Source organism: Arvicola amphibius, chromosome 3, assembly GCF_903992535.2.
Source record: "Arvicola amphibius chromosome 3, mArvAmp1.2, whole genome shotgun sequence".
NCBI classification, from domain to species: domain Eukaryota; kingdom Metazoa; phylum Chordata; class Mammalia; order Rodentia; family Cricetidae; genus Arvicola; species Arvicola amphibius.
The window spans coordinates 70823106-70967284 of NC_052049.1; the positions used below are offsets into that span (position 1 = coordinate 70823106).

The 144179-nt window shown below is 41.1% G+C and overlaps 1 protein-coding gene and 1 pseudogene across 1 annotated transcript; both read right to left on the minus strand.

Annotated features, from left to right (window-relative positions):
- Positions 1 to 34662: 34662 nt before the first annotated feature.
- Positions 34663 to 99090, minus strand: Ell2 (elongation factor for RNA polymerase II 2). The gene is made up of 12 exons (XM_038322443.1): positions 98811 to 99090; positions 81120 to 81167; positions 61057 to 61178; positions 56196 to 56359; positions 49810 to 50069; positions 45100 to 45224; positions 44918 to 45002; positions 42839 to 43406; positions 40697 to 40763; positions 37269 to 37440; positions 36294 to 36338; positions 34663 to 36213 (listed from the first exon to the last, which is right to left on the minus strand). Exons 1-12 carry the CDS (start codon positions 98955 to 98957, stop codon positions 36097 to 36099), a joined length of 1920 nt encoding a protein of 639 aa, XP_038178371.1. The 5' UTR covers positions 98958 to 99090; the 3' UTR covers positions 34663 to 36096.
- Positions 99091 to 110390: 11300 nt separating this feature from the next.
- LOC119810924 lies at positions 110391 to 110512 on the minus strand (annotated as a pseudogene).
- Between the last annotated feature and the right edge of the window lie 33667 nt (positions 110513 to 144179).

The window sequence follows — 144179 nt, forward strand, 5'->3', positions numbered from 1 at the left end:
CTTCTGCTGTGTAGACATACATGTCAGAACACTGTATACATAATAAATAAATAAATCTTTAAAAAATAACTCTTTTAAAAAATAAATCTTAAAAACCCCCCACAAATGACAGCTTATGCTGGAGACGATGTGGAGCATCTTCTGTTGGTGGGAGTGCAAACTTGTACAGCCACTTTGGACATCTATATGGTGGTGCTGCGGGATATCCCTTTACACTGTGTGAACATATATTACTATGACTAGTTTAACAAAGACACTGATGGTCTGAACAGAATAAGGTTAGGTAAGAGAGCCAGACTAGGAGAATAATTGGAGGAAGAAGGGCGGAGTCTGGAGTTGCCAGCCAGATACAGAGGGAGTAGGAGAGGATCCTTCTGTGTTGAAAAAAGATACTGTCATTTGGCAAAACATAAATAGGAAATATGGGTTAAATTAAAATGTGAGAGTTAGTTAGTAACAAGCCTGAGCTATTGACCGAGCATTTCTAATTAATATATGACTTGGTGTATTTATTTGAGAGCTGCTGCAGGACAGGAAAACTCTGCCCACATGGTGGTTTCTCAGAAAATTGGGACCTTAAGGCTTAGCTATACCACAAGGACACGTGCTCATCTATGTTCCTAGCAGATTTATTTGTAATAACCAGAACCTGGAAACAACCTAGCTGTCCCTCAACTGAAGAATGGATAAAGAAAATGTGTGACGTCTACACAATGGGGTATTACTCAGCTGTTAAAAACAATGACATCATGAAATTTTCCTTGCTCAGCTTTAATACAAGGCAAGGTGCTTAGTCCTGCTGCAACTTGATTAGCCATGTTTCGGTGCTATCCATGGGAGGCCTTTCCTTTTCTGAACAGAAATGGAGAAATGGAGTGAGGAGGCCAGAGGGGAGGTGGGGGGAGGGAATGAGAGGAGAGGAGGGAGGAGAAACTTCTGTGGGGATATAAAATAAATAAATTTAATAATAATGATAAAAAAGACTGACCAAGTAAGTTGTTTCCGTTGTCTTTAAGAGAGCAGATGAGGAATCTTGAGTCTGTTCCTGTCTCAGAGTTACCTAGATAGGCTTTTTATATAGTGCCATTTTTATCTTTTTTATTTATTTTTTATTATTATTATTAAAAATTTCCACCTCCTCCCCACCTCTCATTTCCTTCCCTCCCTTTCCAGTCCAAGGAGCAGTCAGGGTTCCCTGCCCTGCGGGAAGTCCAAGGTCCTCCCTCCTCCATCCAGGTCCAGAAAGGTGAGCTTCTAAACAGACTAGGCTCCCTCAAAGCCAGTACATGCGGTAGGATCAAAATCCAGTGCCATTGTTCTTTGCTTCTCAGTCAGCCCTCATTGTCTGCCACGTTCAGAGAGTCCAGTTTGATCCCATGCTTTTTCAGTCCCAGTCGAGCTGGCCTTGGTGAGCTCCCATGAGATCAGTCCCACCATCTCAGTGGGTGGGCACACTCCTTGCAGTCCTGACTTCCTTGCTCATGTTCTCCCTCCTTCAGCTCCTCATTTGGGCCTTGGGAGTTCAGTCCTGCACTCCAATGTGAGTCTCTGTCTCTATCTCCATCCATCGCCAGATGAAGCTTCTATGGTGATATGCAAGATATTCATCAGTATGGCTATAGGAAAGGGCCATTTCAGGCTCCCTCTCCTAAGCTGCCCAAGGAACTAGCTGGGGACATCTCCATGGATACTTGGGCATCCCTCTAGAGTTAAGTCTCTTGCTAACCCTAAAATGGCTCCCTTAATTAAGATATCTTCTTCCCTGCACCCCTATCCACCCTTCCTCCATCCCAACTATCTCATTCCCCCAGGGTCTCCCCATCCTCCATCCTCACTCTTCTCTCCACACTCCCCATCACCCCTTACCGCCACCCCACCCCCAGCCCAAAGATCCCAATTTTTGCCTGGCAATCTAGTCTACTTCCAATATCCAGGAGGATAACTATATGTTTTTCTTTGGGTTCACCTTCTTATTTAGCTTCTCTAGGATCAGGAATTATAGGCTCACTGACCTTTATTTATGTCTAGAATCCATTTATGAGTGAGTACATACCAAATTCATCTTTTTGGGTCTGGGTTACCTCACTCAGAATAGTGTTTTCTATTTCCATCCATTTGCATGCAAAGTTCAAGATGTCATTGTTTTTTACCGCTGAGTAGTACTCTAATGTGTACATATTCCACACTTTCTTTATCCATTCTTCCATTGAAGAGCATCTAGGTTGTTTCCAGGTTCTGGTTATTACAAATAATACTGCTATGAACATAGTTGAACAAATGCTTTTGTAGTATGATAGGGCATCTCTTGGGTATATTCCCAAGAGTGGTATTGCTGCATCCTGGGATAGGTTGATCCTGAATTTCCTGAGAAACCGCCACACTGATTTCCAAAGTGGTTGCACAAGTTTGCATTCCCACCAGCAGTGGATGAGTGTACCCCTTACTCCACATCCTCTCCAGCAAAGGCTATCATTAGTGTTTTTTATTTTAGTCATTCTGACAGGTGTAAGATGGTATCTCAAAGTTATTTTGATTTGTATTTCCCTGATCGCTAAGGAGGTTGAGCACAACCTTAAGTGTCTTTTGGCTGTTTGAACTTTTTCTGTTGAGAATTCTCTGTTCAGTTCAGTGCCCCATTTTTTAATTGGGTTAATTAGCATTTTAAAGTCTAGTTTCTCGAATTCTTTATGTATTTTGGAGATCAGACCTTTGTCTGTTGTGGGGTTGGTGAAGATCTTCTCCCAGTCAGTAGGTAGCTCTTTTGTCTTAATGACAGGGTCCTTTGCTTTACAGAAGCGTCTCAGTTTCAGGAGGTCCCTTTTATTCAATGTTGCCCTTAATGCCTGTGCTGCTGGGGTTATACATAGGAAATGGTCTCCTGTGCCCATATGTTGTAGAGTACTTCCCATTTTCTCTTCTGTCAGGTTCAGTGTGTTCACATTGATATTGAGGTCTTTAATCCATTTGGACTTGAGTTTTGTGCATGGTGATAAATATGGATCTATTTTCATTCTTCTACAGGTTGACATTCAGTTATGCCAGCACCATTTGTTGAAGATGCTTTCTTTCTTCCAATGTATACTTTTAGCTCCTCTGTCAAAAATCAGGTGTTCATAGGTTTGTGGGTTAAAATCCGGGTCTTCTATTCAACTTCATTGGTCGACTTCTCTGTTTTTATGCCAATACCAAGCTGTTTTCAATACTGTAGCTCTGTAATAGAGTTTGAAGTCAGGGATGGTAATGCCTCCAGAAGTTCCTTTATTGTATAAGATTGTTTTGGCTATCCTGGGTTTTTTGTTTTTCCATATAAAGTTGATTATTGTTCTCTCAAGATCTGTGAAGAATTTTGATGGGACCTTGATGGGGATTACATTGAATCTATAAATTGCTTTAGGTATAATTGCCATTTATACTATGTTGATCCTCCCAATCCAAGAGCAAGGGAGATCCTTCTATTTTCTGGTATCCTCTTCAATTTCTTTCTTCAAAGACTTAAAGTTCTTGTCAAATAGATCTTTCACTTCCTTGGTTAGAGTTACCCCAAGATAAGTTATGCTATTTGTGGCTATCGTGAAAGGTGATGCTTCTCTGATTTCCCTCTCTGCTTCTTTATCCTTTGTATATAGGAAGGCAACCGATTTTTTTGAGTTGATCTTGTATCCTGCCACATTACTAAAGGTGTTTATCAGCTGTAGGAGTTCTTTGGTAGAGTTTTTGGGGTTGCTTATGTACACTATCATATCATCTGCAAATAATGAAAGTTTAACGTCTTCCTTTCCAATTCGAATCCCCTTGATCTCTTTCTGCTGTCTTATTGCTATTGCTAGAACTTCAAGCACTATATTAAAGAGATATGGACAGCCTTGTCATGTTCCTGATTTTAGTGGAATGGCTTTGAGTTTCTCTCCATTTAATTTGATGTTAGCTGTCGGCTTGCTGTAAATAATTTTTATTATATTTAGGTATGTACCTTGTATCCCTGATCTCTCCAAGACCTTTATCATTAAAGGGCGTTGAATTTTGTCAAAGGCTTTTTCAGCATCTAATGAAAAAATCATATGGTTTTTTCTTTCAGTTTATTTATATGATGGATTACATTGATAGATTTTCGTATGTTGAACCAGCCCTGCATCTCTGGGATGAAGCCTACTTGATCATAATAGATAATTTTTCTAATGTGTTCTTGGATTCGGTTTGCCAGTATTTTATTGAGAATTTTTGCGTCGATGTTCATGAGTGAGATTGGCCTGTAATTCTCTTTCTTGGTTGAGTCTTTGTGTGGTTTTGGTATCAGGGTAACTGTGGCTTCATAAAAGGAATTTGGCAATGACTCTTCTGTTTCTATATTGTGAAATACATTAAGGAGTATATGTATTAGCTCTTCTTGAAAGTTCTGGTAGAATTCTGCATTGAAACCATCTGGTCCTGTTTTTTTATTTTTTTTTTTTTTTGTTTGTTTTTTTTTTGGTAGGGAGGTTTTTGATAACAGCTTCTAATTCTTCGCGACTAACAGGTCTATTTAGATTGTTCCCCTGATCTTGGTTCAACTTTGGTATATGGTACTTATCTAAAAAAATGTCCATTTCTTTTACATTTTTCTATTTTGTGGCATACAGGCTTTTGTAGTAAGATCTAACGATTTTCTGAATTTCCTCTGTGTCTGTGGTTATGTCCCCCTTTTCATTTCTGATCTTATTAATTTGGGTGTTCTCTCTCTGCCGTTTGATTAGTTTGGATAGGGGTTTGTCAATCTTGTTGATTTTCTCCAAGAACCAGATTTTTGTTTCACTGATTCTTTGGATTGTTTTCTGTGTTTCTATTTTGTTGATTTCAGCCCTCAGTTTGATTATTTCCAGTCTTCTACTCCTCCTGGATGAGTCTGCTTCTTTTTTTTCTAGAGCTTTCAGTTATGCTGTTAAGTCTCCAATGTGTGCTTTCTCTGTTTTCTTTAAGTGGGCACTTAGTGCTATGAACTTTCCTCTTAGCAGTGCTTTCATAGTGTCCCATAGGTTTGAGTATGTTGTGTCTTTATTTTCATTAAATTCAAGGAAGAATTTAATTTCTTTCTTTATTTCTTCCTTGACCCAGGAGTGATTCAGTAGTTGACTGTTCATTTTCCATGAGTTTGTAGGCTTTCTGGGGGTAGCATTGTTGTTGAATTCTAGCTTTAATCCATGGTGATCCGACAAGAAACAGGTGGTTACTAAGATTTTGTATCTGTGGAAATTTGTTTTGTTACTGAGCATGTGGTCAATTTTCAAGAAGGTTCCATGAGCTGCAGAGAAGAAGGTATATTCTTTGGGTGGAATATTCTATAGATGTCTGTTAAGTCCATTTGTTTCATTACCTCTATTAATTCTCTTATTTCTCTGTTAGGTTTCTGTCTGATTGACCTGTCCATTGGTGAGAGAGGTGTGTTGAAGTCTCCTACTGTTAGTGTGTGTGGTTTGATGACTGCCTTGAGTTCTAGAAGTGTTTCTTTTACATAAGTGGGTGCTTTTATATTAGGGGCATAGATATTCAGGACTGAGACTTCATCCTAATGAATTGTTCCTGTTATGAGTATAAAGTGTCCATCTCCATCTCTTCTGATTGATTTTAGTTTGAAGTCAATTTTGTTAGACATTAGTATGGCCACACCTGCTTGTTTCTTAGGTCCATTTGCTTAAAAAACCTTTTCCCAACCCTTTACTCTGAGTAGATGTCTGTCTTTGTGGTTGAGGTGTGTTTCTTGTAAACAGCAGAATGTTGGATCCTGTTTTCATATCCAATCTCTTAGCCTGTGACTTTTTATAGGTAAATTGAGTCCATTGATATTCAGTGATATTAATGACCAGTGGTTGTTAACTCCAGTCATTTTTTTGTTAGTAGAGTTTCTTTAAGTTGTGCTGGTGAAGGGTTGCTAGATGTCTGAGTTATTGTGGGCATTGTTGGACTCCTTGGGTTGTGATTTTCCTTCTATTACTTTCTGTAAGGCTCGATTTGTGGCTACATATTGTTTAAATTTGTTTTTATACTGGAATATTTTGTTTTCTCCATTGATAGTGAATGATAGCTTGGCTGGGTATAGTAGTCTGGGCTTGCATCCATGGTCTTTTAGTTTCTGCAGTACCTCTATCCAGGACCTTCTGGCTTCTATGGTTTCCATAGAGAAGTCGGGTGTAAGTCTGATAGGTTTACCTTTATAAGTTACTTGACCTTTTTCCTTTGCAGCTCTTAATACTCTTTCTTTAATCTGTATGTTTTGTGTTGGATTATTATATGGTGAGGGGATTTTTTTTTTTTTGATCTAGTCTATTTGGTGTTCTGTATGCTTCTTGAACCTTCATAGGAATATCTTTCTTTAGATTGGGAAAGTTTTCTTCTATAATTTTGTTGAATATATTTTCTGGGCCTTCCATCTGTAATTCTTCTCCTTCTGCTACCCCTATTATTCTTAGGTTTGGTCTTTTTATTGTGTCCCAGATTTCCTGAATGTTTGTGCTGAGAATTTGTTGGATTTGCTGTATTCTTTGATCAGTGCATTTATTTTCTCTATGGTATCTTCAGAATCTGAGATTCTTTCTTCTGTCTCTTGTATTCTGTTGGTTATGCTTGTCTCTGTAGTTTCTGTTTGTTTACCTAGATTTTCCATATCCAGCCGGCCCTCGGTTTGTGTTTTCTTCATTGCCTCCATTTCAGTTTTCAATTCTTGAACTGTTGAACTGTTTCCATTACCTGTTTGATTGTTTTTTCTTGGTTTTCCAGGGTATCATTTACAGATTTATTCATTTCTTCGAACTTTTTGTTATTCTTCTCATCCATTTCTTTAAGGGAGTTTTTCATATCCAGTTTAAGGGTCTCTATCGCTTTCATAATGTCAATTTTTTTCCATTTCTTCTAGATTAGGGTGTTCAAGTCCTTCTGTTGTAAGATCACTATGTTCTGATGTTTTCATGCTGTTTTTCAGATTGTTCGAGGGATTCTTGCCTTGGCGCCTGCCCATCTCTTCCTTCAAATGCTCTCCAATATTTCTTCTGGTACAGGATTATGGCCCCTTGTTGGCCAGGAACCCCTCTGATGGATCTTCTGTTACAGGCAGGTACACCTTCAATGCGTCTTCTGTTACTGGATATTGGCTCCCTGCTGGGCAGGTATCTCACAGACAAAAGGCCCAGTTTGCTGTTGGTAAGCTGAGTGAAACAAAGGATCTCCAGCCACTCACCACCGGGTCCCAGCCCCAATATGGGCCAAGCCGGAGGGTCTTGTGGCCCCGAGGGAGGGGAGGGGGTGCCTTAGGGACGCTGGGATGGGATCGGAAGAGAAGGGCAGTAGCTGCGGGGAGAAGCCCCTGCAGAATGGCCAGAAAGATTAGGGGGTCGAATAATGTCTGTGCTCCGTGACCGGGCTTCTGCAGCACGCAGGTCAGAAACACACTCACCCCTCCAATGGGTCTTCTGTTACAGGCTATTGGCTCCTTGCTGGGCAGGTATCTCACAGACAAAAGGCCCAGTTTGCCACCGGTAAGCTGAATGAAACAAAGGATCTCCTGCCACTCACCACCGGGTCCCAGCCCCCTAGATAGGCTTTTAAAACTATTTACTTTCCTGATTGTTAAAGCGATACACAAATGAGAGTAGCATATAGAAAAATAGAATAACAAAGAAATGAATAAGAAAATCTCAACACTCAAAAAAATTTGCTTATGTTAGATAAGAAAAGTTTAAAAAACCATCTTTTTGGAACAATTATAGATTTATAGTAAAATTGAATGGCTAAGAGTTCGGCTCCCATCATTGTGGGTGGTTGTGTAACTCTGTCCAGTAAGTGCTTGTTTAGTGTGCAGGAGGCCGAGATGGAGCCTAGCCCTGAACAATTCGGGTGTGGTGGTGGCACAGAAAGCCCACTGGAGAGTTTATGCCAAGGTGTGGATAGTTTCAACACTTATCTTCTGTACTGTCAGATCCGTGGACAATTTTTTGTTGTTGTTGTTTTGTTTTGCATGAGCCTAAAAGAAGTCTCCTTCTATGTTCTCATCTTCTTTTGCTACATATTTATACACTTCCACAAGCTGGGACAGACAATTTTCCTAATATTGGACATTCAGACTTTCACTATCATGTAGGACATTTTCAAGTTCGCTCCTGGAAAGGGCTTTCCAGGTTATCTGTAGCACGGGGATTAGTTCGGAAAGAAGTGGTGTGGTGTGGCCTCCTGGAAGCCACCTCCTGGACAAAGGGCTTTTGTCTGAAGACCGGAGACCTGTGCTGCCCAGACAGAGTTAGTTTCTGGTTTCTGCAGGGCCCTGGTTCTCCTGAGGGTGGGCCTCACCGAGGCAGCCAGCGCGGAGTGGCCAGGGCCAAGTCTTCCTTCATGTACCAGAGCACACATTCCTCTCTCTCAGCCACGTGGAGACAACACCCCCACCTCCCATCCCCCCAGCCCTGGCCAAACTCTCACCCCGTTTACAGTACTGGTTCTCAGCCTGTGGGTTGTGACCCCTTGCATATCAATCAGATATTTACATTATAATTCCTAATAGTAGCAAAATTATAGTTAAGAAAGTAGCAATGAAATAATTTTGTTGTGGTGGTGGTGGTGGTAGTGTGGGGGGTTCTCCACACTATGAGGAACTGTAAGGGTGCAGCACCAGCAGGCTGAGAAGCGCTGCTTTAGTGTTAAAGTCGACAGTTTAGAGCCACACCTGGCACCCCGCACTTGTTTGTTTTTCTTGCTGTTAGGGATTGTTGGCTCCATGGGGAAACCATAGTGTTGGCAGACATGAGCCGGAGCTGTGGAGAAAGATTCTGACAAAATACATCACAGTGATTACCCAGCAAGTTCAAATTGCATCCTGGAATCTGCAAACAAGGCCAGTCTGTCCAGAAGGTCCCACCAGAGGGCAAACTATTGTAAGCACAATGTCCCTTTGCCACTTTTCATGACATGGTCCACAGACCGTGTGACAATACCATCTTTGCATTGTGGAACCAACCCGTCCCACAGAAGCCTCGGGTCTGCATCACGGAGTGTTCCTGTGCCGCGGCGTCATCGCTTTACAGGCAAAAGCTCGACCCTCACATGGATCATCAGGCCATGCTTTTCTGGCCTGCTCGGGCTGCTTAAGGGTGAGCCAGGCAGCGTGCCAAGTCTGAGGGCAGGTTTGTGAGCTCACGCCTGCAAGCTCCTGTGAGAGGCCTTATTTGTTTTGCCCTAGAGTTCAGTTTGTCCCCTGACCTCTAACCCAGAACTATTTGTTCCAGCTATTTCTCAGTCTGACATTCAAGTTGAAAACAAAGGCAAGCAAAGCCTGTCTTCAAACCACCAACCACCGTCGTTTACACTCGGGGGAACAGTGTGAGCTGGCTGCTGTCACGGTTACTACTGTGGTGGGGAGCGGAACGAGTCAGTTAGCCTTGAAGCAAGTAGCCAAATATACTGCAATTCAGAGGTTGCAGGTCCCCAGTAGCGGGACACTGCAGGAAGAGAACAGAGCTGGCCAGAGCTCTCCTTTACTCCTCCCCTGCTGTGTTCTTAGGCAGTTGACTCCTCCCACCCGGCTCCTCCTCTGAGAAGCACAGGGCATCTCAGAACAGTTTCAAGGATTCCATGGAACCCCCAGGCCTCCAGCATCAGTTAGGGGCAAGAGACACCGCATAGCTCACTTGTGAGCTTGCCCACATCCACAGAACAGCCCCAGACTTCCACACGGCCCACACAGCAGAGTCAAGGGCGCCTAGGCAGTTACTTGCCTTTGTGCCCCCTCTAACAGATGTTGAGTCTCACCTCAGAAACCTCAGTATGTGATTGTGCCTCGTGGTTGTGATGTAAGTGCATCTCTGATCTGCTAGAGGACCTGGCAAAACTCAAACCTGCTGCTGCTGGCCAGAGTTTTCTGAGACCCACTTCCAGACTCGGGAATAACAGGTTTGCTTTCATACTCCTCATAGTTTCCTGGGTTTTACTTCATCTCCTCCTCCTTAGCCTAGGTCAGCTTGCCTTTTTTTAGCAAGTGAGCAAAGAGTTTTGTAAAGAAGGAAGGAGCCTAGCTGCCATCTCAGATGTGGCTAAGTCATGAGTAATTCTACTAGCAAAAGCCAATATCTGGTACTTTCCCCTCCCCTCTCTGCCCTTTCTGCTTATACAGGGTAGTGAGAAACTATATGGGATTACTTAAGTAAAAGTTTCTATCAATTGTAAAATTTCATACAAATCCAGTAATGAAGGTGGTGATGGTCACTTTTCCTACTTTTACACACACACACACACACACACACACACACACACACACCATGAATAAACATTTGCACATGTGCCTGTCACATCAATTCTGTAGCAAGGAAGGGATCACGTGCAGCCTCTAGGACTTTTTTGGATGTAGGTCCCATATTTCTGCCAGTCTTCCTTGCAATCACTCCAGGCTGCTGCTTATCCCATAGCGTCCAGGAGATGGCGCTGCACTCCGCACGGACGCACTGGACCGCATCTGTCAGGAAGCCAAAGAGTTACTGTGGGTCAGGAAGTGGGTCCGCGCGTGCACGGGGCAGCTGTGGCATACGCAAACGATGACACACAGGTTTGACGAGGGCCTTTGTCAGAAGCAATGGGATCTGGCTGGCGTCACCACCGAATGGAAAACAAAGTGCTTCTGCCTGACTGGCCGGAGATCATGGTTGCTCACCGCTGATGCCTGGCTTTTACAGACAGCATGAATTCATGCGGAATTTCAGTAACTTGCAGTGAGTCAGATGCACTTTCTGTAAACTAGGGGCGACATTCCACTTCCCTTCACTTGGGCCATTATTTGAACATTTAGGTCAGCAATTGATCGCATGCTTACTGAAGGCTTTTGAGTATTTCATAATTTCCTTCTTTTTTAAATTTTATTTTGAGATAAGGTCTCACTATGCATGACTTGGAACTGGCTACATTGGCCAACCTGACCTCCAGAGCCACCTGCCTCTGTCTCCCAGAGTGCTGAGATCAAAGGCGTGCCTCACCACCCCAACAAGCACACTTGGCACAGACCTGTCGTAGGAAACTTTTATCACTCAGTCCTTCAAAATCCGGTTAGTCTCAAATATCACACTGCTCTGCCCTTGCCTTGAGGGCAGGGGAGTGACCGCCATAGAATGCCTGAAACTGTTGATGGTATTAAGCCCTATAGACACCATTTTAATATATACATATATACCTTATTATGTGTGTAGATGTGTCTTTTGTAGTTTGAGAAGCCACAGAAAAACTAGTGCAGGCTTCTTTTTCTCCCTTCACAATTTGACGGCTAGAAGATCACCATTGTGGTAGATCTTAGCAGCCCCAGCATACATTTCTTTCTTTCCTTATTAGTGGAGATTTTTATCCCATCCTAGACATTTCATAGCTCTTCTTTGGCATTCATTCCTGAATTGTAGGCGTCATTCCTCTTACACTTAGTGGGCTGTAATTGAGAAAGCTGAACTGAAGACGGTCAAGCCCTGCAATCCGACAGTCATTCTGACGAATGGGCGGGTAGCATATACAGCGCGTATACAGCGAAGATGATTCATCAAACAGGCTGGACTGTGTGGGGCAGGATGGGATTTCATCACAAGACTCAAGGGCGTGGGTCTGTATTTTAAAACCTAGGTGTTTATTTTTAGGATTTTCTATTTAGTACTTTTGGAATATTGTTGATGGTTAGGGTAACTGAAACAGTGACTGGGAGGGAAATGAGCGTCTACTGTCTACGTGTGTATGTCCTAGTACAGAAACCCGGGGGAAACTTGCAAAGCATTCCCGTGGCAGGAAGCCCCAGAGGCGATTGCTCACGAGGAGAGTGAGGGCTGCGCCAGGTGTGTGACTGACTGCTGTCAATCTGCTCCAAAGAGTCTAGCAGACTAGGTAAGTGTGGGGAAGACAGGACAGAGCTGGACACAGGAGAGGAACAAAGCTAGAAGGGCTGAAAGTGATCCAGAAGGAGGCTGGGTGACAGCAGCCTGCGCTGCCAGGAAGACCTCAGGAGACTCAGCTTGGGTTGGGGGTTGGGCTCAGGAAGGAGTTGGCAGCTTACCAGGTCCTGCCGTTGGTGATTCCCTCCAGTGCTTCCCTCTAGAGTTCTCTGTTCCCCAAGTTCCTCTACTCATATTTAAGGGGAAATACACCCCAAGAAGTTCCCCAACCTCCATGTCTAATTCTGTTTAACTTGTTCCTCGGGAGTTCTCTGCTCATCTCAGAGCCACTTTTTGGTGTGCGCCTGGGCACGCAATCTGTCTCTGTCTCTGTCTCTGTCTCTGTGTGTGTGTGTGTGTGTGTGTGTGTGTGTGTGTGTGTGTGTGTGTGAGAGAGAGAGAGAGAGAGAGAGAGAGAGAGAGAGAGAGCAAGAGGGAGCATGTGTTTGTTACATAGTGTTTGGTTCTTTCCAGTTTTCACTTAGGAAAAGGATAATCTTTGGGACAGAATAAACTAGGAACCTTCTTGGAGTCTCTCTTGAGCCTTCTCTCCTTCTTCTTGGCCTCACTGGTGTGAGCTCTGCAGGTGCCCTGCTTAGCTCTGGCTTTAAGGAAGTTGGATGAGGGCTGAGGGCAGGGGTAAGGGCACATGCTGGTCACGTGACACACACAAGAATATATCTCGCATGAGCAACTGAACAAGCAAACACAGAAGCAAAAAAGAGAAAGTAAACATTTTGTAAAAACACTCCTAGCTTTGTCCAGCTGAACTTCTCTTCGTCCCTCAGTGCACAGGAAACAGCGCCCATGTGGACACTGTCGCTGTGTGTGCTGCACAGCCCTGCTTGTGCAGAGGTCGGCTTGACTGCCCTTCTCTTCCTCACAGGAGAAATACTGGGGTTGAAGAAAATGAAAGAGCTCTGGATCTCTCTGAGTTTGTGCAGGTATGTCTCCTGTGTGAGAGGGGACAAATGCAGACACAGGGCAGTGGGGACCAGAAAGGTTGATGAAGAAAACCACTGTCAATATTCTTGCACTTCCACATGCTTCAATGGTCCCTCTGTCACATTTTAAAGCAGTGCTTGCGACCCCAGAAAGACCATCAGAAAACACAAGTATTTACAATTCACAGCAGCAACACAATTATAGTTATGAAGTAGCAACATAAATAATTTTATGGTTGGGGTCACCAAGACATGAGTACATATAAAGAGTCGCAGTATCAGGAAGGTTGAGAACGGCTTCTATTTATTTATTTATTTATTTATTATCACCAAGACATGAGGACATATAAAGAGTCTCAGCATCAGGAAGGTTGAGAACGGCTTCTATTTATTTATTTATTTATTTATTTATTATTTATACATGGCTTTTCAAGAGAGGGTTTCTCTGTGTAGCTTTGGAGCCTGTCCTGGCACTAGTTCTTGTAGACCAGGCTGGCCTTGAACTCACAGAGCTCTGCCTGCCTCTGCCTCCCAAGAGCTGGGATTAAAGGCGTGTCCCACCACTGCCCGGCTGAGAACTACTTTTAAAGGGATTTTTTCTTTAAATTATAGAATGTGTCTGTGTATGGGTATAAGCACATGAGTGCAGCTGCTTCACTTTGGATCCCTTGAAGGAGGAACCACGGGCAGTGGGAAATGGCTGCTATGCATGTTCAGAACTGAATTTAGCCTCTCTGAAAGAGGAGCAAGTGCTCTTAACCACGGAGCCATTTCTCCAGTCTGTCACCTCTTAATCTGACTTTGGTTTGAGTGACACCCGAGCACTTGTATGTGTCTCAGTTGTGTGATTACGGCCACTTTGAATGATGGCTTCTATGTGTGTCAGCTGTGTGGCTATGACCACTTTGAATAATGACTTCAAGTTTCTGCCTCCCAAACCTTTGAAAAGTCACAAAAAAGACCAATTTCAATTCTAAAAAGTGATTCATTGCCTTTTCTAGAGTCAACAAGGTCAGGTACCACTCACAAATTAAGATGGTCTTCCAGTAGGGCTGTGACATTCCCCAGCTCTCAGGCGAGGGTCCAAAGGATCCCACTCTCCTGCAGTACAGCTGAGAGAATGACTAGAGATTGCTCCATGCCCTCAGGCTGATAGGATTTATGTAATTAGAGGATTATAGAATGTCAGCCAGACTTTTTATTATGCACGCCCCTTCCCTTCCTGAGGACTGTTTGCATAATGGAGATCTCCTGTCTGCATCTTCAGTGTCTAATTCTCTACAGTTGCTCAAGTATTCGTGGCCATGCTTTACTGACTCATGCCCAGATGCCGGTGGTAAAACTGATGACTGCAGAATGAGAAGCCGGCAAGGAAACCCTAGGCCTTGACCCTCAGTCTGCCCTACGTGCTCCTGCTGAAACTTCAAAACAAGTTGCCAACAGTAAACTTTCAGAATTGATAGTCCCACTAGTCATCCTTCCTCACGCTGACCAGAAAAAACCCTATACCACAGGGTAAAGGCAACGGAAGTGGTCGTGTCAAATCTTCCTAGAACCAAGCTTTTGGCTGCGTGCCAGCTGGCTTCCTAAAGCCCCGTCCCTGCCCACTGCTGAGGCTATACAGGAAACAGCTGAGTCACAACTTTGCAGCTTCTCTACAATTATACGTGTTATCAGCTCATCTGACACCGAAAGGGGTGGGCGGGACATGAGACACAGTAGAAATAAGTTCTTTGATTCCAGGGCAACTGTTTTCTTGAGATGAGAGCTCTTTTGAAAAGTCTGGAGCTGATTTTCAAGACAGCAGAGGCCCTTCCGTGAGGAAAAGCCAAAAGCCAGGGGTCTCACACATGGGCAGTGCCTCCGGGTGCCCTGCTTTGTGCTGTGCACCCTGCTCTGTACTGTGCACCCTGCTCTGTGCTGTGCACCCTGCTCTGTGCTGCGCACCCTGTTCTCTTCTTTTCTTGGTTTCTTGGCTGGTCGTCTCACCGCCTTTTTATTTTTAGTTTTAAAGACAAGCTCTCCTGTTGCCCCCTTGCCTTGAGCTCTTTATGTAATCAAGAATGACCTTGAATTTCTGATCCTCCTGCCTCCATATCCCAAGGGCTGGGGTTATGATTCTGCATTCCAGTTTCTTTCTGCTCCGAAAAAATCTTACTTTCCTTCTAAAATGCACACACAATGTTTTCAGGTCATTCTCTTGGTACAGCATGTCTCTGATTGGAGGCAAAGCCTTCAGGTGTCTGTTGCCCCTCGGCCTCATGGTAATCCGCAGTACAGGTAGTTGTCTATCTCAGTCCTCACTCACTTCTTGCTTGTTCCAACCAAAGCCCTTTCAGTGATCTCAGAACAAAACCCCTTCCACAGAAGCCTAGGCCAGGGGCCCCTGGAACAGCCAGGACATGCAAACCAATTAAATTTCACATTCGCCCTCTACGCAAACATGACTTGCTGGGTCATCTCCATTAGATGACAAACGCGGATGTTTCTCTTGCATGCTTGCTATTTGCCACATGTTTCCTGGCCAGGTTTCCAGGTAACCTTAATGACTGTGTGCTTCTGGGGAAGGAGGAGCAGAAAAGGACTCACCTCTCTGGTAAGTGGCTTTACAAATATAACTGCAGTCAGAAGCTAGTAAAGGCCCTCTCGGCTGCTAAGGCACTGTTTGCTTTGTGACAGGAGGAGGCAGGCAGAAAAGGGAGAAGACTGAAGGCCTTCCATCTGGGGTGTGGAAGGGATGCTGCCTAGGGAAAGGCAGCCCAGAGTTTGCCTCCTTAGCTGCTCGGCAGGCAGGCATGAAGCTAGACAAACTCCCATTCAACAACTAATTCCCAAGCTGTGGGGTGGACAGTTTATTTCCTCGAGCACCACAAAGTGTCAAAGACCTTGAGGACAAGGGGTTGGAATGCTTGCAGTTTTTCTGCCCAATCTCATTTCCATTTAAAAATTGCCAGGGAAATGGGCCCAGATCACGTGCCTGTTTTGACTCGATGTAGCCACCAGGTAGGTCTAATCACCTAGGCCTGCTTTGGTGCAAGCAAAACCAGGTGAGACCTAACTGTCCAGTGGGAGGAGAAGCCTCTCTGTCAAGGCATGGGGGCTGTCCTTCTTGAGAGCAGTGAGCTCATGTTCATAAAATCAAAGGCTCTATGGCATCTTCCTGTGAGGGCAGAGAAAGATGAGCAGGTACAGGGTGCCCAGTAGATCTGTTTTTGTGAGATATTTCTTTGGCAGTAAGTGTTCATACAGTCATTAGCTGCTAATAGCTGCTAAGTTAAGCCCAAATCACCGCTAGCATTTTCTACCCATGTGGTGCTGCCTAGAGTGAAAAGGGTCCCACCTTTACATACCGCCATGTGGGCACTCCTGTCGTTGCCCCCATAGGTCTTACCCATAAGCTCTTCCATCTTTCAGTGTATACTGATTCTTATAGTTTATGGAGAACTCTGTTATGTGATAATCACTAGGTCTTAAACAAAAATGCCAATGTTTATCTTATATGTAGTCTATGTAGAACCTAATCAGAATATATATGCATGACTTCAGGAGACATAAGAGGTGGGGTCATACAAGGTTTTACATATGTGAACCATAACTACATACGTATTTGGTGTGTATCGATTCTATGAAAACAAAGATTCCAGGTTGTCCTCCAACAGAAGAAAGAAGTTCATAAATTGGCTTCATTATTCAAGTCTCTCAAACTACTGGGCTCATAAATTTTCTTAACTAATTGGAGTCCTGCAAGGGTAGAGTTCATGTTAAGGCAGACTGTCAGGCTCAGTTCCCCAGCAGGATTAACTGAGCCCTATCACTGCTGAGTTAGTTTCCCCAGGAGCTCAGAGAGCAAAAGCCTATCAGACTCTAGCAGGATCTGAGAGTCCTCACAAATCACAACAACCAAGGTTCATTTTCTACTTCCCTCCCAATCACAGTTCAGAAAGACTGTTCAAAGCCACAGATACATATTAAATTTGTCAGTGGTGGTTACTTGTTTGATAAAATATTTCCAACTTTTCTCCCATGTCACCATCTTATGCCTGCTCTTGGCTTGCTGGCTTAGCGTAGTAGGAAAATTGACTGAAGACAGCTATAGAGGTAACTGAGAGAATGTGTGCCCACAGCTGGGGACAGCTCTAGCTAGCCTGCTCAGCCATGGGCCAAAGGGAAAACAGGGACAGCCGCAGCCAAAGCTCTGGTGTGGGAAGAGCTCCTCTTTAGGCTCTGAGTATTCGTGTGCAGTTTATGATTTTACACATTGGTCTTCTGGTTGGATGGCTGCAGGCAAACAGACAGCTCATTAGGAAAATAAGCAAAGAGCTAAATATAATTGAGGAAGTAGGCTAGGCAGACCCTGGGCAGACAAGAATGGTCCACAGTGCTTCACAGGAGGTCAGAACCCAAGTCAAACCAGCGTGTCTGTCTCTCGGAGACCAGCTATCCAGGGCTTTGTCAAACCAGGAAGGAAAGGAAGTTTCAAAGGACCATTTGTGGAACACACACAGCTCTGGCCCCTGAGATTCAAATCAGGATCTGGAAACCTGTGTAGCAACCACCTGTATAATGCTTAGAGACAAGGCAGAGTCTGCTCGGCTCTACTCCGCCCACCCCTGCCCCATTGCTACTGCCTTTCTCTTTATGAGCCCTGTGGTTTCCCTATTGCTAGGAAAGACTGTTTTAAAAAAAAATGAAACCTCCCAATTGCAACACAAAGTATAAAAGTAATTGGTGGTTTATAGACACAGAATGAAATGTGGTTGAAGATATTTTTGTTAGGTGTTTTCAACAAACTGTATAGTAAACACATTTTTTAAACTAAGGCATTTTGTTTTTATTATAGATTATAATTTGTGGAGGCGGTAAAAGGAGTGCATTAAAGTGCATATTCATTCATGTGCTTCTAAAAAAATTTCAAACTCATCTATCTATCATCTCTAGACAAAACAGACCTAGGAATAGATTTGCATTAAACTTGCAGAAATTTGCAATAAAACAACTCATAGAGTCTCATTTATTTTTGGCCCCCAGTTTCTTTTGGTAACTCATACCTTTGACGTATATTATTATGTTCTATAAAAGGGCCAGCGATGCTTTTGTGTCGTTTCCTATCGTCTGTGTTACAATCTGGCTCAGAAAACCTGGTTGCTGTGTCTATGCTTGCAGTTTTGCTCCTGGGTCTCACCGAGTTATCAATCAGCACACAGTTCTTGTTTTGCTTAGAGCACACCACTGGAGGCTTTGGGACCCAGACTGGATGCTGTAAGGAGACCATGCCCAAGAGTGGCCGAATTCACCCCGTCCTCGCTCGTGTCCCATTTTCTCTTCTGTGGCCTCTGGCTGGTCCTTAGGGTTCTCTGAGACTCAGCTTTTGCAACTGTTTACCCTATAGAGTTTCTATGGACATCAAACAAAGTAGTGGCTATCAAAACATTGCTGAAACATAAATTATGTGTTATTATTAGGAAAGCTCCTATTTTTCTACCAAGACAAAAGAACATTGGTAGTCACTCATTGGGTATGTTTTCTTCCTATTCTTGACATTTATTTAACATGCTTCCCCCTTCTATTCTTGTACACGGTTCTCTTAGAGTTTTATAAGTTTAAATGATAATGTTATTATTGAGTCATAACTGAGTCAGCCAGTGAGAACAAAGATCAGCTGAAAGTCGGGCCAGAACTGCCTCGAGTCCACTAGGAACTGACGTTAAAAAGTCAGTGCTTCACCATGAAGGGCTACATGAAACCCTGAGCTGGAGCTATAAGCACAAGATACTTGGGTGTGTAACTGGAGAACTATACGCACAGCACCTACAAAGTCAGAAGCACCGAAAACAGATGCAGAGGGCAACTTTGAACTTTCAGACCTGGTAACCTATAATCATCCTTGAAGACAAGATCATCTCAGAAACCTGAACAAAGAGGCCTGCCAGTGAATCAGACCTATGGTTATGCAATGGCTTGCCTTGCAGTTTGGAAAGCTTGCTGACAATAGGGGAGCACTCTCTCTCCACCCTTTCATTGAACTGTCTTGGCCCAGGAGGGCTGAATCTCTGTCCAAGGCCCATGTCTAAACTGAATTCCTGAAGCATTGGTCATTAATACCTGTCTTGTTTCTATTGTGATTGGTGTATTTATAAACCAGCAGTTCAAGTTCATCTGTGAAATCTAACTAGTTCTGAGACTCTCAATCTTTTTTTTTTTTTTTTTTTTTTTAAAGAAATATCCAGGTTTAATAGGAGTTCTGCGCTCTCAGGTGGCCCCAAGAGGAAACTGGGAAGCCGAGAGAAATCGCCCACCGGGAGGAAGGAAAAGGGACCAAGTGTTCCTCTTTCGGGAGATCACTTAAATACCATGGGGAGTGGTCCTGACCCTACCCCCAGGGAGAGGTCAGGAGAGACTCTCAATCTTTGGTTTGAAACCATAGCCTCATTTTAAATATGATGTAGCCTTTGGCCCCCTTATAGAATGATGATGTTTAAATATGATGATTAAATGTTGTACATTTAAAAGCACAAGACAAAATACACAAGACATCAAGAAATCAATTACATATATACATATACTGGTCTACCAGTGTGCTTAATAAGTATTTTATATTCAAAATATCAAAGGAATTGTTTGATATAGTTACTTTAAGGTGTTGGTAGTACCTATAACTGTGGTAGTTTGAGCTTTAAAGGGGTTCTAAGCTTCATTTAGTTAATAAAGGCATTTAGATCTTTTCCATCTCCAGAGTTATGGATTCTCAGATTTCTTCCCATCATTCCCCTTCATAGCTAGAGTGGTTTCCTTGCTACCAGTCCAAAGCACAATCACATGGATAGTACTGCCTATGTCTTCTTGACATATCTACTTTTAAAACCGAGGTTTTAGGATCGGGGTGGGCGTTAGTCATTCAGCAATGTGTTTGCTTTGTAAGTATGAGGATCCAAGTTTAACCTCTCAAGCCTGTAGAAGTCAGGCCTGGTGGTGTCACAATCTTGCAACCCCATTTTAAGGGATATGGGGATAGATGGGTTCCTGGCACCTACACACAAATCAACTTTTACAGTTTATTTTCAATGGGCGGGCTTTTATAATGAGTTTAACGGCAAGAAGTGGCAAAGTTGGATTGGAATCTACAGTGAATGTGTATTGCACTTGTTGGAGCTTGCTAAGATGACCAAATAGATATTCGATACAGATGGGCAGCGTTTAGATGCTTTTCACAGCCATCTTGACTATAAGGGCCCCGAGGCTTTTAAAAGGAAGCCCAGATAGTTGGCACAAAAGTGGGCCAGTAGCCACTTGATGGACAGCTGAGGCCGGCATCAGGGTGGCTTGAGAGTGGGGGCAGAAAGGGTTGAGAAATGTCTGGGCTCAAGCATGAACCTAGCTTGGATAGACTTTTGCATAACTTCAGCCCCAAGTCCTTGACCTGGGCGGAGTGTGGGCTTGCTGGAAACCTACCTTACTAGCAAGGAGATATCACGTGACATAAATGCAAATTTGAAGATGCAAGAGTGTCAGCCAATACCAGCAATCCCAGAATTTGTGAGGCTGAGGCAGCTTGACTGACAGGAGTTGAAGGCCACCAAGAACAACAGATTGAGACATTGTTCAGATAAATCTCTAAGGAAAGGCTTTATTCTGAGGACTACAGTGAGGCAAAGGAGAAACTGAACTTCCTATTAGACAACTTCCATCTACAATGAAAGCAAAAGGACTTAGTGACTCTCAGAAATCACGTTCTTTAACCTGCTTAGTGGCAGAGTTTTAATTTTGGAATAGTTCTTAGGAGAGATTGCTATCAATAGCTTGTTAGTAAATTATATTGTCATTAGCCAATTTTAATGTACAAAGATAGGTATGTATTTATATAAAATATGTATTATACATACTTTATGGTTCTTTCTGTGAGCATGTTATTAGGCCCATATAAAAAGACACTAGATAAACATCTCTCTCAGAAAGCGAATGGAAGGGCACCGAGTGGAAAGCGTGATTCCAGAATGCTCCTGCTTCCTTGTTTGTCGCTAAGTCCGGAACATGTTATTTCCAGATAAATATCTAAGGGTTAGATATACATGGAGTGTATATACACGGAGTGAAAGCAACACAGACAGGAAGGGAACAGAAGCTTAGCATGTCCTGAGAAAACCAATCTCTCTGGAAAGAAGGCTTTCTCTGAACTGGAAAAGAACATGTCGCCAACAATGGAAACCCAAGCATTGTAAAGGGCTAACTCCTAGCTGTGGACAGTGGGTCTCATGGGTTCTTCATGTTTTCTGAATGCCATGTGCTTCACAGAAGTGTGGGTGCTTCCTGCCTCTCTTTGGAACCTGCTCTCATTTACTCCAAGTTTGATCGCAATGGAGTCTAGTGGAAACCTCTTAGCTGTTTGGTGCCATCCTGTCTATTCACACGTGACGATCCTGATCCTGGCCTTGCTTCTACCCCTTTCACAGAGGTTCACGATTAAAGCCCCAGTCATAGCTCTATATAGAGATACAATTTCCCATTTTGACCATGGGGAAATAACATCAAATTTTGCTAGACCTCGTCTTTGTAATCTTGTCAATGGAAGTGTGAAATAGGGTTTTTTTTTGTTTTGTTTTGTTTGCTTTTTGTTTTTCTCCCGTGAAGAACGTGTTCCCTGCTTTGCTTTATAGAAGTCATTTCCTTCTTGGAACAAAAGACTCACTGCACACAGTGTTCTGGGAACTGCGGGAGGATTAAGAATGACCTTTAGCTGGAGAGTGAGGCAGCACAACTCCAGAGGATTCTGACCTATTTTCTTTCCATGTGTATCATGTTGCACCTCTGTGGAAAACATGGGCAAAGCCCCATACCAGCCTCTGGCAGGTCCTTAGAACTCTCAGCAGACTGGTCTATGTAAAGTCCAGTGGAGAAGCCAGCTAAAATCTGCTGAAGGCATCCCCTATTCAGAGTGGGCTTCATCTCCTTTTGAAGGAGGGGACATAAACTCATGTGCTGACATGACATGATAACTTTTTCTTACATGGCTAGCACTTGGGACACAGCAGTGTCTTTTGAGCCTTCACACAGTGGCTTACAGGGCAATGACACTTAGGTGGTCCACATTTACATAACATAATTAACACAGAAGAACACTCCTTTTTCAAGAAACGTATATATCAAATAGTTAATAAAATAACATGACAATTAAGGAATGGATCATGTTACACAAATAAAAAGGAAATGGACATTTAAAAATATCTGCTGTGAAATGGTATAAAGCAGACACACCAACCAATGGTGTAGAGTATAGGCCACACAGAAGAGCACACCCAAGACACAGCCACCCAGTGTTTGACAAAGGTGACAAAAATACAGGAAGGAAGAAAAAGCCTCTTCTAGAGATGGTGGGGGCAAAGTGGGTGTCCACAGGCAAAAAGATGAAACCAGATTCATGTTTCTTACCTTGACAAATATCAATTCAAAATGGATCAAAAACCTTAATCTAAGACTTGAAATTCTAAAGTTTATCAAGGAAAACACAAGCAAAATACTTGAAGATACAGGCAGAGGCAAAGCTGTTTCAATAGCACAGGAAGGGATCCCTTGGACAGACAGGATAAGCCAAAAAGCTCTGTAGCAAAGGGAAGCATCAGCAGAAGCCTACAGAATGGGAGAAGACCCATCCCAGCTACACTGCTGAGATGCTATTAACATTCAGCCTATTAAGAACTGTAAAAATTAGCCTCAGAAAGATAAACATCAGGTGTGTTCCCTTATTTAGAGAATGCAGATTTAAATTATAGACATGTACATGTATGTATATAGAACATGGAAGCACAAAGTGGAACAAGAGATGGAGAATGAAAGGGTAACAGAATCCATGAGACAAGAAAGCAGAAGGGGGTGTTTGTGGGGAGCAAGTGGCTAAGCAAGGAGAAAGGAGAGTTGGAAAAGAGGGGATGGGAGCAGTGAATGAGAGGACAGTCTAATGACACGTGTATGTGTGTGCTCATGAAAATGCCACAGTAAAATATTTTTTGTATGATAATCCAAAATTATAGTTAAAAATACCAGACTTGTATGAGCAGGCAGCACACAGGAATTTTGACACGCTCCATTTTCTTCATCTCTACGTCAGGTTGGCCATGGTATGTGCTTGACCTCACAGCCAGTTTTACTGAGGGCACATGCTTATAGTACGACCTGAGAGCCAAGTCCAGGCTTTATGTAGCCCTACACCTGCCCACTTGCCATGATATAGGACAACATATGACGAATAAATACCACTCAAGAATTCTCTGACTTAGTGGTGACTTAGTGGCGTCCCCCCTTGCGTAATGTTCTGTGGATGTCACCATCTTCGCTATCACCGGCATAACAGTGGAGATTGATCTGTCACTGACCCATCTACTACATCTTATTGCACATTTTCCTCCTTACTGGTGTTGCCATATGTTCTTTGAAAGTAGGTCTTAATTCTTACTCCTTTTTTATCTTTGGAAGCATTTTTCCTCAATAAGTGTTTTGAAGTGAAGATAAATTCCCATAAGTCATAATTTTATGAGCTGGAAAGCCTAGAAAAATATTATTATACCTAGGAGGAGGCGGTATAGAGTATGTATACTTTACTCATATAAAACCCATCACAGGAACTCCTCTTCCTCCTCACCCCCAGCCCACTGTCTGTTTCTTTCTCTTTTTTGAGACAGGGTCTCATGTAGCTCAGACTGGCCTCAAACTTGCTATGGAGTCAAGGATATCCTTAAACTGCCAGTCCTCTTGCGTGTGCTTTCTGAGAGCTGGGGTTACAGGTGGGTTTCATTTCAGTCATCTGTGTCCTCTGTGTGAACCCAGGGTTTCATGAGTGCTTGGCAGGGACTCTTCCAACTACATCCCCAGCACGCACAATGACTTTAAAGTGCGAAATGTTGATTAAAAAGGTCCGTCTACAAGAAAACTAGGAAACTCCTAAATGCCAAATCTGTCCAATATGGTGAACATGTATAAAGATGAGGGAGGGCAAGAGAACTATGACCTAACTGCAGACTCATCTGAGGGGTGACAAGGACCCCTTTAATACAGGGACCACAGATGCAGTTAGGACACAGGAGGGATGCAGAGCCTCCCCTGGGACCTGGCTCTGCTGTGCACAGAAGGAAAGGATGGCCAGACAGATGGCAGGAAGTTATTGAGCAAGATATGTTTATTTTCTCTGAAAATAGACATCCTATTTAGAAGGTTAACGAGAGTATAAAAAGCAGAAGAGCAGACAGCCTTGCAGTGGCTGAGCAGATTCCAACCACAGCAAACCAAACACAAACAATACAGACGTGGAGCTGGTGTGTCCATCATGACCCTTACGGACTGACAGCCTGCCTGGGTAGCCACTCATCCGCAGGGTCAGGGAGGGTGGGTGGCACATACTGCTAAAATTTAGTGAGCAAGAAGAGCCAAATTTGCACCGCTGACTGACTCATCTCCAGTATTTCAATTTAGCAAGCCAGGAGAATCTCTTTCCTTCAGAACTCAGCAGAGATTTGCATGTACTCACACACGCCAGAAACACCAACCTCAATGAATAAATACAGAGTCCCCAAACACTAATGTAAAGACATTCTGTACTTAAAAGGATGAACGATAAACTTATTTTTTTTAAAAAATTACATGTATTTACTGGGGAGGTGACACATGTGTACCACAAAGCCATCAGAGGGCCTTGAACTCAGGCCATCTGGCGTAGCTGTAAATACTGTAAGGACTGGGCTACCTTGAAAGCCCAAATACACTCTTAGGAAAGAAAGACTGTTCCAGAAAAGTTTCTTTTGCATATTTGTCTGCTTTCTCAAAAGAAAAAAAAAGGTAACTCAAGCCCTCTATCACTGACCAATATCCCCACCATCAGGTAATTACTTAGGTAAATGTTTTCTCCCAGACCCAGGGCCGTTCACCCTATACTGATTTTCATTTCATCTTACCCCGAATACACTAGGAATTTAAAATCAGCTTTGAATGAAAATACTAGAACAAATCTGGGTTTGTGTGTATATATATATATATATATATATATATATATATATATATATTATATTACTTAGTTTTTGACTGCTTTTCTATTAAGATGGCCTTTAAATTGTTGATGAATTAAATGAAATTAAATGAAACATGGAAAGAAATAAATGAGAAACTCAGTGAAAGAAAACAGAGAAAAAAAGTAAGGTACAAGTAGTGGAAGAGAGAGAAGAAGATGAAGCCATCAGAGTCGTGGCAATCACGTTAGGAAAGGTATCATGGAAAATGCCTTCGATGGAGGGAGGTCAGACGACAGAAAACAAAGTAGCTTTTAAGCAGGGGGCCAAATAAATGAAATTAAGTAAAAAGATGACAGCTGATACATACGGCCCCCTGCCAACCAGGGATAAAGTGTCTGAAATGAGAGAGCAGGATAAGGAAACAAGGAAGAAAGCCTGAAGTAAAATCAAAACTCCACTGAAGTCAAGTGTGCCACAGCTGTGCAGACAAGAGGAAGCCAGAAGGGAGACACACACTAACACCAGTAAGCTCTGACGCACAGAAACAATACAAGGATTGGCGAGTGACTTGGCAAGAGCAAGCTTCATGCAAGGAAAGAACAGGTTGATCTTGTTTTTTGCTCCCCCTCCCCCACAACAGAAATAAGCAAAGGGATAGGAGGGCAAAACAAAACTTTGGTAAATAATGAGTTAAAATAGTCTCAGGAAGCCGGGCGGTGGTGGCGCACGCCTTTAATCCCAGCACTCGGGAGGCAGAGGCAGGCGGATCTCTGAGTTCGAGGCCAGCCTGGTCTACAAGAGCTAGTTCCAGGACAGCCTCTAGGAACTACAGGGAAACCCTGTCTCGAAAAACCAAAAAAAAAAAAAAAAAAAAAAAAAAAAAATAGTCTCAGGAAAGGGGAACAGAGTCCTGGGTCATTTTAAACACAGGGCAAAACGAACACATCCAGAGTCTTGGTTAAAGAAGCAAACTCATTACTGGAAACCCTAGACCTATAAGCACCATGTGACATGGACATGTAATGTTGTACAATACAGAGACACAAAGCCTGTGTAGGACGGAAATGAAACAGCCTCCATTTCTCCCTCTGGATTCAGTGTGGAGCTCCAGAAGTGGCCAAATTCAAGAAACATTAATTTCTCAGTCCAGAAAATAACAATGTAATATTAAAAGTTAAAAATTAGATTTATGAATACTCATTAAATAATCCTCAAAATTTTAGTTTTTTAAAAATTGTTTTTATTGAGCTATATATTTTTCTCTGCTCCCCTTCCTTCCTCCCACTTCCTTCTCCTTCTACCCTCTCTCAAGGTCCCCACACTCCCAATTTATTCAGGAGATCTTGTCTTTTTCTATTTCACATGTATATTAGGTTTTTAAGAGATTTTATAAGACAAAGTAGGGCAGAGACAGGACAAGGGGTCAGTTATTAAATGTGAAACACTTAGAATCACAGAATTCCTCTGGATATTGTTGCTGAGAATTCTAGAGTTTCACAATTAGGGCTAAATAATCTAAATCTCAGAAATGGCTATCACATTAAAATAGGCTATAACTCATGAGCATGTAGGTGTTGGAAAGAACGAACAAGGTCATGAGGGAATATCAGAATAATGGTCAGGCACTGCTGCTAACTGAGAACTTACATTTGACATCTTATTTGAACAGAAAGAAAACTCATGGATGTGTTTTCTTGTCTGGTGCAGTGGAGGGGGGGATTTCTGCTTTTACTAAGTCCAGTATAAACTTTGAATTTTTGCACTGTGCATTTCCTATCCTTTTCTGTTTGTTCTACTTCTTTTCTTGTTTGAGACAGGTCTCTTGATGTAGGTCTGGATGGCATGGAATTCACTATTAGGACTGGGCTAGCCTTGAACTTTGAGATCCACATGCTTCTGTCTCCCAAGTGCTCAGATTAAAGGCGTGTACTACCACATCCCACCTAACCTCTCAATTCTTAAATGTTATGTTGGAGAGTCTTTTTCCTTATACAAATTTTGTTTCTTACAATTTTTAAAATTTTTAAAGTATCATCACGTAAATTTCCTTCTCCTTCTCCTCTCCTCTCCTCAAGCCAAACTCCTTGCTTTGAGCCAAGTTCATGGCCTTTTATTTATTGTTACATGTGTATGTGTACAGACCTAAAACTACAACCTGCTGGGTCTGTTTACTATTGCATGTATCTATTTGGTTTCAGGGTTACCACTTAAGTGTTGGGGGTTCTCCTTCTCTCATTAGTGCCCTGTAGTTTTCTGTTTAGGGGCAGTGCCTTGCATGTCAGCATGTGTTATTATTGAAGTCTCATAGGCAGACCTTCCATGTCAAGACACAACCTCGAGGCGGACTTCTTAGGCCGCTGGCTTTTATAGTCTTTCCATTCACTCTTTTGGGATGTTCCTGAGCCTTGGGGGGAGCTGTTTTGGACATGGATCAACTGGGGCTGGGCATCCCAGGGTCAGCTGCTCTCTGTATCAGAGCAGCTGTGGCTTCTGTTTGCTGCAAAGAGAAGCTTTCTGATGAGGGCCCTTTAGCTGGACTTACCTGTGGGTTTAAGGATACATATTTTGAATGCAGTTAGGAATTATTTAAGTTTAGTGAAGTAGTGCTAGGCCGTTCTCTAAGATACATGATCTCATTAGCCTTGGATAGTTGGTTAGGTTTCCATTACCACAATGATATCCCTCTGTTGGGCATGCCTTACATCCAATTAGCGGCTCTTGGTCACCTCCAAGATATAAGTGCTACTATTGCACCTTCAGGAATATCCCCATGCTGGCTACTGTTGTGGCTCATGGGCATCACCGTGGGGAAGACTGATTCCATCCCTCTCTTAGCAGATTGCACAGCACCTTCTCATATTGGGAAGGCTTGTCGTATGGAGGAAGTTTTTGGGTCATAAGCTGGTTCAGAGCCTATTTTTATCACTAAAGAAGGCATAGGCCATGTTTTCATTTTATTCTAGAGTACCATTAAGTCATGGGCTAGGAGTCAGAAGACAATCAGGTCAAACTATTTTGTTTAAGAGTTCTCTGTTAGCTCATTTTCTGACCCCATCCTGGCCGAGTTGCTGGGAGACACTCAGGACCTGTTGTCCAAACTTGAACCTTTTGCCCTGGCCTACTTTTGCTGTCACGTAGTGCTCTGACCTGATAGGCCTCTAGTGTCATTATTTGGTTTCTAGCATAAGCTTTCCCTTGGCATTCAGTTTTGATACCTGGTAGTCGTTTTCTCTTGGCATTGATTTTTGGATTGCAACTTTTGGATGGCGTTTTGAAGGCAACGATTATGCTTTGTGTGTGTGTGTGTGTGTGTGTGTGTGTATCACTGTTGCCGTAGGGCAATTGTGTCATGTTTTAATGGATGAATGATTCTTCCCACTAAGGCAAGAGTCCTAGAGACAAGCCATCACACTTCTCCAAGTTGATTACTATCATGTTTTCTCCCTCTTGGCCTGGGGCAGGCAATCAGAGGCAAGACAATGACTAGGCATATTATAGACTGCTCTATGGCATTCAGTCCACAGTTCCATACTTTCTTCAGAAATAAGAGTTTAATTCTACTATTTATATTTTAATTAACAAAATACGTGGGCATAGAGAGGCAATTTCAGAAATACCCCTGTAATCGTCATCATACACAGTCATTTCGAACTCTAGGTCAGCACTGCTCCAGACCCCACTGCTCCAGACCTCACAAGACAAAGGAAATGGTACACTGGCCATCCTGGAGTTTCTTTGTGATTCAACTTTCCCTTTTCCTTTTTAAAGAAAGGAAACCCAAAGAAGGACACAAACTATTTCTTTTTAAAAATTATATAAAAGCAGTATATCTTTAATCTCCTGCATAGGGGTTTAGAAAAGCTAACAATGAATGCTGCCAAGTCATAAATTAGTTAATATAAATGAAGACATCAGGAGTTAACAGTTGTGGGGTGAGAAAGCACGCCACTTTCTTGAATACAAAAGTCAGTTATGCTATAACCGAACACACAGAGCAAACATCAAGGCAAATGAGCAGCAATGTGGAGTTGTGTTCAGAGCTGAAGGGGGTTCCACCCACAATGCTACCAATGTCAGCATCAGTAACCATATTTGGCACCGAAGGAGGAAAACTAGCCTGGCCACGGTGAATGCATCTCACTTCCAGGCTGGGCATGATGGGGTGGGGTGACCAGGTGGAGGTAGGCATCCTAGAGGGCTACTGTGACCCGTGGAAGAGGGATGCGCTTCCAGAAGAGGTAAGGGGTCACCCTCTGGGAGGAGACAAAGCAGTGAGGAGACTGTGGCTCCGAGTGTAGTCAGGGTGGCAGATTTCACCTCTCCCCAAAAAAAGTTTACTTAAGTTTTCCCTGGGAAAACTTCATGGAGGAAGCATGCTGGTGGCCTTTGAGATGTTAGTGGGTCCTGCTTTGGGGACCGCCACCAAGCCAGAGGACAAACTCTGAAAGCAGGCTGACAGGAACTGGGGTCTAGTAGAGACACCTGCCCTGTATTCTTACCTGCCACTCATCCAGTATGACACTTTTGGGCCCATTTCTTCTTTATAGGTCATTCTGCCTCATACTAAAGGTGGTTTAAAGCAAGAGCCAACTGATGCACGAGGAAGACTGCTGTCAAATGGTAAATAAAGACAGCCATTTCTGTCTTCTCTAGCCCCTTGGCATTTTTTTCTTGCTTGGTTACTTGAATCCTATCTACCCACCAATAACAGAATCACACAGATGACCTGGCTACTGATAGCAGAGAGAGCTGGTGATAATTTTAATTGTACAGGCATTCTCTTTTTCTGTGTGGCCTAGATTTCTTGTTCTAACTCCAGAAGCGTCTACCCAGAGAAGATAGAAGTAGAGCTGGTTGCTCTCACCCTGTGGAGGACAGGCATCATGACTATCCCTGGGAAAGAAAGTCGCCAGCCTTCCCCTGCCTGGATCTTTCTATGTGAAGCCTCTTCGGCCAGTTGAGATTCATTGGCCTATTAAAATAATATCATTTTGGAAACTTTCCTCTGCAGGGATTAGCAACACAGAAGGACACCTGATAAGAACCTCAAACTGAAATGTCTGGCCCTCAGGAGAGGATTCACCTTTCTGGCTTTACTTCCCCAGGAATGCTGAATAAAGGCGAAGCAGCAATAGAGGAAAAACGCAACAGCCAAAGGGAAAGACCTGCCACGACTTTTGCTAACAAGAAGTGAAATGGATAAACAGTGGGTGCTAATCCTTTCTCAAGCACCTGCCCTTAGCCTCCCGCTGCTCTCTCTGCAAGGAGGCATGTCTGTTCCTTCGTTGCTACGCCAAACCTACTGTGTCACACTTGCTCCAGCTGCAGTCATTTCTCATAACTCCCATTTGCCTTGTTCAGTGGTGTTTTCCTGCTTACAAACACAAAACTGAGAAGCACATAAATACTCACTAAACACAGCCTAAACTCAACAACTATGCAACAAGGCTTATCAGAGGACTTCCTGACAGTTTTTGTTTATGTTCCAGGACAACTGACACCATCTACTTCTAACTCCGGAACAGAAGTCAGACCCTGAACCATTCAGAGGGCTTTGCAGAGGATATATCCCTCCCCTTGGATTCTGGGTCCTCTCATTGGTGTAAGGAACACAAGTGAAAAGCCAGCTAGTGCTAAACACTTCCTAAAGGTCTCCACAGAGAGCAGAAGGCATGCTCTTCCTTACCACAGGCGAATGGAAGCCTCTTTTTTGACTGGTGTCTCCTCAAGCTGGGTGAGGGACTCTGAAGGTTGGCGTGTGACTTACGCTTGATTTAAGTCTATAGTAGAGCAGGGATACATCTGGGAAGTTGCTGTGTCCTTAGTGTCAGAGTCAAAGTGTTAACCTAAGGGTGATAACCTAGGTATCATTGCCCTAGGTTACACAATAGTCTAGCTATTTAAAAAGAGGTGCTAGATGTCTAGTTTCCGGTCCCCCAAAGCCAAGGATTGTCTATACATGGGGTTGGGGTAGGAAGGAAAGGGGAACTGCCGAGGCTAGCAAAAGCAGGGGTTTGGCCAGAGGTCAGAGGCCACAGAAAGATTTGAGATGCTTAAGAACTTGACAGCATTTGGAAGAAACCAAGGTCACTTTCAAAAGCGTCATCCAAGACCTCTCTTGCCCTATGGACCCCATCCTTCTTCCTTTCACCCTGCTACAAGCTGGAGGTAAGAGGAAAGGAGATGCAAGAACTGCGTGGCTGTTAGCCTCCAGCACGCTGAAGCTGGAAGAGAGGGGAGGCTCGAACTGTAAACACAGTGTAGAGTTTTGGCTATTATATAAGACAGGACTGACAGCACTGAAATGAGACCCATACTACAAGAGCCTGGGTAGATGCTCTGGAGAAATTAGGGAACCCAGTAAGGTTCCACCAAGGGGGATGTGTGAGAGCAGGCAACGCTGCTTTAGATGGCAATATTCAGTCATTCCAATTCAACGCTAATCTATCCCAAATCGTGAATCCTAAATTGTCAGAAAGCCCAGAGTTGAGACAAACTGCCATGGGTCACATGTTGGCAGATTGAGAATTAAGATTTGTAGCAGGATGCAGGCCTACAAAGCATTTCAACTGCTACCCAAACTTTTGGGGTGTCACTTTGGGGTCTCTGTTCTGAGCTGGTAGCCTTCTTACTATCTGTAAGCCTTCATCCTTAGTCAAAGACAAACACATAATGCTAAGATATGCATATGACCAGAACAGAGGAGCAAGGTTGTTCATTCAGACAAGAGAGGAGGAATAGGCAAAGGCGGTACTGGGCTCCCGCAGGAATAGAGTCTTGTCCACAGCCATCTCTGAAATGAACTCAGTGGGGTTGCACATACAAATAAAAGATGGAAAGGAATAATTCTCAAATACTTAACAAAACACATAGAGAAAACATGCTAGGTTCCAGGTATCCCTCTACATATATATTACCATACCAATCACTGAACTACGTGCCCCGTTCACAGGCTGAGCAAAGGGTCTTCTTCAATTGATCATGCTCTGCAGCTTCTGAGTGGCAGAGCCCGGATTCTAAGCCACCCCGTTTAACTTAACTACATGCTCTGCACCACATCAGCCAATGCCGGTGCTTGTCTGCTACTTTTACCACCTCCGGTCTGTGTGTCGGTTTCCAGCGGCGGCTGCTCCCCTACCTGGGCCTCATCTTGTTCTGCCATGTGCTGTTACTGAGCTCCGCTAGTTAGAAAATAAAGGCAGTTTTGGTGACTGTGAGTACCATGCTCCTCCATCTTCACCCTTACAGAAGCACCAGTCCTCCTATTATCCTCAGTGTCTACCACTTGGAAGTGCTAAATGGAAAAGAAATGTCAATCAAAATGTGTGCTGAATTTAAAGAAACCTCTCTCTAGCTGCTGTGACTATGCTGGAGAATTGGTGTACCCTTTTTAGACTGCTATCTTCTACCACATCCTTGAGAAACAAGAGAAAGCTATTGAGAAAAACTATCGGGCCAGCTAGATAGCTCAGCAGGTCAAGGTGCTAGTTGCCAAGCCTGATGACCTAAGTTCAATGTCTGGGACCCACATAATGAGAGGAGAGAAATGATTCTTCAAAGTTGTCCTTTGACTGCTACATGTGTATATGTATATACATGTGGGTACATATACATGTGTATATGCATATACATAGACATAAATATGTAAAAAGTAATTTAAAAATTCAGAAAATGAAATTAGAACCTATATGCAAGATGCAAGTTATAGCCAATGAAAAAAGAGCTCAAAACATTTCATTTCAGATTCCAAAGGAAACTGGAGGTTTGAATGCAGAGATTGGAAAGAGATTCCCCTTTTGAAAATATTCAGTTAATCACAGCAAAAGGAAGTGCCACAGGTAATAACCTGCCACTGTGACCAATGCCTACATCCCTACATCCCAGCTCTGAGAAGGCAGCAGCGGAGCACAGCCACCTAGATGATCCAGTGGACTCTCAGCAGTAATTCATAGCCTTTCCATTTCAGTGGTAAATATGACCTCAGTGAAGAGTCTGCCTTGCTCAGTTTTCTAGAATACCATTAATGAGCACCAGAACACCATTTCTATGCCAGGCCCTAAGCCACGGGCTGCAGATACTAGAATGGTCAGGACAGTCTCCATTCTGTTGTAAACTAATTCTTATACAACTAGTATCCAGCTATAATTGTGACAAGTGTCATGAAGGAGAAACACAGAATCAAGCAAGACTTATCAATATGGAAAGTCAAGTAGAACATCAGGATGAGAACTCAGCAAAGTGAGGAAACGGAGCACAGAGCTAGCAGCGGTGCAATGTCTGTTTAACATGGGAGGCCTTGGGATGGGAGTGAAGAGTGGAGAGGCAGAGCAGGGCAACCATGTAACCCAACAATTAGCTGTAAACCCATTGAGGAAATCATCAAGTCTGAAGGACAAGCAACAAGTCCTAGGCTGGCTAATAATACAAACCCGCCAGCTAATCATGTGGGCTCATCTTCAAGAAGCTCTTTCCTGTATTTTATAGACCTAGTCAGAGAGTACTTATTGTCCACTTGCAAGTTCCCATGTTGTACTAATAATCTAATTAATCATAGTAGGAAAACCAGCCTGGTGGGTCAGCTGAATCAGGCAGGAAGAAGCTGACCAAGACTGGTCTCAGATGGTGGAGAATTAGGCACTCATGAAACGTCCAGAGGCCCCTGCGGCCACTGCTGTCCTCCCAGTGCAGCCTCGGAAGACTAAAAGCAGAAGGGCAGGTACAGAGAGGCCTAGCACTCCACACCCCAGACATTCAAGCCTATCTCTGCCCCGTCTCCTTTGCAGCCAGTTAAAATGGATTTACTCTTGTCTGGAGAGCAATGTTTCCACAAGCATCTAGATTTTCTAATTTTGGTGGCTATGGCTACTTTTCACTGAATTTTCCTAAGTTTTATGTAATGAAACATCCACTCTAGTTTTACTTTAGGGCTGAGGCCAAGAGGTAAATGTTTAAGACAAACACAAAGCTAGATGTCTGATGGTGAAGGGTTGCTGACCCTCGTTTATCTTTGAGGATCCCTGTAAACTTGACCAGCTTCATTTTTGACACAATAGTTGCAGGTTTTTGATTTCAGTGCTCAACCGAGGCCTTCCCTTTCTTCTGCATTATCTTTTCAGAAAACGTTTAGAAACTACAGATTCAGCTGGGGTAATCTTATGCCTAATCCAAACTGGGTATCTGCTAATTCAAGATTTCAACATTAAGGAACTTAAGACTCAGAACTTCACCCAAGTCAACTGAATTCTCATACATCAGGTTGCAAATGTCCCTGCAGGAAGTGTGTAAAAACGCAGATACCTGGGCCCTACCAAGAGACTCTAGTAGGGTAATGCAAGCCATTTAAAAGCCCACTTTTGAGAAACATTGCTCATAGCAAAAACCAGCAGCAATTTTTGATTAAAAGGCCACCATTTCACTAGAGTACTCCACTGGACTCTGTATGTCCCTCAACAGAGACCGACTCTACTGGGTAATGTGAGGCCCCAATTTAGCCACAGCTAAGCTTCTTTTTTTCCTTTTAACTCAAAAGTCCGAGATAAATTTCCATTTAATAATGACTGTGCCAATATTGAGGTAAAAGAGCACCAGGGATCTCAAAGGAATTCTCTAGAAGGACCATGCTACACAGAAACAGAATCTGTGGCATCCGAGTTGCAGACTGAAAGGTGGTCTCAGTGGTTAGAAGGCCTCTCTGTACTTCTAGTACACTGGCCAGTCTTTCCAGAGGAGAAGTTCATCAACACATTCTGTCACATGACCTTAGTACTAACATTTTTAGTTTACAGTGATACACAACAAAGTTATTCACTTTTTTTTGGATGCTGGAGACAAACATCTTTATTAAAGATACTACCAAAATTTTGGCAAACATTTCAAAACAGATTTGTAAACATAATGCTTCCCTTTTCAACTGGCAGCACTTTGAAAAGACGATACAAGACAACACAACCTGAATCAACATTAGTTCAAACTCATTATATTCTGACCACATAACTTACGTTCCCACATGATAAGACAAGAGATAGTTTAAATCAACGTTAACAGATAAACTCCATGAAATGAAAGTTTGTGCTGTCTGATGAATCACAGTATGTTATGGTTAAATATTCTACTCTTTTTTATATTCCTGGTATCCAGGATGAAAAAAATTCTTTAAATATACATCTGATGTAGGTAATAGCTTCTTTGCATATCTCTTTCCAAAAATACTTTATAGCAGTATATAAATAGGTTACCTACACATTTAATTTTATCATTTTGCCCCAAAACTATAGATCTGTTTCATTTTTAACATATAAATTTTTTGCCCAACATTAATAAAGCTGACAAACTGTTGAAATGGAAATGCTTTTTGTCTTCCACAATAGAAGTAGCAATTTGACAGAAAAAAACAAACAACACCAACAACCTACGGTAACACTCATCAGTTGTTTAACCTGAGCGTCTGGCCTACTGAGTAGCAGCTCTTTACCTTCATGCGGCTCACATCCACATCAGTTCTGCAGACATACAAGCTGAACACACATGGTAGGCCACAGTGTACTTCCCATGGCTGTTAGCACAGGGAAGCAGTGTAGCTACTGATTAACCACGCAATGTACACACGAGCAAACACCTTAAGGCAGCCATTGCAATGGGAGGTTTAACTTGCAGGGCAGATTTAACACTCTTGAGCCAGTCAGCCCATATGTATGTATGCATGTACGTGCATAGAAAACTACACACACATTCACACAACTTTCTATTTTTCAACCCTCCAAAACAATGTTTTGATTTTTTAAAATTTTGTGCAAATGTCTAAATATCCTACCATTTAAGGCAAAGAGTTTGCATTAGGAAAGGTCAGAAAATAGGCTTGTGAAAAGCATTTCACCTTGCACATTACTGTTTTGTTTAAAACACAAGCAACTCAAGTATGGACACTGCATCCCTGATATCTAAAAAAAAAAATCATCTCTAATGACAAACACAAGTTTTCAAGGAAAAATTGATTTGAAGTATAGACACTGGATCCCCAATATCTAAAACATTGCTTCTATTAACAAACAAGTTTTGGGGTGGGAGAACGAGAAAAAGAAAGCAGCTTCACAATTCAGGGAAGCAAAGTAGAATGAAGAGAAAAAAAGGAACTCAAGTTCACTAACACTGAAGCTTCCACAAGCAAGTCTCATCCTTTAGAATCTAGAGCAACTCATCTGGAATTTTAAATAAATAAGTTTAAGTTTATTCACATCTTCTGGTACAAGCAGAGTTCTAGTGCCACGACTCTGCTTGCTGTTGGTCAAATTCACCTATTAGTCTTTTGATGTGAGCCAGCTTGTTATGAAGATACTCGCATCTGTATTTTTCTTCATGGTAATTGGGACTGGACTGCAGACAAAGAAAACAATAAGGAATTAGGTCACAGAATTTACAGTGCTTCGCAGGCCAGATGGCACAGTGCTACCCACCTGCTTGATCTTCTGATATTCTTGTAAGACTTCTTCATGAACATTCTGTAAAATTAAAAATTAGAAATGAGAACATAAGGCCTTGGGTAGGGGGGTGGGGCAATGCAGTATCTAACAGGCATCTGGCAAGGCGTGGGAAATATTGATGAAGAGATGTAACTTGGGACATTTTTACGTTAGGCAATTTGGCAGCAGTTATCAAAACCAGCAAATGCAAAATTGACTCAGCAATTCTACAAGTTCTCCGCGTCTACCTACCTAAGCGTATGATGCAGACAAATATAAGATTAGCAGCTCTGTCCAGCAAAAGACTTTTTCCACACTACGGGAATGCCCCTCAGGCAGTATAAAGGATACCCGGATGACAGGAGAAAAAAAAAAAAAAAAAAAAAAACCAACCAAAACCCAAAAAACCAAACACATAAGTGCTTTCTGGGCTGATATAAAAATTCTCTATGAAGCATTACACTAGTGAAAAAAAATCAAAGTATAAAATAATATGGGTAGCCGGGCGGTGGTGGCGCACGCCTTTAATCCCAGCACTCGGGAGGCAGACGCAGGCGGATCTCTGAGTTCGAGGCCAGCCTGGTCTACAAGAGCTAGTTCCAGGACAGGCTCTAGAAACTACAGGGAAACCCTGTCTCGAAAAACCAAAAAAAAAAAAAAAAAAAATATGGGTAGTTTGATACTATCTTTAAAAACAAGACACAATTAGACCAGGAAACAATAATGGTTTAAGTTACTAGAATATAACACACTGGTGTCTCATCCTATGTAGTTGTGGTTGCATGTTTTACAATACAGCGTATATTATAGTGGACCTCCCCCCCCCACCAACTGTGCTTCCTTATTTAAGAACTATTTCAATACATTTGAATCCTAAAGCAGCACTGAGGCTGGTCTGCTAGGCAGCTTGCTCTAAAGCTAAGGCGATGGCTAGCAGGGAAGGTGAGAGTAGGAAACCAGTCCACCTACCTGGTACTCTTTTGAACCTGGAGAAAGGCGTTTTCGTTGTGCATCCAGTTTAATGAATCTTCTGGCTACCGTCTCCATCCTGGCATGCAAAGCCCTGTACTCATCATATTCAGCATTGAAGTCATCCTTGTAATTCTGGCGCTGCTCATAGGAGACAATAGCAATATATTTTCTAATAATAAAAGAGAGAGAAACAGGATAAATGGAGAGAAAGAATAAGCCTGAGATGCCACCTTCTTGCATGTGTCTCCAGTCTCTGGTTTGCTGCAAGGTCACTCAGGCCTCAAGAGCGTCTGCGGAGAACGAATACAGCAATGGCATTCGAAGGGAAGCACACAACGTGAAAAGTGCTCTTCCAGGGTCAGTCCCGAACAATTTACTCCACATAGTGGAGGAGACCAAGCCATCTGCCAGCAGTCATCTCAGGACGGCAGCGCTTGATGGGTACCATGACAACAGAATGTCACACAGCCACTGAGCACTCAAGCCAAAGCTGGACCAGGACCCCTTGCGTTATGATAGAAGGTGCCTTTTAGCCCCGTGAAAAGCAGACATTTTCAATAAGGGGTTTTTGGTTTTCTCTCCCCATTCCTTTCTTGACATTTCTAACTAGACAAATTAAAAAAAAAATTTTTGACAGAGTGAGGCCCTCCAGTTTTATATCTCCCTCCCACTTTTAGATAAAGAATAATTTAATATGTGTACATGTAGTTGCCTGCATGACTGTACCACGTGTGCCTAACGTCCATCCCATGGAATCTAGAATAGGGCATTGGCTATAACTGGACTCATAGACGGATGTAAACCACTTAATGTGAATGCTGGGCAGTAAATGCTCTTCACCACCGAGTCATCTCTATAGACCTCCCCTTTGGGTTTTTGAAGAGACAGCCTTAAATTACCCAGGCTGGCCTCCATTTTACCCTGTAGTTGAGGCTGGCCTTGAAATCCCCATCTTCTTACCTCTTATTTTTTAAGTGCTAAGATTACAGGTGTGTACTGCCACACACAGATGGTTCTTCCAGCACTTTCCAACACTAAGAAGGCCAGCGCTGCGCTGCTTAGTCTAATTTACTGTCTTAATAGATGCCACAAATCTGTGACTGGTCTTAGAATCTAATAAGTGAAGGCCATCTTCACAATATGTCAGGTGATTCAGCAGTAGATCAGTTACAAGATCATTTTAACAGCAGAACAGGCAGTATCATTAGTTCCCAGTCAGCCTTCTGTTTTGCTCTCTGTTTTCCTGCCATGGAAGGCTCAATTTCATTGATTATTTTGGGTCAAAACTGAGATCAGGCAGCTGGTGGGAATTGTAGGATGCATGCTGAGGCACACACTTGGGCCTTATGGTAGTGACATCTTAGAACTGGAGCCTCTTCCAGATGGTTTTATATAACCCTACCAGTTTTATTTAAGTTGCTGTGTCACAGATGCCTTCCTGGGAAAGTGGGAAAAGTAACGCAATGTGCAAACTGAGTGTCCTCATTAATGTTTTTATTTCTGCTGAGTTAATACAGTGTGGAGGTTGGGTTTTTCTAAGTGTAACTGAGGCAGTGGTAGTGTTGATGATCTAAGCCGCCAGCCACACTGGAGTCTCTCAGCACCAGAGGAAGCCCTGAGGGCGAATGAGGTTCCTGGGAATAAGCACGCAGAAGTAAAGACCAAGCCAATCTTGAAACTCAGGTTTAAGTCACTGTGTAATACACTTATTTCACTTTCTAAAAAAATCTGACTTTTACTATTTTATTTAATAATTTAGTTAAGGAAAAATAGCAACTAGGCCAGCAATTGTGGTGCTCTTTGATACTGGCATTTAGCAGTCCATATTTTCTAACAAATTCTTATGATTTTACAGTTGGTTTTTAATGCGGTAAAAGAGTAAAAATGTATAAATATGGGATAACTTACAACCACATAAGCAACAAGAGCATGCTTAGTATATAAAAATTAGTACTACTGTAGTTACAAGTGAATTATTCAAACACTAATCATACAGGTTTTATTGCGTCTCCTTTTGGTTTTCTTATGAGGTAATTTAAGGTAACTTAAGTTCTGTGTTTTAGAAATGTTCTTGTTACTTTTAGAAAATAGCTGTACTGGTTGGTATAACACTTAAATTTTTAGCTTGGGTAAAATACATTGCTTTTATTTAAGCAAATAAAGGACACAACAAGAGAAAGGATTTGTGGAGGCAGAGGATCAACACTTTCTGCTGAAAGACTACATTAATATAGTTCATAAATACAGTTATGCTGGCAAACACAGCAAAAGCTTTGAGTCCATGGTGGAAGTTTTAGGAATATATATATATATGTACACACACACACACACACACACACACACACACACACACACACACACACATATATGAATACTGTGTGACTCCAGGGCTCAGCTTTCAGAAGTCTAAGGAGAAGCAGGTAGGTAAAGGGGTGACAGCCGTCAGCAGAGGGTCTGTGGGACTGTCATCTGCCATGGAAGACTGGCCTTCTGGAGGATGCTTTCATTACCGCAGACGGCAGAGGACTTAGTAAGGCTGCTCAGGTTCCTGTGAGCTAAGGGTGATGATTAGCATCATGCTTTCTCATCCTCCAGCAAGTGCAGCTTTCACACTGGTGTTAAGCAGAAGTGACAGCTTTGGAAATCTAAAATATTCTCTTCTGTGCAAGAAGCAAGGTTAAAAGTATCGCCTAACTTTGCCCTTATGAGATGGCGTTAATAGAAAAGCTTAGATTATATCTTCATGTTCCATGTTGTACCTATTTTGCAAATTTGTTTCATTCTGAAAGCTATCTGATATCAGAGCTTTTTGCTTTTCCATGCTCCACCTTTTTAGGCACTTGCAATTTAATAATTTTCTTCTTACAGAAGCCTTTGATTGTATGAAAAAGCTAGAATTATAAGTCCAAGTTATAATTTCTGTGATAAGCAGTTACAAACAACATTCCTAGCTCAGCATTTAACAACTTGTTGTCACAAGAAAAACATACCTGGTACTAAAATGAAATAACTTTACTATTCTTCCCTCCTAAAATTGAGAAAAGACTTTATTTACATTGAAATGAAATTATGCCTGCTCTGTATTGTTCAGCATGGAGGTTCAGGCACTCTGCTGCTCTGTGGGCCCCTCTAGGGGTTGTGTACTGGCGGACTATCAGCTTTGCAGGCTGTGATGCTCAGTCTGGCCCTGGAACAAAGACAAGCCTCTCTATTCTCAAAAACCAACTCTGCTCTGAGCAGGGAAGGCACAAGTTGCCCCTCAAGACAGGGGTGGACTGCGGACAGCAGGCTTAAGGGTAGCTTTTTAATTGCAGAGGATTCTATTGCTGGAATTTCTTACTTTTTTGATTTGCAAATTATGGGAAAAGAAATCGCAAACTTTCTAAAATTAAACAGCTTACTCCATTGGCAGACAGAAAACTTACATCAAATAATCTGGGAGTTCAATTGTTGAAGAAGGCTCCATGGAGGCAGTGCAACCTTCTTTAACTCCTATGAAGGGGGAAAAAAAAAAATCAGAGTTCATCAACCAATATGGTTATCAAATGCCTCTAACCTTAAAATAGATCAGAAACATCTGGACAACTTTTCCTCAATTCTTTCCTTCCACCTCAGTAAGCAACAGCAAGCAAGGAATACAATCGAACACAAACAATGGAGCCTGTGACCAGTGCCAGCAGAGCTGATGCCAGGCGTTTACAGCACCCTGGCTACTGCAGAGTCTGCACAGTAAAGGAATTCCATCTTAACCCAGGGTCAAGCTTCTATTCATTCATCAGCAGTGTGGCATCTGCCTAGCAATTCCAAGACTGTGGTGGCAGATGCAGCCAGACAATGGAAGGTAACATTTTACACCAACATCTACTTCTCATGAGATTCAGACAAGGCAGGAGAAATAATAAAGTCTACGGCAGCAGCCTGCTTGGGTCACTGCATTTTTACTGCCACCCTCTTGGAGCCAGGCAGTAGCACTGCATAGGAAGTTTTTCCATAAGTTCATAACAAGGTGTTAATGAATGTGGATGAACACTCCTCTCACCTTTGGTTCTCACAGTACTAGACAGAGGTCAGGGAAAACAACAAAAAATGTTGTAGTTATTCCTCACCATGCTGTTAAAAGGTCAAATTCCCAGGATTACATTGTTTAACATAAAACTTCCAGGGGCAGTGTTTAAATATTTCATTAGGATATTTTTTTAAAAGCACACTTAATAACTGAAACTTGAATTTGCTGACAAAGCATATATTCACTATAAAACAAATGCAAATATCTGAATTTCTAAGTTGTTTGAAAGATAAAATATAATAGATAATATAGACTCAGGGGGCTCATTGTTCACTTATATAATTTTGACTCAGGCATGGCCACACAAGAGCCCGAGTCAAGGAAAAGCATGAGAGAGAAAGAGAGAGAGAGAGAGAGAGAGAGAGAGAGAGAGTCCTTTTTCCTTGCCATAGATGGCGGATACAGAGGACGATAGGTGGATCTGTCCTCCACTTGGTTCTGACGTTTTTCTACATACCACAAAAGAAGGACGTAAAGACATTAGGCCTGTTTTCCCAAGTCTCTAGCCCTGAGAACACAGTTTCTGTGGTAGTCTCAGCATACTGGAATCCTGTCCTCTTGGTACTAGGGTGACTCAGAACCACCCCTAAGGGTGGGAGTGTGGAAGAGAGAGTAGTACCTAGGAATCTGGTTTATTAAATCCAAACATGAAATTTTACTTCATGGTCCTATCCTGACTTGACAAACTCAAGTACAAAGAGTAGTATAAGTTGGGGGAAATAACTTACACTTGGGCCATTATCTACTATTATGCTGATCTGCACACTTCAAGAGATGGGCTTTGCTATGCAACACACCCAACCCAGGCCAACTGCATCTTACTCTTAAGCCCTCCTCTGCAAACTCTGCTAAGAGAAAATAATGAAAACTTCTATTTGGTAGAAATGGTCAGTTAAACCCCAGGATTTCAAGCCTTTAGGGTTATGAGAAAGACAGGGAGTAACTAGAGATGTCAGTTTCCTAACAAAATACCCTGGTCTCTATCAAGTTGAGAGCAGCTAGGAACCTTGTGAAGCAAATCACATTCACAGCCAATGATGATGATGTGAGGTTGCCTGTTTACAAAGAATTTGACAGTCTTTCTGTGCTAATATTAATTACAGCAGGAGCACTTCTGGCTTCTCAAAAGGAAGGAAATGGGTATTGCTATTGCCTATTGTGTATCTGTTTCAATCAGCTCAAGAATGGCACGTACCTGTTACACTGAAGTTGTACAATATGACAGAGAAGGACAATGCATCAAAGGGGATTGGTGCATTGGAGAATGGCAAAGTCACTTTAAAATGCCATTATAAATCTACATAAGAAATCATGTTTAATACTTGGCTAAAGAGACTGAAGTGACAGCTACAAGGAGGAGGAAAACCAGATGCTACAAAAGCACAATATTAAGATTAATTCAATAGAAGGTCAATTGCTTTAAAAGGATTATTCTACAGAGTGTCATCTACAGCTCATGCTTGCCCAGTTCATTTTTACACTTTAAACAAATGTAAAATACCTTCACTGGGGTTTGGACTGGAGCTCCTCAGCTTGGCAGGTTCTTCTCTCTGAAGGTCTTCTTCCTTTTTCTCCATTGTCTCAACGTCATGCTTTTTTATTTGGTCCTTTTCCTTGTGTTTTTTAGACTTCTTTTTGGACTTCTTGTGAGACACTGGTTGGTTTTCTTCCATAGACTTTGGACACTTTAGCAGAACTGAGCCAGGGGGCAAGGTTTCCAGACAAGTCCTAGAGGTATATTTGTCTTGCTGGTCCTCAAAAATGCTACCGTTTTGACTAAAACTGTCCACAGGTAGGTCTTGAGTCCCCCCGCCTTCTGGAGTGCTAGGGGAATTGGAGTTGGAATTTACAGTCTGAGGAGGATTTGAGACAGGCAGGTGGGTTGAAGGCAGTGGTGAGGGCGTGGGGATGGCTGCAGCTGCAGGGGGCGGTAGGAGGCCTGCAGAAGATTTTTCACTGGTGGGATTCAAATGGCCATTTAATGTTGGTGGGACTCTGTTTGTCAGGTGAGATATTCGAGCTTTTTTGTTCATTAAAGGATCAATGAAATCGGAATCCAATGGCCGTTTCTGGAGGTGGGGGAAGAAAAGGATGAGTAGCCTTACTCATCATACTATACTTTTACTCAAAAAAGAACCTCCCAGAAAACACACACACACACACACACACACACACACACACACACACACACACACACACACACTCTAAGAACCCCCAAGCAAACATAAAATCCAATTTTAGTTTCTCTGTCAACAGAAGAATAGGGGAACAGTGCCCAAATAGTACTTTTATATCTTGCAGGCTCCCCTCAATCCCAGAGACTACTCTGATTTATGTGCATTAGACACTCACAGTACTAAATATAAGTACCATTCCCCCATGCTAGCTGCAGCTGTCCTAGTTCCAGTAAGTGGGGAGAGAGAGCAGTTTGCACCATCTGACTCTGTGAGCACTAGTAAGGCTGGCAAAGGGCAACGGACACACTCTGATCGGCTAAAGCGCTCCAGTTGTAAATATGTTGACTGCCACTTATCAGTTTTATCATCACACTGTGAACTAGCTCATCTTTACACTCATTTCTCTAAATACAGCTATCATTTTTGAAATGTCATTTTAATTTTTCACTGTACATATGTGTTCACAATGTTGTAAACTCAAGTCTATGAAGACTGGTTCATTAAAATGAGGTAGATATACTTATAAATCTTGCTTTATTAGCTCATCACTATGTAAGTAACAAAGTACTCACAGTAACACTATGTAAGTTACAAAGGAAAATGAACAATTGAAAAGTATAAAATTACAAGCCAGCTATATTTTGTACTTGAACTTAAGAAGAATAGTTAATCAATCTGTTAATTCATTTGTTTCATTTTAGTATGGAGTATGTACTTCAATCATAGATGAAACAGCTTCACAGTAATTGTCATTAAAAGTGACAGACTCCCAACACATGAAGCTGGACCTACTCATTTGTCCTCGGCTGTGCAGGATCCTCACAGTGATATCCAACACTCTGAGACACAGCTAGCCTCTTGCTTGTGCTCCTCAGACATCTGTCTGCTTCCCCCTAGGTATGGGGGTGAGGTAGGGCACTCACGGTAGGGGATCTCCCTGAGACATCCCAGTGAGATGCTTCTAAACTAGAATGCGGTCTGATTATGAGTCTTTTGATTACTGTCAAATTGAAAAAAAAACTTTAAATATATTTTCTACAAGAATGTTCCTTCAGACACATTTCAGACAAAATCAAGTATCTTCAATTTTCCATATAACCTGAGAATTATATGGAACTGGATGTGTCTTCTAGTTAGCGACCAAACTGAAAAGCAGATAATTTTACAATAAATTTAAAATTTAAAAGTGGCAAGCAAGGTCTACATGTTAAGCACTTTGACAAGCAATGCAGCACAGTGCACAGCATTCTAAATGAGGTCAAAACTGCAAGTCTAGCCAGGACTTAGCTCTGGGCTTTGGCCAGGTCATCTGTGCGGTTTCCGTCACTTACAAATTAGAGAATGGCTGGCTGACTGCGCTGAGCTGCAGGGCAGGCCGAGGGTTTTGTAACTTCCTGACATACCTGAGGAGATGAGGCAGCATCTTTGTTGGAACCCATGGGAGACTCTGACCGGCTAGTGCCAGCATTCTGAGACGGATTTAGTTTCCTGTAAGGGAAATGCATTTTCCAGGTAATAAAGAGGACATTGACCAGAATATTACTTATCTGTTCCATTTGTAAAGACAAAGGGAAGAGGGTCTGACCTGGAGAGAACCGACTCCAGTGTGCGTCTGTCTGTCTCACTATAACCCGGCCAGTCTCGCTGCAGGTCCTTAAACACATAATCCTTTAAGGTATAGGAGAGGTCCTTAGGATTCAGATTGGCCACCTGGAACACAGTGCAAATGTAGCATCAGCTATTTTTGTTGGCTGTATAAATTATTTTTATGATTCTCCCGTGAAGATACTCAAAGGACCCCACATCCTACCACAGACACTTGTGCATAACATTCACTGCTACAGTATGCCTACCAGAAAGGAAATGAAGCCAGGCTAGCTGTCCACCTTCTGTTGAGGAACGGATAATGAAAATCTGGTGCCTGCGCGTGCACACGCACGTGTACATGGATGCACGCGCGCACGCACACACACAAGTTTTATTTAGCTGTTAAGAAAAATGAAATTTGCAGGGAAAATAGATGGAACTGGAAAATACCATATGAAGTAAAGGAATATAGCCTCAGAAAACAACCATCCTCATGCTCTTTCTTGTATGTTTTCTTTAACATTTGATGTTTGTATACATATAATTTTGTAAGCTAAAACATGCCACGGCACTCATATGAGGACAACTCTGTGGGGTCAGTTTTCTCTTACACCTTCGGGTGTGCTCCGAGGACCAACTCTAACAGCCAGGCTTGCAGAGAAGCACTTATACTCACTGAGCCACTTCCAGTGCCGCCGAATCACTATAAAATTCCTTGGTCACTTCTATTTAAGCAGAAATCAGGATCCTAGATGGCAAGTAATCACCTCTCAAACAGCAGCACAAAGTGTCTCTACAAATAACTACCAATTGTGACATTCTTGCTTTTTATTACTTTTGTGATAACTAAGTTTATTTCTTTTATCTGCCAGCTTTTCTGAAGAACCATTTATTCAAGGTCCTCAGACCAATAAACAAAATCACAAACTAAAGGCCCCTCAGACCTCTGTTAGAGAGCTTATTCCCAAGAGAGATCTCTTCCAACCCCTAACTACAGTTTCTAGAATGTCCAGGTCAATAGTGTAGTCGCTTCACAAATCTATGGCCAAACCAAAAGCACTAAAAATTTTTATTGACAGCTTCATACTTTATATAATGAGTTCTAGTCCTTTTAATCCTGCATTCTCTTTTCTCTTCCCTCTCAACAAGTTTCCCTCCTACACACCAAAAATACTTAAGGCTAGGGAAAAGGTATTCCTTCCATAAGTTTGGGAATGGTCTTTTCAGTAATTTGACTTGTTGTGTCTTTAAAAAAGTTTGTCAGATTTAACAGTTTGTCTCTTATGAGAACTAATGTAGTATTAATGTTGTCATAAGGCAGCCTTTCAATTTTGTAAATAAATGAATACAAGATGCAGGCAGACTTTCTTTGAAGTGGAATGTACAGAACAATGGCTTTCCTTTTCTCCGACAACATACAAACTAACACCACGTCCTCAGCACAGTTACCTCTTGAGGTCCGTAAGGATAATCTCTGGTCATTTCCCTCCCCTCAGGGCCTTTTCTAAGTCTCCTATGCTCATGCCTTTATATGGGGATGCACTCAGTAACTTCCTCTTGCCCTGTTTTCTTCTTTTTTCTCCTTCCTGAGTTCACTCACTAAAATTTACAATGCCCAATCTATATGATAATCGCTAAATGTATGGCTCTAGCCCCAAATGTCCTCTGAATACTTATATGTGGATTACCTACTGACATCGATTTTGGATCTGTTTCATCACCATTTCCAAGGAGAATCTCAGTAGAACTCTTGGCTACCACACCCTCACACCTGTCCCTTTTCTGCACTTCTCTAATCAGTAGCTCAACATCCACTAACAAACTTACCCAGAAGCTCAGGCCCTTTTCTTTTCTTCATCTCTGTTAGGAAGGTTTTCTCAAAATGTAGCTCTAATCTATGAAACCAACTCCACCAGACCAAGCCGCCAACATATCACTCCTTGATTTCTACAATAGACTTATTTAAGTAGTTGTTCTCTTCCATTCTCAACCCTTGTGCCATTCTTGACATGAAAGTATATGGTCTTATTGAAAGTACAGATCAGATTACAGCATATTCTTGCTTAAACTCCACTGCTACTTCCCATCTCTCTCAGCATAATCTCCTTAGCCTTGGTCTGCAATGCCTTCTGGGATTTAGTCTCTTTCCTCTCTGCCAGGCTTCCAGAAATGATGACTCTTCTTGTCTTTTGCTTTTCATTTCAGCTAAGAGATAACCATCCGAGAAAGAGTTTCCCTAAACTCACCTTTAGGAGTAGATCTCTTGCCTAGCCCCTTGTAGATATACTTCAGGAGGCAGGGATTACCATGTGGTGGGGAAACACATTATCTGCTATAATCCAGGTGCAGTCGCCCCTTGTGTTCAAAGGGTATGGCCCCATATCCTTCATGTAAAATTATATAGATTTAAGTATCATCCATATACTATAAACAACCTCTAGGTTACTTACAACAGCCAATAAAATATAAATTTATATACAAGGTTGTTATATGCTATTGTTTGAGGAATAAAGTCTACATATGTTCAGTATAGATGCAATTAAAAAACTGCAATCTTCAATTAGTAGAATTCATATAGACCCCACTGATACAGAGAACCAGCTGCACTCAATGGACAGATGAATGAGCAATGAATGTGAGTCTGACACAAATACCCAAAGGTTAAGATTCTGGTTAACTGAGTTGTTTTGATTTTTTTTAAAAAAGGCTTTCCAGGAAAAGTCATTCTAAGGAAAAGGAAGCTATACGTTTGTACACCAACTTAGTGGTAAACAGTTTTAAATCACATCTAGCATATTAACAAGTATTTTAATATCTTAATTCACAACATTCACAGGGTACTCAAAGAAAACTACAATATAGACAACAAATCAGCAAAAACACCCATTGGCATGGGTAAAACAACTGATCATTAGCTAGCGTGTTTGCTACTAGTTGGTGACAAAATAACCACTTTTTTTTTTTTTGATAATTTGCTTATTCTGTTACTCTATTCCTTTCCATGCCAGTTTTGGTCAGTTTCATGAAGCAGAAGTCATGGTAGCTGTTCAGGATAAGGAATGGACACGTAAGAACTGGCTTCAATCAAAGTTCTTACTGTGTGTCCGTTTTCCTTCTTCTGAAGATGAAATGATATGAGGCACATACAGGGTCAAATATATCCATTTTAAGATATGGCTATCTAGACTCCCAGCATCACAGAGTTACTGCCATGTACAGTGGTAGCTTCTATGAGGTTACTCTCCATCATTCTGCCTTATTTCTCTTCTCTCTTAGAAGGTAATTAATATTGCCTGTAGATGCATTTACCAATGAATTTACCATATATTTTGTGATATGCAACCTGACTCTTCCCTCAACAGAAGACTGAACTAACACACACTTTCATTCTCATTCATTTTCCCTTTTATCCTTTCTTTTTAGCTTTAATAAGGACATATAAATTAAATAACGATCCCTCCAAATGACTGAGGGATTAGCTAATCCCAACCTGTAGATAATGGTTTTACTCTCTCATAACATTATAGTACTGTTTTAAACATAAGATAAAACTTAATGAGAATAGACTTAAAATTGTATTTCGTGTTATCAAATAAAATATGGAATTTTAAAAATGATGAAATTAAGAACAACTTTGAAAATGTCATTACTTTTTTAGAAAAAATAGATGGAATTGTTTAAGATAGATTCAATTTACATTCATCACCTGAAGTAAGTATGAAAAATATAGGAAATCATTATTTGATAGTTCTTTAATGAGAAGCAAAATGCGTACTTCACACTGTAGTATGTATTTATAAAGTAACTGATAGCTACTCCTGAAATACTCATATCCCTTAATAAAGACAAGTGACTGATCTTGCACAAATGGCCAAAAGATACAAAGTAATAAGGGCTTCAAAGAATATGGAAGTAACTGCACATTCTAAACGATTTACTAGGCAAAAGTATTATTGTGCCTTATACCAACGGAAGACCAACAGAGGACATCATACAACTTTGCCTCTATAAACCAATGATATGTAAGTGATATATATATATATATATATATATATATATATATATATATATATATATATATATAGTTTAGGTGTCTAAGGTGAAAACAAACAAAAACTTCCCCAGTTATTAATGAAATTTTGGGCAAAATAAGTTTTAACCAAATGAGGATAATGTTCACATTTTAAACAGCTTTTAATGAAATGCTTTAAAAAAGATGACTTAAGCTGGACATAGTGGTACATACCAGTACTATGAACACTCAGGGGGTGGAGGCAGGACGATCACCAAAACTGAGTTTAAAGCAAGTCTGAGAAACTTAGCAGTACTCCATCTTAAAAAAAGAAAACAGCCCAAGACGCCCTAACCTAATAATATTAAAGTTAAATTTATACATGAAATTTCCCTATCTCAAAAACAGTGACAATATTAGCAATAGGCAGAGATTTTATATGTTGTTTTGAAGACAGGAGCCTACCCAGGCTGGAACTCACTCTAGCTCAGGATTATCCTGAACTTGTGACGGTTCTCCTGTCTCCACATCCTGAGTACTGTTATAGGAATGTCCTGTTATGAGGTACTAGGGATCAGACACAGAATTTAAAGCACACTGAGGAAGTACTCTACAACTAAGCCACACCCACAGCCCATCATGTGTTCCTAAGTGGATCTCCCCAAAAGGCACACACAGAAGCCTAGTTGTCCTCACCTGTTGCAAAATTGCTCCCAAGGAGTTCTTGTCCTTTTGATTGACACCATCTTTCTGCAGGCGGGCAAGCAGCTCAGGTTTCTTGTAGGCTTTTAGCGCCAGTAAGTGAATGACCCTGTCCCTGTATGGCCTCTGAGACACACTGCTGCTGCCATGAGTCTTCCGAATTGTATTTGCAGGGTTCATGGGGGTTGACCTTTTCCTCTCAGGCACTGCATCTGAGGTGGCTTGAGGCGCTTTCCGAATTTGCACTCTTTTCCCTGAAGTCCAGTGGGGAAGACACTGTTAAAAATCTGTGCGCTAGAATATAAGGAGCATGTCAGCTTCCACAACCCAATTTATGTAACTTTTATGTCCAGAAGAAAGAAAGATCATTTTATTTCAATTTTTACCTTAATGAAACATAACAACAGAAAGTATTCTAACAGAATTCCTATAATATGGAGCAGGAATTTTTAATAGAATTATTTCTTAAAATTAATATGTATTATAGATGTACTTTTGCCATTTAGCTATATGTGGATAATAATTAGTGATAAAAACAACAGAATAGAAAATTTTAGATTGTTGACTATTTGATGACATACAGAAGTAAAGTAACTTCAATGCTTTCCTGTGTACTTTATAGTACTTAAACCTTCACGTAATGCATCGCTTATAAAAAAGTGAGTAGAACCAGGAACTCATATACCAAGAGGACATTGCCAAGCACATGGAGACATGCATGCCTGACTTCATAAGACAAAGCATTTGACTAAGCCAGGGATGCAGTTTCATAAACCCATAAACACAGCCATCACAAAGAGCAGAGAACATCTACAAGGTGACTACTCGAGATGGTCCTTTTTGGTGGGCAACAGCACACATGAGGAGTAAAGTCAGACGAACCGACCAACTGACCAATCAACTGACCCACATTCTCAGAAAGAGAACACAAATCCATCTGTCTTTAGAAACCACACAAGCAGGACAGATAGGCATGGGAAATGGTAGAAGGCACCCCACTCCCTCAGGGCCAGTGTCACTGTGTCAGTACCACCTTCTGCTTGGACAGAAGACCAACAGTTGGTGACTTCTAGAGAATGTGTGTGGTGTCAGAAGTGACCCGAGGCCTCTGTACTCAAATCTGTCCAAACAGAGCACCTCACTCAGCCTCAAGTGGGACAGAAAGCAGTATGGATCTCTTTTTACAGTTTCTGAAGTAGAATCTCTTAGCTTCTTTACTCCACACCATGGCCAACTCCACTCCCTATCGGAGAGGGGGACCTGGAGTGACGCATCATCTGGGGTGACTTCACCAGGAGCAACACCGAAACGTAGAAATGACTGACAAGTAAAAGCCACTCTCATGAGCTGGGTCCACAGACAAATTGGCTTCAGGAGCTCTGTTTACTAGTGCTTCTGTCCAGGCTGGGCCCAGACAAAACATAGATATCATCCCACCTCATGGCTGGAAAACTTCTTTGCAATTTGAACGTAAGTGATGGCAAGTCTCAGATGCAATTACTGCACAGTGCAGGGACACAACACTACGTGGGCCTGGCTCATGATAAGGAAAACTAATTACGTAAAGTTTTAAGAAACGATTTAAAGCTGTTTTTTTTATATATTTTATAATTTAGAAAAAGTTGGATCAGATGGAAAAAGACTAATATTTATCATGTACCGATTATGGTATAGTGAAAGAAAGGCTATGTATCTAAGGGCTTCATGCCAGTGATTTCTTCAAGGTAAGCCTTATCTCCATTTCACAGTTGAGAAATCTGGGGTTTTCAGTGGGGAATGCTCAAAATAGCGAAGTGCTTACTTAGCACAGTGGGCAGGTCTGTGGTCACACCCAAATCGCCTTACTTGTCCCTCTGCGTGGGAAAGGCTTTATGAACAAATGCCTAATGCTTTCCTGTTGTTTCGAGTGGGGCTGTATGCTCTGTGAGGGCAAGGCCGTGGCTGCTTTCCACCAGCAGAATGAGTCAGTGCTAAGACTGCAAACGCCAGCAAGCCAGCAAGCACAGAGGCCAGAGGCTGTACTTTCCCACATTGTAGACTGCCAGTTCGAAGACACATACAAATCTATAACGCAAACCCTTTAGTCTATCATTTCTCAGCTATGGCAGTGTTAACATCACATTCTTTGATCATTCAATAGAAATTTCTGGGGAAAAATAGGGTCAATGTCATGAAAATTTAGGAAATACTCTAAATTCCACACTTCTGTCTTTGCCTGCCAATTTCTTAACTTCTTTCCCAACCATGCTGTCATGTAGAAGTCACTTGGTCCTTGTCACGCCATTTCTACCTCATTTACCTCAGCTCCTTGTTCTCAAAATGGCTCCCAGGGGTTGCTGGGTTTCCTCTCACCCTCCCAGAAGGAAGCACAGGAAAAACAAAGGAGGCTAACAGGCCCAAAGAGGGAAACCAGCATGACGGTGGCTAGAAGAACGGATTCTGATGCGTGAGAGGACAACGTGGGCCTAGTGCTGGGCTGATGCCTCTTCCCAGTACACCAACGTCACCAGTCTTTCAGGGTCTGGCTGCTGGGTGACCATTCCTTTCAAATGATTGTAAGAACACAACAACATACTGGTGCTGAATTACATTTAAACACCACTTGCCTTTGTCTCTCCAAACCTTAATCCAACTCTCCAATCTCTCAATCAGGAGTCTCAGGAAAGAGAGGCTACAGATGAGGAAAACTTCATGACATAAATACTAACAGAAAAAAAAGTAAAGAGGAAAGATGGGCAAAGAAGGCAGGGCAGCTGGATTTTTTTTTAATATTTGCCTCAGGAAGGCCCTTTTTAGTAAAACCTGTGGGAAAACCTAATTCTCTTCCCAGACCCAACTGCTAATCAATTCCCCAGGCTCTTTTATATACAGCACAGTGGTACCAACAGAGTCGGCTAATCTGGGACTATATCTGAGTCACTGTTACACTTAAGAGTCCATCTCTAGTTCTTCCATTTAATACTAGACGGTAAAATTATTTATTTATCCTTCAGCCAATGGCTCTGAGTCAAAAATATGACAGGAAAATGTAAACACAGCCATCAGAAAGAAAGTAGCAACTATAATCATTTTCTGTCGTAGTTTTCCTGCTTGATGGAAACGGGCTAACACCTTGGGCAACAGAGACCAAGGTTGCAAATACTATCTGCAGGGAAGGGTTAAACATATAATCTATACAATAGCCTCAGCTGGTGCCATTTGGCACCTGTGGGACTTTTCAAAGTTTCAGTACACACACACACACACACACACACACACACACACACACACACACACGTCCTCAACAGGCATGAAAATGTCAGAGCTACAACACACTTTAGATGTTCTCTAGTTTGGGTAACTCCTTACCTAATATTTGAGAAAAGTAAGGTAGCCAATGACTAGTTCCATCACTCAGATATACTAACTCATCAAAAATAAGGAAGGTGGAAAATTGAGAAGACAATCACAGATATTAGATCTGCTGGGCTATTTTATGTACCTGCATAAGTATCAAAATATACAAAAATGGTAGTTCAACAAAATTCCAGAATTTAGGTAAAAGTCAAAAGGTAGGGGTTAGTGATTTTTCCTTATGAAAAATGTTAATGTTCACCACTGACACAAACATCAAGAGCAAAGATGAAGTGTTACTAAATAAGATACCACCACGTTGTCTAAGTAAAAGCATCCCTGGTTCCTCTCCAGACAAACAGGATTTATGTCCCCCACTGGAAAGTTTCAGAAGCTCACAGCCCAGGAAACTAGGCAGATGACCCCTAGATCCTAACATTTCAGACTTTATCCCTTAAGCATGGCTTGTGCGGCTTAGCTCAGCTGGCAGAGGCCCAGCCTGGCACTGCGCCACACCACACCACAGCAGGGCCAGCGTGACTCTCGTCTGCCTCCACCCAGGGTCACACCACTGAAAGAAACCTTGTTCTGCAGGTACCTATGTTGGCAGAGGTGAGTGTCTGGTGTCATTTTACAAGGTACAGTCAACTATAAGCTGAGTGGTAACTTGCTGTTTAAGAATGAGAATACAATTTGTTCATGAGGACATGCCTATATCATTATTATTTTTTTCTGAGCCCAACAACTTGGTGTGTAAAATGGAGAGATAGTCACAACCTACTTCATAGAGAAATCATTGACAAACACTTTAAAGAGCTGAATGAGCCAGGTATTATAAAAAGTAGGAAAATACAAATGAGCTGCCCAGCAGGAAAGGACCATGTTGTAAATAACAGGTGATAAAAAGCTCAAATGTAACATATCCAGGTAGAATAAAAAGTAAACAAAGAAAGTCCAATAGGAACATAGGGTCTTCAGAGTTGTTCTGGCTTTGACTAATAATTCTGTTTGGTGAGAAACTGGAGGCAGTCCAGATATTACAATACAAATAACTAAAAGGTTGTGACACAGGCCATACTAAGGAAAATTAAAAGGAGCCTGGGTTATGTGACTCAGAGAAAATGCCCAAGGCAGTTAATGACAAAACTGAAGATCAGAGAAGAACACTGTATAGTGATAGTTGAGTGGTAGAGGAACTGAGGACAAAACTGGGAAGAAAAGAACAAAGAGGACACGCCACAGGATGGCAGAGATAATGACAGGGATCTGATGAGATGAGTGAGTGAGAAAGCATTTTGTTTAGTTGAAGTTTGTTAAGGCAGGTTACCCCTAAAGTACATGTAAACTATAATCCCTATAAGAAAACTTGTAAGCTCTAAAATTCCTGGTACCATTACAAAGTTAGATGAATTCCAGATGTTGAAATGTTTGTCATATGAACTAGATATGGGGGCCCATGCCTGTAATCCTAGCTCTTGAAAGCTCAAAGCAGGAGATTTGCAAATTCAAAGCCAACCTGTTTGATAAGTAAAGTCCAGAATACCCTGGACTATGGTGTGAGATTCTCCAAAGCCAGCCAGCCAGCCAGCCAGCCAGCCAGCCAGCTTACGCTCCGCATAAGCTAGCTGTATAAATTCTAAGTGAACTGACTTACTCTCCACACTATCAAAACATAACAACATTCATCACGAACACAGGAGACATCTAAGCACCAACCATAGGAAGAGTATAGTAGTTTTTGCTGGTTTGCGGTTCCCAGCTAGTTATATTAAGGGGAAAATCATTTTGATGATGTGAGTCCCTATAACAATTGCTTCACTGTTTATAAAATGGTGGTATTAGATTAAAACAAACACTTTAAAGATAGTGATAGATAATTCACATTTTATAGTAAAAATGTTAAGTGGAGGAAAAATCTTATGGACTTAAAAATAATTTGAGATTTAAGTTATTAACACAGACAGCTAATTAAGTTATTTAATAAGGAGAAAGGAGAAGAAAGAAGGCTGTGGACTGTTACTTCACTCCACAGGAAAGGGAAGGGAGAAGTCTCATCGTTGGTAACAGTCCAAGTCAGGGTACTGGGTCCTGTGGGTATAAATGTCTGGGGAAGCAAGGAATTGTTGTTAAACCAAACTAAATGTATCTAAGCTGAGCACCAAGTCCCGGGAGCATTGGCTTTGTTCCAAAGACACTTATTAAAGGCACTGGTGGAGTCTTTCAAAGCTGAAGACAACATAGCTGGATCAGCAAGGAAGCTGGTTTTGGAAACACTGACATTTCCAAATTACTATCTGTTCATCACTTCTACCATGGTGATTTGAGTTACAAAGCTGGCCATCTCCACTCTATCTGTCCTCACTGTGAACTGACTTAGTAAAGTTGTTCAGATCCCTGCTCACAAGACCCCTTGCTGATATGGTCTTACTTCCCTTCCATCTGATGTATACTTGAGTGAGTTGATGATAAAGACAATCAGGGTGGGATAGGGTCTTAGTTAATAGGTAGATGAGGATGAGAGGATCACAATTGTGACTAGAGAATCATCATCCTGCTGCTTGCCTGTGACACTCCACCATAAATAAGCTCATTTTATACTTTTACAATAAAAATTCAGTACTGTCTAATAATCCTGTAAAAACACAAGCAGAATCTGCAATAATGAGGCTATCAATTTATTTTTGTCTAAGAGATTTTGATTATAAAAATAGCTCTATAAAAAAACTTTGGAACCACACCGTCCATCATTGAACTTAGATCATCCTATGATGTAAAACACAAAAGACTACTGCTACAGCCTCATTTGGTGTCATCACTAGACCCCAGTATTGTGAAATAAGTAGCCAACAGAAAGTTCAAGAATTATAAAAGTAATGAAACTTTAAAATGTTCTTCAACTTACCAGCAGCCTGAAGAAAAAAAATGACTTTTTTATGTACTGAAAAATAATTTCTGTATTTTCATCCTTAGTATTACCAGTATTTACCAACAGTCATCTTGAATTAGTCCAGTCAACCAGTGTGAAGGAGAAATATGTCCATACAAACCTACATATGGTCCACCGGGTTTGATAACTTTGGTGCTTCGATTACGGGATTCCTCCTCTGCCTGGGTCATTCTTTCTCTTGTCATCTGATAGGAGTCATTTGTTGCACACACTGTAATTTTATCTTGTATAAATCCCAGGCAATTGAGCTGGGAGGCTCCAGAGCTGTCAAGTGACATAGTGGCTTTGTTAGAGATGACTATCATTGTCACAATAAAGGAAACAAGAATTTTATTAAAACCTAAAATCAGTAGCTCAAATAAGTTAGCAGTCCTAAAATAACTGATACTAATTTTAAAATAGGATTATTTAAAATGCTTATTTATTTATTTATTTATTTATTCATTCATTCATTCATTCATTTATTTATTTAACATTATGAACAAAATGGGTAAAATGAGCTCCTGGAGACCAAATCATACTTTTAAACACAGTAGGAGCGAACAGCAGCAGTCTAGAAAACATTTTCATTTCGTCAACTGTTTTAACAACTTTCTTGCTACAGACATGAGAAACACTCAAAACCTTTTTTAGAGAAAACAATGTACATGCTTTACAAAGGACAACATTAAGGCCGCCCATGATTCTTTTTATTTCTAATAACATATTAGTAGTATAGCTAAAATTTGTAGAATCTATATTTATCATTATTCTACATAGCAAACACTGAGAAATTTGGGGCAAGTGGTTCTTGCTGAAAAATAAAAAAACAAAATAAAACACCAAAGCACCCTGGATATTGTCCCTGACTCTGAAATGGTCTTGTTTGAGTAACATGGAACAGTTTGAATACTTTGCAACCCTAAAACCAGCAATGTTAATTTTTAAATATAGCGGTTATTTAAAATGTTTATGTTCTTATATTTTTAGAGATCATGGTAAAGTCACAACTAATATTTAAAGAAAACACTATATATCTTCAAAGTAATTGGGGAAATATGTAATGAGAATTGGCACTCCTATTTCTCTATTTCCAAACTAAATTGGAAACAACTTTGCTATGATACTAAAATGTTGATGTAAATTTTGCTAAAAACTCCCTCTATAACTACTATTATTTGAAAATAGTTAATTCATCTCATAAATGTAGGGCAGAACAAAACCCAGGACAAAGGCAGGGCAGAAATGGTCGCTCCTTCAAGGAGCTGCTTCTCTAATGGGTGACAAAGACAGGCAAAGTGAACAAAAGGCAAGAAAGAGATGGGGAATATCTGGGAGGGACACTTCACTTGGCTTTTCTAGAGGAAGTGGTATCTGAGCAGATCATAATGCCGCCTGAACGAGAGGAGATGGCGAAAAGTATGCCAGAGGGATAACCACCTTGTACAGGCCCAGGCTGAGCATAAGACACAGAAACGCAATAGACATGAAGTTGAGGATAGAAAAGTATATCGTGCAGGGCTTTGGGGCCATGTTATGGATTCTGAAGAGAATAAGAGACTGAAAAAAGAGAAATAGCTCATCTATGTTGTAGGAAGACCACAATAATGGAGAACAGCCAAGCAAGAACTGGGCTGCAGGAGTGAACAGTGGGAGACCAGTTTTTAACTATGCAGATGAGCCAGACATGGACTGGTATTAGATCCGCGAAAGGATTAGACACAGGAAGTGGAGTTTAAACAAGAGCAGAGTAGTCAGAGATGTGGAGGAGGCAGAACTGATGGGATTTGAACAGTGATAGTCATGGGAGGAAGAGGGAGAAAAACAAAGATAGTTGATGTGGGAGGTGATGGATGCTGTGAATATGCTTTATTGCCATTGGCTAATAAAGAAGCGGCTTTTGGCCAATGGCTTACAGAGTAAAGCCAAGCTGAAAGATTATATATATCTATATCTATATCTATATCTATCTATCTATCTATCTATCTATCTATCTATCTATCTATCTATCTATGTGTGTGTGTGTATCTCTATCTATCTATCTATCTATCTATCTATCTATCTATCTATCTATCTATCTATCTATCTATCTATCGAGAGAAGGCGGAGTCACAGAGAAGCCATGCAGCCGCTGCTGGAGCATTTCAAAACTTTGCCGGTAGGCTACAACCTCGTGGTGATGCACAGATTAATGGAGATGGGCTAGTTTAGGATATAAGCGCTAGCTAGAAATATGCTTAAGCTATTGGACAAACAGCATTGCAAATAATACAGTTTCTGACTGATTATTTCATGGTCTTGGTAGCTGGGAATGAACAAGCATCCTCCCCTAACAGACAGTGTTCAGGTCACCAGCCGTAAGGACCCACCGACTGCATTCAAAAAGGGCAGGTTAAGGGATGGGTGTGGAAGACTTTGAAGGAACAAGAAGAGTCTTAGGAGACAGCAATTAACATGAACAGGAAGAAAAGAATGACACTGTTGCCAAGGATGCAGAAATCATTCTGCCCTGTAGAAGCCACTAGGACAGCAACTTTGTGACAGCAGTGGCCCAGAGCTGAGAATTATAAAGCGCTGGTTTTAGGACATTTGAGGGAGTAGTTAGTGTGAGATAGCGGGGGCTGAAGCCAGGCTCTCGGTGGACAAGTGCATGAAAGCTGTTCTTGTTTCTTGTTAAATAAGGGAGACTTGAGTATCTTTGAATACTGATATAAACCAAACAAAGAGGACCAGGAAGGAGGTTTAACTCCCCAGAAGAGAGAAAAAAAGAATCTGAGTTTTAGCGTATCTCCCTACTTCTTAGGAAGGAGCACACACAAAGTGAGAATAAGCTGATCTCATGTCAGTCATGATGACCTAGAGATCTTAAGCAGTGCTCCCCTGTGGAGGTCGACAGTCTTGCTCCACAGAGTTCTTTCCTTGTGCCTCTCAGCTTAGTTATTGAGAGGATTTCAGCTCGCCTGTGGGGTTGTTCCTTTTGTTTCTCTTTGGTTGGGATCACGGTTTCCCACACTTGAGTGGACATCACTGTATGTCTTTAACTACACATTTTCAATAAGCTTGTGTGTAAGTACATTTAAGGAGTCTTTGAAAGGAGATTTTGACTTGAAATTTCCTCCATCTTCTATGTGAGGAAAGTTTTGAAGGTATAGTCAGCCTGTGCTGAGGTAGTCTAGGCCTTTGAAGATATGGAGTTACCAATCAAGACTAGAAAGGATGGAGCAGATGACTGAGAATTAAAAGTTTTAAAAACAGGGTTTTTCTACATAGCCCTGGCTGTCCTGGAGCTCAAAGAGATCCGCCTGCCTCTGCTTCTAAGTGATGGGATTAAAGGTGTGTGCCACCGTACCTGGCTGAGAACCAAAAGTTTTTAGTGCTTTTGCTTTCTGGTGGAAAAGACACTAACGTAATTGTACGAATTCTCTCAACATTCTTCCGCATCATGGCCAGTTTTATATATAACTAACCTTAAATTTTTCTCTAAGTAAGTACAATACAAATAAACTCACAGTGTCTATGTTATGTAAGGATAAAACCATATTACTTATTTAAGTATGTTTTACATTAAAACTTTTGTTTGTGGGTGCACATGTGGGTGTATGCGTGCCACAGTGTGCGTGCGCACGCGCGTGTGCAGTCAGAGAAGAACTTGGGGAGTCAGCCTCTCCTTTCACTTTGGGTCTGGAAACAAAGCTTAGGTTCCAGGCTTGCCAACAGCACGTCCACACACTGGTCAAATGCACATACTTTATGACGGAACACAGGATTATGATATGACATGGTTTTGAAGGAAGAACAACTTTTTCATGTGGTTCCTCAGGGCACAGAGTTCAACTCAAGTCCTTCAGTTCTCTTTTTGCCTAGCCACAAGCTAACACATTTATATAACTATGGACAGGTCACCTGTTAAATAAGACCCTGAAAGCTGGTGTTTCTACAGTCTATTGTAGTGCTATCCAGGAATTTCCTGCAGTTGTAGAAATATCCTGTGTCTGTGATATAGTAACTGTGGTGACCACATATACGTTCTGAGACCGTAAAATGTTAGCGAGAGTAAACTATGAAATTTTAAGCTTTATGTAATTTTGAAAACTGAATATCACAACCACAGGTAGCCAGTAGATATGGAAGTGAACAGAATATAAAAGGCTATATAACCTATAATGGATGCAGTTCATACCAAAATTTTATATTTTAAAGCAACACTTAAACACGGACAGTTTAAGTCAGATGGAAAGAGCAACATGGAGCTTTCAGAAAGGTGTCTTGGCTCTTTCAGCTTTCCTTCTTACAGTGGCTCCTACAGATTCAAGCACCAATATGCAGATGAGTCACAGACATGGACTGGTGTTAATACTGTGCTCCAGAGTCAAAGCCCTACACTGGGGGAGGGACACTAACAACCTTCCATCTTCATGGGGCAGAATACAAATTCCTGATCAAGGGTTCCCACTTTCCACAAACAAACAGAAAATGGCTCATAGTTTTCTAAGTCAAAGTAGGTGAGGGAGTAATGGCACCCAGGGAGGTGTCTACTCTTTTACTCTTATTTTATCTTAAATTTTTTCTTATATTTTTGTTGGAATGAATGTCTGGTGTCCAGCAGGCTGTACAATAAAGCGAGAAGAAAACTCTCAAGGCAAGACTTGATAGAGCAGAGGCATAGGAAGAAGACATGCAGGATACATACTTTTTTCCCCTATCGTTACAAAAATTTTTGGGTACAAATAAATACAATTATCATTTAAAAAATCTTCAAAATTGATTTTAATTTAAAAACTCATTTTATAATACTTTTGAATTCTATAACTGTTATTATACTCCAGTGACACACACAAGTTCTAGTATGTGACAGATGGTCAATATGTTTAAATAGATGAGTTGTATAATTCAACTCGATAAACATCAAAAGACTAGTTGATTAAAAAGTAAGCATCTGAACTGGGAAGTGCCCCCTGCAGCATGTCCTGGACAGTACTTACCTGGAGAGTGTTTGCTGGATGCAGTCAAAGCTGCCCTGAGGGTTATCTTTCCCCACGTTGGACAGGTAGAAGTTAAAGTTGTGGACTTCACTGAGGGGATCATTTTTGGGAATTTTGACAAGCTAAAAGGTGGGAAACAGAGAAACATTTCAGTGCTTATGAAATTCTACCTTGCTGGTTGTCTAAGTTAATCATCCATTTCTATAGCATTTAAATGACCAAATAGTTCAAGCAACCTGACAGACATGCCTGTAACTCATCACGATCTTGCTTCATTTCTGCCCTTACATGTGGGTAGAAATATAACCCCTGTTCAGATATCAGCCCTGCCTAACAGCTTCTAAATGGTCTCTGAGGTATACTCCACAATCTAATCTTTTGCTGTCTTAATACACATTTAATATCTTTAGTTCTTACTTTTTTGAATAGTACTTTTGAAGAATAACTAGCAGCACAGGCAAAAAAAGTTCAGACAGCTTGGAGCATGTCTTGATGTCCCCATGATTCCTTCATTCAATCACATGTGTATACAACAGGGTCAACAGTCTACAGAGGTCATATTGTAAGTCCTGCCCAAACTGAGTCCTGGGCAACAACTCTCAAATGGGCAGACATGGTTTTCTTTCTATTTGTTTTTGAGATAGGATCTCAAGTAGCCAGGCTGGTCTTCAACTCATACAAGTTGAAACAGGCTTTGAGCCCTTCATCTTCCTGCTTCTACCCTCCCAAGTGATGGGATTATAGATAAACATTAGGCCAGGTTTTTTCTGAGGCCTTGTTCAAGTTCTTGTTTCCCTGCTAGGTGAGAACAGAACACCTATTAGTAAGGATTCCTTCTGATACCCAGTGTCTGAATCAGATAATACTTCCTGTATATAGTAGGAGTTCAGTAAATTTGTGTCAAGGAATTAGAATCTTCTATCAATTCTACTAATATACACTACTCTTTCACCAAAAAGTTTTAGCTAACTTACATCTTTAGCTCAGATATCTAATAAACATAGAGTAGCTCTACCTCTTTTTAAAAACATTAACTTTTGCATATGCATGTGTGCATGTATGTGTGTGTGCGTGCACACACACATGCACACACATGTACACATTGATGCTGGTGGCTTCTTTGATGCTTTCCACTTTACATACTGAGGAAGGGCCTCCCACTGAATTTGGAACTGGCTATTTTAGCCAGTTTGCTTTGGGGAGCCCCTGTTCCCACCTCCCATATTCTTGGATTACAGGTGGGCAGCCAAGCCTACTCAGCTTTTAATGTAAGTTTTGGGTATCCGAATTCCTGTCCTCATGCTTTTTTTGCAAGTACTTTACCCACTGAGCCATTTCACCAAATACCCTGAAGTCTTTTATACTAAGTACATATTTTTCCTTTCTTATCTTCCAAATTTCTTAAGTAATATTTAGAGCCTTAAAGATGAGACCAATTACCTTCTTAAACTTTTACTTTAATTTTTACATGCATGCATGTAATTAGGCTATTATCTCAAATTGGAGAATTTCATCACAAAAATATTTTGCATGAAGTAAAAACTGTGCACACTACTCAACATGTTCAGGTTTTGTCTAAGGTAGATACAGGAGACTTTCATATTATGATCATGACCAGAATAGGAAAGAATCACAATGAAAAATATGTTTGTATAGCTGGCTCAATGCCTTCACGGAAGGGTTTGAAATTTATTGCACACAGGTTCAAATGGAACAAGCAGTGATTTAGCCATTCCTCTAAGAGGTCTGGGAAGATCCTTCTGGCACCTAGTAGGAAGTCAGAGATATTGACAAAACCTTACAGTGTGCAGCCTCAGCAACAAAGAATTGGCCAGACTGAGAAGTCAAAGGCTATACAGAAACTTTGGTTAGAAACAGGTAAGTGGACGCCTTTAAAAGAGAAATTGGAATTCAGAATCCATCGATTTCTATATAGAAGAGAAAATTAAGCTTTTCAAGAAATAAAGTATCTATTTCAAATGAAAGGAATCATTTTACTTTATTTGAGCCCTTATTTCAATCTTATAACTTCCAATGAGACAACTAAAGAGCCGGAAAGATAAGCAAGAACATATGAGCCTCAGAATAACTAGATGTTCTTTAAATATGGCGTATGCACACATTTTCCTTTTCTTTCTCTAATTGGAAGTTACAAAACTTAAGGTATTCAGCTAAAAGTTTCAAATAGATCATGAGTCCTTAAAGACATTCCCCTGACTAGAGGGAAAGCTTAAAATACTTAAAATTAAAATTGAGAGAGGTTCCTCTCTCACCAAGGATGTTCTTGCTAGATTGTTTCTAAATTAGGCCTCAGAACAGATTTCCCATGGTAGTTAGTTACCCAGTCCTCAAGGTTGACCCTAAAGTCTATGTAAAGCAGTACATGCCCTCTCCACACCATGCTGCTTCCTGTGTACCGCCAATTTGAAGGCTGGTTCCTAAGAAAATGAAAATAAAGTACTATTCATATAAACAATGGGACAAGGGGCTGGAGTGATGGCTCAGAGGTTAAAAGCACTGGTTGCTTTTCCAGAGGTCCTGAGTTCAAGTCCCAGAAACCACATGGTGGTTCACATCCATCTATAGTGAGATCTTGGTACCCTCTCCTGGCCTGCAGGCATAGATGCAAGCAGAATGTTGTATACACAAGAAATAAATCTTAAAAAAACAAACAAACAAAAAAACCCAATGGGACAAGATCCCTGGCACAGGAGAATAATAGAGCATATTCTCAGTTCTGCTGCGATTCTACCTCTCTGTAATGGCTCTGAATTAGAGAAGGTCTCAGACCGACCCCAGATAGGGCCTTCACTGAATCCTCCCAGTTTAGTCTTTTGTTTCCCCACCAGCTCTAATTGTCATACACAGCCTGCCATTTCCATTAAGTCAGTTTTTCTGCTCAGGGGCTATGGTGCTATGCAAACTTGCCAGTTGTAGACCTAAGTGATGCCTTGTATAATCATTTCATTCTTGAGGGCACACTTCTTATATAAATAAACTGCATCTAATTTCTCCCTTGAGAATAAATACTATTAGAAAGTATTAATGATTGCATAATTTCAGTTTCTCATTTAGAATGAAGGGTATAGAAATGTATCACCATACCCAGATAATTGGAAAAGTAGTTATTACTTTTCATTCCAAAAACAAGAGACTAAACATCAAAGGCTTAGGTTCACAATCCACAACCTTCCTTCCCAACTGCAGTCTGTCTTTAATAAAAAGCTACGAAGAAAATGTTCCAGGAAACTTTCAGACATTTATAATTAACATAGGCACTGTATACCATGGTGTGTTAAGTCAAGGCTCTAATTATTCAGATACAGGCTCAGGCATGTGGCAATGGAGTACTGTTAAAAGGTCATTTCAACATCACTCACAAACTTGCTACCTCAAGGACCCAGGGCAGAAGTGTGTGCACACACTGCACACATGCATACGGATATTTGCTTAGCAGCAGTTGACACCTGTGCTGCAGAGGTTCCCCACTGTTAAGTAAAATACTTTCCACTCCATATTGGATCAAAAGTATATGCTAGATTAAAACAAAACCAGTAAGGCCTTTCCATTGAATTAAATGTTTTATTTTGTGGATATTACAAAAGACTTAAATGGCAGTGCTGTTCTTTGACAGTAATTATATGAGCATCCTAACTTTTTCTGCTACAGTGATGTAAATGCTCAATAAGACATTTGTGAACCAGCGGTGCCACAGTTTGATATGGCAATTTTGGGGGTTGAAATTGAATCACAGGACCAGGGGAGCCCAGGTCATTTTTTCAAATGTCTTCATAAATTCATAAATTAGAGACAAAGAGGATCAGTGAGCTGTTTGAAGTTATAGTCATATCTAATATTGTCACCCCTATACTCTCAGACCACTTTCTCTCCTTCATGGCTGTCTGAAACACTCATTAACTGGTAATATTAATATATTTATTATGTTTATGGCATTTCTTCCTCCACTAGAATATAAGCTGCTCAAAGACAGATGCCTTTGTGTGCTTGTGAATGTACTGCCAGCATCTTAAATGGTGCAGAGCACAAAGCAGTATTTGCTAAGTGAGTAAAAATGTCAATCAGTGTCTCAGGCAGAACTAGATAGAACTGGTGTCTGCTCTCTTTCCACCAGTGTTTCCAAAATATGCTGCAAAGTTTTATTTAAAAAGGGGCTTCTATCTTCAAATAAGTTTGGGAAATGCCAAGTTAGACGAAATGGCTATGCTGGCTGTAGTTGTTCTGAACCAACTAGTGCGACCTAGAAGTCTACCTCTTCCAATCCTGCAGTACCTCAGGAAGTCAGCATGTCCCTTAGTACCAACTGACTGCTCTGCTTACCACTCAGCTCTACAGTGTCTACTGAACACTAAGCTTAGATACAGGTGAAACTTGCTGGAAGCATGTAAGCATTAGAATTCGCTGTTGCTTTCAAACTCTTCCTGGACTTTTATTGACTCTGATTTCCTAATAACATAGACAATAGTTTAGAGATGTCTTTTGCATGCACAATACAGGTCCCACAGTATTGGTGCAGAATCGGGACAGAAAACAGAAACCTCAACCTGAAAGCCACAGCTCTGATGAGGGTTTCTGTTCTGACTCTAGGCCCAACACAATAGGTTTAGAGAAGTAAAGAAATGGCCTCAGAACAACCCAGATGTACAAACCAATGTGGGGCAGAAAAGTAGGAAGTAGAGGTACCCATTGATGACAGCAGTAAAAATGAAGTCTAGAAACACAAGAAAAAACTAAGGCAGGGGCTGGAGAGAGTCTAACACATGCCAGAGCCGTCTGAAAGCTCATGACAGACACTTTGTTGATGAGGGTAGTGGAAAATGTCAAATGCAGCCAGCACAAAGAAAAATCCTGGAAATTCTCCCAAAAGTATATCAAGTAGCAATAAACATAAAAATTCAAAATATTATAAATCATTTGCTTCTTTGATTTAATCCTTAGCAAGATGTCTGATAAGATAACAGCATTCTCTTCTAGTCTCCGCATACCTCACCTCAAGCCAGCAAACCCGTTCAAAAGGGCAGCGGCCCCAAACTGAGTGATTCCTAGCTTAACTCTCACACCTCTCATGAGTTCTTTACAGTTTGTCACCACTGTAGGGAAACACTGATTAATGGTAGTATTCACAATTTGTATTATTTGTAGAACTATAGTTTCATTAATTTATTCCACAAATACTCAGTGAGGGCTACTATGTTGGGTACTGTTTAAATTTCTATGGCATGCTGCTGAATAAAACTAAGATCTCTGCCACTGTGTCTATGTATAGACATCTATAAGTGTGATGGTGGTGGCAAGGAGTAGGAGACCCGGAACAGCAGCGGGCGGCAGGACTCCTAGACATAAGACTTGTGAGGAATGAGAGGGAGAACTAAATGACATGGTCTTCTGTGTGAAAGAATGGAACCTCTTGAATGTGTGCATACATATGAACTTCTGATCACTTCCTTTTCTTTCCTTCCATCAATTTTTTTAATCTTAAAAGTGATGATCAGAACCCATTTACAAGTTTGGTATATATCTTAAATACAATTGACCATTGTTGGTTTCACCAGCTAAAAAGGGCTTCAACACCAGTTCTGTTATGACTCACTTTGCAGCATCATGGCTAAAATTACTTAGAAGACACCAGGTGGCTAGGAGTGAGTTGGTTAGTAGCTGGGCATTTCCAGGAAAAACTGGGGTGGGGTAGGGTAGGCAGTTATTGTCAGGGAAAAGATGCAAATATTAGATATTGGAGTACACCAGGGTAAAGCTGTGTGGCCTAAGGAACATAAGAGAATAAAAAATTTTATTTAAAAATGAATGGAAATTAGAACCAAATGCTAAAGCAGCTTTTGAAAAAAAAAAAGTGAGAGAACCATGGGAAAAATCTGAGTTCTTTGTTCAAAATGCAGGACTCTACATGAAGTGCCGGAGAGCAAGAACTCCAAACCTCCCAGCAGTTATCTCAGCACTCTCACCGTTCTTTTTAAAAATCACCTTAAACATCTAAAAACATTACAGAGAATTGATGCTGACATCTTCACATCCCCAAATTGTCTCCTACGACAGCAGCCTCTGTAGATACTGAGGCCACTGTTATCTTGGCGCCCAGCTTCCACTCCTCTCCTCAGACACCCTTGATGTCCTACACGTTCTACCCCCCTCCTCCCTGATTATTCCTCAAGTGTGTGCTCTCAGCTATCTCCCCTGCTTTGGTTCAAATCCTCTTGTGCTTTTGACAATGTCTTTCAGCTTCTACTTTTGATCCCTTTCCAATGCCATCCTTAAATCATTCAGCTCTTCCCCTACATCACTAAGTTTTTAAATGGAAACTATTCTCAGACGCCAGTCTGAACACAGCAGTCCACACAGCACTGATGTTCTCCATCCTGCTCCTCCCATGCACAAGTGGGAGGCATCCGCGGGACTGGGCCTCACTCTCAGAGGCCGTACTGCCTGACCAGAAAGCACTGGGCTCCATCCCTACTTCTTGTTTACCTTGTGGCAACATTTCTCTTACTTAGGACTCAGTGCAGGTCCTTTTCTCCTTAGGGAGCCTTGCTTTCTGTGGGAGGTAGCCTCAGTTGCTCCTTTCCTGGGTCCCCACAGTCTCCTCACCCTTTCCTACTGTCTTTACGAAGTTCAATACTGAGTACTGATTTATGTCTGTCTCACCAGACTGAGTTGTTTAGAAGCAAGGGCCATGGTCTTACCCACTTTATTTATGTTTGGGACATCGTAGATGCTTCATAAATACTTGCAGGATTTATCTGGGAAAAAAAAAAGCCAGTGATTTAAAAAAAAAATCACAAATGAATTTGAAATAGCTCCCTTAAGGGTCTTTGGAAAACCAGGATGCTGCAGAGAAGACGTAGAGGGAGGGTAGAGCTGCCTGCTGTGAGGCAGGAACGTCAGCATGAGGAAGTTTTTAACCTCTTATGCTATGTTTAGTCCCAAAACCTGGGGGGAAGTGGCTTCTTGGGTTTGTGGTACTCAAATTTATATTGCACGCTTGTCTTTTAATACAAAGTGTAGTTCATCTTTACTAAAATGCAGAAACTCTGGCCTCACCAAATTCCATTCAAAAACACTCCTTAACCTCTTAAAAACACACTGCATCTTTAAGGACTCAGGGAGGGACTAAACACTTCTCAAATGAGGCATTCTCCTGATCAATTATAAAGCAGAATTGGTCTTTTGGAAAGATGGTTTGTTTAAACAAAGCTCAAATCTGAGTTCTACAAGAAAAAAAAAGTTACACGTGATCCTAAGTTCCAAATCCCCTCAGGTCTCCTCTCTTCCTGTTCTCCTGGGGCCCTGAGGGAAGCCACACCAGCCATGCCAGGAGGAACTACAGGCAGATACTGGCGGACCTACGGTTTATGCCTGGCAGTCACCAGTAGTGGTGTAAATCTAGTGGAGACTGGGACTTGACAGGTGGGAGCTGCCCTCAAGATCAACAGAAAGGTTGGCGTTGGCATGAGACTTTGCAAAATACATGGTTTCAGTTCAATTCAATCAACATCACCATGAAAACCTGTATGCTGACTAATATAAACAACCACTGGGTTTGAAGAATATTTCCAAATTGAAATGGAGGGGTGGCTAGCTCTTAATTCTGTGTTCCACTCTCAATATCAAGACTTTTTTCTTTTTAAAGCTATTTAGATTTTAAAAAATAATCTAAATTTATTTTTTAATAAATGCACATGATGGGGCATGTCTTTGATTCCCGGCTGTGGAATGGAGTTGGCTGTTCTCACTCTCCTGCACTATTGCCACTCTTTTTCTTCCTGACTTGACTCCTAGAAGCAGGCTGACCTGCTGCCTTTTAAATTTTTTTTTTTTTTTTTTTTGGTTTTTTCGAGACAGGGTTTCTCTGCAGCTTTTTTTAGAGCCTGTCCTGGAACTAGCTCTTGTAGACCAGGCTGGCCTTGAACTCACAGAGATCCGCCTGCCTCTGTCTCCCGAGTTAAAAAAATAAATGTAAAAGAATGAGGTCAACTAGTTGTTCAGTTATTATTACTATTTTAATATATATTTCTGAGGAAGTTAACCAGTTGGCCTTCATTTTCTTGGTTTTCATGCTTCATGTATCAAAACATAATCCTAAAGATGAAGCCTGCTAGTATTTGAATTTTTACAGATCTTTCTCCAAATACCTGCTCCAAAAATATACATAATTTTACAAGACGTATTTCTATTTAATTTTCATAAGTCAAAACCACATATTAAACCTATGAAGGATTAAAAACTATTTTTGATTTCATAGCTATGGATACAGATGTTGACAGAAGGTATGGCTGGCCTATTGGGACAATCAAGGTATGCCTATGTCTCCACACAGAGGAAGAGATGCAGTCAGAGAAAGAAAGGGTGCATTCTTACACATCAGTGGGAGAGCAGTACTGCACGTGGACAAAGCAGGTCATGAAACACTTAGGTGGTTATCCTCTAGACAGTGGCAGACTTCTAGCTGGGTGTGGCAGTACCACCCAGCACGTAATTACTCCAGGACAACAGAGTTGTATGAAGTAGTAAATCATTTTACCTCTTCATCAATAGCCAATAACTCACCCAATTCCTACAGTGTGCAGCCATGTGGGGAGGGGAGGAGATCCCTACCTTTCTAAGTTTGTAATGTTCCTTTATAGGAGACAGCCATCAAAAGGAGAGTGTAGAAACCCAAGCATGTTAAATTATTAAGACTATAAACAATGGTATGCAGAAATGTCCAAATAGCAAACTATGTAAACGGTTACATAAGCACTATAATTATTTTTACAATTACTGAAATAAGGTAATTATCTCAAAGAGTCTCTTACATTATGAACATAAAGACTATCTCCACTGTTTGGAGGAACATGCAGAATATAAAATTGAAAAGAATTCAAAACCACCCCTTCTGGTATTATCAGATGGGGATTGACAAACATCTGGTAATACTTCATAGCATCTAAACACGCTACAGTATTTATCATATGGCAGATCACACTGTCAGTTTTCAAAAAACTCTTTTAAAAAAGATTTATCTTATTTGTATTCATATGTATGTGCCTACAAAACCTAGAAGAGGATATTGGATCTCTTAGAGATAAAGGTAGCCACGAGCCATCATCTGTCATGGGTGCCGAGAACTAAACTCAGGTCCTCTGTGCACCACTAACCACTGAGCTGTCTCTTCAGCCTAGCTTTTAGTTTTTAAACATTATCAAATGATTACTTTGCAAAAAAAAAACAAAAAACCCCAAAACAAAAAACAAACAAACAAACGAACAAACAAAAAACAAGCCTGCATTCAATATTGGCCAGGGAAGCGCCTCCTGAAAGCACTCAGAAAAGCTGTGGGCCCAGAACCCAGCACCCTTCCAGGGAGTCACTGAAAACCATTCATATTTTTTGATCTAATGTGTTCCACATCTCTGAATCTACCCTAAGGAAACAGACATGAAAATAAAATGAATGCCCAAGGATGTTCCTTATACTTATAGTCGAAGTAATCAAAGAATAGTTAAATGGGTGATAGTATATTCATATAATAAAAGGTTAGGCAGCTATTTCAATGTAACCTTTACTATAGAAAAATGCTCCTAATATAGCTTTAAAAAATAGAATATTTTAAAAGTAATCAATAAATATACTGCCTATGAAAATTTAAAATTTTGTTTACTAGATTTTTTTGTGTGTTTTGTTTTTAAGATAAGGTCTCATGTAGCTCAGTCTAGTCTCAAACTTACTATGTAGGTGAGGTTGGTCATGAACTCCAGATCTTCCTGCCACCAACCCCAAGTTCTAGGATTACATACAGACATCCACCACCATATCCAGATGGCTCTGCAACTTTTAAAATTGTGTATGTGAGAATAGGAAAAAAAAGACTGGAAGAAATCCAAGCTAATTTCTTTGACTCTTGTCTCACCCTTCTTCTTGTCTATACTTTACACAATTCTAACACGTCCATTCACTTTCTTTCTCAAACAGAAACAATAAAGGATGAATAAAAATAAATTAGATTCTAGATCATCACTATGAAATTTGCCCTTCATGACTCAATCAGCTTAAATATTTTGAAAGCTGCATTAAAAAAAAAGGTGTCTTTAACTATAAAATGCTGTTTCTCTAACATCAACCTTGGACTTCCAAGTCTGTTTTCTTCAAGTTCCCTGAGGAAGACACAGAGGCACTACCTTCCCTGAAAACAGGAAACAAAACTGCAAGCATCCCAAGAACTGTTTTTCTACAGCCAAATAAAGAACTTTCAGACAGCTGTGGCAAAGCAAGTCAGCACATGCTCACTGTCAGATGGAAATGGAACCTCCCTTGATAATCTTTGAAGATAGATATTAGCGAGTTACCAACAGAGAAAACCAAAAGTATCTACCTGAGTTGTACAGATGTGCCCACTATTGGTTAGTCAAGTTACTACGTTCATAATGTGGCTACGATTTCTGTTTCCATTCTGATATATCCCCAACAAAACACTGAATGACTATGCAGGACTATCATTTTTTGGAATATTTCAGAGACTGTTCTTCTTTCAGGGGGCGTATGGAGCAGGTCAATTTAACTCTTAATCACTTTCTACTGAATTGAGTTTGATAGCCTAACTCTGCTAGCACACCCTCTCTGCAAATCTAACCAATGCTGCAGTTTATTCTCTAATCTGTCTTTTCTAGGCTGAACACCCCACCCCTCGGTGGCCCTCACAATACCACTGCCCCAGCCTTAACTCAGAAGGCACACACCTCTCCTCCCACACCTTTGATAAGGCTAGCAACTCGACCTGGAAAGAGAACAGAAAGGAGTCGTTCTTCACTGATAGATGACAAAGCAGCTCTGCGAGCAACCGAGGAGCACAGTCAGCTGTGTCTTACAACAGTCAGTCCTCAAGGCTGCCTTCTCCATCCTCCTTGGCAGCTTCTATTTTTTTAAACCTTTATTATTCAGCCTTTTACTTAGATTTTCATATTAAGCCTGACATCTCAGAAAATTTCATTTGTGTTTGTTTATGATACAGTTAACAAAATTTTGAGGCCATCTATTGAAATATGTTCTGGTTTTCTTTTTCACTTAACTTATGAAGATAACAAATTACATTTAAGTTAGTAATACTAAGAGCAAACTTTAATTTACATATTTAATTCTACAGCAATCTGGGTCTCCTCTGAGGCTCTGCCTGCCTTTCCCTACCAAAGGTAACCAGTACTGAGCCTTCTGCAGTTATCACTGTGTTTGCTTTTTAATACTTTTATCGTAAGAAAACCACGTGATATACCTTTTGCCTGAATGGTTACTCAAGACTATACTCGTTAGATATAAATGACATTACCCTACGTGCTCTTCTGCTCTCTTGACAATTTCACTGCCATGTTGCAGAGCTACAATGGTGCACCTAACTGTTGTGTATTCTAACACTGAGTTAGTACACACCCTAGTCTGTTGCTGTTCTTAGTAGTGATGCTCACTGAAGGAAAGGCATGTTCTTCACAGCTGAAAAAGTCTGTAAGTGCAGCTTCATTTCAGAACCCTCTTTCTAAATCCACTTCTTTTTACTAGAAAAAAGGTAGCTTGGAGTTGCCTTTTGTAAACCCTTTTGGTACAAATTTCTGGTGCTGATGGCAACCAGACAGCTCCATTTTGGCAGAAGGCTGGCAGAGTTATGGGAGAGCTGCCAGAAACAGCTTCTGCACAGCATGACCCATGCTCTTGTCTCATCCACTTCAATTTTGAGTAAGACTTCTCCACCCAACTGAATACTCAAGCAATAAACACGGAGCTATCCTTGACTTTCTCCTCTCCACCGTTCCCATTTACCTCTTCTCTCATCAGCCAAATCCTGGTAATCTTGTCAAGCAGCTATTGGCAAAGCATGCTGAAATGCAATCTGACCCCGTGATTCTTAGACTAAAACTTAAAAAACAGATGATGGTCTCCTGCAGGGTTTGACAACCACTGAGTGTAACCTCCTAGAAGGCAATGACATTAGTTCAGTGGACTGGGACTGAGAGTCTGTTTTTATTTATTTATTTAGTGTGTGGGTATTCTGTTTATATGTATGCCTGTGTACCACATGTGTGCCTGATGCCTGCAGAAGAGGGCATTGCAGCCCTTGGAACTGGTGTCAGAGATGGTTGTCAGCCCCAGGTGGATGCCAGGAACTCTGCAAGAGCAGAGTTAGCTCCTAGCTAATGTGCCATCTCTCTAGCTCCACCCTCCTTAGAAGAACCCTCTTTTTGTTTACTTATAGGATGTTTTTTAAATGAGAGAGAATATAATAAAAAAATGAACAATGCAGGTGAAGTTAGGATAAAATAAATCCCATGCACTGGAACTTTTGTTTTGGCTTCATGAATGTGCACATCCATGTGTGTTAAGACCTCAACGTAACTGTTTTGTCTTGGAGCATGGTCGTGTGTGTGTGTGTGTGTGTGTGTGTGTGATGTATGATTGCTTATATGCCCTATATATGATATTTGACTGTGGGGCCAGGTCTACATGGGTATCTTCCTCTATCACTTTCATTTTTTCTCTTCTTCTTCCTCCTCCTCCTCCTCCTCTCTCTCTCTCTTTTTTTTTTTTGTGACAGCATCTCTCACTGAGCGACGTTTGCTGGACACGGAGAGCCCAGATCCTCATACATCCCTCCTTCTAGGGATAGGGTCACAGATGTACACTGCCACACCTGTATTTTATGTGTCTGAGATCTGGTTTTAGGTCTCAGTCTTGCAAAGCACAGACTTCACCCATGCAGACTGTTTAATATTAATGTGAATAATTTGTAAGTATGTTCGAAAGGTAATCATCTGCAGATATAGCTTCCTCCCCGCAGAAATCGATGAGAGTTATAAATCATCTCCTTAGCAAAGTCTATATATTGGCATACATATATATTTTTATAGTGAATCCTGCTATCATAAGAAAACTGGAGGAATGGTTTTCAAAGTCCAGATTTGCAGACCTCACCATAGACGTCCAAAGAGATTGACAGACAAGTAGCACTGGTCTCCACGAAAGGGGCGACACCTGCCACACCTGTTTCCACTTTGCTCATGCTGTGAAAGCTCAAGTCCTCTCACCAGTCAATTCCTGGTGGCCCTTTGAACTCAGTTCCAAAAACGTTTCTCTGATGTCTTCCTGACCACCACTCTGCTCCTTAACAGCTGGAGAGCGGTCAAAGAATGTGTGTGCGTGAATGTGAGAATAAACTTAAAAATATATTGAACACTTATCACAGAAAGATAGGGGTGAGACCAGACGCCTACACCTGAAGGCTGCCTCCTCCACCAGCTAATGGAACACCAAGTACCACCTGTTGGCACTTCAGTACTATCAACTTTGAAGCAACAGTTCATATATCAGAAAGAGAGAGTGTGTCCATAGCACTGCTGTAGCAATTAGACAAGAATAATATTTGTAAAGTGCTTAGCAGTAATAAAAAAATTATCAAGATATTTCTTCTCTAGTTTTAGTAACAATGAGGAAGACACCCCAAAGATGAAATCTCACTCATCAGCTTAGATACTTGCACTGCATTGTTAGCAGGAACCCAATCTAACAGGAGTCAGATCTGATGGAGAACTGCATACTTTGAGGGGTCCCCAAACCGTGACAAGATAAGCATGGAGCTCCCACTGGTAATGAGATGCATTCTAGTTCAAAAGACTTACGTGTGAAAACGGAAAGCGCACACACACCATAGCCAAAGCCCAGCTTTCTTTAATGTGAAAAATGTTGTCTGAAGTAAGATTTGGGGCACTACAGTTTTATTTTTATTTTCCTGGATTAATTTTTCTTCAAATACAGTTCTTAAAATCTTGTCATAAATGCACACTGGGCATAGAAAGAGGCCCAAACTGCTATTTCAATACTGCTAATGGTTCCGATTTAATTAACTGTATATAGGGCCACCAGAGCCACTGAAGCACAAAATTATTCTTTCCAAGCTTTAATAACTGAGTGTTATCTAAATGATAGTATCTGAAAAAGAGATGACTCAATTTCATAAATGTTAGTGTTTAATGGGAAACAAGACAAAAACCTCAATGCTATCAATGACAATTCTGTCAGCAAAGAATGTATTCCATGTCAGCTAGGAGTGAAAGCCGGCACCTGAAGGTCCCATTTGCTCGTTTGTTCTGTCTCCACTGGGGCCTGCATGGTGCTGAGAGAAGTCTGGAATTGTTGATTTATAGTATCTGTGACCCTTCAGATCAGTGAAGAACAGAGTGGGGTAAGCACTCTTCTCCACACTTGTGCTTTGGGGACCTATCTTACTGTACCCCTTACTGAGGTCTCTGCAAAGCTACAGTCAGAAAACACTGTCAGATAGTTCCAAGGCCCTGAAAACACAGACAGTCATCTTCCCACTTTCCGCCATTCTGAACTCCTGGCACTCTCTTTGTGTCTCACATGCCTACAACAGCAGCCACACTACTGCTATGAAGATACTGAATTTAGCTTACTGCCTCTGCTCATTTAGAAAGCCCAGAGGCTAGTCCTTATCCAGAAAGAAAAGCAGAGACGAGTGGCAACATAAAATTAGAGAAGCTGGTTAATTTACAATAGCTTCAAACTATGATTTCATTCATTGGAGATAATGAGTGTCTAGGGGCAGCTCATATTCTTAGCTAAAATGAGATTTTTTAAAAAAATGTTTGTGTGCGTATATAAGTTAAATAATTAACTAACCTTAAATACTTACCATGTAAATTGTAATTCAATATAAATATTAAAATAAATGTCTCTATTCATAAATCACTATAAAATTCAAAATTTTAAAAAAATACCAGTTAAACAATACCATTTGAGGGGAATATAACTTTAAGGGTCCTCTAGTACCAGTCACGCCCATGGACAAGAGTATCAGGTCCTCAGCAGCAGCTTTTGGGCAGAATGACTAGACACCAGAAACAGCAGGGGGAAAGAAAGCATATCATCTAAGAGGAATGGCAGTGCTGGGGATTTATTTTTGTCTTTGCTGCTTGTTCCAAGCTGATAGTTATCTTTGCTTTCCAGGTACCAAGTCGGGAAGGGAAGGGCTTTCTGCGGGAAGCATATTCAGGGTGGGTTGAAATTGCCTACTAATTTCAAATGCTGTATAATTTAGTCTTTTAGACCCAATCTTCTCCCCAGGCCCTACAAAGTAAAATAAATAATTAGCATAGTATTTCTAAATGTTATGCTAAATTCAGAGCTTAAAATTTTTTTTTTTTTTTAAAACAAAATCCAAACCTCTGTGCTTTGGAGGTAATGACTCTACTGTAGGAATTCATAGCACTATTCAAGCATTTTTAACGTCACCAGTTAAACCCATTTAGGAGGTCACATTGTGCCTTTTTGGGAGGCATACATTTAGAACTTGTTTGGCTGGCTTGTTCTGTCTTGAAAAAGTGTTTGTGTGACTGTGCTTCCTTCAGTTTACAAAATACATAGTATATAGAAAATGTTTTTTTTTTTTTTTAAATCTTCAACAGTTTTAAGACAGTTTCTAAAAATTGCATATGCAAAACTACTATCAGTTACAGCCTCTGGAACTGGTCAGGCAGAAAGTAAGCAACTAAACAGGCCTGTTAGCAATCTCAGGATAAATAACTGAGTCAGAATGGATTCCTCAATCTCATACCCTAACAGTGTTAATATGATTTCTCATTTTCATGGGGCAATCACTCCCTGGATATCAGTCCTTGGAGTCACAAGCAAATCAATTGCAATGGCACCACCTGCCAGCAAATGTGGCTTTTATTTGCTACTGAAAATCTTGCTATTTCAGATTTTACCTCAATTATCACATCTCTCACATCTATTTATGTGTGTAAAATGTTGTGTGACTACACAGTTCTTAATCAGGCTTTTAGAATAGAATATACATCTATTGCCAAGATAGAACGTTCCTTTTTCTTTTCTTTCTTAAATACAGTGCCTTGATGAGTAGCTCATGTGGGTCTTGAACTCTAAATTTTCCTGCCTCAGAATCTCAAATGCTGGCATTGCAGGTATATAGGATCATGTATAGCTAATATATACCATTTCTGAACCCACAAAAACCTTTGTTTAAAATGTTGATTCACAGCGGTCAGAAACAAAGCCTTGTTATTGACGGTCTCTACAGAATAGTTCTCTCTATAGAAGTGCTGTGTGAGGGTTCTGGCTAAATCCTTTCTTTACAACTAATCCTTTCCTAAATGTTAGTCCACACGTGTTTGTCAGCTACAATTCTCTAAGAGCAAGACCATGTTTTACCTAGCTCTATATTCCTTCACACTAATCCAAAGCTTGGGCATGCTTTATGTTTTTGAAGTCAAAGCCAGGATCTCAAGGTCCAGGCTAGCCTGGGAAGTCTGGGGAGACCTCACAAAACAAAAGGATAAGCTGAGCAGATGGCTGACTGCCTGTAACTCCAGCACTGAATGGTAAGGAGAGGTAGGAGGACTCTAAGTTCAAGGTCAGTTTGACCTACACTGAAAGTTCCAGGTTAGCCTGGGCAACACAAAGAGGCCACATATGAGAAACCCAAACCCAAACAAACAAAACAAAAAACACCATAAAACCAAGAAGCAGGCAGAGTAACAACTTACCCTACTAACTGTCAACTGGGTACTAGTTTGTTAAATAAGTGCTAGCTGTCAATTTTCTAAACAGGTGACTGCATTAAACCCTGACTGAACTTCCCAGAAACACTCTTTTGGAGGTCTCCAATGCAGCGGGAAGAGTTTGTCACCTGAGGTATAGCTGACCCCCACTAACTGTGTTCTTAGAAATGTCCAATCCCCATAACCTTATCCAGGTTGGTTTTCCCACTTCACTGGAATAGATGTCCTTGAAAAAGTCACCTGCTTCACTTGCAGTGTTTACGGGAAGAGAGAAGAGTGCTGCTTTCAGTAAGCTTACTTGACTTTTGGAGATGCAGCTTTTGGAAACTGATACACTGTGTTGTCATTCTCCTCTGAATCCTCTAATCTCAAGTAACCTTAAATTACAAGTAGGTATTCCAGGTATGGATTAGACCCATGAAGGAAACTCGCTGACCCACACTTGAAAAAAAAAATGAGGATATTTTTCGTTGATGGAATTCAGTTCCTAACATTCATAAACTTAGATCAGAACCAACTACTCCCCTATAGAAAACATCCTCAGCTGAGCATCTAATGTCCTGTGTGCCCTTCCCCTCCATGGAAGTCCCATAGAGATGACTCTGAAAGACACAGCCTTCATGTTCTGCTATGAAAGCTACTGCCCCGCTATAAGAGGTGAAACCCAAGTAATCAATGACTCTTACGATCCCACCCTCTAACAACATACTGCCAACTTTAATGTTTCAGTCTGTATTTATGTAGAAGTCAACATCAACCTAACAGAACATGTTCAAACAAATGGAAAAGCAAATACGCTTAAAAGCAAATCTGCCAAGACCAAAATTCTGACCTTCTATAGACATTACCAAAGTGGGGAAGATCCTATAATTAGCAATGAGGAATAGCATATTCATGCAAACTCAGTATGAATTTCATCAGGCGAACAGGAACTATCTGTAACACAATACGTTCACCTTTAAAAGGGTACTGAACAATGTTTCAGTACACTGCAAATTTGCTTACAGGTGGCACGATCGTGGCAGTTAAGGCGCATTTCCAATCACACTTGATGGAAAACAACACCACCTCTCACTAAGGAATAGTATCTTTTGTGGGAATTCTAAATTTAAACCTTTCAATTTAAAACCCTAAATATTTTCCACACAGGAAAAGTCTGTAAGCATACTTCTGAAGGGTTTTAAAAGCAATCAGCACAGGCGATGTTAAATTATCAGGACTCTAAAGAAAAACAGAGGAGCACTGTATAGAAGACCCTCACAGTTATGGCTCTGCTTATTCCCTGTGGGCTGTGCCAACCCACTCTCTCCCCTGTAATGAGTCTTTGTTTTTACTAAGTCCCAAAGGGCTGGGGAGAGCTCTGCAAAGGGAAGGGGGAAGGGCAAATGGAATGCAGCTGCAGGCTCTAAAACAATGCTGAGTCCATAATTTTGTTCCCAGGAGAATAATAAAAGGGACAGGGTGTTGATGGGATACAGAGAGCGAGCAAGGTGGAGCCAAACATGCCACCCTCAGTCTACAGTGTGTTCGAGCTCCTTCACTACCCAAAGATAATCTGAACTGAAAGCTTATCTGTTAATCTGTCATTGTACAACTAAATTAACATTGGTGGCAAACTATATTCAGGCAAGGGACACAGTGGTAGAAGCAAGATAAGTAGTGGAGAGAGGGCTGGACACATGGGCTCGAGGATAGTTGTGCAGAGAGGTAAGGTATTTGGAAAAGAAAGCCCAATGTCTGTCTCTTCTGTAAGCTGCCTACTTTGTGGTACCCAGGACCCTTTAGAGTAAGTAAGAGGTAGACTGTAGAAACCCATGCCTCTGTGAAGACAGCATGTCTGAATTGGAACCAGAGTCTGGTAGACCCAAGGATCTATTCCCTATCATTTAGCCTTTGTCTAACTTGGTGCCTCCTAAGAAAATGTCCTTTACTTGCATTTTCTTAGTCTGAGATTTCAATTGAGTTAAAGAGAAAATTAGGAAAAGCGGCAGAGGAAAAGCGGCAGTCGACGAGAGCAGTGGCCCTGCCAGCTCTGAGCAGCACAGCTCAGACTGCACCTGATGTGCTGCTGTTCTTCCCTTTCCTGGGAAGCCAGAGCTCTTCAGGCTCTATGACTCAGGCTTGCCAGGGAGCTTTCCTTCAAATATTACTGATGCCATTAAAATCTGCAGGGAACTGCAGAAGCCTTAAAGAAACCACTGACCCAGCACCTCAAGTACAGCATCAATATGCTTGTTTCAATTAGGGCCCATCCATGAACACTTAGTTACTGAGGAGGAAGAAAGGACTTCATTGTAAAGCTGTCATATAGAAGCAAAGCTGACACCCATACAAACATCTCCTTCAAGTAAGCAGTATACAAAAGACTCAGTAGTACACTGAATGTATAATTAATCTGGTTCTAAAGATTTTCAAATTATAAGGTTTGCAAAGACTGCATTTATTCACATAGGCACAATTTCATATTTCTGATATTACAAAAAGTCACAAGTATGTAATTTACAGTGATCAAGCTTTAACCCTCCTCCTTGAGCTTGCCTTTTCTCTAGAGGCCCTAAAATCCGCTACTAGGTAATCCAAATGACCATGCTATATATAGCTAGCATATAGGAATAGAAACTTCTTAATTCAAGCCAGGAAACAAAATAAACACCTATTTAGTTTGTTAATGTTAACTATCAATAGCAACAATTAAAAAGTAATACTGGGGCTGAAGAGATGGCTCAGCAGTAAAGAGCACTTGCTGCTTCTGAAAAGAACCCGGGTTCCATTCAAGGCACCTACTGGTGGCTCACAACCATTTGTAACTACAGCCATTTTCTTCTCACCCCCGAGTGCACCACGAATGCATGTGATGCACATATATAAACACAAGCAAACATTCATACACGTAAAATAAAGTAACAAATCTAAAAAACATAAAAAGTAGCACTAACACTTTACCTATAAAGCTAACTATCCACTAAAAACACAAAATTCATAGGTCCACTTAATTAAAAGTTATATATTATGCTTATTGGTTTTGATTCATACCACCTCCAAGCTAACCCCAAGAGTAGGATAAGACAGACATACAAAACTGCCTATATTAGCAAAGCTCATTCTCTACATATACATTTTTCGTACTGTGTCAAATTAAAAGATTAAGCACATAGCTAAATTTTATTAATATGAACAACTGTAGTACTAACTTGCATAGAATTGTTTAGTTGTGGTAAATACAATATATTTCCATAAAGCCATGATGTTTAATCTTCAGTGAAAAGGTTCAAATGCAAGAAACCCTATAACTGGCCCTGAATTGTGTTTTCCATAAAGATAATCCAAGTACCTTAAACATGACAGAAGATCTCACTTAGTCATGAAGCTTACAAAATATGTAACCTATTATACAGAGAGTAAAATGAAAGGAAAATTTTAAAGCTTTAGGTATGTCAGACAATTAGATTGTTTTCCTAAATTGATAGTACTCACCCCTTGGAGCCCCTGGAACTGAATTGAAGGTCGAAAAGGAATTAAATTCTACAAAAAAAAAAAAGAAACAGATAAACTTTAGTTACTATGACAAAGAACTAAATAATTAAACCTAAAATCTATGTGTTTTCTTCGTCTCACAATATGAAAGAAAACAGTTTCATTACATGCTGACTTCAACATGCAGTCACATTAAAAAGTGTTGATGAGCTGCTTACATATGTATGGTTAACACAACCAAAGAGTAGATTTGGGCAGTGTATGATCATGACTGCAAACTGACCAACATGAGCTGCAGAAAAATACACGAATTCAGGCTTTCAAAATAATTCATAGTTCCCTTTTTAGGAGTGGGAAAAGGGAAAGAAAAATTTGAGGAACTTTGAAAAAAAAAACCACTTAACAGAATGCCACACATTTAAATTTTTTAATATCTAGGAATCAACAGTAGTTCTGCATCCCCCTCTCCATAGCCTGTGACTAGTTTACACTTAAGAGTAAAAAAGGCTGCCAGTTCACTGATAGAACCCTTACTAGGAGAGTATAATTTCTTGTAGCATTTTATCACTGAGCTGTGCATTGGAGGGAAAGCTAAATTGGCAAATATTAGCCACATTTCCAGGGGTTCCCCAGTCTATGATCCAAGGGAAGGCTTTCAGAATTATTAAGAGAGTCACGGGGAAATTATAGACTTGAACAGTATTTACTAGGAACACATCAGCTTGTGAAATACCTCTCATTAACTCACATTTAAACCCAATGAACAAAAATAAAAGTAGTATCTGTCTCATTTCTGCCTGAACTAAAAAGAGAAGCCTCGTGTGGCCCTAACTTCTATTCTTCCCAAACACCTTTGCAGATTTGCGCTTATCAGGCTTAAAACAGAGTAAAGAGGGTAGGAAGAATGCATTTTCTATCGGCATGGGAATAACTAAACATGAAATAAGGTGGTGTTATTATTTATAAAAAGAAAACAGATAATGTCCCCGGGAAGCATCACAGCAGGCACTGGTATTTCGGGTCTACCCCCAGAAGGCAATATTTAACTTCAGACTTAGGGAAAGGATGATAATGCTCTTATGACAAGTTTACTCTTGGTGTAAGAAAAGAAAGTTCTTTAAAAATTAAAGATTAAAAAGGTAGTTGTGTATTTGGAAAAAAGCACAATCAATGGTGACTCATTCTAATTCAGAGGCTCTCCTGAAAACAGCAAAGTATGGGTTACTTTGCTTCCAGGAAAATCTCACACCAAACTATCTTCTACGGCTAACCTTCCTCTTCCTGAAGTAAATCAGCCATGAGCGCAGATTTAGGGTTGCCTTCCAGAGCATGTTCCCAAGTTCTCAGCATTTCTGTCAGTCCTGGACTCCCCTGATTACAGTACTGAGACTCCCGTGGAGGCGGCTCAGAGCCGGTCCACTCCGACTCACATGCAGCAGCTGAAATTCTCCATCAAGTTTACTAACTGTTCTGTGCCATTTAAAAGCAAACTCTTTTCAAAACTTCTCTGCACGTTCCCTCTTCCTTGTGCTAAGAGATACCAGCCTTTATTTCAAAAGCCAGAACCTGCCCTTTCCTCATTCTAGATCAGCCCCACCCTGTAGGCCTGCTATACTGGTGTGATGACAACTGGATCTCTTTTCCATTCTTCAGCTGTCTTCCCCGAAGACGGCTGCTTATTACTGCCTACAGGACAGTCATTAGAGACCTGTGGCAGCAAGCATTCACCGACTGACAAGCACTAACATAACTCCCTGACCAACCTGGCAACCTTCCGACTTGTCTGGCAATGGCTTCTTGGCTCTTCAGGCTCACAGCCCCAGAATTAACTTACAGTTCTTCTCACTCTCCCACATCATATTCTGTTAGTCAATTACTTGCCATTAGAATCACAGAATTCCAAATACAGAAGACTTAGAAGTTACAGTTGATATTCTCTCCTCCATCCCTGGTCCGTGTGTTCCATTAATAACTAAGCTGATAACAGAAACTAGGGACTTAGCTTCTTATTTCATCCTACTTTTCTCATACACATGTGTGTCCTACACACACATCTGCTGTGGGAGATGTGAGAGCACGGGGACCCAACTCTCCAGGAGTTCACAGTTTTGGAGGGAAAATCCTGAGAATGATCAAACACTAGGTTAAGTTTACCAGGAAACAAAGTAAGAATTCCAAGGAAGTAGAGCCTGTGACTTAGAACGGACACCTGAGAGGCTGATTAGGAAAGACAAGCTCAAGGGCAAGAGTATCTTCAGAAAAACGATGAGTAGATCTGCCGCAGAGAGCTTTGAGACACTGGAGACAAAATGAAGGACAGAAACTGGAGCCAAACAGAAACTTTGACTCCTGCCTAAGCTCTCCTGCCCTGGATATGTCTTTGTTTTTAGTTTCTGTCTGCCACAGAATAGGTAAGACAATTTAAATTTCAGATTTCAAGGTCTCTGCTCAAAAAAATGTATTGCCCTGCTAAATAACCTTCCTCCAACCTTCCTCCTTACTTTTCCACCAATGATGTCTAAGCCTGTCTTCAAGGTGATAACAATTAGAGGCTTATACTTTTCTGAGTAAGAAAGTGATCTGAAAAGAAGGAAGGAAGGAAATTGTTGAAAGAAGTATTTTTTAAAAAAGGAAGGAAGCTTTTAAAACATAGGAAGAAAGATGGATTAGGGTAGGGGAAGCCTGGGAAAATGGCTTTGAAAATAGCCCCAATGGGATGCTTTAGAATACTCTGAAAGTGGTGATAAAGGACTCAGTCAGTCTGACTTGCATTTGAAGCCAACAGGATATGGTGAACCCACAGACATTCCCAGGGGGAATGATAAGGTAGATGTGTTGATAGTCTGAGTATCAGTCAGCAGAGAAAAATGGTATTAAGGTGGCTCCAGGGCTAGCAGTCATCCACAACAGTTGGTCTGCCCTAGAGTCCCTCAAATTAAGCTTTTAGTCTCCTTTGGCAGTTCATGGTCCATTTCAGGTATGTATCACCTGGCAACCAAATAAAGGCCTTCTTCTCTACCTCTAAGTACTCACTCAGATGGCTAGCCCGCCCCCTCAGACACCACTCTCAGCATACCTCCCATAGCCTAAAGTGGTTCTTCCCTACTGTCTGCCAAAGCAAAGTGAACTTTACAGACATACACATACTTATTAACATGAACATTCCAAACTATCCGTAATTGAAGTTCTAAAAGTAAATGCTGCTTGGCTGGTTGTGGTGGCACACACCTTTAATCCCAGCAGAAGCAGGCAGATCTCTATGTTCAAGGCCAGCATGGTCCACAAAGGGAGTTAGTTCCAGGACAGCCAGAACTACACACAGAGGAACTGTCTCAAAAAACAAAAGCTGTTCTAAGCAGTTATTTCAAACATGCTAGTTCTTTGTCCACGTGGACTTTTATTGTTTGTTTTGTCTAGTTACTAGTAAAAGGGCGATGTTCAGGGCTGGGAAGAAGGCTCAGTGGGTAAAGTGTTTACTGTGCATACATACATGAGGGCCTGGATTCAGACACTGTACAACCACAGAAAAGCTAGGCATAGTCATGTGTGCCTGTAATCCCAGTACTGGGCTTGGAGACAGCTGATCCCAGGGCCTGACTGGCTAATCTGATTAACTGCAACACCAAGCTCCAGGTTCAGTGAGCACTTCTGCCTCAAAATAAAAAATAAAACAGAAAAGTAACTAAGGAAGACATCTGATGTTAAACTCTGGTCTTACACACCTACATGGGAGAGCTGTGTGGGTGAGTGCACATACACACATGAAAAGAAGTAATGCTCAAATCACTGCATATTTAAAATATAAAGCCAGAAGGTGGTGGTGTAGCCACACACACCTTTAATCCCAGCCCTTGGGAGGCAGAGGCAGGTGGATCACTGAGTTTGAGGCCAGTCTGGTCTACACAGTGAGTTCTAGAACAGCCAGGGTTATACAGAGAAATACTGTCTCTAAATAATAAATAAATAAAATATGTGTCTGAAGTAATAAATAAAATATAAAATATAAGCCAATTTTAAAAGATATTTCTAGGTGGCCCAATATGACACAGCATGCATTACAATAATTCTTAACTCACTCCATACATTCCTGTTTGGTCTCAAACCCCGGACAAAGGGCTGAAGTGCCTATTTATCCTCCAAACATCCCTCAGACTCCACTAGTTACAAGGTCCTCCTAGCGGGCATACCCCCACCCCCATCCTGAACTCTCTAGCCCAGAGACAGGGCTGCTCCTCCACATATTCCAATCATTTTGCTTGCCCTCTCTTTGTACCTTTGGACCTCCAGGCTGCTGCACCTGGGTCCCCTGCCCCCACAAGGCTCAGGGTCACGTCATGTCCACTCTGGACTCTCCCAGGGTCCCTGCCTCTGGCCATGCTCTCCCATATGTTTATAATAAACTTTCTCCTCCACAATACCTAGTTGCAGTCATGTTTGCTCCTTTTTTCTTTTTCATTCAATTCCCATTTAGGAATGGGTTTTGATGGAGCTTCATTCTTTGTTGTTTGGCTTTTATCAAATGTTTGCAGCAAGTGGTACTTCTGAAAAAACTAGGGCAGTGGTTCTCAATCTTCCTAATGCTGTGACCCTTTAATAAAGTTTCTTAAAATTGTCGAGATCCCCCAACCACAATCTTACTTTCATTGCTATTTCATAGCTATAATTTTGCTGTTATGAGTTGTAATGTAAATATTTTTGGAGCTAGAAGTGTGAAAAGGGGTTGAGAACCACAGCTCTAGGGCTTAACTGAGCATCATCTGAGCAATAAGAAAGACATTAATCTGATGTCTACATCCAGCCAAGAAGCACCAGGGCAGATTGGAAACAGCAAGAAAAGCTACTTTGACATTATTTAGTCAAAAGATTTTTTTTAATCACTTAGAAGTTTCACTGAATTTATCCTTTAAGTCAACCCTGTACACAGTTTACAAAAGAGACTCAAGTACAGAAAAGAAATAGAGCTGGGAGGTGTTGGTGCACACCTTTAATTCCAGCACTCGGGAGACAGAGGCAGCCTGGTCTACAAGAGCTAGTTCCAGGATGTAGTGAGGAGCTGTGGGCAGGCCTGCTTTTCATCCCGCCCGGCTCCAGCATGGCTAACTTAAAACCCGAAATAACAACACAAAAATAGTATTCATTTAAACCCTGCTTGACCCATTAGTTTCAGCCTCTTATTAGTTGATTCTCACATCTTGCTTTACTAACCCATATTTAGTAATGTGTGTAGCACCACAAGGTGGTATCTTACCGGGAAGGATTCAGCATGTCTGACCTGGTGGCTGGCTCCATGGCATTTGTCACAGAGAGGAGAGGCATGACGACTGCCCAAGGCATCTGCCTCACTCCCAGCATTCTGTTCTGTTTACTCCACCCACCTAAGGGCTGGCCTATCAAATGGGCCAAGGCAGTTTCTTTATTAACCAATGAAATCAACTTAAACAGAAGACCCTCCCACATCACCAGGACAGGCTCCAAAGCTACAGAGAAACCCGGTCTTCAAAAAACAAAATAAAACAAAACAGATAATAAAATAATAAAAAAAAGATAGACCCCAGCTTCTGGGTCATGACCTCTCATATGGGATGGTGTAATTGAATGTGGGGGAGGGATACAAAAATCTGCAATAGTAAAAGGTTTCTGAATGTTCAGTGATAAAATTATTTTCAGTTACGAAAATCAAACTCATATTGCATTGGAACACATGACTGCATGGTAACCTTGGCTCTGAACACAAGGCAGATATATTTACGGGCACTGTGCATGCTGTCACTTCACACAATGTCAATGGACAACACCTGAAACATCTCAGCTCATATTCAAAACTGCTGTATGCTAAGAACTGTAGTGCTTTTAGTGTATACTACAGCAAAAAAGTTTTCTGCTCTTACTGATGGAAATGTTTAGTTACAGACCACGGAGACACTTGATTTGGGACTAGGGTAGGATTTCCAACAATTTCTAAGACTGCCTTAACATACCCTTATCATTTTTTACTATGTGCTCTTGGCACTGACAGTCTTAAAATATAAATACTGACCAACTTTGGACAACTCTGAAGATGTCTACATCCTGCAGTATCAAAGATCCTGCTAAGATTTTAATTCTTTGTGTAAAAACAAGATACCCAATCATACATTAATAAAAATAAATGATTGTTTTAATAAATGGTAAAATTATATGTATACAAAAGAATTGTCTTAAAACAAAATGTAGATTTGTGTATAATGTATCATCAATGTTTGATTAAATAGCTATTTTCATATTTAAATACTAGGGGCATATAAAAAGTTTTTTGACAAAGACGTCAAGAGTAGAGAAAGTTTAAGAAACCTGGTGTGGATAGGGAACTCTTCCTGTTTACCGTTTTAGGTTAGTGTTGCAACAAGATCTATAATATATATGTATATATGTCCACATATTTCCAAGTACTCAAAATACATCAGAGCCATAACATAATTATATAATTTACTACACAATTATACTAAGTGACACCTGGTTTCTGACATGACCTGCAGTGACAGACAGAAGCAAAGTTCAGGTTCCTTAGGAGTTGAATAAAAACGTCACACTCTTCTCTGCCTCAAACCTTTCACACCAGTGTCATAAATCCAATCTACTATTTTCTCATGAGTCAATCTAACCTCAGATGGAAGAGAAACCCTCTTTTTACAGATTTGAAAAAACAAGACTATGCAGCATTTTAAGTAGTAATTTCTTTTTAGCTATTAAGCTAAATTACAAAAAAAGAGTAAAATAACCAAAACAGAAGTAAGACAAAAAAACCCACCCAAATCTGCATAATGCAGTCCTTGTTTTGAAATAGAGCTTTTGAAATACTTAATGCAGACCTAATTTAAAAAATATGTCGTCCTAAATCTTAAGATTTTAAACAGCTCTTAAGTAAACATGGAAGACAAGGGTCTGAGCTGAAAAACCAGCCAAAATGTTACTGTGACCCAGACTTCAACAATACTTGAAGCATAATCCCATCTCATTTCCCCTCAGGAACCCAATGTTGGCTTTATAATTGTATAATAAGCTTAATGCCAAATATAACTTGTCTCCAAGAATCATGATTGCTGGAATAGAAGTAGTGAAATAGAACAAGGTTAAAGATCTGTAGCAGCTAAGTCACAATGAGGAGCTGAACCTGGGAAGATTTATGATCATATTGAATGTTTTTTTTTTCTTTCTCATGGTTTATTTTTTTTTATATTTAAAAATTTCCATCTCCTTCCCTCCTCCTCCCCCTCCCTCCACTCCTCCTCCCCCTTCCCGCCCCTCCTTCTCCCCCTTCCCTCCCCTTCCCTCCACCCATACCTCCCCTCCCTCCCTCTCAAGGCCAAGGAGCCATCAGGGTTCCCCACTCTATGCTAAGTCCAAGGTCCTCCCAACTCCCCCCAGGTCCAGGAAGGTGATCGACCAAGCTGAGAAGGCTCCCACAGAGCCCGTCCATGCAGAAGAATCAGAGCCCAGAGCCATTGTCCTTTGCTTCTCAGTCAGCCCCCGCTGTTGGCCACATTCAGAGAGACGGGTTTGGTCGCATGATCCATCAGTCCCATTCCAACTGGAGTTGGTGATCTCCCATTAGTTCTGTCCCACCGTCTCCATGAGAGAACGCACCCCTCACGTTCCTGACTTTCTCCCTCATGTTCTCGCTCCTTCTGCTCCTCATCAGGACCTTGGGAGCTCAGTCCAGTGCTCCAATGTGGGGCTCAGTCACCTTCCCCATCTGTCGCCAGCTGGAGGTTCCCTCACGGTCCTGACTTTCTTTCTCATGTTCTCCCTCCTTCTGCTCCTCATCAGGACCTTGGGAGCTCAGTCCAGTGCTCCAATGTGGGGCAATTCCACTATTGGGAATCTACCCAAGAGATGCCCAATCATACAACAAAAGCATATGCTTATCTATGTTCATAGCAGCATTATTTGTAATAGCCAGATCCTGGAAACAACCTAGATGCCCTTCAGTGGAAGAATGGATGAAGAAACTGTGGAATATATACATGCTAGAATACTACTCAGCGGTAAAAAACAATGACATCTTGAATTTTGCAGGCAAATGGATGGAAATAGAAAACACTATTCTGAGTGAGGTAACCCAGACCCAAAAAGATGAACATGGGATGTACTCACTCATAATCGGTTTCTAGCCATAATTAAAGGACATTGAGCCTATAAATTTGGGATCCTTGAGAAGATAATAAGAAGGTGAACTCCCAAAAAAAGATATAGTAATCCTCCTGGATATTGGAAGTAGACACGATCGCCAGGCAAAATTGGGAACTTGAGGGTTGGGCGAGACTGGGCCAAGGGAAGATGGGGAGAGAAAAATGTGAAGGGGAGAATGGGGGGAGCTCGGAGGAATGGGATGCTCGGCATATTGAATGTTTTAAAGACCATGCTGGGGCTGGGTCCAACAGGCCATGGGGAGAAGAGTGGGGATGCAAAAACCAGCTGCTGGTCCAGGAATGTGGTCCTAAGGAGCAGTGATGGGCCTAGGACTGGAATGGTGGGAATGGCTGCAGTCATAGATCAAACGTACCAAAAAAAGAGGAGACAAAGAAAAAGCTATGAGTCAAGTTCCAGACAACTGGAAAATGTGGTCATTAATGATACGGGGCTCCTTCAAGTGGTACCAGATCAAGAAGTGAAATCAAGCCAGAGGGAAGGTGGGGAGTGGTGAAAAAAATCACTAAAACTAATTATGTGAGTGTGCGAGCTGTCAAGGAGAACTATATTTGATTACAAATTTGAGGTGCCTATTAAATGTTGACAATTAAAAAAACAGTTGAGTAGCACTTTCTTGCTTTTAAGGTTTTTTTCTTTCTTGATTTTTGAAGACAGGTTCTCAACAATGTCTTGGGACTATGTAAACCAGGCTGGTCTCAAACTCAGATCTGCCTGTCTCTGCCTTCTGAGTGCTGTAACACCATGTGTGGCCAATAAAGTTTTTTGTTGTTATTTTTGTTGTCATAGTTTTAAGCTAGGGAACTTGCAATGCAGACAAAGTTGGAGTCAAGCTTGTGCTGATCCTCCTGCCTCTCTTCTTGTGTGTTGGAATTACAGCCATAAGCCACCACACCCACCTTAAAAAGGTGTGATCTGGAGATAAACATTTGCAATTCATTGGTATAGAGCTGATGTTTAAATGCTCAGAACCAGACAGACTCACCTAGAGAGAGTGAATAGGCAGGAGAGCTGGGACTGAGATGATATGCAGGGATGATCTAAGCAGAGAATGCTCAGCAGAGGACAGAGGGAGGGAAATCCTGCGACTCTTACAGACATATGGTCGGCTGAATGGAATGCCTATCTTCCTAGACTGCCTTGATCGTGGGAAGACAGGGATGGAGATGTTTGGCACTTGGACACCTGGTCAGGGACACTTTCAAGGGTGTGGTAAAGACAGCAGGCTCAGCAGGTGACAAGTGAAGACCCCACTCATCTCCACACACATACTTTCTCCCTTTTGGTAGTTTCCCTTTAACACAGACGTGCATGTGTGCATGTGCATTTACACATGTTCACTTACTTCTATGAAATGGCAACCACTTTAGTGATGGCAAGGGCTATCCGTGTCCTGCTTAGTTTCATATCTTCAGTAACTCGCCCCGTGTCTAGGCAAGTCAGACGTGAATAAAAACATTTGCAGAATGAAAATATACATTTGGTAGTTGTAACTGTTGTTCCTATCTCTTCATCTTTTATTACTATTTTATTATTTTTATTAATTTTATTTATAATTAAATATAATTAATATTTTATTATTATTTTATGAAAAATCCAACTGAGTTTTTATGACACAGATATCTTTCCTGATCCCTCGAGGTAGCATGGATTCTTACATGGAACCAGAAACAATGACACTATTACCTAGAGAGATACACACAAGCTAGTGAGATGGGCCATTGGGTAAAGGTAATTGCCACTAAGCCTGACAACCTAGATTTGATCCCTAGGACTCTTATAGTCAAGGAGAGAACTGACTCACAAAAGGTATCCCACGATCTAAGTGTGCCCTGTGATACTCATATCCACACATAAATATACAGCAAAATACAACAAATAATAGATATAATAAAAATTTAAAGATATGCTAACAGTTAAATAACCAGATAAACATTAAATAAATAGATATAATATTTAAAGACATGCTAACAGTACCCACATAAACATAAACGTCTCTAAGCCAGTGGTTTCCAACTAGAACCTAACTGGAACTGGACCGAGCCGGCCTTGACTCCTGCCCGCCTCTGCCGCCAGGGTGCTGGGATTAAAGGTGTGTACCACCACACCCAGCTTCTCACATTTATTTTTAAATATAGAATATCTAGTCAACTAATGTTTTAATTACTAAACAGAAGACGGATGAATTTTCACAAAAATGGTACTTTACTGCCTTAGCTCCCCTACCTCCCTACCACCTCCAACTCAGGCTCCATTTTTCTTTTTTCTTTTTTTTTTTTTTTGACTTTCCCCTTTTAGGCACTTGACTATTAGCAATGCTAAAGAAATTCCAACTTGCTCTTCTGCATTGAAAATCTTTTTAAGGTCTAGTGATTCCGTTCCTCTCTAGTAAACACCATTAGACCAATATATGTGGCCTCGTAGAGACTCCACAATCATCTCTGGCTTGGACTCCATACTGCTTCCTTCCAGGCTCACATTACAGTCATTCTGAACGCCAAACCCAGCATTTTAAAGGCCCTTAAATCTCCACTCAGTCTCCCCATAGCATGAAGAACAAAGTCCTAACTACTCAGTAAGGTGATCAGTCTGCTCCAACCTGCTGGTGTGCCCTTAACCCAGCTGGTTTTTCCTCCCTCCCTCTGGCAATTCACCGAAGCTGCTCCAGCTTTTCTACCAGGGCTCCTTTTCTACCACTGTTCCTTATTTACCTATGACGCTTGGTCTCGTGGAGATGTGGTCCCCGAGACCAGTTTCTAGTTACTCAAAATCTTAATGCTCAAGTCCTTTAACACCCAAGGCTTTTATTTCTAAACTAACAACAAAAAGACTGTGGGAAACAGAGAAATCCATGCTAGTCTAATGATGTAATTACTATGAAAGCAGTAGCCAAATGCCCGAGGAACAGAGGTCAATGCAAGGTGCTGATCTGACTCATGAGTTTTTAAGCAGCATGTAGAATAGTACGATCTTCCATGTCTTCTGTTACACTGTCACAGCAATTTGAGAGAGGCTTGGATGATGATGGCAAAGTACTAGTGTAAACTCTTAAACCAGTGCTTTCTGTACTCACAAGGGCCCTAACACCACAGCAGGAGCTAACTACAGATGGTAGAAATTTAGGAAAGAAGAAAGGGCATTTTTTAAAAAGGTGAAAAACATGAATAAGGCAAAGACAGAAAAAGGAGTTCTGTCCGGTGACCTGACTTGCATTATGCTATGTCATCTAGCTTTAATTTGGCAGTAGAAACATAGTCATTAATTTATTATATTATCTTCCAGACTGGCTTTTCTACATTTCTGCTTAGGTCACAGGAAATGTTCTACACAGCTGTGTGGCGTGTAAGAGAGTCAAATTTGGGGATATATTACATGCTTTTTCTCTGTATCATAAAAGCAGAAATACCCATCATACCATATTTTAGAGCTATCTTCTCAAACATTCCATATATGTTTAGCCCAAAATGGCTGGATGATGGTGCCAACTCCAGAGTCTTATGGTAAAGAGACTGTTCACTGCAAATTTTCAAACGTGACCTAGCCTGACTTCCTGTGGCCCTATCACCAGCTGCCTGACAAGCATGACAGCACAGCCTCTGTAATCTTCCCTGAGTGGGAAAGGAGCAAAGGGAAGGAAGGCTGAACCTCGGGACTCTCCGTGGTAAGTCTCCCTGGAAGCCACTCCAATAATTCTACACTCCTTTTAAATTCTTTTCTTGACCATGTTCCAAGCCTTCACATACGATCTTTTTCTCTCCTCCTAATCTGGGTGCCCTGGTTCCTTGGCTACTACTTTTGTTCAGGGCGGAGCACTCTCCTTCCACTGAATTAACCGAGCATTTGAATAAACTTTTCAAGTAGTACAGAACTGGAGCACACAGTTGTCTTTCTTTGATTAGAAACTGAGAGCATGTGAAGATCGAGTCCTGACTTAAGAGGGTCTGAAACCTCATGGTTAACTCAGTAAACACCATCTGGCAACACTGGCAATGCTGTGGCAGCTGGCGAAGAATATCTTCAGGATTTACAAAGTAGACGGCTGAAAATACATAGACATAATTATTTGGGAGCAAGGAGGAGAAAACATGGGACAATCACTTTCTGTGTGTGATGATTACTTTTATTTTTTGCACCTTGGTGTTTTGCCTGCATGTGTGTCTATGTGAGGCTGTCCAACCCTCTGCCACTGGAGTTACACAGTTGTGAGCTGCCATGTGTGTGCTGGGAATTGAACCTGGGGGTCCGCTAGAAGAGCAGCCAGTGCTCTTATCTGCTGAGCCATCTTTCCAGCCCCCTATTTTCTCTGTGTTAACCAACAGTGAATCAACTGCTGAAAACTTTATCTGGAAGAAAAGTCTTAGGGTAGAAGCAAGGACTAAAAAAAAAAAAAAAACAAAAACAAAGATCAAGTGACACACTACCTGGACCTTTATGAAGGACAATGACACAGGAGACTAATTTAAGATCATGTGTTTTGATTAGAAATAATATATAATTTTAAAAATACAGATAATGAACTTGACTCAAAATTAAGAAGTACACTTGTAAAAAATTTTCAAATTTAATATTTTCTAAAATGACAAATCAAAGCAAAATAATAATCAATAATAATAATAATTTTAAGCCAATAGAATTGACAAAAGAATTAAATGGATTAAAGAATTAATGAACTAAAAGGCAGCTGCTCCCTGATCTTCAGGGATGGAAAATGAACATCTATGCTCCCAAACAGCCATGTTAGACTTTTATGCTATAGCTGGGAAAGCATAGTAATATTTGAGCCAACCACTTCTGAAGGTTTTTGTTTTTTGAGACAGGGTTTTTCAGTGCAGCCCTGGCTGACTCAGGACTTACTCTGCAGACCAGAGTGTCCTGGAACTCACAAAGATCCACCTGCCTCTGCCTCCTGGGTGCTGAGATTAAAGGCTTGGGCCGCCCTCACCACCTGGCTACTTCAGAAGCTTTTAGCAAACATTTTTATGAAAAGCTGAGGGAAGGGAGTTATAAGTTCAAGGTGTGCTTGAATTACCAAGTAAATTCAAGGCCAGCCCTAAGAAGTCAGTAAGGCTGTGCCTCAAAACAAAACAAGGAAAGGAGGAGACTGAAAATAGTTGAAATATAGCTCAGTCGGGAATGGATTATTTGGCCTAGCACACTGGAAGTTCCGTGATTGCAACCTGACACTACTTCGAACAGTGGGTGGTGCCGCGTGGCGAGCAATCCTAGTACCTGGAAGGTGGGGGAGAAGGAGGATCAGAAGTTCAAGGTCATTGTCATTTATATAGCGTTTTCTAGGCCAGCCTGGAATGCATGAGATTCTTTTTCCAAAGGAGGTTCGGGTTCCAAAAGTGGTTCGGTGGTAGAGTACTTGTCTAGCACATGTGAGGCCCTACATTCAGTGTGGTGGGCTCAACAATAACAAAATCTAAAACCAGTATTTTGAGATTCTTTTTATTATACAAGAATATTAGCCGGGCGGTGGTGGCGCATGCCTTTAATCCCAGCACTCGGGAGGCAGAGGCAGGCGGATCTCTGTGAGTTCGAGGCCAGCCTGGTCTACAACAGCTAGTTCCAGGACAGGCTCCAAAGCCACAGAGAAACCCTGTCTCGAAAAACCAAAAAAAAAAAAAAAAAAAAAAAAAAGAAAAAACAAAAAAAAAAACAAAAAAAAAAAAACAAAAAAGAGAGGAATATTAAAATATCAAAAGAAAGTATATCAGTAAGGAAGTCAGCTAAAATGTATTTTAATCATATAGTTTGACATTGGGGGAAATATAAAATCGTAATATATGGTCTTCTCACATATGCTGAGCACAGGCAGACCACACAGTCACAGAGCACAAAGCTGTAATTTATGAGGATTTGCTTCCATGCCCTTTCACTTCAAAGTCATCTAGCTAAGTTTAGACAAAGCTGGAAAGCCCAAAGATCTGCATTAAAACATCTACAGTTTCTTTACATCATGAAAATAACTTTCCAGTTGGCATTTCCAATCTAAGCATGTTTGAAACGGGCTCCAGTTTCACAGGGAGAGAAAAAGCCACAACTAGCACTCCTTCCACCTGGAGCTCTCAGACACCCCAGCCTGGTTCTTCCCGGAAACAGGAAACTGGAACAGGGAAGGCCAATCAAAGTTTGTTTTATAAAACCATGAAGAGCTGTGATCTGAACAAACTAAGATGTCACTATGTCCATCAGAGTCCATCTCCATGAGTTCTGAGAACCCAGAGCTCAGAGCGTGTGCTCCGTTATAGCTACAGAATTATAGACTTTGCCTAAATCATAGCTTCTAAATTCCTAACTCTGCTTCTATGAGGCTCCATGCCACGTGGATTATTTAGAAGAGTAAATCAAACAGATAAAATAATGTGGACAAAAAGAACTCTTGATGCTTAGTTTAGCAAATAAAGTTTGTTTTGACACTTTTGGCCCTTAGAAAGTCATTAAAGATTCATCTCTTATGAAGTCAAAGCTTCTTGGTAACTGTCTGTTACTGAGTGCCCTCCTCGACTAGTACAGGGACAGTAACCACCCCACACCTTTTCCTTATCCACCACAAACCAACAGTCTCAAACTGCAGTTACTCGGAGGACGAAAGGGTTCAGGCAGGTGCCCACTGCTGGCAACTGTTACTGTGCCAGGTGGAGAGCCCTGGTCACCCAGGCCAGCCCATGGGAGGCTCAAGCTGTGTATTCCAGAGAACCCTGCAAACCCTGCAGGAAGGGTCATTAGAGAAGAGCCTTTAGTGCTGCATTCTCTTCCATTTCCTACAACAGGCTTGTCATTTTCTTTTTAGGTAGACTCGATTTTCCAAGCCTCTTAACAGGCATTTCTTTAAAAAAAAAAAAAAAAAAAAAAAAAAAAAAAAAAAAAAAAAAAAAAAAAGCAAGTATTAACTAAGTGACAAAGCGAAGGACAGGAGCTGTTTAACTCGGGGAGAAGGCAGTGTCGAAAAGAAAGAGCTAAGTCAGCTTATTCAACCACTCCCACCCGCTGCACACCGCTGTTTCTACCCCAGTTTTTCAGGAGAACGGGAATTCTAAGGCTAATTTAATTTACCAGGCTTCACATTTAGAAAAGTGGAGACATGTGACTGATCCAATCCATTAATTTACATGCCAGAAAAAGAAAACGAGTGACGATAAAAATAGGCATTAAGGACAGTAAAGAAAAACGTCACAGACTTCAGCATTTAATTAAAATAAATGTTAAAAAATAAAAATAATAAACTAGAGGCTTGACAGAGAAGTAATTTTAGATCTGGAAAGATACTGACATGGAAACAGAGGTGAGCTGACTACTTGAAACACCCGCAGAACTAAACTTGCCTGTGGAAATGCGAGGCAGAAGTGAAGGCCACACAAAGGCAAGGAAGCAGTGGACACTGGGGTGTCTCTGTCACTTCAGTTATCATGGGCACTATCTTCTCTTTTCCTTAGTCCCCTACAGCGTGTGGTGCAATACCACTGTTTAGCTGTACAGTTTGCCTGCCTTGTCCCATGAACCGGAGGTGACTTCCTGACCCACTGTGCTGTGGCCTTTCCTATCCCCAGGTTGGTTTGGTTTGTTTCCTAATTGGTGCCTGGGCTCCTCTTCTTACATCCCTGACCTACCTTCTTCCCACTGTCATTCCTTCCTATGCCCTTCCCTTAGAACCCACAACCTTATCTCTCCATCTTGTAGGGCTGAGTTTCTCTCCACTGTCAGCCTCCTACCCCCCTCCTCCCCCTTATCTGGCTTTCCCCAGATGGGCCTCCCACTCCAAGCTGGTGCTGGCGTCTTTCTTGCCTGTGAACCTGTGGAGAGTAGCTACTGGCACGTTCGGTTTGGCATTTCTTCTATCTTTCCGTGTCTTTCCTGGTGGCTGTATACTGGTTGGTCTCCTAGTTATATCTGAGATATTCTCCCAGGGAATTAAGAAGGTGTATTTCTCTCTGTGCTTCTCCCTGTTGCCCTCCCCTCAATCCCCCACAAAACCTGTGACTATTTTTCACCATATGTTTCTCTGTGAAGAACATTGTCCAACCAATTCTTTGGGAGCCTCCCAAGAGTATGCTCTGAATCTTCCCTTTTCTGTTTATAAATACCCTGTCATGTGAACTCATGTACTCCCATGATGTACACAACTGTTTGGGCCCTCCTCCGTGTGTATGCATGTGTGTGGGAGCCTCTGGAAGCGCTGATGGCCCAGGTTTCTGCCTCTCTGGTGGCTCTGTCTAAGACTATTTTTCTCTGTATGAATTTAAAGTGCCTGGCACTAGTGGGAGCTCAACAGATGTTAATTCTTTTCTCCACTTTTATCTAAGTATGTGAGGTTTAAGTTGGGTGTCCCTCTGCTGAACTGTGCCTGTTTTATGAGATGAACTGGAATATATTCTTTAGTAAGCACTGAGCTATTTCAGAAAGCCCTGCGGTATGTAGCTCTTTCTGTCTCTGAACAAAATGTCACTGGTCCCACATATGGTATGCTTTCCCTTCGACAAAGTGTCCACTTTTCAGCTACCTACTCCACATCACCCTACTACATGTTCAAAATTGGCTTCCTTGTACTCCCAGCTAGTTAAATGTCTTTTTGGTGTCTCCCCCCCCCCCCCCCTTTCAGTGTGAAAGTATTCCTGGGTTTGGAACTGCGGGTTATGTGCCTCTGAGCCTTTTCCTTTAGTAGTAGAGACAGGCGCTCCGAGTATGGTATGAGTGAGACAGCACAGGTTTCTCTCCGGGGCCCGGGAGGAGAGTCAGGATGCCGTGTCTGCCCGCAACCTTCAGGCTCGCTCCTTTTCTACAAACCGCGAATCAGCACCGGACGCGGCGAGCCTCTCGGCTACGCCGAGCTTCCGAGAATTCCTTTCCCCAGAACCTGCCGTCCTATTCCCGGCTCCAGTTAGTGTTTGAGTACCCCCCACCCCCACCGGGATGTGGTGTCGGTTTGCTGCCACGCGGGACGCCGTGCGTCTACGGGAACCCACCGCAAAGCGCCCGAGTCCCGGGGAGTGCAAGGTGTGTCCCCCTCCCCCTCCCCGCGGCTCCCGTGTCCCGGCCTTCCCGAGTACACGGTGTACACTCCCGCCTACACGCGGGGTGCCAGTACCTCCAAGTCCCCGAGAGTACAAGTTGTGACCTCACCCCCACGGAGCGCCGCTGCCCCTCGCTTGCGGCTTCGCCGCCCCTCGGCGTTTCCCCCGAAAACTCGCACCGCGGGCGGCCGCCGGCCCTTGCTCCCTTACTGGTAGCTGCGCGCGCCCCCTCCGTGGGCCAAACCAGCCAGGAACCCCACGGGTACCGTCGGAAAGTCCCGCAGCAGCGGCGCAGCCCAGGCTGGGCCGACCCCGCCGCCAGGGGCCGCCCGCCCGCGCCCTCGTCCCCTCGGCGTCGGCGTCCCCGCCGCCCCGCTCCGCGGGCGCCGAGGCAGCAGCGGCAGCCAGCGCCCCACCGGCGCCTTGCCAGGGGCCGGGCGGAAAGCGCAGTGGCCGCCGCCTCCCGGAGCGCTCCCGGCCCGCCGCTCACCTTGTGGCTCTGGTAAGTCTCCAGCGCCCGGATCGCCGTCTCGGTGAGCTTCACATGCAGCACGGTGATGTTGTCCTGCCCCAGCCGCCCGCACGCCAGCCCGTAGCGCTGCTCCTCCCGCAGCCCCGCCGCCCCCCCCGCCGCCATCTTAAGCTCCCCGGGGTGCCACCGCGGACGCCGCTCGGGCTCCAGCCTCCACTGCGGCCACGGCTGCTCGGGCTCCTGCAGCCGCCGCCACTGCTACGGCCATCCCGCTGCTGACGTACTGTCATAGACTACGCGCAGCCAGACCTCGGGCTTCCACGGCTGCCGGCCGCCCCACCCTCCCGCCGCGCCCCGCCCTGGCCTCTGCTCATTGGCCCGGATCCCCACAGGGCCGCCCTCATTGGCCGCCCTTCACCTCGAGGGGGCGGGGCCCAAAGTCGCCGGAGTTTTGCTCCGGACGGGACGTCCGACAGAGGAGAGGCTGACGTCGGGGGTGACGCGCCGAGTTAATCGCATATGACGTCACGTCTCTTCTTGCCTCGCCCGCGGCGATTGGCTGAAGTGATTTGGGGATCCCCTGCTAACTGGGCGTCAAGGTTACCAGGTGTGGTTGTCCCAGTCGGAGCCCCGCCCCTTGCAGGGTAATAGTGGGTCGAACGCTGTATCAGAGTCTATCTGCCTCTGTAGTCCGTGGGGGAGGGTCCCCATTCGGCACGGGTGAAGGTAGGACCGATGACCAAGTACGGATTTTGTCTTCCCAGCTGCAGAAGCTTTGGACCTTGATGTGCCCCTGTGGGGCGGACACAGTGGGCAGGCTCCAGAGCTTTTCCTTAAAAGGAAGTTCGGTAGTGGGGTGGAAGAGACGAAACTTTATTCCAGACTTGAAATTACTGTAGTCTTCAGTAGCTGTGCGGAGCAGCATCAGCACAAAATTTATGCCAGAGGATTAAATGTGTTTCGTGTGGTAGGCATGGTACAAGAAATAGAGCTGAACATCAAGGTCTTTCAAAATCAACTCATACATGCATGTGGTTTCATAGGAACAGAATGTGCACTGGCACTCACCATTATGATCAGGTTTATGTCTTTTAATGGGGTCATGGGAAAGCCATGTTTGGGGTTTCTTCTTTCAGAGGACCTTAGAAGAGTAGAACTGACCCTGACCTCGGTGAAAAGAAACACGGACACTGCCCATTCTCTGAATCTGTTTGAGATCTGCGCATTTCATTTGACGGGGCTGTGAGAAAACCTGGCTAGGCTTTAGGCTAGGAGAAGGTTCTTAGTGAGGTTAAAAGGAGGAGGTAGAGGCCAAAGTGTGAGGAGGCTTGGCTTACTTTCCACTCCGGTTTATGCTGTGTATGGGCATGGCTAGAGGAGGGAGCCTAAGCTAGTCCTCTTCCAACTGTGTGTGTATAGACAGGACAGGTTTTCCCTGAGAAAGTCAATTAATTGCGTGATCAGAAACACAAGACAAGGTCGGGATGCAATATATGAGAGAATACTAATAATAATCATTTTAAAATAGCACGCACACGACACAATTGGTAAGCTGCAACTGGGGCGGGGACTGTGGAGGATCCTAGACTGACTGGGTTACAGACCTAGCCCCGTCTCAAAAAACCAGCAGCAACAAAATAGAAACCACAAAAACTAAACAACAAAGAATTAAGAGAAGAGAAAGATTTGAAAGCAGGGATAGGCATTCTGTAAAGATACTCTTTCGTTTTTGTTTTAAAATTTGAGACCTTTCATTATTCTCAGTTTGTAAAACTGTCTTTTAAATACAGTTGGGGCCGTGATCTCTTTTGATTCTGTAATCACTCCACAGCTGAGTAAATCTCCTTTTTTCCAGACCCTCGAGCTTTCTATGTGTGTACTGCAAGTCTCAAAGGAATTATCTTTCTCTAGTATAGAGACTGAATAAAAGAATGGGATCTAGTCTAGCCTCATCAGGAGGGCCGCTTTGTAAATGATTCTAATTTCAGCCCACTAGCATTGGCTCTGTTAACATGTGGTCCAGATAGTGTCAGTTCCCTTAAATTCACTGAATAAGGAAATTAAGGCAATAACAAAGGATAAATAACAAAATTTACCTTCACAGGGGAAAGATGAAAATACCTTCCTCAAATACTTCATATTTAAGTGAAATATAGTCTGAAAAGAAATTCTGGGTGAATTCTTTATTCTTGTTTTCTTTACTTCTATAGGGAAAAACTGGGCACATATCTAAAGCCTTAGTTATTTGGGGTGGAGTGAAGACGGAGATGGGGGAGGCTTCACTAGAATAAGTTAAGCCTGAATGCCACTGCTTTTCCGGTGAGGGTGGGTAAATCCCCGCCCACAGAAGATCCTAACTTAGTCTCCTCTTACTAAGAATTCTGATGACATCCAAAGGATGGGGGAGTTTTCGCTGTAGTTTTCAAATGTCTAATTTCTGCCCCATATTCTAGTAGCTGATTATTTTCTTAATTTTAAGTAAATTTTTCTCATTTGTTGTTTCAATGAGAATCAAACCTTTTAATGGGCAATATGGTGTTGTAGCAAGTTATTGTTTATTTGCACTTTCTTTTTCCCTTTTGAGCCTCCCAACTGGGATGGCAGTAATCTCCATGAGCAATGTCTAACATATTTCTTAATTGACTATGCTGGCCCAAATCATGTGTTCAAGTTGTGCTGCCCATAAAGATTTGAAGGAGGCTGACGAAAGTCACCCTTTGGGATAGTTACCCCCGCATACATGTTTTCTGTATCTTTGTTCAGCTTAAAGAGTCATTGAATGCTAGCTAAGTGTAACATGCTGTGAAAAATTGAAAAATTAACAATTTTTAGGGGAGTTTTCTGTATAAATGTGAATGAACCAAGACACAGCAAAGCAATTAGAGAATTAGTAAATGCTAATTTGGATATGTTGGTGATTAGCTTAAAAAATGCAAGGAAAGAAGTCCAGGGAGGTTTTGTGGAGGTGCTAAAAACTTTTGAGGTATCTTGAGGGCCAAATAGATTTCTGATAAGTAGAGGTGGTACAAAGAAAGAGAGTCCAACAAAATTACTGTAATAATCACTCTAGATAAACCCATTCATTTTGTTAATGAGGAAACAGACCCTGTCAGTTTCAAAGCAACATTCCTAACCTATTATAATTGGAAGAGATGGTTCTGAGTCAGCTTTTTAATCTAGTGTCTCTGTACACCAAATAGATACTGTTGATACCCACCTTAGTGCCACAAAATGACAACGGGAAGTAATTTGAGCCAGGGCCTACCATGGCTTTGATGTGTACTTGTGTAGTTCAAACAGAGACTGCCCAACCATTCAAATTTTCTGTCCTTTTCATGTAGGAACACCCCTCATCTCTGGTTGCTGTATATTTAATGATTATTTTCAATGTCTTTGTTATCTTCAGAAACCATTTGGTACCCACATAATTGAAACAAACCAAACAAAATGTCCTAAGGATGGTGGTGCTAGAGTACAGTAAGCTGGGGGTATTTAAAGGCCTAATCGTTTCTTTGTCAAACAGATTATTTTAAGTGAACTTGAAGGGGCTCAGTGTTGACAGATTTGATTTCTAGGCAAAGCTAGGAGACATGAATTTTTACGTGAACCTTTTGATTTTTATTGGCATCTAACCAAACATTTTAATGTATGTTCTCTGTACAGTAAAGTCTTTGAATAGGGCATAGTGACAAGCCTGTTATCCCAGCACTTCAGAAGCTGAAGTAGGAGAATTAAGAGCTCCATGCCAGGTTGGACACTAGAGTGGGCTCTTACTTAATAATTTGTTGTTAGAAAGGGCTAGAGATGGACTGGAGTGTTGTATAGATTAAAAAAAAAAAGAGGACTTGAACTGAGTTGGGTTTTAGCAAGCATCTTGTATTTCTGTAGATTGTATGTTTATCTCCCTCTTAGACAGTAGAAGGACACTGGGATTGGTTTGTGCACACCCTGGGACAGGCAGCCCTGCCTCCTCCCACAGGAGAAATATCCTTCTCTGACCATCATCCACTATACTTAGTCCCCAAGGCTCCTTCCTCCGTTTAGGACAGTGTTTAATCTTAGGGTATGGAAAGTTGGTTGACCTCTTGGTACCCTATCAGCCATGCAGCATCCCTGCATCCTCTTCTGTTCTATTCCTTCCTTGACACTGGGAGCTGAATAGCAATAGTGTAGATGCATGGGGTTATCTTTATTCTTTTTAGATCTATCAAACACAACAGATTCTTTTCCAGAGTTTTAATATTTCAGTTTTTTTCTAACACCTTGTAAGCTGTTTACAGCTCTAACAGTAGTGGGACCTGGGGAATAGAGTCAGCAAATGAGGCAGACTAAAGTCTCATGCAATAGCCAACTCTATTTGGGTTAAGAAGGATCACAAGTAAAGTGTGTAGTCACAGGGGCAAACCGAAGGGTGGTGGGCAAGCCTCAAACAGCAAAACTCGCTTTTTCATAAAAGCATATAAACAGCAACAGCCACTGATAATGAATAATCTGAAATGTATTCCTATTCACCCTACCTGGGCAGGACACAAGAGTACAATTCACGAGCAATTCTGTGTTTTTGAAGAAACTGAGGCTACAAGACTCTGTTTCTCAGAGTTTTTTTCACAAGCACTCAGAAATCTCATGCAACATAACCTTTCTTTGCTCTGATTTTGTTTTTCTCTTTTCTTTTTTGTGTTTCATCATTTGAAGAGACATCTTTAAGAGGTTGCATGTCCTTTGGGAAGAAGAGTCATATTTTATTATCTTGAATACCACCACAACAACAATACTAACTCCTGCATTGATAAAGAGTGCAGTTTATAACGCAGTGACCAACAATCTCCTCTCACATGATAATTGCTTTTTGGCTTTTCAGCACAGTGCAAAGCCCCAAATGATGTCAAATAGATTCTAAGAAGAGTGCTGGAAAGAAGTTCACGTTTACAAATAAATTCAAGATTTAGGTAGAAGGGGAATGTGCTGCTTGTCTTTCCAGCTTTCCACGTCTAAACCTGCTCGTAGTGAACGCACACAATCAACAACAGGAACAGGGTCTGGATGTAGCTCTCAGGCTTTCCTCAGACTCACCACCTCCAGTCTCTGTGCTGAGATCACGGTCATGTCCCACTGTACCAGGCTTACTAGCTAATTCCTGATAAGGCTTTATAGCTTAAAAGTAATTAATATATATTATCTCTGTATTTCTTTCTCCTAGAACTTTGTGAGTGAGCTATTGTTCTAGCCTTTCTGCACTTTTAAGATAAGTGAGACTCGGAGAGGTTATGTATGATTCACATTCTGAGTAAGAGAACCAGGCCAGAGCTCAGACTTCATTTTTCCCAGTCGAGCAATCTCCTTTGGACATGGCTCTGAGGTCTGAAGAGGTAAACTGAGCATGTGCTATTGAACCCTTATGGACACACTGGAAACTTTTTTTGTTAATACTCTTGAAAGACCACTGAATCATTTGAACCATCCCCCTTCACCTAAACACTAAACATACTTCTAAGTAGCAAGAGAAAAAAGTATTCCATTCAGTTTTGATGACTTTAGTGAGATTTATGAAAACTAATTCTAATTTTTGTGTAAGGCATGTATGATTTGTGCTGCACTGAAACCTTTTGTGTAATAAATATGCGGACTACATACAAGGCCATTTGAAAAAACTCAAATGATTTCAAAATTATAAGATTATAGTTGTCATATCTTTGTTTATATTGTATGTCATTCATACCCTTGATTTATTTGACAATGTGTACTTCCATAATGCCACCTGTTCCCATGGGAAAATGCTAGTTACTTTATTACATGATTCTTGTACTTATTATGGCAGAAAGTATGCAATATTTATAGCTCACTTATAAACTTGGAAGGTCTTTTTGATCCATTTTAGAGGGTAGAATCGCAGCTGTGGTGGGCTACATTTTATTTTCAGTCATTCAAATACTGATTCAAGTATTTGATCCTTGATCCTTTATAGAGTACTGTGTGGGGACCTTTTGCTATTGCTTGGAATTTTGGAAACTTTTAGGTTAGAATATATTTACAACATAAACTTTTAGGTTAGAATATATTTACAGAGCTAGAACTAGGCAGTGTAGTCTCTGGGAAATAAGCTACAAGGATAAGGCTTGTTATGCGAGAAGCCCTGTATAGACATCAATTACTGACACGGCAGAGCAGGTCTAGATGGCTAGAAATCATCTAGCTAAGCATGCAAGGGCAGCTTTATGGAAGAATTAGCATTGGAATGTAACGCTTGTGTTATGGCTTGGAGCTAAGCATCCTCTACAGGCTCACAGGATTCAATGCTGTCCCTAGCTGGTGGTGTTGTTTTGGTGGAACCTTTGGGATGTAAGGTCTAGTTTGCAGATGGAACTACTAGGGGTGACACTAGAGGGTGATATTCTGGCTTCCTTTTTTCTTCCTGACTTTCTGAAATGTGAGTCAGCTTCTAAGAAGAAGCTACTACGCTGCAGAGAGAGCCAAGCTAGGCACCACACCTTCCCACAACAAGGATTAGTAGATATTCTCTCAAACTCTGAGTTAACATAAACTTCTCTCTCCTTAGGATGCTTCTGTCAGTCGATTGTCACAGTCATGAGGAAAGGAACCATTGAACATTGTACCTGTGATAAAGTATTAAAACATTGAAGTGTAAAGATGTTAGGAGCTAGTGGGTGATGGTGGGGGAAAGACAGTACTTTGGGCCGGGCAGTGGTGGCACACTCCTTTACCTCTTAATCCCAGCACTGATGAGGCAGAGGCAGGTGGATCTCTGTGAGTTTGAGGCCAGCCTGGTCTACAAGAGCCTAGTTCCAGGACAGGCTCCAAAGCTACAGAGAAACCCTGTCTCAGAAAACAAAACAAAACAAAAAACCCAAAAAACAAAAAACAAAAAAACCCCAAAACTCCAAACAAAAAACAAAAACAACAATAACAAAACAAACAAACAAACAAAAGACAGTACTTTAGTCTAACTGGCATATGAGACACAGGAAGGTGAAGGTGCTTGCAAGAGACTACATGTAGAGAGTTTTTTTTATTGGCTTAAGGAACACAGACTTGCCAGGAAGTAATGCCTTTAATCCCAGCATTCAGGAGTCAGAGGCAGGAGGATCTCCAAGTTCAAGGTCAGCCTGGTCTACAGAGTTACGTCTGGGACAGCCAAGGCTATGTAGAGAAACCTGTCTTGAAAAACAAAACAGATCAACAACAACAAAACCAGAAGTACACCAGGAGGTCTCGAGTTGGAGCTCTCTGATTCAAACTGGAGATGTTCAGGGGAGTGAAGAATAAGTAGTGGATGAAAGAAGCCAAGTTAGGAAGCAAAACAGAATGAACCCCATAGTTAAGTACTGATAATGGGAACAGAGAGGAAGAGGAGGACATGAAAGACTCTAAGATGGTAGGAAAGGCTGGATTGCCCAGGCTGTTTAGGAACGACAGGTGAGTATATACCAGAAATTGCTATCTTCATGTTTGGTTTCCTAGGAGATGTGATAGGAAAAAAAAATCCAGAGAAGAGCTGGCTATATTAGAGGTACTGTCAGACTCAGTGCCTGGCAAACATTTGAAAATATGGGTGTAAGACCTCAGAATCTTCCCCTTGGAGTAATAATAGTGGTGGAACTGAATAAGTTTTCTAAGGGAGATGGTGAGGAAAAAAAGATGGGAAAGGAAAGAACTGCCCACTCTAAGCCCACTCTAAGGACAACACACCTCTCTTCTATTTAGAGTTATGGTACATGGACTGCTCATACTGGCACAATATTTTTTGCCTTTGGTGTGTGTGGTGCCAAGATCTCCCTAGCTCGACATTACTTGCAGTTGCTTGCATAAAACATGTTGTATTTCTAGAATAGAAGAATAGAAGAAAAAGGATTTGGATTCGTTACTGCTCTTTAGGCCTTATGGTTGTTTGGTACACCCATAGAATGTTGTCTTGGCTTCGCACACCTCACAAATATTTCAGGCAACAGTTCGGGAACTTGATGGCTCTTTGATCTGGAAAGTACAGAGATCCAAGGAGATTACGAGGGTAAGTAAGTAGACAGACCAATTACCACAGGTGGCTTGGTACTAGAAGTTTGAAGCAGGATTCTCTAGGAGATGATGAACAGTTTGAGGCTCAAGCGATAATTTGAAAATATATTTAGTAAAACTTATTTCTATTAATATCATACTTTTACTGAATAAAGTTTACTGAGTGTACACTAAATTCTTTATGTACTAAGTGGACCAAAATTTCACTTCAGACCAACTAAATCTTATTGGACTGGGAGAGGAAAGGAAGCCATGTAGCTCCGGGTGCTAGAATGGCTGCGTAACACTGAAAGTGATGTCACTTCGAAACTGTTTTAGCGAATTCATGTGAACAATGTCTACTTAGCAGAAATGTGTCTGGGACTCTATCATCTGAGATCCCAGAAGCATGGCCCCTGACTAAGAATCAGGGGACTTTGGTTTCTGATTCTGTTCCTCTAAGTCCTACCCTGAACAAATGGCTTACTTCTATTATGTAAGAAAATATTCTAGATGATTTAAAAGCTCATGCAAATTTGAACTGCAATATTTCTCCTCAATATCTCTCAACTAAACCAAGGAAAACAATGCAAAAGGTGTAAGGTGTGATTTACCTGCAAAGGAGTATGAGGTTCCACCAGAGGTACCCACATTTCTTAAAAATAACAGTCTAGAATATTGATTTATTGTGATTGTGACCGAGGGCGAAGCCCTGAGGCTGAAGTTAGCAGATTATAGTAACCTTCAGTAGTACAGACAGCCAGGCAGCATGAGTTTACTTCGCTGAAAAGTGCTTTACATAAAGATGTCTGAGTTCAGTAGATTTTGATTTGCTAAGTATCTTTGCCTCACTTTTAGGCTCTTTTTCTAAAAACAGTTTTCTCTCATAGTTTAAAAAATTAGTATATTTTATGTTCTCTGTGAGAACAGTGCAAATTGAGGCAGGCAGTATGGCTTTTTCACTAAGCACAATGCACTTGAGTTCACCCATGTTGCTGTATGTACCTGTAGTTTACCTCTTATTGCTTGTTTAGAAATAGTTTTTCATTTCTCGTGTGTGTGGATACGGTTTGTATGGTGGTTAAAGGATATTGACGTTGTGTCCAGACTGGGGTATTAAGTATAAAGTTACTATATACTTTCACTAATGGTTTTCGCTTGACTATAAATATTATTTCTCTTGGGAACATATCTACAAGTGAGCTAAGTATGTATTACAAGGATGTACTTGGCTTTGTAATAAACTGCCATTTTTCCAAAATGTTTGTACCATTTTGCATTTGATGGTTTAAGTTTCTCTGCAACCCTAGCATTTGGTAACTTAGTTTTGTTAGGTTTTTATTTATTTTAGTTGTCTTAGAGCAGTGGTTCTCAACCTTCTTAATGCTGTGATCCTTTAATACAGTTCCTTATGTTGTGGTGACCTCCAACCATAAAATTATTTTGTTGCTACTTCATAGCTATAATTTTGCTATGGTTATGAATCATAATGTAAATGTCTGATATGTAGGATATCTGATAGGGGTCATGACCCACAAGTTGAGAACCACTATCTTAGAGGATGCTTGAAATAATTTCAATTTAAACCTGGGCTGGTACATGGCCCAAATAGCTACTTAATTTTTTTTTCTTAAAGTGTTCAGCCTGTATGTATTCCCTCAGGCCAGAAGAGGGTACCAGATCTCATTACGGATGGTTATGAGTCACCATGTGACTGCTGGGAACCGAACTCAGGTCCTCTGGAAGAGCAGTCAATGATCTTAACCATTGAGCCATATTTCCAGCCCCCAGAATTACTTTTTTTTTTTTTTTTTTGGTTTTTCGAGAGTTACTTTTTTTTTTGGGGGGGGGGGTTCTCTGTAGCTTTGGAGCCTGTCCTTGTAGACCACAGAGATCGGCCTGCCTCTGCCTCCCAAGTACTGGGATTAAAGGCGTGCACCACCACCACCCGGACAAAATAGCTACTTTAGATAGTAAACTATATCCTAGCTTGGTATGGAAATAAATTGTAACCTAAACTAAAAATTGACCTTTGTAAGTGCCTTTGGGTTGGGGGTGTGGTGCTGGCTAGTTTTATGTCAGTGTCTTAGTTAGCTGTGAAGACACACCATGACCACTGCAACTCATATGAAGGAAAACATTTACTTGGGGCTGGCTTACAGTTCAGAGGTTTAGCCCATTATCATCATAGTGTGAAACAGTAGCATGTAGGCAGACACCGTGCTGGGGGAGGAGGCGAAAAGTCTACATTTTGATGTGTGGACAGCAGGAGACTGTGTACCACACTGGGCATAGCTTGAGTGTATGATACCTCAAGCTCCACAGTGACACACTTCCTCCAACAAAGCCACATCCCTTATAGTGCTACTCCCTATGGGACGAGTATTCAAACACATGAGTCTACAGGAGTCTTGCCTATTCAAACCACCACAGTCAGCTTAACACATCTAGAGGTATCTGAAAAGAGAGAACTTCAATTGAGAAAATGCCTCCGTAAGAACTGGCAGTATGGCATTTTCTTAATTAGTGATTGATGGTGGAGGGCCCAGCCTATTGTGGGTGGTGCCATGGGCTCTATAAAAAAAAGAAAAAAAAAAACAGGTTGAGCAAGCTATGAAGAGCAAGCCTGTAAGCAGCACCCCTCCATGTTCTCTGCATCAGCTCCTGCCTCCAGGTTCCTGCCCTGTCCTGACTTTCTATGATGACCAGAGATATGGAAGTTTAAGCCAAATAAACCTTTCCTTGCCAAGTCTCTTTGGTCATTGTGTTTCATCACATCAAATAGTACTCTAGGACAGGTGGTTCAGTTTATTTAATTTGAGGCCGAGTCTTCCTATGTAGTCCAGTCTTGCCTCAAGTTTCTGTTTCTCCTTTCTCAGCTTGCTTTGTGATGCCACTGTGGTTCTGTAGCCTTAAAGCCAGGATTCGAGGATATCAAGCAACTAAACTCAGTCAATTACAGACTGCAAAAGTTAGTCACTTTGATCAATCAGGTCGTTCCTCCTCCTCCCTCCCCCTTCTCCTTTTTCTTTTCTTTTTTTTTTTTTTCCTGATTATGTCTTTTTTTAATTAAAAATTTCCATCTCCTTCCCTCCTCCCACTTTCCTCCCCTCCCCTCCACCCACACCCCCACTCCCTCCCTCTCCAAGCCAAAAAGCAGTCAGGGTTCCCTACACTATGGGAAGTCCAAGGTCCTCCCAATTCCCCCCAGGTCCAGGAAGGAGAGCATCCAAACTGACAAGGCTCACACAGAGCCCACCCATGCAGTAGAATCAAAGCCCAGCGCCATTGTCCTTGGCTTCTCAGTCAGCCTCCACCATCAGCCACATTCAAAGAGTCCGGTTTGATCACATCCTCCATCAGTCCCATTCCAACTGGCCTTGGTGATCTCCCATTAGATCTGTCCTACCGTCTCAGTGGGTGAATGCACCCCTCGCAGTCCTGACTTCCTTGCTCATGTTCTCCCTCCTTCTGCTCCTCATTAGGACCTTGGGAGCTCAGTCCAGTTCCTTTTTCTTAGAAACAATTTAATAGTATTTTTGAAAAGCATTCCCATATCCTGGCATCCCACAGGTTTTTAACAGTAAAGATGGTTACTTGTGCAAATCAGAATCTGATACCAACTAAATGGGGACAGCCTTGCCAGTAAGCAAGAGCAAGTCCTTCCATGAGGTTGTTTCTTTATGCACATTATTACTTTGGCTATGAATGTGACCTGCACCTGTGGAATAATGTGTGTCTCTACAGCCCCTTTTCTCGGCTATGTAGACTTTGATTTAACTGGTCTCAGTTTTTCTTTTAAGAATAGTAGTCTCAATTGTGGCCTCAATTTGCATTTCCCCAGGGACTAAAGCTACAGAGCCGGTTTCATGTCTTACCATATGTTTCTCATTTGTAAAACTCTTCACATCTTTTGTACTATTAAAAAGTATTGTATCATTTAAGTTTTGTTACACACACACATGCACAGACACATGCACACATGCGTAAGCACACACACACACTTTTTTTGTCAGTAAATGTCAACATTTGTCCTGGGTTTGTGCCTTTATTTTTTTATTTCTTAAAACTCTCTTTGGCAAGGCTAACTTGATTTTAATTTTGATGTTATAGATAATACATTGGTGGTATGTTCAAGAACTCTGCCTAGATGAAGATCACAAAGATTTTCTTATGCATTTGTTTCCCTCCAGGTCTTAGAAGTTTCCATTGGTATTTAACTCTGTTGCCTATTATGAGTTAATTTTGTCTAAGATAGTGTCTGGCTTCACTCCCTGGCATTTGCCATTGCACTGTTTGTTAAAAAGACAGTTCACTGAATTACCTTTGCACCTGTGGCAAAAATCCATTGACCAGTGTCTGCGTGGGCCTATTTTTGGCCTCAGGGCTTTGTATTGACCTGTGTGTCCACTCTTTGTCAGTTCTACACAGTCATGTTTATTGTAACTTTCAGAAGATTTGGCCTTTGAACGTCACTGCTAAGAAGATATCTGTGAAGTACTTTAGCCAATTTTCCTTTCAGTCATCTTAAGCAAATGAATTGTTTCTCAACAATTTTACTGTCTCTTAAGTTCAACTTAGAAGCTGATTATAAACCTAAAATAAATGTTAGGTATTCTTCGTTTCCCCCTTTATTGGATAGAGTGAGACTCAGCTTCTGTGGCATTTATGTTGTGTTTTCCCAAATCAATGTCAAAACACAAAACATTTACAGGAAAGCCATCTACTAAACTCCCCTTTCCAAAACTTCCTTTGAGGGCTTCCCAAGAAATCACCACCTGTGATGGGCCCTTGCATCTGCCTAAGCAGCCAGACTATGGTAATACCTTACCAGTCAGTATAAGCAGCTTCCTGTCAGGCAGAGTGGCTGTTGGTGGCACCCAGCTGTTATGACTCAACCTGTGTAAGACCGCATTTGAGAAGTGATGTTCATGAGAGTGAGACTGGATGATGTCTGATTGGGAGAACTTTCTTTATAAAAGTAGTTTGATTTCTAGTGCTCGGGAAATTGAACTTTTTGTCTTCTTAGCAGGTATGCTTCAATTTCCATTATGTGTGTGAGCTCAGTGAGTATGTAAATGTTATTTTCATCAAGTATTTGTACTGGCTGTTATTTTCTCCCTGGAAAACAAACAAGCATTGCAACTTCTTAAAAAATGAAAAAAGAAAAGAAAAGTACCTTTTGCATTACTCTTTTTTAAAAAAGTAGTTTCTAAGCTTTGTGTTTCCTCCCCAAATGACAAAATTTCCTACTCAGACAGTAATCTTGGACACTGTGGGGAGTTCCTGAGCTCCTCAGGCGATAGGTCTGCCTGCATACCTTAAAGGTATGCCTGTCTCTCTGTTTTATTTTGTATTTGTCCTTTTCTTAGCTGTGACAGGCTTAGGTATAGTATTTTAACTAAAGACAGAATATTTGTTTGGGAGTGGAAATCTTTATAGTCAGGGGACAAACTGTTATAAATACACTGAAAAGAGCAATAATGAACACTATGCCTTAAAATTTGGTCAGGAAAAGGGGTACTTTAAAAAAATTAGTTACAAAAATAGTATTTTTTCTTACTTTAGAAAAGATGAATGAGCATTCAAAGGAAAGAGCCTGTGATTAAACTCAGAAGAGGGCCCACGGTTATATAGGGTTAGATAGGCTAGGCCAGGTTTTCTCAGCACCTCTATGGGAGTCTTCAGGACATAAATAACGATATCCCCAGATAAAAGGAAATTAAACTGCAACAGAACTGTTTCTAATACTGAGAAGTACTGGTTTCCTGTGGGCAATCAAAGTTCTCTTGGAAATACAACACTTTCTAACACTTGGTGATAATGAACGATTTGTAGATGTGGATTGTCACCCTTGGGCAGAGGTTGTTAGACCTTACTACACATGAGGATCACCTGGGAGCTTGTTAAAATTTAGATCCCTGGGTCCCAGTGCTGAGAGGGTTAGCAGGTCTGGGAAGTAGCCAATAATCTGCATTTTAATCCCTTGCTTTCAGCACTTTTAGTTGTCACATTTCTCAGACAAATTCTTTTGCTCTTACTAAACTTTAAATGTTGTATTTCATTTAGTTTATTATGAGACTTAATGACTGAATTTCAGGTTTATTAGTAACTAATTTAAAATTCCTAGGTATAAACTAAAACATAGTATTCAATAAGTATTCAACGCACAGACTTGAGCTAGACTTTTTTCAATTAGAAGTTACTAGTTAGACAATTTTAGGTTATCTGTGCACCCGCAGATAGGAGTTGATAAGTGTATAGCCCAGGCATAGACACCTAGGGAATTTCACAAGGTTCTTTTATAATTATTTATTACCTTACTGTGCCCTTAATGATGTTACTCAATATCCTATTAGGTTAGTTGTGAATTTAATAATTGGTCCCCTGATAATAGCCAAGGGGTATCAAACCGTGTTGCTCCATTCCATAATGGTCATGTTGGAGACAAGACAGAAGTTGCTGCTTTCTACCCTGTTTTCTTTCTAAAAATAAGGCACACTCTCATATGACATCTTCCACAATACAACAGGAATCTCTAAGGAGTTATAGGCCTCTAACTCAGGAATATACCCATGACCTACTTTTAAAATTCATTTGAAGATGCTGCCACATGTAATGAAAGCCTAGACTATCCACTAGCTATTCTGAAGAACTAATATGACGTTAATATTATCTGACACATCAACAGTTTTAATCCATTTTGAATAGGGGTTTCACCTCCCTCTACTGGTACTTAGACTAGATGAAACATATCTAGTGTCTGATTCAAAGCAGTTGCACAAACTCATGTAAGTTGTTTCTATACATATACAACAGGTGTTTGTTTGAATATGAAGTATCTCCTAGAAAGATACTGGGTTGCAGCCTTGGTTCCTAGCTAGTAGGTCCAATAACTGAGAAGTGAAAGGAGAGCTCTCACTTTGTCAATGGATTAACCCATTGATGGATTTAAAATCTGATGCCTGATGGAGGAGAGTTATCTGTCTATGTTACTTTCATTGGTTAATTAATAAAGAAAACTGCCTTGGCCCTTTAAGAGACAGAAAATTAGGTAGGCGGAGTAGACAGAACAGAATTGTGGGAACAAGGAAGCAGAGTTGGGGAGACACTTCAGGCAGTCGCCATAGTGAGTCTCCATGCTTCTCCTCTCCGAGACGGACGCAGGTTAAGATCTCTCCTGGTAAGCCACACCTCGTGGTGCTACACAGATTACTAAATATGGGTTAAAGCAAGATATGAGAATCAACCAATAAAAAGCTACAGATAACGGGCCAGGCAGTATTTAAATAAATACAGTTTCCATGTAATTATTTTGGGTAAAGCTAGCTGGGTGGCAGGACGCAGCCCGCCTTTCCTTCTACAGATGCCTATGTTGAGAAGTAGTGGAAAGATTAGGGAATAGCTACTGAGGTCACACACTGGGAAGATATGCTTTGTCCCAGGCCTCTTTACATCTGCTTCTTTTCTATGGTATTTCTCCAAGGAGAGTGAACATCCTCTCCCATATGTGCCCATTGCCACGACATTCTTTGTCTCTTGTCCAGACCCAAAGCTATGGAGCTAGTAGACCATAGACCAAAGCTCCTGAAGCAATGAACTAAAATACATCTCTCTGTTTTCAACTACTTTGTCTCAGCTGATAATAGCTGACAAATCAGGACTGAAGAGACAGCTGGTTTGTTAAGTGCACTTGATGCTTTTACAGAATACCCAGGTTCCATTCCCACATACATAGTACCTCATAAAAAAACCTGTAACTGCATTTACAGGCGATCCCCCCCTTCTGACCTCCATTGTCACTATATGACTGTGTTGCACATTCATACATGAGCTCTCATATGCTGTGGGACAATTTTACCTTTTATCCTGTCACTTGTATTAATTTTAATAAAATGCTGATTGGCCAGTAGTCAAGCAGGAATTATAGGTGGTGCAACCAGGCAGGAAATAGAGGAGGGGCAAGGAGAATGCTGGGAGGAGGGAAGCATAGTCTGGAGTCATGACCCAGCCTCAGAAGAAGCAAGATGTGACTGCCTCTCTGAAAAAGGTACCAAGCCACTTGGTTAACTCAGACAAGAATTATGGGCTAATGTAAGTTATAAGAATTAGTTAATAAGAAGCCTGAGCTACTGGGCCAATCAGTTTATGATTAACATAGACCCCTGTGTGATTCTTTGGTACTTAACGACTGCAGGAATGGGCAGGACAGAAAACCTCTGGCATCACTCATACACATAAAATTTTAAAAAGTAATTAAAAAAAATAGCTGACAATCCTAAAAGATAATCTGATTTGCTGACCTGGAATTTATATTCAGAATTCCTCAGTCAGCAGATAAGAATCCTAAGAATCTTTCCCTTGTTGAAATGAACCCAGTGCTTGTGGTTCATTTATAAATAATACTTGTCCTAATAAAACATTTCTGGATTTTTGGAATCCTCAATTTGCACCATTTAACAGTCTTTTGGATTGTGAACTGAAGGGGTTCTGTTCCTGCCAAGGACTCATTCCTAATCACTACCAGCAACACGGTGCTGACTCAACTTTAATTGGCTCAAGGTGTTTCTAAATAATTGATCTCATCTATTCTACTTGTGCTGGTGTCTTTAATAAAATCAATCTGTGTTTTTTAAAGTTATTCACCCATAGCTATATTTTTGTTTAGTATAAATTCTATAGCATCAGCAATTGTGAGGACTGCTGAGGCCCTGGGAATATAGGCTGAAGGACCCTGGAAGATAGGCTGAAGGATGCTGGGAATATAGGCTGAGGGACCCTGGGAAGACAGGCTGAAGGGCTTTGACAAGGTAGGCTGAAGGGCCATAAGAATGGATAGCCTAATATAGGTGCCATAGAGCCTTTGTGTGATATTGGATCTGTTGTTCCAAAGGGGCTAAGAAAATTTACTTTGATAAGACTCAATTCATCACAAGTAAGTGGAAGTGACAATAGTCCTTATGTCACGGGCGAAGCATTAATGATTACCATATGCAAAAGTATTCACAACTATTGGCTAATGTTGGTGAAATAGATACTAAAGGGGACTCCCACATAGCAGAGGCTCTCTTCTAGATGCTTGATTAGGCACGAACCACACCCAAACACCTGTTTTCACAGAGAAATTCTTTATTAAGCAGGGAAGAAAAGTTAAAAGTGGCTGCTTTCTGTCTCAGGCAGAAAACAGCAGCAAATGACCCTGCAGGCTCATTCTTACAAAGAGAAAAAGGGGGGAGTTCAGTGTTACAATGGATTAGGGTGCAGTGGCAAAGGAGATAGGGGACATTGGAGAAGAGGGAGGGAACAAAGGGAAGGGCCAGGGATATTTATCTCTGGGAGACAAAGGACCGCCCCTGAATGGAGAGGAGATAGACAGGGTACATAGGCAAATGCTGGTAAAAGGGGAAACCTGTGTTAGGATCAGGTGTTTAATTTTAATTGGGTGTGTTAATTAGGTGAGCCCAAGGGGGCTTCTGATTGCTGGACCTTGGTAGTCTGCATCGGGAGAAAGAAGCGCTCAAATAAGGGAATAGAACTTGGTGCCAAGGCTTAGGAATATAATCTTAACTGTTTTTTATCAAGGCAGAGGGAATGGGGGAGAAGGGCAAGGCTACCAGAGCCACATATTCAGTGCTCCTTCAGATACCATACCCAAAACATGCCCTAAGATTTTGAGCAAATTAATTTGGGGTGGACTTAGGCATTGGTATATTGTATAAACTCTTACATGGCTTTATTGTGCAGTTAGGTTGAGAATCACTGGACTGGGGTCCAGTGTGGGTAAGCATATGCGTATATGCATGTGTGTATGTGTGTGTGTATGCTGGAGGACAACCTTAAGTATCATACTCAAGAAATTCATCCATGTGCTTTGTGATAGGGTCTCCTCTTAGTTTGTTCTCAAAAATTAGGCTAGTGTTGTGTGACAAAACTTTGCCTGGGGAGAGTCTACACACACATCTATTCACCCCCAGCTAGGGATTCCATGACAGACCAAAGTGCTTATACCATTAAAACCCAACTTGGTGAACCAATGAGTTTTACTGGGGTTACTTACAGGAATACAGGTGAGAGGTTACTTATGGAAATATGCATGAGAAGTTGCTTCCAGGAGCACAATAAAGACAAAAGCATCAACAGAGCCCAACCCAAGCATGGGTGGTTGGTAATAAAAGCAGGGAACCTGAAGCACACTGTGCAGCCTGCAGGCTGCTCAACAGGCTAGAGTGCCTTTTCCAGGTGCTCTAAAGCTCTCCTAGGCTGCCAGCTAGTTTCTGCTTCTCCCACGCAGGTGGTCTGGTCTTGGAGTCCTCTTTGAGGCTCTGCTTCCTTCAGTCTTAGAGGGATGCTCAGCTGCACTCTGAAAGTGGCCTTGTGAATCTGGTCAGTTTCAGGGACTTTTTGAAGCTTTTATGGGTTGTTTGCCTTTCGTTTAAGAAGCTTCCCTGTGGACGGGCTCACTGTGAGCCTTGTCAGTTTGGTTGCTCACCTTCCTGGACTTAGGGGGAGCTGGGAGGACCTTGGACTTAACATAGTGAAGGGAACTCTGATGGCTCTTTGACTTGGACAGGGGTGGAGTGGGGGTATGGGTGGAATGGAGGGGAGGGAAGGGGGAGGAGGAGGGGAGGAGATCGAAATTTTTAATAAAAAAAGGAAAAAAAAGAAAATCAAAAAAAAAAAAAAAGAAGAAGAAGCTTCCCTGTGGAATGGAATGTTTCAGTCTTAGAGGATACTATTACACAACAGCTAGACTGGCTGACCAGGGAAGACTAGGGATACGTGTCTCTGTCTCCCAAGCTTTGATGTTGTAGGAGTTATTTATGTGCGATCTGGTAGAACTCAGGTCCATGTGCTTGTGAGGTAAGAGATCTTTCCGCCAGCCTCTATCTCCTGAGTGCTGGCTGTAAAGGTGTCCACCACCACACCTGGCCCCAGCTCAGATTCTTAATGATTTTAAGTCAAGCAGTTTTTCAGTTCAAAGTATGGTAAGTTTTGTCCTTTAGAAACTTTAACTCCCTATCCAGTAACATCATATAGAAATGCATAGCCTCATAATGAATATGATTTGGATACTAAATTCAGGCATGCTCATGTAGAGCAGGAGAGCATCTTGACTGAATATTTGGAGTCTGATGAGTTGTAATGAGTTGGGTACTGGGTGGCTACTTAATTATGCTATTGAATAGATTAACATTTTCAAATGTGGGGAATTCACACCTAGCTTTATTGCCTCCTCCAGCAAATTGGCGGCAACATCTAAAAGATTGCAGTACATTTCTGAAAAAGTACAAATGTGGTTCATACTAAAGAATAATGGATTTTAGAAGCTTTGGAGCCCTACCAATCATGTAATGTTGATAATTTTTTTTGTAGACAAAGTAGAAAAATGAAGAGAGGTAGAGAAAAAGCACAATAACCCGTTACCTGAAACTCTTTTGTTGGCTGAGGTTTCTGTCCCACCTGGTCCTGCAGCCATTTGGTTCCAACGAAACACACAGAGGTCTGCATTAATTATAAACTGGTTGGCCTATTAGCTCAGGCTTCTTATTAACTCTTAAAACTTATATTAGACCATAATTCTTGTCTGTGTTAGCCATTTGGCTTGGTACCTTCTATCAGTGAGGCATTTTCATCTTGCTTTCTCTGCACCTGGGTGACAACTGCAGACTGAGTATTTCCTCTTCCCTGAATTCTCCTGTTCTCATCACCTGCCTCTACTTTCTGCCTGATCGCTCTTCCTATACTTCCTGCCTGGCTACTGGCCAATCAGTGTTTTATTAACAATTCAATATCAGTGACAGGGTACAAGACCATTGTCCCACACGACTCTATAACCTAAAAAGTCAGCACTAAGTGTTATGGTTTTGGTCCCTGTCCCTTTAAGAGACAAGCCACACCCATTCCCTCCCCATCCGCTGAGGCAGGCTGATCTTCAGCTTCTGGCCTGAGCTCACTTTCTTTTCCATCTTCCTCTCGGAGAGGCAGCTTCACTTCTACTTCTGCCTCTCTCCCCACTTCTCTGCTTCCCCCCCCCCCCTCTCTCTCTCTCTCTCTCTCTCTCTTTTCTCTTTATCTTTCTCTCCCCCTTTTTCCTCCCTCCCTCGACCCATCCCTCCCGCACTGTGGAGCACCCCCTTCCCTTAATAAACAATCTTCCCCCACACATGGTTGCGTCCTGGGTCTCCCTTTCTCTGACTCCGCGATACACACCACGCCAGAAAAGAAGAACAGCATTGGTGCCGAAAACCCTACAGCCGCTTCTCCCGGATTTCGGGACTGGAGCACCGGGCTACGGCGCCGGCCTGGAACCGTGCCTGGACAAGGTTGAGGACCTGAGGACTGGGGGCCCTACGGACTACGATCACGTGCGCTCTATCTGCCTGTACGTGGCTCTGCGACCACACCAGCTTTAATCGTGAGTTTTTCCCCTTCCAGCGGCCAAATGACCCTGGCCAACACACTAGTTGCCGCTGAGCTCTCGGCAATTTGTTGGTTGTTCCTAGGGTCGGGGGGACTTCTCTGGTCCCCTTTGCCAGCATTCAATCCGGCTTGCGTTCTTGGCTTAGCCTGTGCCTGAGATGGCGAAAGCCTCTCACTCCGCCCTTGTCCGAGGGCCCAGGGTCCTCGGTTCCTCTCTCTCTTCTTCCTTCTGTTTCTGTCTCTTCACGAGGCCACACAGTGGCCTTGACGTCCTGGGGACGGCTGCAGCCGCTACGGTGTGGCTTGGCCTTTGCTGCATTCCTCCTGTCTGAGGTATGGTCCTCGTTGTTGACTTGAGGATTCAGCCAGGCCCCCTAGCATTCCACGCATGGGCTCGGACGCCTGCCCATGCGTCTTGAATGTTCGCGCCATCTGCACGCATTTCGCCTAACAGGGTACGGTCCTTGTGAGGCTTGAAGTGTCATGGTTTTTTGCGGGTGTTTTCACGGGCTTGACTATGGGAGCCAAGCCGTCCAGACCTATCACTCTGGCCTCATGCTTTAATGCCTTACTCTTATCTGTCTCTGTTCAAAAAAGTGACCAAAAAAATTAAGGCTTTTTTTCATGCAGCATGTGACTGCTGCCATTTTGACTGAGGTCATGTGACCTTACCACCATCTTAACTAAAGTCAGGTGACTTCACTTCCATCTTAACTGAGTGGCTTTTTCATGTAGCATGGGACTACTGCCATTCTGACTGAGGTCATGTGACCTTACCACCATCTTAACTGAGGTCAAGTAACTTCACTGCCATCTTAACTGAGTGACTTTTCCACCATCTTGATTGGAGTCAGGTGACTTTGTTGCCACCTTGGCTGCTTCAATCAGTGAGTCTCTCCCCGTTCTGCTACAGTTGCTTTCCTTTACTGGAATCGTGTTTGGACTGATCCCGGGGGTCAGTCCGACCACACGTTAGCACTGCACACTCTATGTACAGTGCATTCGACTGGGGGCCCGGGGTCCTCAATTTCTTTTCTCTTGTCATAATCGCTGCTCAGAGCGGGCCCCCTAGCCTCCCTGGTTTCTGGGTCATCCAACCAGATCCAGCTAGGCCATAGCACCCCACCCATGGACAGAGGACGCTCTTCCATGTGGTCTTGGGTGTTCGCGCTGTTTCTCGGGTTTTCACAATTTTGGCTCTGGATAGCAACCAGCTTCCCGGCTCTTTTAAATTCCAGCCAGCCTTTTCAATTCCAGCCATGGCATGGTGCAGTTTTTTCAGTTCCAGCCTTTTGCTCCCCTCTGTGGCTTGTGTTATGGCATGGCGGTTTACCAATAGAGCAGATCACGCCTTTAGGTTCCTCTCATTAAGCTTAAAATCCTTACAGCTCAAAAATTGTGACTTTTTTCATATAACACGTGGGTGCCACCATGTTGATTGGGGTCAGGTGACTTTGTCGCCATCTTGGCTGAAGGGCCAGGTCAGGTGACTAAGTTCCACCATCTTTAACTTTCTATCTATATATAATAATTGTTCTTTATATCTCATTTCAGACAACAAAATCCTAAGTCTCATATTTTAAACTGGTATGTACTTTTAAGTCTCTTACAAAAATGCCTTAAGCTGTTCTCTACCATTTTCAATTCTGGCATTAACATTCCATTGCCAGCAGTTTCTTCTTTCTGCCATTTTACAAGTCTGGATCTTACCTGTTAAGAGCCAGTATACTACAGCTATATTTAATTCAGCCCTCAACTGCTCAGAGATCTGGGGAATGTGATATTTAAATATTTAATTATTAAAAACTTTTAATAACAAAAAGAGACAGGTTGGCTCCTAGCAGCAGCTCTCTGCTCCCTCCAAAGAAGACAGACACGCACAGAACAACATCCTTCTACAGTTCACAGTGACTGCCGAGCGCTGACCATTGGGAAAAACTGCCTTTCATCTAAACTAAAGACCTCTAGACGTGGACGGGATCGCTGGAATTGACAGCCTAGCTGCTCAGGTCAAGGTAGGCCTGTCTTCCTACAGATTTCTTAGCCCACAAGGTCTTCTGGAGCCTGGCAGGCCTGCACTAACCAACAAAGGTCAATTGCAACCTTCAGCGACTGTGGAGGACCTAAAAAGAGAAGCCCTGGGTGCCAACCAAGTAAGTTCTCTGTCATTTTTTAATCAGTAACTCAAGTAAAACCTTATCCTTCTCAAAGATCTCTGACAGTTTGATAGCTGAGAGGTTTACCCAGATTACCTCACCAAACAAATTTCAAATCAATTTTATCTCTTATGCTACAGTCATTATATGTCTAAAACTTCTGTTTTCACAAATTCAAGGAGTTCTTGTGAGGTCCAGGGAGCCAAATTAAGGAATCCATCCTAAACAGGTCAGATACCTGCTCAATTCCCTGGTCCAAAATTTTTTTCCTTAATTTAACTTTGTTCTTTGTTCTGCCAATACCTTAGAGACACCAGACATTTCCATGCCACAGACACTGGTCAGAAGCAAAGAGACCAGCTATGCCAGGATGTGACCAGCACCCAGCCTTCTCTCGGGTCCCCCCCCCCAAAAGACGACGCCCACAATCAGCAGGAAGCAGTTTTGAGAATTTGCCGCCCCAATTCCTTCAAACTGTGGTGTCTAATCTGCTTTTTATTATAAGGAAGACCTGGGAATGTTATGGTTTTGGTCCCTGTCCCTTTAAGAGACAAGCCACACCCATTCCCTCCCCATCCGCTGAGGCAGGCTGATCTTCAGCTTCCAGTCTGAGCTTGCTCTCTTTTCCATCTTCCTCTCAGAGAGGCAGCTTCGCCTCTGCCTCTCTCCCTATTTCTCTGCTTCCCTTTCTCTGTCTCTCTCTCTCTGTCTCTCTGTTTCTCTCTCTCTTCCCCCTTCCCCCTTCATAACTCCCCTGAATAAATATTCAACCTCACCATGTCTCTGTCTTCTGCTAGCCCACCATGTGTCTCCCTGCCTGGGACCAGCCACTGCTCAGGGACTGGCAGCCATCTCTGCCGGTCTGCTCCCAGAGCCTGCTGCCTGCCACCACATGGCCCGCCACCACCACTTGGGCCACCGCTCTGGGACTCTGTAGCATCTTTTTAAGAACAAAACTAAGAGCATTATATACCAGTTCTTTCTAGCATGCATATATTATGGTGAGCTTATATATACATATGCAAGAAATTAGTCTTCAGGTCATACTACAGATGAAAAATTTTAAGTATGCTATTAAGATATTTTCTGAGAGTATCATTTATAAAGCAACATAAGTTCTGAGTTTTATGTTTAGTATAGTATGCTAGATAATATCAACTCAAGATAAAGAATTTACGTAAAAGAAATAGTGATATTGCTTGGGGCAGAAGAACAGGGCTACTTTGTTCTCTTCTTCTATTTCTTGGCCTAAAGCCGTACCTCGTGTTTTAGGTACTTTTTGTATTGCTGTGACCAAATGCTTGACAAAAAAAGAGAGGAAGGGTTAATGTTGGCCTACTGCTTGATGGGTATAGTCCACCATAGCAGTAAAAGCATGGTAGGAGTGTGAGGAAGGTAGTCACACAATGTCTACAGTTAAGAAACCAAAGGAAGATGTTCTTATAAAGGAGATTGTGTTGAGTTCGAGGGAAAGGCATGTCAGTAGGAACATGAAATACATGCTCATATTGTTTCGTAGTCAGGAAGCAAGAAGGAGACAGGAAGTGGGCCTGGCTGTAAAATCTCAAGATCTATCTATAGTGTCTCACCTATAGTAAAGTTCCATAGCTTCTACACCCTACACCTTCTAAAACAGTACCATCAGCTGGGTCCAAGTATTCAAATATGAGCTTACAAGAGACATTTCATTTTTAAACCACTTTACCCTGGGAGATAGTAGAGAAGAAGTATTGGGTATCTTCACTGTGTACTACCCAATGCCTTTAGTAACCTCTGGAGACCAAAGATGTTCACGAATGAGACAATCTCCATGCTGAATATGACATATATCTGGTTTGGAAAGTGGGTGAGAGACCGTCCTTTCTCTGCTAATGGCCAGGAGCATGCCATGTTATTACCATAGTACAGAGATTGGTGCTCCTGTGTATTTCCCCGAGATGGCTGATACCATTGCTTAACTTCCTAGGACTTGGTGTCAGAAGACATTTATAGGTAAGAACAGGAACAGATTACAGTTGTAGAGTGCTGGAGTACAAGGACAAAAGTCGCTTAGACACCCATTCCAGCAAGACCGATGTCTGTCGTGCTACTTGCCAGGACATGGGTTGGTTCAATGAATGACAGCTAATACCTTTAAAATTTGGGTTTGGCCTGTCTCAGATATTTTCTACTAACAATTGTAACATTTTAAATTGCTATATCCAAACATTGATCTCAACAAATTTTATGTTGAACATGTATAAAGCCTAGTTTCTGTAAATGGTAAGACCTTGCTGTACAGACATAGACTTGTTCAGGTCTTTAGCCTGCAGTAAAGAAGCACAGGCAAGAGCCTGTATGTCATTGTGGTTTATTTATCTGTAGTCAGACAATAATAGTACTTCACCTCATAATTTTATGAAGAGTCAATAAAATAGTCCTCTTAAGATTCTTGACTTTAACTATATGGTTTTAGACATTATGTTCATTGATTCTTATCAATGGTAAATTGATACTTGGTTATCCTAGTAAATTCTGATAGAGTATGGGATTCTAAGGGTACTTGGTAGCAATAATTTTAAATTAAATAGAAAAGAATGTCTTTCTAGCTCAATAGCTAGTGACATTTTGAAAACATAGGAGTTAAGGAACTTCTATCTGTAAATTTCCAGCTCTGGCCCTGACTAGCACTACCTCCAGTATCCATTTTCTTTCTGGAAAATTAACACCAACTGATGCCAACTTGAGGAAGGCATGTGGGCCTAGAGCTAGAAACCACCCACCCTCAACTATTTCATAATTAGCTGTGGTCACTTTTTTTTCTTGGCTTTGTATTTGTGTTTGTTTGTGCGTATGTGTGTGTGTGTGTGTGTGTGTGTGTGTGTGTGTGTATGTATGTATGTATGTTCAGGTGTGCACATGTGTGTTCTTTGTGAAGACCAGAGGTCAATTTGGTTGTTCTTCCTTAGGTTCCTTTATTTTGTTTTTGAGATAATAGCCTGGAACTTACTCATTATCCTAGTCTGATTGCCCCATAGATCCACCTGTCTTAACCATCCTGGATATATGTGCCAGTACACCCAAATTCTCATGTGGATGCTGTGAATCAAACTCATATCTTCATATTTGTACAGCATGTACTTTACTGACTCAGCAATCACCCCAGCCTAGGGACCGTACTGTCTGGCATTAGAATGTGCACACCTCTGTTCTTATGAGAAATTATTTATCTCAATTTCCTATTTTATCTTTATCACTTCTGAAAATAAGGACATTGTGAAAGAACAGCCTCTGCCATACAGGTAATAACATGCACGGGCAACCTTTTGGACTAGGGCTGCCTTCTCCACCCTGTCCACTGTCCACTGCACTAGATTGTTATATGAGTGAGAAATCACCTGTTTTGTTACCACCACCATAATTTGGATTGTCTTGGATATATCACAATAAATCAGATTGTATCCTGATGTATTAGGTTCATACTTAAAGGTATTAAATACTAATAAATATTTTACTAAGTTTCTCTAGTAACTGTGAGTGCTGGCAAACAAGTGAACACAGCATGGTGACTGGGGCTGTGGCTCAGTAGAGGGCTAGCCTAGCACAGGCTCTGCTTCAATCCCCAGCACCAAAAATTGCGAAGAAGAAGTGAAAGCAGCATTAGTGTTCCAAATATTTTTACTGTCCTTTTAACACAATATAAGTTTTAGAGAGGGGTCTGGAAATAGGAAAAGCCCACTACTTCACTTTCTTTAGCACTGAATAATTCAGTAATTCTGAAATAATTGATATGCCACCTTCTTATTTTACAGTTATATATTGCCTTTTAATTTTAAAATAACTAAGCTATGAATGTAAATGCCCCAAATGTTAAATTATTTGTCAGCGAATGTGTTTGATTTCATATTGCAACTCTAAGTGAATCAAAATGCCCAAAATATATTGATTTAAAAATAGATCATACTTGAAATAAAAGAAGCCAGACTCAGGAAATACCTGTGATATATAGATCTATCTATCTATTTTATAAGTACCAACCCTAAAATCTGGAGCTGGCTGGGGTCAGCAGTTAAAAGCACTTACTACTCTTGGAGAGGACCAGGTCCCACATGGTAGCTCACAAGTGCATGTAGGTCCAGTTCTGAGTATCCCATGCCTCTTCTGGCTTCTTCCTGCATGGACACAGTGCACATAAACTCACAGAGGTGTACATACTTACATATAGAATAAATAACAAATATTTAAATAACAAACCTAAAATCAGGAAGTGTTTACAGATGTATGTATACATGGTAAAATTAAGAAAGTAGAGGAACTGCTGGCAGAAAAGGAATAATGGAGGCCTTTTGGAAGGAATCTGTACAGAGTGGAGATCAAGAGTTGGGAATGAGGGATTTCTAGAAGGGTGGCAATGTTTTACAGTTTTTTTTAACATTTATTTATTTATTATGTATACAATATTCTTTCTGCATGTATGCCTGAAGGCCAGAAGAGGGCACCAGACCTCATTACAGATGGTTGTAAGCCACCATGTGGTTGCTGGGAATTGAACTTTGGAAGAGCAGGCAATGCTCTTAACCGCTGAGCCATCTCTCCAGCCCCAATGTTTTACAGTTTAGTTTATGTGCTGGTGTTCAGGAATTTACTTTATTGATCTGTTCACTACCTGTGCGTATTTCACAATGATAACTATTTGAAAACATTTCATAGCTCTGCATATATATATTTATGTGAAATTTCACAAGTCCACATACACATAAAGAACTATTTTAGACTGTAAAAATGTGCAGTAGGAAGAATTTATTCTTCTACAACCATATGTTACTTAATATAGCGCTTAAAATATTGCATGTGACTATAGACTACTCCATTTTATCTACTTCTATGTTACTTACATTTATTCATAATCATGTTACTATAAAAACATGTTCTCAGAACTTGTACACATGTTCATATGTATACACACATGTGCATTATATTCACATACACCTATGCTTTTGAAGAATTTTGGGACATCACTGCTAACAGAAGCACGTGCGGATAATGCTTTGAGAGAGGAAATTTTTTACTTTGTATTATAGAGATTTCTGATTTGTCTGAGTATTTTTTTTAACAATGTATGTTACTTTTAAATTTATAGCATATTCAGAATGCAGTACATTTTGCTTTCTAGGAAGAATTGTTTTGAAGGAATAAAAAGGAGTCCTTTTAAAAATATATCAGTTTTGTGGGGGGGAGAAAAGAGATTGTAAAATAAAAACCTCATCTCCTCTGTTCACCTCTTACATGGCAGAGCCTCTGACAATGGGCCTTTTGAGACCTTTGAATTAAACCACATGCCCTTTAACACAGAGTATGATTTCTGGCCAGTAGAATGTATTCAAGACCATTTGTTGAGTTCACTGGAAAACAGTAGAATGGTTAAATAATATGTGACCTATTAAAATTTCACTGCTTGCTATATTTCAGATTTTTTCCTTTTTTTGTGGGAAGGTTGATGTATAGAACATGATTTATAGAAGGCAAGTGACCGGTTTCTCCAAAATTGGTTTCTGTAAAAGTAAAAAAATAAAAACATTAGCCCTTTGGGTCAGCTAGTATTTTTAATACTATTCAAAAGTGCACAGATATTTTAAACTATTAATTCATAATTATATTTTATCCAAATTGTTCAGAGTCAAGACCTAACAACCAATCAAGAAAACTTTACTTGAAGACCAAGTATATTTTAGGAAGATGAGCTGCTATTAATCAAAGGTTTGCTATAGAAGCTGAGTAATCCAGGTAGCTTACCATTTACTGCTGGGGACTGGAATGTGTTAGTAAGAGGTAATCTTTTGTAACAGGAACAGTTATATGGATGCAAAATTGAACTTCTTACCAGAATAGAAAGCCTTTGAAATAACGTCCAGTACTAGTCTAAAATTGCCTTGTCCTAAACACTAGCCAACAGATATATGTGCTTGCTGAGGACCTGAACTGTGACTGTGAATTGAGAATATTTTATCAATTACATAACATAATGAAGGTCTAGTAGATTGTAAGCTGTTAATAATATTATAAAGTAGTAATATTTTTATAGAGATTATTTGGTGAAGTGTTAATAATTTGAATATGCTAGGATGAACAAATAATTATTTCATTTTATTCTAAAACATTTTTAAGTGGCTACTGAAAAATTTAAGGTAACATATTGTGCTTAAGTATGTATTTCTAGTGTCAGAAAAAGATTGAGTTAGAAGCAATCTAAGAGCAAATAATCTGTCCTCCCTTACTTCCTCGAAAGGGGATGAACCTTAAATAAGAAGAAATTCTTTGTTCAAAGACAAAAAAAGGTTGGGAAAAACTAAAATGTTGGCCATCCATCCTCTGGTTCTTTGTCTTGGTTCTTTAGCAATTCCTTTAACTTCATGATACAAGCAGTAGTTTAAAATCTGGGAAATTCTTAACAAGAATTGGTAGTAGAAAATTATACACCTCTGTAAACTCTGTGGGTTTGTATGAATGTTCAGAAAGAAAAGGGAAACCTAAGGGATAAGGAAACAAGATTTAATAAACTAGTCATGGCTTAACATTCAAGCCTTTTCAGTAGCCTTTCGACTACTCGCTTCTTCACATCTTTGCTCTTCTTCACTCTGGGGGTTGTTTTATTTTTACATCACTAAAGAAAAGCCAATTGGAACAAATGAAATTGTTTTGAATCTGCAGCTGTAGATTAAACATAAATCTGTTCTTGTTTTGTAAGCAGAAGGCTGATGAGAAGGATTGGTGATTTTGCTTTAAGAAAATGAAAGTTCTGCCTTCTAAAAGCCTCTTGTCGACAGACAAGATTTTCTGGCTTTGCAGATTTCTTCCTTCCTAGCTCTTAGAGCTGTACTTGTCAGAGCATATCGTTAGAATGCAAGTCCATTTAGTTCCAGAACTGTGTACGAACACAGACTCAATACTGGAGCAGCTGGGCTGAGTTCTTGAATAGAGAAATGTCTTCCCCAGCACATTTTAGAGCCACACATCATTCCTAATGATATTCTAAAACACAGTTGTTTTTTATTTTTACTCCTTTATTGTATAAGAGAAAGAAGGACTGGTCCAGGGATGGGGTTTACAGCAGCATTTTCTATTTTGATGACAATTTCTTCTAAGCATTTGCATCTGCTGACATTCTCAGTCCTAAACTTGAACCAATGGTTTCTAACCGAAAATGTAAGTAGCCTGTACACAACAGGGCTCCAGGCATAAGAAAATACTGCAAATTTTCTCTGTTGAACTCCTTAGTATTCTCATTTTCTTCTCTTATTTCATCACCCTCAATCACTTTGGCATCTGGATCAAAGAAATAATTTGTTTTAAAGACTGGCATCATTTTTTCTAACCACTTTTGTAGGACAAGTGAAAATGTTGATAAAGGACATTTAAACCCATCCTCAATGTGAATAATTTCATTTGTCTGAATTCTGACACCTGCTTCTGGCTGAGAGGCTAGCTCATTGGGAGAGTGCATAACTAGCAAGCACAATGCCCTATGTTTGTTTTGCAATACTGCAAAGTATGAAAGAGCAAAACACAATAATTCCACTCATTTTAAAGCAACAATTAAAAGTACTTCTTATGTGTAGGGTTATATACACTGGAAGTAACTTTGACAGCATGAATCACAGAAGCGTTTGGGATACTTCAAAAGACCTTCAGGAAGGCAAGGAGGGGAACACAGGATGAGCTAAGAACTTTGGAAAAAATAGAGCATTGTTACATCTAGGAACAATGGAGTCCTTCATGCCATCAACCTGTGCTGGTCTCAGAGTCCTCTTTTACTGCCTGGTTTTACTTCTGAGCTTTCCTGGCTTGTTGTGGTTTGCTGCCTTACATTTCAGAAGCCAAAATATCTACCCAGAAGCTTAGACTCCACTGTAAAACACAGAAATAACCATTAAACCTGCCACAGCAGGCTATGTGCATTGTAACATAGCTGGAGCACAAGAAAAAAAAAACCCTTAAAATAGCCTTTATGAGTATGATAGAGGTCCCTTAATAGGGAATGAAAAAAAAATCCCTTAATGAAATTTATGAAAACACAAATGGTGGAAGGAAATTAATTAAATAGATCAAGACCTATGAGTAGAAATAGAATCAATAAAGAAAACAGAAACTCAGGGAAATATAGATATGAAAACTTTAGAAATTCAAAGAAGACCCTCAGAGGCAAGATTTACCAATAGAATGAATAGAAGAATAGAAGAAATAGAAGAGAATTCCAGGCTTTTAAGACATGATAGAAGTAATGGATACTTTGGTCAGAGAAAATGCTAAATCTATGAAACTCCTGGCATGAGACATCTAGAAAATCTAGGGTACTTATGAAAAGACCAAATTTAAGAATAATAGAAATAGAGGAAGAGGAAGAAATCCAGGCCAAAGACACATAAAATATTTTTAACAAAATCTCCTAACCCTAAAAGAAATGCGTATTAAAGTACAAGAAGGATACAAAATTCCAAATAGACGAGAGCATAAAAAAAGTCTCCTGGACACATAATAAAACACTAAACATATAGAACAAAGGAAGAATATTATAAGCTTCAAAATAAAAAGATCAAGTAACACATAAAGGCAGATCTACTAGAATAACACCTGATTTCTCAATGGAGACACTAAAAGCTAGAAGGGCCTAGATGGATCTTCTATAGACTGAAAGACCACAGATGCCAGCCCAGACTATTGTAGCCAGAAAAACTTTCAATCACAATATATGGATAAAATAAAACATTTAAGTAATTTAATATCTATAAATCTAGTCCTACTGAAAGCACTAGAAGAAAAACACCATTATAAAGAGGTTAACCCCAAATCAGCAAATCAAAAGAGGGGAAACACCATCACCACCAGCAGTAGCAGCAGCAGCAACAGCAGCAGCTGCAAAACAAAACAAAAATCAACAAACACTTCTTGATATCTCTCAACATCAGTGATGTTAATTCCCCAATAAAAGACACAGAGTGAGAGAATGGATGCAAAACCAGGATCCACTCTTCTGTTGCATCTAAAAAACACACCTTAACATCCAGGATAGATATCACTTCAGGGAAAAAGATGAAAAAAATATTCCAAGCAAATGAGCATGAGAAAAAAAGATGGTGTAGCTATTTTAATATTTAGCAAAATATACTTCAAACAAAAACTAATCAGAAGAGATGGGAAGGACATTACATACTCATCTAAGAAAAATATCTACTAAGAGGACATTGCAATTCTTAACATCTATGCACCAAACACAAGGGCACCCAAGTTCATAAAAAAACACTACTATATCTTAAATCATATATTGATCCTCACACACTGATAGTGGGAGACTCCAATACCCCACCTTCACCAACAAGTCATCCAGACAACAACTAAACAGAGACATGAGGGAGCTAGCTGATGTTATAGACCTAACATATTTACAGATCATTTCACCCAAACACAAAAGAATATACCTTTACTCTGTGCCTCCTGGAACTTTCTTCCAAATTAGCCACATACTCAGACACAAAGGAAGTCTCAACAGGTACAAGAAAATTGAAATAACACCCTGTATCCTAGCAGATTACCACAGACTAAATCTGGATGTCAACAATGAAAACAAGAGACATAAATACACACACCTATGGATACCTGAATTTTTATGAAGTCCGAAATACACACTTAAAAAAAACCAGCATCTTCAACAAATGATGTTGGCCAAAGTAGATGGCTGAATGTAGAAAATGCAAATAGAGCCATACTTATCACCCTGCACAAAACTCAACTCCAAATGGATCAAAGACCTCAATATAACCAGGCACACTGAACCTGATAGAAGAGAAAGTATGGGATAGCCTTGAACTCATTGGAACAGAAAAAATATTTTCTGAATGGAACACCATTAGTACAGGCACTAAGAGCAGCAATAAATGGAACTTCATGAAACTGAGAAGCTTTTACATGGCAAAGGATACCATCATTAGGGCAAATCAATTATAAGCTAAAATTCATAGAACCACAGAGGTTAGTGATGTAGGTGTGTCTTCTGTCTATCTGATGATTTCATTGGTTAATTAATAAAGAAACTGCTTGGCCTGATAGGTCAGAACATAGGTGGGTGGAGTAGACAGAACAGGATGCTGGGAATGAGGCAGATGCCTCCAGCAGTCGAGATGACTCTCCTCTGCGAGATGGATGCAGGCTAGAATCTTCCCGGTAAGCCACCCCTCGTGGTGCTACAATATGGGTAAAAGCAAGATGTGAGAATTAACTAATAAGAGGCTGAAACTAATGGGCCAGGCAGTGTTTAAATGAATACAGTTTCTGTGTAATTATTTCAGGGCATAAGCTAGCCATGTGGCTGGGAGCTGGGCGGGACGAAAAGCAGGCCTGCCCGCTGCTCCTCACTACAGGTTAGGTATAGAGTAAGGGATTAGTGAAACAGAACTCCCTAGGAAAGGGAAATAGAAACAGTAGTTATAGATGGAGACCTGGAATACTGGGAGAGACAGCAAAAATTAAGGGCCATTTGAGAGGTAGTATGGAATCCTAATACAGTAGATACTTCCTTAAAGATATACATATAGTAAAATGATCTAAATGAAATCACCAAATAATTGGGGAGACAGTGCCCCAATTGGACATCTCATGTCATCAAATGGAGTTTCTAGTACTGGGATTGAGTTACATCTAATTTAGTTGTTGGCCTTAGGAGTTCATTTCATGGGAACTGCTAAACAACCCAGGCTGTTGCCAAGATTAAAGGTTACTTCTCTACTGACAGCAAGGTTCCACTGCTGAAGACAACATCTACACAACTCATAGAGAAGTTGAGCTAGTGCCATCATAGAACCTTCTCCCCTATGTGCTAGGGTCTTTGGTACAGGAAGGTACTCTGTACAATACCAAAAGAAAAATATAAACATCAACCCAGCCACAAATTCTTTGATCTACAATGATGTAATGCCTGTTCAAAAAAGAAAAAATAGTAATAAAAAGACTCTTAAAGACATCCTGCTATACTCATAGATCAGTGCCTTGCTCAGCTTTCTCCTGCAGCTGATCACAAGTACAAAGGTCACAGTCAGACATCATGCAGAGAATGGGAGACCTTGGGATGCTCAGTCCTAAAAGAGATGCTTTCATCAAATCCTTGCCCTCCCTTACAGAAGAAGGCACAGAAAGAGTGTAAGAGCCAAAGGGAATAGAGGACACCAAGAGAACAAGGCCTATTAAATCAACATGACTAGAACTTATACAATCTCACAGAGACAGAGGCAGTATGCACAGGGCCTACATGGATCTGCACCAGGTCCTTTGTATATATATATTGTCTTCCAGTTTAGTGTTTTTATGGGATTCCTGAATGTTTGACATAGTGGGTTTTTAATTCTTGTGCCTTCTCTTGAACCCGTTTTCCTTTTTTTTTTTATTTTCTCCAATTCCAATATGTTAGTTTTTGTTTTATCTTATTTGTTTTATTATTATACCCCAGAAGCCTGTTTGTTTTCTTTCCTTCCTTTTTCTAGATGAGGTTTCTTTTTATATAGTGCTGGCTATCCTGGAACTCGCTCTGTAGACCAGGCTGGCCTCAAACTTACAGAGTCTGCCTGCCTCTGCCTCCCAAATGCTGGTCAAATTTTTTTTCTTTTAGATTTTCTAGGTTTTTCAAGACAGGGTTTCTCTGTGGAATAGCTTTGACCATCCCGGAGAAATTTAGTTAGCAGACCAAGCTGCCTTGTCTTCCTAGAGATCTGCCTCTGCTGGGTTTAAAGGTGTGGGGCCACAACACCATGCTGCCTGTTTGTTTTCTAATGAGAGACAGAAAGGACAGGGAGATGGGGGTGAATTGGGAGGAGCAGAAGGAGGGGAACTGTAATTTGAATATGGATTTTATTATGTGGACAAAGAAATATATTTTCAATAAAAGGAAAAAGAATCACAAAAATATAAGTACACCTACAATCAGTGTTGAGGATCACTGTTTATGAAAACATCAGATCTTGAGAGGTACTGATATATTTGTAAAATCTAGAAATTACTACTTGCTAGTTATATATCCATGGGCAGGTCAGTTATTTTCCTTAAACTTTGGTTTTCTTATCTGTTAAATGAGTACATATGTATACTATTGACAAAGGTTTCTGTCCCTCCCAGTCCTACAGCTGTTCAGTCCCAAAGAAATATACAGAGGCCTGCATTAATTATAAACTGGTTGGCCTATTAGTTCAGGCTTATTAACTAATTCTTACATCTTACATTAACCCATAATTCTTGTCTGTCTTAGCCATGTGGCTTAGTACCTTTATCAGTGAGGCATTCTCATCTTGCTTCCTCTTTGTCTGGGCAAGAACAGCAAACTGAGCCTTTCTTCTTCCCAGATTTCTCCTGTTCTGGTCTCCCTGTCTATACTTCCTGCCTGGCTACTGGCCAATCAGCATTTTATTAAACCAATACAAGTGACAAATCTTTACCAAGTACAAGATCATTGTCCCACAACATATACCTCCCTCCACGTAGCTGTATAACAATATTAGGGCTTCCCTGTGAATAGTGGTTAAAATGAGTCTACAGCTGTTCCACCTAATACAGTAGTCACTTGTAAATGTTTAAATTATACAGACAAAAATTGTTTCTCAAGTTTCACTTTACAAATTTCAAGAGTTTATCAGTCACAGGTGGCTAGTGGCTACCACAGTGAGCAGTCCAACATTTTTGTAGGGGAAAATCCAGCATTTCAGCTTCTTTAAGTAATCAGCGGACCTTCTGGTTTGGGCAGAGACATGAAGGAAATCCAGAAGCAAGGTTCTGTGCAAATACTTTTGTCTTTTGTTCCTTTAGACCCATAAATGAGTTTACCTGTGAGTAAGTAGGCGGTGGGAACATCCAATCAATTGAGTACACTCTGATCTGGCTCCCTGCCCCATTTCTGAGGCCACACTTACCATTTTTGCTGTTTGGTAACCTTGCTAAGTGGAGCATTAACTTCTCTGCTGTTTGTTACTGCCAGTGGCACTCTACTGTGAAGCTGCTCTGTATGTGTGTCTGTGTGTGTGTGTGCGCGTGCTTGTGTGTGCCTGTGTGCGTGTGCCTGTGTGCTTGTGTCCGTGTGTGTGCCTGTGTGCTTGTGTCCGTGTGTGTGCCTGTGTGCGTGCCTGTGTGTGTTTGCCTGTGTGTGTGCCTGTGTGCTGTGTGCATGTGCCTTTGTGCGTGCCTGTGTGCATGCCTGTGTGCATGTGCCTGTGTGTGTGTGCACCGATGTGTGCCTGTGTGTGTGCCCATGTGTGTGCTCATGTGTGTGCCTGTGTGCATGCCTGTGTGTGTGCTTGTGTGTGTGCCTGTGTGTGTGTGCCTGTGTGTGTGTGCCTGTGTGCGTGTGCCCGTGTGCGTGCCAGTGTGTGTGTTCCCGTGTGTGTGTGCCCATGTGTGTTCCTGTGTGCATGTGCCTGTGTGCGTGCCTGTGTGTGTGCCCGTGTGTGTGCCTGTGTGTGTGCTCGTGTGTGTGCCTGTGTGTGTGTGCCCGTGTGTGCCCATGTGTGTGCCTGTGTACATGTGCCTGTGTGCATGCCTGTGTGTGTGCCCGTGTGTGTGCCTGTGTGTGCCTGTGTGTGTGCCTGTGCCTGTGCGTGTATATGTGTGTGTGTGTGTGTGTGTGTGTGTGTATGTGTGTTGGGAAGTGCAGGAGGAAGAGACAGATGTTAGAGCAGCCTGACACTGACAGGAAATATCACTATCAGTGGAAGGGAAGGTCATAAATAGGCATACTTTAAGATCCCATCTGTAATATTTATTCCAAGTATTTGGTAGATCTTCTGTTCTAAAAAGTCTTTACTACCATTTTGGTTTGCCTGCAGTATATAAGAACACAAGGTTCTGAAGTTCAAATCATGTACTAATATTGGTTTGATAAGAGGCCTGGAATGGTTTTCTTAACCTTCCTAAGAATGGTCTCTCCATCTCATAGGATTACTTAAGAAGTGTGTGTGTGTGTGTGTGTGTGTGTGTGTGTGTGTATCCTTATAATATGTCCTAATAATTATATCCTTATAATAAGTCTACTACTATGGAAATTCTCTTGAATTAAAAACATTATTTTAAGATTAAGTGTGTGGTAGTGGTGCATACCTGTATGATTATCACTTGAGAGGTGGGGGCAGAATTAAGATTTCAAGTTTAGCTGTGGCTTCATAGCAAATTGGAGGTCAGTGTGAGCCACATCTGTCTCAAGCATGCATACACCAGATAAAAAGACAGAAAAGGAAAAGAGATTATTTTACTGTCAGTTGGCAAATGATGTGACACTTTCACTGAAGACTATACATAATCTTTTACATATTTCTAACAGGAATTTAAAGTGTATTTTAAAATCCAATGTTCTTATCCTTTTGCCTGTCTTTTAGAACAAGGAGGCCTATTTCCCCCAGAACATTTATAGCTACTGTGTTATATAACCTCTTCAGTGTGCTACTGTACTTGTTTAGTTAAGTGTAGCCTAGCAGCTGGGGAAGTGTCAAAGTCTGAAGAGCAAGCAGAAGCTGATTAGAGTCACTGAGTGTTAAAAATTGCTAATAGAATCAAGCAGTCTCAAAAATAAGGCTGGTAGAGACTCCTGATGGAAGGAGGCTGTAATCTGCCTCACACTTGTTTTGTCTCCCAGAAAGGATGTTTTTGTTGGCAAAGCTACTTTGTTATTTTTTAATACTAAAACATGGCATAGCCTTGAGATTTTAAATTATTTCACACTATTTTGTAACATGTGAGACTGTGTACAGTACCTTAAAGCACTAAAAATCAGCTACAAGCAAGTCGGGAAGCTGTGCTCGTTCAGATAGTTGTTTTCCCAGCTGAAATAACAGAGCAGATTGGTGATGTTTGAACACTGTTAATTGCTGAATGTCCTTAAACTAGTAAATAGGCCTGATTAACTGGAAGCCAAATAGTAACCCAAACAGACCAGAGCACATGTGATAAGATAACCTCCCTGCTAACATTAAATCTTCCCTTTGTTTCAGTTTCCAGTGGAGGAGAGGGTCAACCTCAAATGCTTTGTTCTCCATTAAGGACAATGTTAGTCATATGAAAAACTAAAGTTTTGATTTGTGATTAGTAGTTGGTTGCTAGCAATGCCAGCACAACAGCTTTAGTTCACAAGGGCTAACAACAAAGATCAGTTCATCTTAGAAACCCTGGATTTACAGCTCATTCTGTACCTTGCCAGTTTTCTTTGGGAAATTACAAACAATAACAATTTAACCAAAGAACAAATAAAATGTAATTTGGCTTCTTTATGAAAGATTTTATATCTCAAGACTAGAAAATGTTCTACAGCCAGGTGGTGGTGGCGCCGCCGCTGCTGTTAATTCCAGCACTTGGGAGGCAGAGGCAGGTGCATTTCAGACAGAAGGAATTTCAGGACAGAGCTACATGGGAAACCCTGTCTCGAAACAGAATAAAACTCTTCTTCTACTCACACTTTCAAATAATCGTTGGAAATATAGCTGTGAATTTCCTTCTATTGTTCAGGTTTCAGAACATTCATGTTAAAATGAGATTTGAGATTATGTTTTAAGTAAGCATTGATGTTTTGAACCATGCTTATTCTTTTAAACTTGAAACAGAGGCTAGGCAACAAGAGCATCCAGAATATAGTAGGATGTAAGGAAATGTCAGGTTTAGAGTATTGCCAGCTTACCCTTTTAGCTTAAGCAAACGTTTTAAACTCTTTTTGTCTTATATTGATAAGGAAATTTATTAATAATATACATAGACAAACTAGTTTCCTAAAGTACTTTCTGGACCAAAAATTCAATATGCTTAATTCTTAAAAATTCTTTGACTCACTAATGGAAAAAAGCAAGTGGGAAGAACAAAAACTTCCAGAAGTACCATAAGCTTCAGCTAAGGAATCAGATATATTATTCTCCAGGCTTTTGGTCAATGCTTTAAAAAGTTAATGTTGAAGGCTGGCAGGATGGCTCTTGCCAGCAAGCCTGATGACTTGTCTTTTAACCGAGAGACCTACATGGTGGAGAAGTGAGAACTGACTTCCAAACAAGTTGTCTTCTGACTTCAATAAAATGCCATGGCATATGCACCCACACCCAACCTCCCCCTGACAAGTAAATGTAGTTTTAGAAGAGAGTTGAGCTTAAATAGCATATACATATCATTATTACATTGTTTAGAGACTGTTTATAAACATTTAAAAAATGATTGTGAATATCAGCATGTATTTTCCTGTTGGACATTTTCATGATTTCCTTTAAAAATATCATCAGACTGAGCTGGTAGAGCTCATTGGTAGAGCACACACACACACACACACACACACACACACACACACACACACACTTTGTTGGATATATTTGTATAAGGGGCACTCCTTTCTCTGTCTCTAAGCATCATTTCTATAAACTAGGATCCCATGAGTAGAAATGCCAGGTCAGAAGGCTGAAAATGTTAAGGTCCTTCTGAATATGCTTCTCCAAGGAACTAACTAAACTGTACCATAAAATTATGCTATGGGGACTGGAGAAGTGATTCAGCCGTTAAGAGCATTACCTGCTCTTCCAGAGTTCCTGAGTTCAATTCCCAGCAACCATATGGTGGCTCACAATTATCTGTAATGAGATATGGTGCCCTATTCTGGCCATGTGGCTAGAACACTGTATATATAAATAAATCTTTTTAAAAAAATTAGACTACAGGAAAAATACCAATTTTACCACAATTTGGACAGCATTGAATGATTTTACCAAGAAGGTAGGCTAGGATTTGAAATTAACTGAACAGGAAGCCATTTATTCCAGATGGCTACTGAGAAGAGCTATGGTCACACAATCGATGAACTTTAAAGTTGCACGTTGGCTTGGCAGACTGTGAGCATGATCCGAGGGTGCGTAAGTATAATAACCCATCCTTTCATCATTTTACTCCAGCCACCTTTAGTAAGTATTTGAGGCAATGTTGGATTCTACTTTCAGAAATGGATAAGACAGATATTGCTGAGCTGCCCCATTCTAGAGAAAAACTAAAGACAGAGAAGCTACAAGCAGGTACTTATGGTACAGGCGAGCAAACAGGAGCACAGGGGCCCCACTGAAACATTCTTGCTTGCAAGAATGAGTAAACCTAAATAAAACCCGAAAGCCAGGGACAAGCTCCTTAAGTTATCTGATTTCATTTACCATAAAACTATACTCAAAACTGTGTATTATTGACATACATACAGAAATGTAGCAATGAAATAGAATAGCTAGTTCAGCACTAGATTTCCCACCTGTAGGGTCACTGGTTTTCAACAATTATGCCAAGTTACCCAATGAGGGCAAGAGGAGTATATAACAAAGTATTCAATCAACCAAATAGCTGTATGGAAAAGTAGACTTTGACCCTTCAGCACTAATACAGGCATTAACTCAAGATGAATTCATGCAAAAGGTAAAGCTACATTTATGAAATTGGGTTAGACAAATAGTTCTCAGAAATTTCTTAACCCAAAGTCAGTTCCCAGTGTGTGGAGATATATTTGGTTGTTACAGCTGATAGAATTGCTATCTAGAACGCAGTGTCTAGAAACACTGCTATATTCTGCAAGGTATGGGATATCCTTCCAAGAAAGTTCAAATGTCAGTAGTGGCAACTTGGAGAAAGTCTTGTTCAAGCAACAATTTCTTAAGTGGATCACAAAAATTATGCATTATAAAAGAAAACAACTGATAAAACAGGAAAGTTTAAAATTTTTGTTCTGTGAAAGATACATCAGAAATGAAAAAATAAGGGACCAACAGGGACAAAATATTTACATATGTATCTGACAAAAAATTTTGCTTTAAAATATATAAAGAGCACATATACAGAGTAATAAGGAAAAAGCATTACAAAAAGTGGTTTAGCCAATACTTTAGAAAATAACATACATATATGCATTAAGGTGATGGATGGGTTCTTATCACCACTCCAATAAAATGCAAATTAATGTCATGATGTCACTGCATACTAACCGGCATGGCTACAATAAAAAAGCCTGACAAAATGAAGTGTTGAGAAAGATGTGGCCATTGGAATGCTCAACTTTGTTGATAAGGTTATAAAATGGCTGAATTACTCTGAAAACTACTTGATACTGTCTCACACAGCAAACGTATACTACCTTACCACTAGCTTATAGAGATTGCTCAAGGAAATTGAGGAATTATGTGTGTACAAAGAGCTGCATGCCTGTTTTTATAATCACATTTTCACAATAATTTAAAGAGAAACAAATTAATTGGCTAAAGGATAGGCAATCTCAGCATACTGTTTTGTAAGAAAAACAAATGGAGATATTGACGTACAACAGTGATAGGGAAAATTCAAAACGATAGGAATAAATTTAAAAAGCTGAGCCGAGTGAAGGAAGGTGCTATATTCTACTTGGTATAATTCTGCTTCCATGAAACTCTAGAAAAGGTAGAAACTCCCACTCCCTCCTGAGTTCTGAAGTCACAGGCATGTGTCATGCCCAGCTGCTTCTCATAAACACAAGAATATTGGTCTCAATGGTGAGATATGGGAGAGAGAGGCTGGCCCCAAGGCATGGCTTTGCTGCTTTCAGGTGGGTGGCAGAGGCAACGATCCCTCATTCAACTAGTTCTTGAGTTTAAATTAAGGTAGTACTAAAACAGTGCCTCAAAATTGCCTGAGCAATCCTAAATTTCTAGCAGTAAGACCCAATATTTCCTCTATGATAATTTTCCTCTCCCTGGTGAGTCAGTATCATCTTTCATGCCCTCATTCACAGTGATAACTATTTTCACAATTCTGATAATGTTATAATAGTTTGTCTAGAGACCTACTTATTCTAAAATTTACTTATAAGAATATCAACACTGGGAGGTTTATAGAAGGGCACCCTGGCATGTAATTACACTGAACGAAACAAAGACATCTATTATCAGGCTGTCATGCTTATTTGTGATGTGAATTTGAGTCTCTCAAGCCATAGACACCATGATCATGATAACTCTTATAAAGGAATCTATTTAATTGGGGGTGGCTTACATTTCAGAGGCTAATCCATTATTATCATGACAGGAAGCATGGTGGCATTCAAACAGACATGGTGCTAGAGAAAGAGCTGTGAGTGTTGCATCTTAATCTGTAGACAGCAGAAATGAATGTCACTCTAGACCTGGCTTGAGCATTTCAGTCCTCAAAGCCCTTCTCGTACTGTCACACTTCCTCCAACAAAGCCACACCTCTTAATAGTGTGGTGGCGCACGCCTTTAATCCCAGCACTCGGGAGGCAGAGGCAGGCGGATTTCTGTGAGTTCAAGGCCAGCCTGGTCTACAAAAGCTAGTTCCAGGACAGGCTCTAGAAACTACAGGGAAACCCTGTCTCGAAAAACCAAAAAAAAAAAAAAAAAAAAAAATAGTGCCACTCCCTATGAGCCTATGGGGTCATTTTCATTCAAACTACCACAGCAGTGATTAGCAAATTTGGTGCACACAAGAACCACCTCTAGCATTTATTAAGATATGTATGTATGTATCCCTGTGCTCCCTAGATTCTGATTCATTTTGGCTGGACTGGGACTCAGGATTATTCATTCTAATAACTTAATTAGAATTCATATGTAAACAATTCAGAATGCAGCTGGTCTACAGACAGCACTTTTAAAACACTGGCCTGTACTTGAACTTCTTACATATATTCAATCCCTATTTATTCATACTCATCAGTGTTTGCCTAGTGGTACCGGGTAAAGTATTTGCTTAATGGCTCAATGTATTGATAATAAATAAGTGGCAAATTGTATTCATTATGGTAATTAACACCTTGGTGCTGCTCCAAAATCTCTAAATGCTTTGGAACCAAAGAAACAAAATTATTACAGTGCTTTAGTGTAGAGCAATGCAACAGATTATCTAAGGGTTGGCTGCTGGTGCAGTGAGTTTCTACTAAAGACTGGGTTCGCTTCCTGTGAACTGTATTCTGGTGTTAGGTTAACATATTTACCAGAGGAAAATTATAGCCATCTGTCAGACATATTTATAACTAATGAGAGTGTCTTTTCCCAGAGCCTCTGCTTAGATTTTAACAGTACTTGACCTCCTCCTGCTCATCTCGCCTTCTTTTCTCTGACTCTAACTCTGTGTCAGGAACCTATATTTGAGAGAAACAGCATTTGTGGAATAGAACCTTCTCACACGATTATGTATTGATAGTACAGAGCTAATTTAATGGTACAGAGATAATTTAATCACAGGGTTCCAGATGAAAGCCTAGTTATTTCTCTTAGCTTCTGTTCATTGTCTTCCCAAGTCTATTTGAATAGCCAGGTGTGATAACAGGACCAATAGAAGGCAGACATAGCTTTGTATGACTAGAAACTGTTCGTAGGAAGGCCCTTAGTTCAAAGCATCCAGAGAGACTGTGTCTACTCACTGACTCTGTTGATGGGAGTCTCTTGCTGCCCATGGCTACCATGGGAGTTTTGACTGCCGTGCACTCTCTTCTTCACTGTCTTCTTTGGACTTTCTTGGTCTTCCACTACCTGTATTCAGGAGGATCTTGCCATTTGTTGAACTTCCGTTTTATAGTTATTTTACCAAAACTTGTTTCTGTCAAAATGTCAGTATTTTGGTCAAGGTACTGAGACTGATTAAGAGTTCTGTAAAAAGATGAGTCAGCTTCTGTGTCTTTTCTTTGAATTGGAGGACTGCAAAATATATAACACGTTCTGGGGACCTCTGAGAGATGGGAAGCTGGAATGGGCAGGGAGTATTATCATAAGGGTCATAAGGGTGAGGAGAATAGAGAGATTTGGAAGTTGGTACTCTGTCCATATAATGGAGTACTAATAGATGATGAAAGAATTGCCTCCAAAGGTTAAGGAAGGTCCATGGTCCGTTTACTTCACTTTTAAAAAAAAACAATTCTAGTAAAATGCCTTCTATATATTATACAACACCCACTTAACTTATAAAATTCTATAATTTTGATAACTTTACCAAGTGGCCCATACCTAGTTTTAGAAAATTTTCATCCTCTCAACAAGAAACCCTTATCATAGATTATCAGTTCTATATCTGTGTCCAGGATACTACTGCTCTTCCTGTCTATGAAGCTGGCTTTGCTGATATTTCTCTAGGCAGAATCACACAGCAATTTTCTGTGTATTGTGGTTCTGAAGTTCATCTGTAATAGTTTATTGTTGGAAAGTTGCATAGGTATATCTAATCCCTGCTTTTAATACGTGGTTATTTCCAGATTGGTTATATTATAAATAATTCTGTTATAAACATTCTTGTATTAATATTGGTACAAATATATATTCTTAAAAATTCTCTGTAAATACTTATAAATGGAATTATTAGATTATTTGGTAGTTTTATAATTAATGTTTTGCAACTCTGAGATTCCATCTTATACCTGGAAGTATGGCCAACATCAAAAACACTGATAACAACTTATGCTGGAGAGGTTGTGGGGAAAAGGGAACACTTCTGCATTGCTGATGGGAATGCAAGTTGGTACAACCCCTTTGGATGTCAGTGTGGCGATTTCTCAGAAAATTAGGAAACAACCTTCTTTAAGACCCAGTAATACCACTTTTGGGTATATATCAAAGGATGCTCAATTGTGACACAAGGACATGTGCTCAACTATGTTCATAGCAGCTTTGTTTGTCATAGCCAGAACTTGGAAACAGCCTAAATGCCCCTCGACTGAAGAATGGATAAGGAAAATGTGGCACATTTACACAATAAAGTACTACACAGCAGAAAAAAATTAATGACATCTTGAATTTTTTTTTTTTTCAAGACAAGGTTTCCCTGTAGTTTCTAGAGTCTGTCCTGGAACTAGCTCTTGTAGACCAGGCTGGCCTCGAACTCAGAGATCCGCCTGCCTCTACCTCCCGAGTGCTGGGATTAAAGGTGTGCACCACCACCGCCCGGCGACATCTTGAATTTTGCAGGAAAATAGATGGAGCTAGAAAACATTATTTTGAGTGCGGTAACCCAGACACAGAAAGACAACTATCACATGTACTCACTCATAGGTTTTTTTTAAACATAAAGCAAAGAAAACCAGCCTACAAATCACAGTGCCAGAGAATTTAGACAACAATGAGGACACTAAGAGAGATATACATAGATCTATTCTACATGGGAAGTAGAAAAAGGCAAGATCTCCTGATAAATTGGGAGCATGGGGACCTTGTGGGAGGGCTGAAAGGTGGAGGGAAGAGGTAGGGGGGGGGACCAGAGAAAAATGTAGAGCTCAATAAAAAAATAAAAGATAATGTTTTGAAAAACTACCAAACTCTTTTCAAATGTTTGAGTATTCTTTACATCCCTGTCAACATTTTTACTCTCTGCCTTATTTACTGTAACATTGTTAGTGTGTATATATGTGTGCTACCTCATTGCTGTTTTCATCTTCATTACCTTAGCTAAGTGGTATTGAACAACTTTTCATATCTTTATTAACCATTATTCAAGTGTATATTTTCTCTAGTGAAGCACTGTTTGTACAGTTTGTCCACTTTTTAAAAAGGCATGCTATAAGATTATAATGCTCTCCCATCCCAGGCACTGGAATATTCCCTTTAAGTTGTTGGTCATGGGATTGCAAGAGATTACCGAAACAATGTGGCTACTGCCATTGGTTGCCACCCAAGAACCGAAGGTAGAAGGTAAGATACTGTTGTTGAAGACATTTTGCACATAGGGTTTAGAGGAATTGAGCTGGAACTGACTTGGAAGCTTCCTCTATGAGGAATAACTCTAATACTAACTGAATGCTATGAAAATTGCCAAGGGAGAAAAGTAATCA

Coding starts and splice junctions, on each gene's coding strand:
- Ell2 (XM_038322443.1), bottom strand. CDS start 98,957: ATGGCGGCGGGGGGGGCGGCGGGGCTGCGGGAGGAGCAGCGCTACGGG. Junction 61,179..81,119: donor AGTTCCAGGGGCTCCAAGGG/GTGAGTACTATC, acceptor CCCACCTTTTAG/CTTGTCAAAATTCCCAAAAA. Junction 45,003..45,099: donor CTGGAGTCGGTTCTCTCCAG/GTCAGACCCTCT, acceptor TTTCCCTTACAG/GAAACTAAATCCGTCTCAGA.